We start from the raw sequence: 144,179 nt of genomic DNA, 5'->3' as shown, positions 1-144,179 counted from the left end.
GCTCAGGGCCTGGAGCCTGCTTCGGATTCTGTGTCTCCCCCTCTCTCTGCCCCTCTGCTGCTTGCACTCTGTCTCTTGCATTGTCTCAAAAACAAACGTTAAAAAAAAAAAAAAGAAAAGAAAAAGAAAATGCAATCAGGAGTTCAAAAAGATATATGTACCTCTATGTTTACTGTAGCATTATTTACAACAGCAAAGATACGAAAGCAACCAAAGCGTTTATAAAAGATGTGCTATGCACATAGATGCACACATATATATGCATACATATACATACATGTACACACATATACACATAATGAAATATTATTTGGCCATAAAAAAGAATGAAATCTTGCCATTCGGAACAACATGGATGGACCCACAGATTATAATGCTAAGTGAGATAAGTCAGATAGAGAAAGATGAATACCATCTGATTTCACTCATATGTGGAATTTTTTTTAAATTTCTGTGCCCAATGTGGGGCTTGAACTCACAACCCTGAGATTGAGAGTGGCACACTCCACCAACGGAGCCAGCCAGGCACCTCTCACTCATATATAGAGTTTAAGGAACAAAGCAAAGGAAAAAAGAGACAGAAATCCAAACTCAGATTTAGTGGCTGCCAGAGGGAGGTGGTGGGGGGTATGGGTGAAATAGATAAAGAGTTCACTTACCCTCATAAGAAAACCAAACAAACAAAAAGAATGAAAACTGAGAAAAATTAAAATGTTTATTCATTCATTTAAAACCAATAATAAATAATCCCATTCCATATTAATAAACAAGTCATTTTTATGAAATGTTATGAACAACAATATCCCCCCCCCCCAAAAAAAAACCATTGAGAGGAGTGGCACTGAGGTTTTTACATTTTTGCTAATCTCTTCAACGTCTGGCTTTACCAGCCTGACAGCAGGCTTCTCCCGTCTGCCTTTATACCAACAGTACAGATGTCCACACAATGAAAATAGGCAAAAAACTTTTTAGTGTTATTATTTTTTAGTGTTTATTCATTTTATTTTGAGAGAGAGACAGCGAGCGAGCGGGGGAAGGGCAGAGAGAGAGAGAGAGAGAGAGAGAGAGAGAGAGAGAGAATCTCAAGCAGGCTCCACACTGTCAGCGCAGGCCCCGACGCAGGGCTTGATGCCACGAACTATGAGACCATGACCTGAGCTGAAATCAAGAGTCCAACGCTCAACTGACTGAGCCACCTAGAGTGTCCCACTTTTCAGTATTATTATGCAAACTGTTTGGCCCTGACAGCTCCCTGACTCAGAGGGACTCAGACACTGCAGGAGTCCATGGGCTATGCCCTGAGGACCAGCTGGTCCGTTTGAATCAGAGCAATTCTGTTGCCTTTTGCCAGTAATTCCTGTGGAGGAGCTCATGTGACCCAGCTCCGGCCAATGAGATGGGCATTAGCTGGGGGCCCCTAGAAAAGATTTTAGTCCCAACAAAAAGAAGAAGCCAAGGGAGGAAAAAAAAAAAAAAAGCACCTTTGCCCCCACGCTTTGCTGTGTGACGATACCATATTGGTTGTGGTGGCAGCCATCTTGTGACCGTGAGGTCAGACATCAGTAAGATGACGAGGAAGAGGAAGTAGAGGACAGGAAGAGCCCGTCTCCTGGAAGACATCTCTGAATTGTGTCAAACAGGAGGCGCAAGATTTTTGTTTTGTGAGGTATTTAAATATTGTTGCCTAAACCATACCTAGTGACCTTTGTATACAAATGCATCCTACATATCACATTACCAAAATGTCAGGAACTGGCTGTAAATTTTGGAAGGTACAATGTTAGAAATTTAGTTTATGGGGGCATCTGGGTGGCTCAGTCACTCAGTCGGTTAAGCATCCGACTTCAGCTCAGGTCACGATCTTACAGTTCGTGGATTCAAGTCCCGCCAAAAAAACAAAAGAATTAGTTATAAAAAAACAAATTTAGTTTATGACTTTTACTAAATTAAACAAGTTACTGCTTGAGAAAACGTTTTGTCAAATGCAAATCTAGAAACATATGTGCCAATTGTTCATTTACATAGTCCAGGAATATTTATCGAGGGGGCACCTGGGTGGCTCAGTCGGTGAAGCGTCCGACTTTGGCTCAGGTCATGATCTTGTGGTTTGTGAGTTCGAGCCCCACGTCGGGCTCTGTGCTGACAGCTCGGAGCCTGGAGCCTGGAACCTGCTTCGGATTCTGTGTCTCCTTCTCTCTCTGCCCCTCCCCCACTTGTGCTCTGTCTCTATCAAAAACAAATAAATGTAAAGAAAAAAAATTTAAAAAGAAATATTTACTGAGCCCTGAATGAGTTAGGACTCCATCTGGCTGTGCGGGAAAGAAAACCCAAAGTAACAACAGACACATAGACAGAATGCCAGTGTGGTGGTTCCACGGTAATTAGGAACTGAGGCTCATTCTATCTAGCTGTTCTGCTCTTCTCAATCTGTGGTTCCTACTGTGGTCCAACACGGAAGCATGAGCTCCAGATAATCTTGGCAATATCTACCTAAAAGCAAAGAGTCAGAGGAGAGACCACATATCTTCCCTGAGGCCATTACTGGGAAGTGGCTTGTGACACTTTCAGTTACTTCCCATTGGCCAGAGCCTCGTATGAGACCATGCCTAGCTGCAAGGCAGGCTGGGAAATGTGGTCTTTGTTCTTCACAGCGGCGTGTCTTGCCATCAGTCAAGATTTTTTTTTTTTTTTTTAAACAGAGAGAGAGCTCAGGAGTGGGGGCGGGGGGCAGGAAGGGTAGAGGGAGAGAGAGAGAATGAGAGAGAATTCAAGCAGGCCCACACTTCCCACAGAGCCTGATGCCGGGCTCGATCCCATGACCCTGGGATCATGACCTGATCTAAAATCAGCCACCGGAGCCACCCAGGCACACCAGTTTTTAAAAAAAATTTTTTTTGAACATTTTTATGTATTTTTGATAGAGAGCACGAGCTGACGAGGGCAGAGAGACAGGGAGACACAGAATCCGAAGCAGGCTCTGGGCTCTGAGCTGTCAGCACAGAGCCCGACGCGGGGCTCGAACTCACAAACCGCGAGATCATGACCTGAGCTGAAGTCGGACGCTTCACTGAGCCACCCAGGCGCCCCTAGGCTCACCAGCTTTTACGTATATACATTTTTAACCTATAAACTTGTTGTAGTGTTCACTTACTACCTTTGTAATTTAAAGAAAAAGCCTTTATAAAACCACTTGGACTAATCCAAACCTGAGCGATCATGTACAAGGCAGTAAGGAAGTGAAGTACGAAGGGGCAGTTCAGAAAAACAACTCCTTCCAGAGAGGCTGACCCGGGGCCAAAAGTAAGTGGTTTGACAGATTTGGAGGCCGCCTGACCCAGTGATGGCGCATTTGAACATCATCCGATTTATGGCCACGGCTTTAGCACACTGCATCCAGCCCCCAGTCATCACATGTCATGCTTGCTTTGGAGGAGGCCGTCACCCCCCTAGTGGTTCTATTTGTCAGCAGAAACTGACATGTTTGGATAACATACTAGCCCTCACCATGTCGTCCAGCGCTCCCGGGCTCTCTGCCCAGTCCCTCCCCCATGTCGAACGCGAAGAAGCTCGGTAATTACCTGTCTCAGAGTCTGATTGTCCCTCCAGCAGGTGAGCCCCTTGAGGGCAGGAGTGGCATTTTGCTGGGCCCACAAGGGGGGCCGTCATGCGATCTGTCAAAAGAATGACTTGAACCTTTGCTTGTACGGAAAGTGACCACTCACTCTCGTCGATTCTGCTCGTTAAGGAAGGCACCGATTTTCAAGCCTCAAGGTAATAAATAACGAACATACAAACCAGCAGAATACGAGAGGCAACGTTCCACGGTGAACCTACAATGTGTCCCTCCAAACCCCAGCTGAAGCCTCAATGTATTATTTAATAGTTTTTGCAGAAAAACCAAGCTCTGGCTATAATCGTTTGCACTTTCCCTCCCTCCGTCCCTCCTTATCTAGCGAATATATACGGGCCCGCTCCTGTATCCAATCAATATGGTATGAGGAGGAATAAGAAAACCAGGATCCTTACTCTTGGGAGGCTGGATGAAACACGGTAACTGCCTCGGTGGATGGGTGCCGAGGAGGATGGGGTGGGCAGTGAGGGCTTCCTGGAAGAAGTGACTTTTTTGTTTTTTGGATGAAAATATTCCGTACGCCAAAGTCTGGGAGTATTATGGAAGACAACATTGGAAAGACGTCCGATGATGATGATTCCAACCAATGATGGCCAAGGTTGGGTTTAGAAGCCAAGTGGAACAGGTAAAAGGAAGCACAAGGGCGTGCCTGGACGTAATTAGAAGAAGGAACAGTCTAGACTTGTACCAGATGCCGTACAACTTGACCTTCATTAGCATCGGGATAACAGGCCAAGCCAACTTACAGATTGATGCAGAGGACAAATGAGCACTGAGAGATATTCTTACAGATGAGCTACGGGTCCTACATCAACGCCCCTAAGACTTCAGAAAGTTGTGCAGGGCGCGAGATACCTCGGTGGTGGGGCAGGGTCCCCCATACTGAGGACATCTGTCATGCCTGGCTCCGCCCACTAAGTGAAGGACACTTCCTATTTCGTGTGAAAGCCACAAGCACCTTGCAAATCTTTAAGACGCCCCTGCTTCCTGCCTAAAGTCCAGGGATTAGCTTAAATGTGGCTTTGTGACCAGGGTCACCAAGGGAGGGGTAAAGAGAGGACGGGCTTACGAGGAGGGGAACGGCTGCCAAGGGGTATAGGGTCTGTAAGCAGGCGTTGTGTTCTGAGTGGGAGACCTCGAGGGCCTCTCACAGCGCGGGTCCCATGGGACAGGCTCTGCCCGTAACACACATGCCAGCCCCACCCTCCCTGGGACGCTGGGGGTCTGCACAGGGAGGGCCTGAAGGCGTCAGCCCATGCAGGGGAAGGGCGCATGGGGTCCAGAAGTCAGTACAACGAGAGGGGAGGCGCCCTTTTTTTTTTTTTTTCCATTTTTTAATGTTTTTTTTTTTGAGACAGAGATGGACAGAGCATGAGCAGGGGAGGGGCAGAGAGAGAGGGAGACCCAGAATCCAAAGCAGGCTCTAGGCTCTGAGATGTCAGCACAGAGTCCGATGCGGGGCTCGAACTCACAGACTGTGAGATCATGACCTGAGCTGAAGTCGGTTGCTCAACTGACTGAGCCACCCAGGCGCCCCAAGGCGCCCTTCTTAAAAGGGCCTCCATTTCCTTGGGTGGGTCTCTCAATCTTGGCATTTCTGATGCTTGGGGCCGGATCATTGGGGGGGGGGGGGGGTAGGGTGGGAGGGTGGGGGCGGGGGCATCCTGCGCACCGTAGGATGTTGAGCAGAATCCCTGACCTCTACCCACTAGATGCCAGAACACTGTCCAAGCGTGACCATCAAAAATGTGTCCAGATATTGCCGAATGTCCCCCGGGGAGCAAAATTGCTCCTGGGTGGGGACCAGTGTCTTAGAGCAAATAGCTGTGGGCTGGAGGGCGAGTGCCGGCAGAGTGAGCTTATTATGGGCAGCCGAGCCCCACAGTGAAGGCCATTCTGCCGTGGTCCTTCAGTCGGCAGATGTCCGCTCAGGACCCGGGCCACTCCGATCCGCCTTGCACGGATCTGCAGGATTAAAAGGCTGCTGGGGTGGCTGGTGAGGGGCTGGCTGGGGCGACAGGAAACGGGTCTGGAGAGGCCAGCTGGGCCCAGCTCACCGGACTTTATTCAAGGGGAGGGGCTTAGGGTTTCATTCTGTGTTTTTTCTGATGAGCATCCTTAGAGGTCTATGGGGAGCGGAACAGCACGTTCTGCGTTTGGTGGAGGGCACAGTGTGGGGATCAGGAGCAGAAGCAGGGGCCACGAGGGGCTAGTGATGGGCGGCAGGGAGGGGACTGTGACCTGGGTATGGGCTCAGCCATGGTGGCAGCCACGGGGTGAGGTGGACGCTTCAAGTCCAGGATGACGGCCACATCGGGATGTGGGTCGTTGGCGGAGAGCAAGGCTGGGACCCTGGCGGGCGGGGGGGGGGGGGGGGGCGGGAAGGGGGAGGGGGAGGGAGGGGGGGCGGGAAGGGGGAGGGGGAGGGAGGGGGGCGGGAAGGGAAGAACCACTGCCAGCAGCTTGGTTCTTGGAATTGCCAGGATTGCAGATGCCCCTCCAGGAGGTCGGGAGCCCTGAGGGGAACAGGCAGGGCTGGGTGGGGGAGGCAGCCGGAAACCAACAATCAGCACCATTTTCGGTCATTTAGTCCTTTATATGTTGTTTGCTCTCAGCCAGAACCTTAATCTCTCTGAGCCTCAGCTTCCTCATCCCTGAAATGGAAATCAGAACGTCTATTTCACAGGGATGCTGTAAACCGTTAGGATCTTTTCAGCTGCACCGAACCACAGCCTAAATGCTCAGGGCATTCAATGATCTCATATAGCAAGATGCCTTGGAGGTAGGCGGCCCCAGGTGGGTTTGGTGGCCCAGTAAAGCCACCAGGGTTCAGGTGTCTCCATCCTCTCTCTCTCTCTCTCTCTCTTGTCCTTGCACTGGCTTCATCTTCAGACTTCGCCACATCGTTACAAGGGGCTGCCACAGCCCTCATATCCCCACTCCATCCCATACAAAGATAGGACCAAAGGGAGTGGACGGAGAGGCTCTCTTCCAGTATTGAATCTCCCTGGCCACAGAGATTGGATTAAAGGTGGGCTCAGGACCCGCAACAGGCCAATCGGAAAAAAACACAATGCAGTTTTTGTTCAGAACCTCTGACGCAACCTTTAGAGAAGATACACCCTCTTGGTGTTGATCGGAAGCTGGGAGGACAGAAGCCTGGTGCTCCTGAGGATCCTGCACAAAGAGGCCGCCTGAGAGAAAAGCAGGGCCCGTGGGATGGTATCTGAGCACCTGGATGCAGCCATGCCTGAAGCCAGGGCAGATATGGAGATATCAGTTGCCTTTTCAATGAAGTAATCTGACTCATTTCCTGTTTTGGTTAAGTGTATGTGAGCTGGGTTTCCATCACAGCTTAAGAAGTTTGGACTGATGTAGCTTGCAATGAGAGTGTTTCCTCCAATTCCATGGCCCCCGGAGATAAATACATCTATGACTGTCTGAGTGAACTCAGGCTGCTACGACAAAACTATGATAGATAGTCTGGGTGGCCTATAAAACAAACATTTATTTCTCATAGGCCTAGAGGCTGGATGTCCAAGATCCAGGTGCCAGCACATCTGGTGAGGCCTGCTCCCCAGTTTGCAGACAGCGGACTATCCTTCTCTCTATTCTCACATGCTCTCTCTGGAGTACAGTGAGAGGAAGCAAGCTCCCTCCTGTCTCTTCTTCTAATCCCATCACAAGGCCTGGCTCTGGGGACCTAATCACCTCCCCCAAACCCTTATCTCCTAATGCCATCACCCTGGGGCGGGGGGAGTAGGATTTCAACATATAAATTTTGGGGAGACACAGACATTCGGTATGCACATACTAACAGCGACTCATCTTAGGAAATCCCAAGCCTTTTATAAAAATTAATTGAAAATCAGGGCACCTGCCTGGGTGGCTCAGTTGGTTGAGCGTCCAACTTCGGCTCAGGTCGTGATGTCAGGGCTCGTGAGTTTGAGCCCCGCATCAAAGCTCGCAGCTGTCAGTGCAGAGCCCCCTTCGGATCTTCTGTCCCCCCTTCCCTCTGCCCCTTCCCCGCTTGCGTGCTCTTTCTCAAAAATAAATAAATCTTAAAAAAAAATTAATTTAAGATAATTAAAAAAAATTTCTAGGGCGGCTTTGGAGTCTGATGTGCAGTGCCGAAGAGTTTTGAGAATTCAGGTGGTTGCTACGTTTTGCTTTTGTATTTACAAACGGTCACTGCAGCATTACTGTCATAGAAAAGAGTAGAACCACGGAAATGGCGATAAGCAGGTTACTGGTTAAAAACATTAAGTACAAGTATATATTGAAATACTATACACCAATTTTTAAAAACGTGGTAGGTAACTTTCTCCGTGTGGATGATGTGGCTCAATCTCTAAGAAACGCGTGCAAGTGGAAAAAAGTAAATACAGATCAGCCTAATAGGCTTCCTCTGCAGCGACAAATAAAAGACAGTATAAAACAATTTGTTTGTAAATGTGTAAAAACCTCCAGAGAGGCTCCTGGGTGGCTCAGTGGGTTAAGCATCCGACTCTTGATCTCGGCTCAGGTCATGATCTCACGGTTCGTGGGTTCAAGCCCTGTATCGGATTCTGTGCTGACGGCGTTGAAGCCTGCTTGGGATTCTGTCTCCCTCTCTTCTCTGCCTCTCCCCCGCTTGCGCGCTCTCTCTCTCTCTCTCAATAAATAAAAATAAACTTAAAAAAAAAAAAACAAACCTCCAGAAAGATATACAAGAAGCCAACAACAGTGGCTGCCTCTCGGATGGGGAAATGGTGGCCGGGCAAGAAAAGCAAATGTTTTCACGGCACATCCCTTTGTACCTTTTGAATATCGAATCATGTGACTGAATGACCTCTTATTAAACAAGTCACACACATAAACGGCCAGAAATGACAAGCAAACACCCCAAACACCAAAATAACACAGTATCTTCAAAAGTATTCTGACCCAACAAAATGAAGAAAGATTGGCTAAGAATTTGGCTCAGACTTTACTCCCCTTCTTACCAGAATCACTTATGGGCTATTACGTCTTCTACAGATATCGTATTGGCCCTGATGTTCAGGGATCAATTCCTTTAAAAAAAAAATTTTTTTTTTTTAATGTTTATCTATTTTTGAGAGAGACAGAGCATGAGCAGGGGAGGGGCAGAGAGAGAGGGAGACACAGAATCCGAAGCAGGCTCCAGGCTCTGAGCTACTAGCACAGGGCCCGACGTGGGGGTCAAACCCACGAACCGTGAGATCATGACCTGAGCCCAAGTCAGACACTTAACCAACTGAGCCACCCAGGTGCCCCGAGGGATTAATTCTGAGCTCTGAGTTCTCCTTATAATAACCACATTCACTAGATGGGCACATCCCAGTGTCTCCGTGGCATTCCCTGTGTGTGTTGATACTCATCATGATTTGTTTGGATTCTTTGTACCTTTCAATTTTTAAACATTTTTGTGCGGCCCATGTATTTGACAGTTAGGGGTGGGAAAAATTAATCACACTTAACATTAATGTGATGGCAACTAGATCCTCGTAAGAAAACGCACAAAAGTCTTTAAAAAAAAAAAAAAGTCTTCCTGCTGGTTGTGGAGAACGTAAGGCGTCTCTGTTCCCTCTTAGAAATATGAAGCTCCCAACAAGTAGATTAAAAATGTTACCCTCCATTGAATCCTGCAACATTGAAAGTGTAGGATCCATTTCCACGGAGGAGCTGTCATATTTCCGGAGGGGACAATGACCATGAATGCCTCTTGCATCTGGACGCTCCATTAAGCCCTGTTAGGAAGAATACTTTCAAGCTCCAAGAGACAATTGAGATCTTCCTGGCAATGGCATTCTTGAAGGGACGAACGAGTAGGATTCTGGTTACACGGGAGCAGAAAGCCATGCTTTCTGGGGCTCGGTATAAACACAATTCGGAAGTAAAGTTGGGGGGTCATAAAGACTGGGGATTAATTACTTTAGCTGGGCATTTGTAACAGGTCAGTGGTTGCGTTTTAATTTCTTGGAGCGAAGGCCCAACCAACCAAGAAGGCGATGGTTTAGGAGGGTCCCCTTGAGAGAAGGGAAGGTCTTCATGACTTTCTCCAGGGTTGAGGACTCACAAACAACAACAGTATTTCTTTTCTTTTTTAAAAATGTTTCTTTATTTTTAAGAGAGAGAGAGAAAGAGAGAGAGACAGAGCGTGAGCAGGAAAGGAGTAGAGAGGGAGGAAGACACAGAATCCGAAGCAGGCTCCAGGCTCCGAGCTGTCAACACAGAGCCCGATGCGGGGCTCGAACCCACGGACCGCGAGATCATGACCTGAGCCGAAGTCTGAAGTTCAACCGACTGAGCCACGCAGGCACGCCACAACAACAGTATTTCTTATAAAAAGGGCAGAACCTCAGAACTAAGCTCTCCGTGAATCCCTAAGCGCCTCATCGCACGTTGCCTTACCCGGTGCGTTGTTACTACAGGAAGGGCAAACGACTCCCCCAACGTTGGGAAGAAAACTGGAAAGCAGCCACCAAATCTTCAGGGGTGTTTTTGTCCCACGGGGGGACATCTGGCACTGTCTGGAGACATTTTGGGTTGTCACGACTGGGGACGCTACTGGTATCGAAGGGGTCAGGAACGTTGCTAGATATCCTTCAATGCACAGAACAACCCCTACGGCAACGAATCATCCAGCTCAAACCTCCAGTACTGCTGAGGCTGAGACACCTTGGTCCAGGCCTGAGTGAAGGGCTGGAGGGGTTCTTCTCTCCCAATCCAACAGGACATAAAGCCAGAGCAATGATTCCTTTTTAGGATGGTACCTAACCCGTGACCCATCATTTCGCTTGGGGAACAATTCAGTAACCTTGCCAGCAACCACAAAAGCAGTGACTGTCACCGGGGGAGCAAGGACTGTATCGCTCGTCCCCCCAGTAAACAACCTAAGAGGAAATAATGTAAGAAATAACTTAAGAGGTGTGGAAAATAAGAATAAGACATTCAGTTCTCTCCTGTGGTCGAGAGAGTGTAGGGAAAATCAACACGCGTTGAAAGAGGAAATTTGGCTGCGTGGGTATCTAATTGGGGAACATTCTTTAAAAGATGGACTTTGCACAGACCCTTCTTGAAATTAAAGGCAGAATGTAGTTTGTTGGGGCGCCTGGGTGGCTCAGTCGGTTGAGCGGCCGACTTCGGCTCAGGTCACGATCTCACAGTCCGTGAGTTCGAGCCCCGCGTCGGGCTCTGTGCTGACAGCTCGGAGCCTGGAGCCTGTTTCGGATTCTGTGTCTCCCTCTCTCTGACCCTCCCCCGTTCATGCTCTGTCTCTCTCTGTCTCAAAAATAAATAAACGTTAAAAAAAAATTAAAAAAAAAAATAAAGGCAGAATGTAGTTTGTATACACAGAGGGGTTGCAGCTTTCATTAGGTTCTTGGTGGGATCTCTAACCCCCAAAAGATTAAGAACCACGATTGCAAAGGGCTCCGACTACCACTTGTGGCTTCCCCCGCCACGCTCCCCCTGTTTTTGAATATAAATCATACTTGCATATGGTGAAAATAAGCTTAAACGGTATGAAAGAGTAGCCACCGCTAAGGCTAGGATGAAGAGATCCTTCATTCGTCTTGAGCACAAAATTTAAAGGGGGGGCCCAAACCTCAGTAATCGAGATAAATAACCACTTGAATGCCTTAAAAATAATGCAGATGAAATTAATGGAAATGAAAAAAATGGGACAAAAATCCATTATGAACAAAATGTGAAAATGTTAAATAAAAACAGGGTCAGTCTAACTGATTTTTCCTTTTGCCTCGAGCTCCACCATGGATTCAGAAAGGCACTGTGACCGATCATGGCTGTTGTAAGTTTCTCGTTTCTTCCATAGACGCTCTATCCAAACGCAAGAAGATGTGTATGGATCTACCACTTACACACATATTTTGTTAGGCGATATATACTATTCTATACCTTGCTTTCTTCACTTATTACATCTTTGAGATTGTTCCATATCAGAATGGAACAAAATAAATCATGTATTTATGTTATATATATATTTCATATATTGTAATTAGGCAAGAAAATTCATTTATTGTCTTCTCTTAAAACTGTTTTTAATTTTTAAAGATTTTATTTTTTAAAATGTTTATTTATTTTTGAGAGAGAGAGAGACAGAGTGTGAGCAGGGCTGGGGCAGAGAGAGAAGGAGACACAGAATCCGAAGCAGGCTCCAGACTCCGAGCTGTCAGCACAGAGCCCGATGCGGGGCTGGAACCCACAGACTGTGAGATCATGACCTGAGCTGAAGTCAGACACTTAACTGACTAAGCCACCCAGGTGCCCCTTTAAAGATTTTATTTTTAAGTAATCTCTATCCCCAACGTGGGGCTTGAACTCACAACCTCGGGATCAAGAGTCACACACTCTATCAACTGAGCCAGTCAGGTGGCCCTATTGTCTTGTCTTTTAAAGTACTGATCTAACCAATTGCTTTATATAATTATTCCTTTTTCAAAATATGTATGTATTTTAAAGTAAACTTTATGCCCAATGTGGGGCTCAAACCCACCACCCTGGGATCAAGAGTCACCCGCTCCACCGACTGAGCCAGCCAGGTGCCCCTGCTTTATATAATTAAACTTCCTTCAGCAAAGCACGACCTTCTCCTTTAAAATCCATTTCTCTAATGCAGGATGCTACATTTGTTTGCAAAGTCACATCACACACACACACACACACACACACACACACACACACACACACAATCTCGAGAACTATACTTAATTAGTTTTCTATTTTTAAAAAGAGCATGCCTCTATTCCTCCCTTACTGGGGTTGGTCAAGGCCCTAGAAGTGGCGAGATTGACTTGGCGAGACTCCCAGGTAAACGGAGTGTCCTGAAGGGCACGCTGGCCTCCTCAAGTTACTGGTCACTGCTAATTAGTTTAGAGAGTATAAACCCTTCATATTCTCAAATTCCGTTTTCAAAGAAACAGGAGGCTTAAGTCGCCACAGATGTGAGTGATGTCACCAGGAGGGACCTCGTGAGCTGTAGCTGAAAAGCATCTGAAGCTGGCAAGCAATGTGAACCGACGCTGTGGACCTCTGCTAATATAATTTAGCCAACTCAGGAGCCATCAGCATGTCCCTTCAGGAGCTCAGTGACCTCTAACAAATTCCTAAGAATACACGCTTGTTGTTTCAGTTCGTGATTAAGAAAAAAGAAAGTAAATAATAAAGTAGGAAGTCTGTCTTTTGTTGGATATTGCCCAGCCTATCGTTACAGGGTATCTTCCTTATGCCAATAAGGGCATCAATTTAGCCAAACTTACTTTATGTAAGTCCCTTTATTTCTTTTTTTCTTTTTTTAAATTTTTTAAAATGTTTATTTTTGAGAGAGACAGAAACAGAGTGTGAGCGGGGGAGGAGGCAGAGAGCGAGGGAGACACAGAATCTGAAACAGGCTCCAGGCTCTGAGCTGTCAGCACAGAGCCCATGCGGGGTTCCAACCCACGACCCGCGAGATCATGACCTGAGCCAAAGTTGGATGCTTCACCAACTGAGCCACCCGGGGTGCCTCTGATTACACATTTACTGCACACAATAATTCAACAAATTTATGGAGGGCTCCTGCCTAGCATTGCTTCCAGGACTGGTGACACAGGACAAAGAAGACAAGATAAACAAAAAAATTTGAGTGTTACAGAATCTGTTCTACAGGGAGGGGAGGCTATGGGCCCACCCACTCTAGGGATAACAGATTTCGCCAACTTTTTTCCCACGATGCACAGGCTAACATATAATATTTTACAACAGTGGGGATTTCTTGTGTGCATATGCACGCATTTCTACAGATGCACAGATATTCTCAATAATATCTGCGAGGGGAGTAAGAATCTCTCAGGTGATTTAGAAAATACTTCTTTTAACAAATATTTCTGTTTACCTTTAACCTACACACAGAATTGTCTTTAAAATTACTCAGACTTTGAACCATATTCTGTATGTAGGAGAATGTTCTGCCTTTGATCGTGGGTCCACTGTTGTCCCATTTATGCAAATAAAAAAGACAGCAGTGACAGTAATCATAGAAACAAAACTGTTCCATTACTTAGGCTGGCTGGGGCACCCACGCAGCAGCCGTGGAGGGTTGGGTGGTCCACCCCTCAGTGGAGAAGAGGGAGGGGGGCTCAGAGCAAGTGCTTAGCTGCTCTCACTACAGAGCTGCTTGGCTCCCCAGCACAGCATTTCGACTCTAATACCATTTAAGCAAAGAAAAGCACCCACAAAAGCTGTAAATCAACACGTAGAAAACTAGGTGTCACTTGTCAGCTGCTGTATTTATTTGACGGGATAAGTACCACTAGAGAGAAATGTCAAGGTCAGGATTTCTAAGTCTCCAGCCCTGCGTTGTCACCAGAGGTGAGTTGGGTCCCTGTTTTGCGCCACAAAATGAAATTAACATTCAAAATGTGAACTCGCGAAGGGGTTGTATCTTACCGGAATTAAGCCAGAGAGTGTATGTTAAAAAAAAAAAAAAAGTGTGTAAATTTCATTTACTCATCTATTTCAAAGATTTTATTTTTAAGTAATCTCTATACCCAGTGTGGGGCTCGAACCCACAACCCCAAGACTGGCAGTTGCAGGCTCCACTGACTGGGCCAGCCGGGCAGTCCTGTACATTTTAAAATAGAAAATTATCTTATTATCTTACTGGTGTTTATATTCTATTATCTCACTATTTTTAAAAGATCATTTCATTTTGGGGCACATGGGTGGCTCCGTTGGTTAAGCGTCCAACTTCGGCTCAGGTCACGATCTCACGGCTCGTGAGTTCGAGCCCTGCGCTGGGCTCTGTGCTGACAGCTCAGAGCCTGGAGCCTGTTTCAGATTCTGTGTCTCCCTTGCTCTCTGCCCCTCCCCAGCTCGCTGACTCCCTCTCTCAAAAATAAACACTAAAAAAATTAAAAAAAAAAAAGATCGTTTCATTTTTTTTTAAGTGAAATTCACGTGACATAAAATTAGCCATTCTGAAGCGAACCATTAAGAGATTTTTAGTGCATTTCATGATGCCGTGCAACCACCAAAATATATTAACTTTTTGAGCACATATACCGCACATGACAGCTTTGGACACAAGAGGCTTCGCTACTATATCCTTTAGTAATTTAGTGCCCCTCAAGGACACTAGGTTCCTGCAAGAATCTCCCAGCGCTTAGGACTCTAGCTCACACAGGGATGCCTGCTACTTCTCAAACTTCTCATTGAATTTCAAAGCCTTACAACTGCACCCAACAAGTTGCTCTGGGTATTTGTGGCGTGTTCCTGTTTTACAAAGCAAGTGGATGTCTGGGTCTCTGATTGGCTACAAAGCCAAAAATAATTCAGGTTAACAAGAGGAAATTTAAATTATAACCACCCTCGGCTTTAAAGACACTCAAATACTTAATATTTGTACACAAGATGAAAATAACCCCCCTCCCACAGTGTGTCAGGCTGCTTGCTTTAGGGCAGACTCAATGTTTACGGTTGGAAACTTCTAAAAATAAAAAGCTCAACAACATTGACGACTTTAAAATGAACTGAAATACGGAAGCCAGCTCAAAGCTTTTTCCCTTTCTGATAACTGGAGCTATCGTTTCTTTTTAAATGGAAACAAGTTCTTCTGAGTATTAGAAAAAAAAATTAAACTAGATTATTTGCAGCATTGGGCTGGATTCCTTTTAGAGATGATGAATGTTTCCACGCGGACCAGTCCTGTTTTAATTCCAGAATTTAATTTTGATTCTATAAAATGAGTTTTATAGATTCACACATAAAGGGAGACCCCGGGTCTTTCTCTGAAGCCACAAACTCTGCGTTTCTGCTGGGTCCTTAGGACTCGCTCTGGGTCAGGCAGTTTGTTTGTGGCCACACCAACGGCAGCATCCAGTTCAAAGGAGGGGGAAACAATCTTAACAATGCAAGAATTTCCAAAAGTCCAAACATCCCTGGCCACGGGGCTCCCACAAATGGAAATGGTGTCAGATCTGCATCATAATTGATCCTCCAGATTTCCATCCGCAAAAGAAGGATGTGGTCGATAAGAACAAACAACACCAGGGGCAACAGAGACGCCTTTTTTGCAGACTTGCCCCTGCCTCTGCCCACAAGGGTTTAGCAACTGACATCAATTTCGGCGTAATCACTCAAGATACCATCACGTTGAGGTTTACGAAATGTTACCAAGAGCAGTGGACAAGCACATCTGTGCGCTTCTTGCCTCTCGGAGATGTGAGCTGCTGATAAATATCCACGGTCGCGTTTTCTCCATAATTTTTTGGCTTTTTTCAAAAGCGTAATACCATGCGAGCAGTCGAAGCTTTTCGCCCCTGCCTTCCACAAACACCGGGGGAGGGGGGTGGGAAGGGAGAACAAGAGAGTGAAAAATGAAAGGGAAGAAAGGAAAAAAAAATGATACAGATAAAAGAAATTAAGGGAGCCATAAAGTCTGTGCTTTATTTTAACTGGGTTGTTGGGTCCTGCTGTGCTGCCTATAATCCAGCTAGAAGAGGGGCCCCTGCTGGGTGGCTAATTAAAACAATTATAAATACAAAGAAGGTATCAATGGCATTCCAAGACTCACACAAAGAGATAAAGCATTGAAGATTTAAACTGTCAGTGGCCAGTCTCTCTTTAGGGGGTTCTGAAGAAGCGTCTGTGTCCCCACTTCTCTCTGTACTGACTTATGTTTGGTTACCTGGGACAGTTCCTTCTGGTAGGTTTACAGACATCAAAATATTATCAATGATGGAAATAGGGGAAATAAATACATGTAAATAAATAAATGTATAGGCTGGAAAAGACTTAAGATATCCTGCATCTGAATTTGAAAATAAAATCCTATGGTGGGGAAAAGGGCCCCTCGGCCCTCCTTTTGGAATCAGTATTTTCAAAAACAGAACAGAAAAGCTGCTAAGACCTTTTTGTCCCAATTCACAGCGATAAAATGAGAGTTGATGTAAAATATGATTAGCGTTCTAAAAGAACTGCGGGCAATTTGAGGATTCTTAAACATCCTAGCGAGTGTGCTAGAATGTTTCTTTTTTTTTTAATTAAAAAATTTCTTTAAATGTTTATTTTTGAGAGAGAGAGAGAGAGAGAGAGAGACAGAGACAGAGCACGAGTGGGGGAGGGGCAGAGAGGCAGACAAAGAATCTGAAGGAGGCTCCGGGCTCTGAGCTGTCAGCACACAGCCCAGAGCGGGCCCCGAACCCACGAACCGTGAGATCATGACCTGAGCTGAAAGTGGACGCTTAACCGACTGAGCCAGTCAGGCGCCCCTGAAGAATTCTGTTTGTTTGTTTGCTTATTTATTTATTTACAGGACATGGGTGGGGAGGGGCAGTGAGAGAGAGCAGAATGGATTGCGAACGAACATCTCCAGGTGAGGCTCTGGGGAAGAATGGTCCTTTTGCTCTCAGGAGGGGGATGTGACCAGTGGCGAGTGTGGCCCCTGGCTACGGGAGCAGGAGCCCCAAGCTTACCCTTAAAAGGAGCAATTCCTGTTTTCACCTGGAAAGAAAGAAAGTGGTGTCACAGGAAAAAGCCGAGCTGGAGTAAGGCAGTTAGGGGTGGAGAAGGCTGATAAGAGCTCAGTGGGGGTCAGAGCCCCAGGGGCTCCTTCCTTCTCCTTCGCTTTCCTCCTGCTCGCTCAGCAACCTGTGCCCTCTCCCTCCTCTCCTCCACCCTCCTCTCCCCTTCTTCCTGTATTTCGCTTCCCTTTGCAAGGGGATTGAGTCTTTCTTCTTTGGGAACACCAATGGTTTCCCACTCTTTGCCTTGTGTGTTCTTTCCTCCATCCAGTCTTTGGAAGCTAGGTCTCCTTCTCAGTCATCAATAAATATTATCAGTAATCAATAAAAAAGTCTGAGAAGACCGAAGGGACACATTGGCCCCAAACCTCTGCAACAAGGATGGTGATTAGTAAAAACAAAGAATTTGACCAGAATGACTTTTTTTTGGGGGGGGGGGGGTGGATAAAAATGTTGCCTCCTAAAGCATCTTTGCTGATTATTTTTTTTTAAATGTTCATTTATTTATTTTGAGAGAGAGACAGCACAAGTGGGGGAAGGACATAGAGACAGGGAGAGGGTGAATCTCAAGCAGGCTCTGCACCACCAGCACAGAGCGGGATATGGGGATCGAACTCACAAAACCTGGGCTGAGATCAAGAGTTGGACGCTTAACCGACACAGCTACCCAGGGGCCCCTGTTGCTTTGTGTTTAAATGATTATGTAACCAGAGTATTAATACACAGCCCAGAAACTTCTCTAGTTATGAAGGTTCAGTTCAGACCTTTTCACGATTTCAACGAACTCCAAGCAGAAGCAAAACTATGGTAACTCTACCCGATGCCAACAGAGGGCGATAGACACAGGCTGTGTCTCTGGAGTCCCGTAAAAAATTTTTAGGCTAAGGCAAGACCCAAACTCAAATGCACTCAAGGGTTAGAGACAAACAATTCAGCAGATTTCAGCCAAGGCCCGCAAAGTCATAAATCAACCTAAACAAATTTTAAACAAATCATCAAATCCTCCTATGTTGACAAGTATATTCACAGTGACAAAGGCGAAGTGTGTGTAAAGCTCCTGAAAGTCAGAAAACTATCAAAGATGGAAGAATCTCCTTATTATTGCACATCTGGTGTTCTGTGGTTGGTCCTCTGGTATTATTTGAATGAGTAACAAAGATAACTCGTAATGATTTATCCTATATTATTACATTATCTGATAATTATTATATATCCCATTTCTTTTTGCAAATGCTTGCATTTCAATAAAATTATGAAATACACAGTTATGGCCAAGAGTTTTTTGTTTGTTTTTGCTTTATGTAATCTCTCCACCCAGCGTGGGGCTCACATTCACAGCCCTAAGATCAAGAGTCACATGCTCCACCAACTGAGCCAACCAGGAGCCCCTACAGTCAAGATTTTACGTAATTTATATTCTATTGACCAGAGGTTGACAAAATATGTTTGTAAAGAGCCAGAGAGTGTTTTAGGCTTTGCAGTCTATATAAGGTCTCTCTCATATGTTTTTTGTTTTACAAATCTTTAAAGATTTTTAAAAATGTTTTTTTATTTATTTATTGAGAGAGAGAGAGAGAGAGAGAGAGAGAGAGAGAGAATGTGAGTGGGGGAGGGGCAGAGAGAAAGGGAGAGAGAGAGAATCCCAAGCAGGCTGTGAGCTGTCAGTGCAGAGCCTGATGTGGGGCTTGATCTCACAAACTGTGAGATCATGACCTGAGCCAAAATCAAGGATTGGATGGACGCTTAACTGACTGAGCCACCCAGGTGCCCCTGTTTTACAAATTTTTAAAAATACAGGGGCACCTGGGTGACTCCGTCAGTCAAGCATCCGACTTCGGCTCAGGTTATGATCTCGCGGTTTGTGAGTTCAAGCTTTGCCATCGGGCTCTGTGCTGACAGCTCAGAGCCTGGAGCCTGCTTTGGATTCTGCGTCTCCCTCTGTCTCTGCCCTTCCCTCACTTGTGCTCTGTCTCTCTCAAAAATAAATGTTAAAAAAAAAAAAACTTAAAAAAATACAAAACCATTCTTAGCCATTATGGACTAAATATAGCTAAACAGAGCCTTTAGGCTTTTAGAAATAAAATCCTGTTACTTGTTGACTCCTGCTATCGACAATAATCATCTAAAAGATGAAAAAAATTATCAAATACAACTATATTTAAAGAAGAAAAAATTGAGCATATGTTCTTCAAAACATTAAATGTTAAATACTTCATAAATATTTAAAAATATTTTTCTCCTAAAATATTCAAAATTATTTAAGATGGAAAGGTAAATACGAATGATAACTGGCATCTGCTTCATGTCAAAATTATTTAAACAAAACTAAAATGTATATGTATATATAAACTTTAGCTAAATTCCCCCAAATATATTATAAAAATAAAACTACTTTTTTTTTAAGTTTATTTACTTGAGAGAGAGAGAGAAAGCGTGAGCAGGGGAGGGGCAGAGAGAGAGAACCCCACGCAGGCTCTACACCGTCAGTGCAGAGCCTGATGTGGGGCTTGAACTCACGAACCATGAGATCATGACCCGAGCTGAAATCAAGAGTCTGACCCTTAACAGGCTGAGCCACCCGGGCGCCCCAACAATAAAACTTTCAGGGCCAGCATTCGGTGTTCATCTAGATGTCAATGTCAAGAATCTAAGCATGTTCATCAAGCCCAATATATAAGCAAATTTAAGAGTAAAATGAATTACTTAACGTTACTGAACGTTCCTCAGCTGCCACGTGGAACTGGCACCAGTCCCGTGCTCTGGGGAAGCACGTCACCATGAACTTGGACGACGAGAGGGAAGGGAGTGCTCTGGTGCTGCTGGGTACATGCCTGCACATGTATGTACCTGACGGGTTTATGCGACAGTGGGAGCTTCCAGTTAGTTCCATCCCTTTGCTCTTCCCTCAGCGCTTCTGCTGCTCGAATGCTCCCGGCACCACGGGGCAGGGTCTGTCTTATGTCAGGCAGCGGATTCAGAAGCAAGTGCCTTGTGTTTTGCAGACATGGGACCAGAGATGGGAAGTGCCTCCCTGAGATCTGAACAGCATCAGCCATGACCGTGGATGTGTGGTGCCCCGGACAGCACGGTGTCACTGGGTGTGTGTGTGTGTGTGTGTGTGTGTGTGTGTGTGTGTGCAGGGGGGGGGGGGACAGATTTGCCATGGTGTTTAGTAACTATTTCATGTATTTTACAGTCAGAGCCACAGCAGTGAGGGATCCAGAGCCTCTCTCGCTCAAGTCTAACGGGAGGCTGAAGGCTGGATTCAACAAACAAACAACTCAAGTGGGAGGACACAGGCTGCTGATATTTGGTGGCGGAATCCAAGAGACAGCAGGAAGTGGGCTGTGGTCATCTGGGAAGTCCGAGCCCCCGCTGGAAAGAACCGCCAAGATTCTGCCCTCACCAGGTACTGATCTGTAGGAAAGCAGACCTGAGGTTGCTGGACTGTCCCATTTCTCAGGGTGCCAAATTTGGGGTTAATGTGGAAGAATTGATATTGTTAAATAATCCAAATTAAAAAACTAAAAAACGGGGTGTCTGGGTGGCTCAGTCGGTAAAACGCCCAACTCTTGATTTTGGCTCAGGTCATGATCTCATGGTTTGTGGGTTCCAGCCCCACACTGGGCTTTGCACTGAGAGCACAGAGCCTGCTTGGGATTCTCTCCCCCCCCCCCCCCCCCCCCCGCCGTTCCCTCCCCTACTGCGCTTTCCCTCTCTCTCTCTCCAAATAAAAACCAAAGAACTAAAAAGCCTGTTTCTGGGGAGATTGCATCTTTAAGCTAGATTTGTTCCCAAGGTCACCGTGATCAGCCTTCTGGTCCACTGCACTCTGCTATGGTTTGTGCTGGTTTTCAAAGCATTTATGATCATTAATTCCTCATTTTGGATGAGTATTAAAGCAGTGATAGAGTCAAGAGAGTGGAGGAAGAGGTCCAGGATGAGGTTAGGAAAGAAGTGAAGGTTACACTTACACCAAGGGGGACATAGGGTCACGTGTATTCTGTCACTTAGACTCGGCCGTACAGGGACGCAGCACTATTCTGCTTCTGAGTACAGAAGCCTCCCACACTGAAAGAGTTCGTCTGTTTTTGGCCCTGCCACGAAGTTCAGAGAACTTTTTAAAGAGCACGTCGTTGTACTTTCAACTTATTTTCGGTAGTAGCAGAGTGGGGACAAATGTGAGCCTGGAGAGCGGAAGAATGAGGTCAGAGATCTGAGAAGAGTGTTTCCAGGAGGCGTGAACATTCAGGACACAGGGTTACCTCCTGCGGTTCTGGAAGGGCCAACAGAAGACATCCGACATGGGAGATGGGCCGGGAGAGGTAGCAAATCATGTTCCAGGCATTTGAGAGCACAAGTGAGACACTGGCCACTGAGATTAAGGGGTCAGACTGTCCCAAGTTCAAAACCTGCTTTTAGTCCTTACAAGCTGGAAAAGCTGCTTTTCCCTCCGAGCTTCTGTTTTCATTGTTCGTAAGAGATGGACCATGACGACCTACCCCAGAGGGCTGCTCTGGGCCATCGATGAGTGAATCAAAGTCAAGGTCTAACGCGCATTCCTCGACAGGTACTCCATATATGCTGACTCAAGCGATGAGAATGTGGAAGTCAGCTACAAAAAGGTGGATGCTTGAAAGGGGCGGGGGCATAGGTATTTAGGAGAGTGGCGGGAGGAAGTGGAGCCCACGGAGGGGTCAGGGAAGGAACAGTCGGTAGAAAGGCCCAAACCCCTGGGAGAGGGGAGATGTTTCAAGTGCAGATTCCCAAAGAGATGCCTCGGTAGTTCTGCGCTGGGACCCGGGGCTCTATGGGGATCCCAGCTGCAGACAGACAGGCAACGAGCCATATCTGGAAAGACGCCGTGTGAAGACCGAGCACGCAGCCAGGGAGAGGAGCAGAGTGGTCACCATCGTTTCAAGGCAATTAGTCAGGGCATACGTGGGTCGCACCCTCCACCACCCACGTAGTGAACAAAGCAGTCTCCAAGGCAAACGGGTTCAATGGCGAGTCAAGGAAGGGACCGTGGCTGGTGGTGTTTATTTCTCCTGCATATGTATAGTGGCCAAGGAGACTTGAACATCTGTGGCCCTGGGTTGTCATGGGTGAGTTAAATTGGTTGATTTGCATGCATTAAGCCAGCCTTGCATTCTTGGAATGATCCAGCACGGTCATAATGGATAGTGGGAAAGAGACGCATGGATCAGACCTCAGTCTCAGGTCCCAGGCTTCCTTGCCTCTCTCCAGACTTCAGGCACACGTGACCTTCTAGCCAAACCCCCCAACAGCTCCCTGACACTTGGAAGTAAATACCACGGATTCTGTCACTTAGTGACCTTCAACCTGTTTTTCTCTTACACCACCTAAAGTAACTTTTAAGAAGTACATACTCTGGTAAATGTCGTAAAGTTGATACCTAAAATGTTTTCATAGATTTAAATAGCTTAAAAGGATTCCGGGACTTTGGGGCGCCTGGGTGGCGCAGTCGGTTAAGCGTCTGACTTCGGCCAGGTCACGATCTCGCGGTCCGTGAGTTCGAGCCCCGTGTCGGGCTCTGGGCTGATGGCTCGGAGCCTGGAGCCTGTTTCCGATTCTGTGTCTCCCTCTCTCTCTGCCCCTCCCCCGTTCATGCTCTGTCTCTGTCTGTCCCAAAAAATAAACAAATGTTGAAAAAAAAAATTTAAAAAGGATTCTGGGGCACAGTAATTATTACATCGTGTATTTAAATATAAAGTAGCCTGAATACCACGTAACCTGGTCCATCCATTTAAATAACATACGCATGAGCTGTTGCGATTTGACATCATTACCGAAGGAGTTTTTCTCCTAAAACTTGTATTTTAATTCCACCTCCCTACAGGCTTTTATAGTCATGTAGTAATTATTCTTTGGCTGAGAAGTCTTGTATTGATCACCCTGTCAAGCTTCTTAGCAAGAAAATTTACATGGAAATTTTAAAACCCTTTTTAACTTCCTTTGATCAGATCCGAGTTCCGAGTACAAGGGTTATTTTAATGTAATTGATGAAATGATTATTTTTATGTAATTGATGAAAACAAGGTGACAGCATTACAAAATCAGAACGACAGAAGGTTGCTGATTGTTGAAGCTGGGTCCTGGGTACAGAGAGGGGCATTATGATCCTCACTCCTCTGTATATATTTGAAATTTTTCATGAGAAAATGTTAAAAACACGTGGGAGAAGTACGCCATACATTCTTAAATTTTACCGGCAATGACATTTTAACAAGATGGATATAACTTGACTGGTCTCTTTGGTGCCAGTCAAATAACAACTGCTATTACCAGGTTCTTGTGTATCTTTCCAGTGATAGTGCATGGACACATGAATAAATACTCGTATATACTCTTTTGATAGGTAAATGGTAGCACAGTGTAGGCAATTCTGCATCCTTTTGGCTTACGTACCTTCCCATGTGACCATGCCATATCATCACATACCGTATACAGACACACACGTACATACTTGGTGTATATATACATATATATACATACACAAAAAATGTGTATATGTATTTGTAATGTTTACATATATTTTATTATCATTAACAATTAACATTGTTTTATTATATATATTTTATAATGTTTATTCATTTTTTGAGAGAGAGAGCACAAGTGGGGGGGGGGGGACAGAGAGAGAGGGAGACACAGACTCAGAAGCAGGCTCTAGGCTCTGAGCCGATACAGAGCCCAACATGGGGCTCGAACCCATGGACCGCGAGATCATGACCTGAGATGAAGTCCGACACTTAACCAACTGAGCCCCCCAAGGCACCCCTGCTATATATTTTTAAATGTCTTCAGAGACTTCCACGGCAAGGATGAACCCTAAGTTATTGAGCCAGACTCCCTACGTGAGGGCATTTAACTGGTTTCCAATTGTTGGCCTTTCACAATCAGTGCTGTGATGAACGACCTCCATAAACTATGGTTCATGTCTTAGTTTACATTAGAAAAAGGAACACAAGTCTTTAAGACCTGTTTTCATAGAAAAAGACCTTCGATAGCCTGCAAAGTACCTTTCATAGACTTAAAAATGGATCAAGAACGATTCTCTTGGCTTTCCGGCCAGATCGTTGGCCCCTTCCTGCTTTTCTCATTCGAGTGAGCTGACCTCACTGACCTAATACAAATCTCTCTTCTCATTACTTACTCGCCAATTATATAAGTACAGCCAATTGTTCCTTGTTCTGAAATGACAGAGAATGGGAGGACAGCGTTTAACGAGAATACATGATGTGCGGGTACCATGCCAGGAAACATGTTACATAAGATACATCATGGAGCCCTGACAACAACCCCATGGTGTGGACACTATTTAGAAATAAGAAAACTGTGGGGCGCCTGGGTGGCTCAGTGGGTTGAGCGTCTGACCTCGGCTCAGGTCACGATCTCTCTGGCGGTGAGTTCGAGCCTCACGTCGGGCTCTGTGCTGACGGCTCAGAGCCTGGAGTCTGCTTCTGATTCTGTGTCTCCCTCTCTCTCTCTGCCCCTCCCCCGCCCCTCAACTGCTCCCACTCTGGCTCTGTCTCAAAAATAAACATTAAAAGAAAATTACAAAAAAAAAGAAAACTAAGGGGCGCCTGGGTGGCTCAGTCAGTTAAGCATCCGATGCTTGATTTCAGCTCAGGTCATGATCTCATGGTTGGTGGGACTGGGCCCCACGTTGGGCTCTCTGCTGACAGTGTGGAGCCTCCTTGGGATTCTCATTCTCTCCCTCTCTCTCTCTCTCTCTCTCTCTCTCTCCCTCCCTGTCCCTCCCACACTGTCATGAGCTCTCTCTCAAAATAATTAAAAAAAAAAAAAAAGAAACAAAAAACTAATGCTCTGAGAGGTTAAGTCACTTGCCCAAGGTCACACAGCTGGTAAGTGGGGGGTGTGTGTGGGAAGAGATTTGTCCCAGGTCTGTCTGATTTTGGGAATTCTTCTACTGTGTCTGGAGTCCTACAGTATATACCCATGCCATCCGGGCCAACACTCTTGCACACTTTTTTCAAGTGTAGCTGGCAAACAATATTATCAGTGATCCCACGTTTATACCCACCATGAAGTGACCCCCACGATAAATCCAGCTGCCATGTGTTGCCACACAAAGTTATTACAATATTGTTCACTATATTCCCCAGGCCGTACATTGTATCCCTGTGTCTTAAGACCTGAAGATTACATGGGTTAATTGTCTTACACTCTTAAAACTACCTTTAGATTTATGGGAACTTGTAACGATAGTACAGAGAGTCGTGCGTATGGCTCACCTCGCTTCTGCTAATGAACAAACCCCAAGCTTAACATTGCTACGCTATTTTTTAATTGTTTAAAATGTTTTATTTATTTTTGAGACACAGAGAGACAGAGCATGCGCAGGGGAGGGGCAGAGAGAGAGAGGGCAACACAGAATCGGAAGCGGGCTCCAGGCTCCGAGCTGTCAACACAGAGCCCGACGCGGGGCTCGAACTCGTCAACTGCGAGATCATGACCTGAGCCGAAGTCGGACGCTTAACCGACTGAGCCACCCAGGCGCCCCAACTTTGCTACACTATTAACTAAACTAGACATTTCCTTTGTATTTCACTAGTGTTCCCCCTAATATGCCCTTTTCTGTTGGGATCTAGGATACCACGTTGCCTGTAGGATTTTCTATTATTTTTACTTCTTTCCTGTATGTCTCCACTCCCCCACTACTCCATGAGAACAGAAATATTACTTAACATTTAAGTCCATCGCAGGACCCTAGGGACAGGGCTGGACTCACAACATGGAGTCAATCACGAAGTGACATGATTTATCGGGTCTGGACTGATTTATTAAGGTTCTGGCTGTAGAGGAAAACAGAAGATTCCAGGGCTCCGGAATATCAGGTGTGCTAATGAACGTCCCGTAAAGCCGGGGGAGCACATCAGCACTTTGTCACCTTGTCTGCCAGGCGCTGGCGGAAGTGGGAGATTTGTTCATAACACCCGGTCATTTCCTCCCTTCCCTTCCCGGCCCCCCAGCCCTTTCGGCAAGAGCCCTGCAGACGCTGTGGCCAAGTCACTTAGTGACATCTTAAGGTGAGGCAAAGAACTGACAGGGTGTGCTGGTCCTAAACGCAGACGGGACCCTCCAAGTCCAGAGACCCCCTCCTTGGATGGCTTGCCACGTGGCAATATGGGGCAGGGTCTAGACGTTACATGGATATTAGAAGATACTTAATAAACAAAAACGTCTGCGATGCAATCTCACCTGAGCCCCACGATTATCTAGTACTTTCTATCCATCTAAGGTTTTCTAAACGTGTGGGGTTCATTCATTTATTCATTCAACAATTGTCTACTGAATGCCCACTGTGTTCCAGGTACCATTTTAGGGGTTAGGTATAAGCAAGAAATGATAGTCCTAACCCCTTCCCTAAAAGCGCTTATATGGATGTAGGAAGCAGGTCAGTCATTGGTCAACAGTAAAGAGGCAAGTGAAATATTAGCCAATTGTGGTAAGTGCTAAATGCATTTAGTAGGTATTTGAGCACCTCCGTGTGATAGGTACTGTTCTAAATCTTGCAGATACGACAAGGAACCAAACAGCCCTTTAGCTTTGAAAAGGCAGATCCTAATAAAAGGGAAGGGATTTAAAATTAAGGGGTCAGGGAAGGCCTCTCCAAGAGAGTACCCTTTCATCTGGGATCTGATAGAAAGAGCTAGGCTTGGGCGAGGGGAAGGAAGAGCACTCCAAGCAAATGGGGCAGCATGTACAAAGGTCCTGAGGTAGAAAAGAGGCTGGCAGACTTGAAGAACAGAAAGGAACATAGTGGAGTGTGCAATGATCAAGGGGAGGAGAAGGCAGCCATGGTGTGAGTGAAGTTTAGCTCGCAGGCAATGGGAAGCCACTGGGCTAAATTGTCTGTTGCCCTTTGGACATTTCCCAGAGTCCTCTTCCCCGTGGGTTCCAGGTTCGAGACTGCCAGTGGGAGGCACTTGTAAGCAAGCCGGCCCACAGAGGAAGAGGTTAGCTGGGGGCAGGCGCAGGCATGGGCTTGAGGCAAGGGTGGGGTGGAGAGGTTGAGGCAGCTTCCGGGAGAACTTCATATTAACTGTGGTGCTACCTACAGAGGGCTAAGAGTTCATAGTGCCTTCGGGCAAGGTTTTGAAATTACACCTGCTAAAGCAGGCCAAATCCAGATAATCGCACATTTTGTCAAGTTTTTCTGGAACACAGCCACGCTTTTAGTTGTACAGTGTTTATGCCTGCTTTGGGGCTACGACAGCAGGATTGAACGGTCTGCAAAATTGAAAATCTTTACTTTTTGGTCCTTTACGAAAAAAGCGTGTCAACCTCGCACCAAGATGTGGCAGGCCGGTGTTGTTGGTGGCTGGTCTTGAGGAAGGCTGGCCACGCTCGAATGCGCAGTGTTCTGTTATCTCAACCCAACCTTGACACCCATCAAAGGTTTTATGCAAAGGAATGATACGGTCCAAATAGTGTTCCAAGATTATTCCTGTTACCAACTGGAAGGTGAGCGGGAGGAAGGCAAGACCGGAAAGAGGGGACCCGGAGAGGCGCAGGATATAGTCTGGAGATACCCAGCAGCAAGAGCCACGCTTCGTGCCCAGACTGATTTCAAATACTATTCAAATAAAAGAAACCCGGGCTCCTTTCAGAAACGGCCAATTCCAGGGCTGGGGCAGGAAATGTGCCAGACGAGCCTGACACATCTTTTGGTGTCAGGAAGCAAGGAAGTGCTTAAAAAACGATGAGGGCAGGGGCGCCTGGGTGGCTCAGTCGGTTGAGCAGCTGACTCTGGACTTCGGCTCAGGTCATGATCTCACGGTTTGTGAGTTCGAACCCCGCGCTGGGCTCTGTGCCGACAGCGTGGAACCTGCTTTGGGATTCTCCGTCTCCCTCGCTCTCTGCCCCTCCCCCACTCGCTCGCTATCACTCTCTCAAAATAAATAAATTAAAAAAAAAATGATGAGGGTGTGACGAAAAGACGCGGGAGCCAACACGAAGATGATCTCAATGGCCAAACATAAACCACTTTGAGCTAACCAAATAAGTAATGAAAATAATAAATGGTTCAAGTCAATACTTGAATAAATAAAGGCGGGGGGGGGGGGGGAAGGGAAAGGGCACTGCTTCCTTACAGAAATTCCAGTAAATAAATGAGAAAGCAATGCCAGAGTTTGAAAAACCATCATTTGGCAAACACCACGGGAGTAATTGTTGCAGCCACAGAGCACTGATGGGCGTTAAAGTGTGGGGCAGGGGGCAGAAAATGTAGAGAAACAGGACATTTGCATGGCATCAAAGAATCTCCCCATAAGGTATGTATTTAAGATTTTTGAAAAATGTGTTTTTTTGAGAGAGAGAGAGCACGTGCATGTAGGTGCATGAGTGCAAGTTGGGCAGGGGGAGAGAGGGGCGGGGACAGAGGATCCCACGCAGGCTCTATGGGGACAGCAGTGAGCCCCATGTGCGGCTCAAAACGCATGGGTCGCGACATCGCGACCTGAGCCAAAACCGGAAGCTTAACCCACTGGGCCACCCAGGTGCTCCCCGCCCTCCCCCCCCCCCCCCCCCCCAAGGTACAAAGGGGAAAAGGAAACTTCAAAGTGGAGGAAGCCTATGGACACCGCCTTGAGGCCACAATACAGCAAGCTCGTCGATAATGGGGACTGGACCCTCGTATCTCATATTTTAGCCCTTGTCAACACGTGGTTATCACCAACTGGGAAACGTCTGCCGGTCTCAACGTTTGGAAATGGGCTCCCCCGTCCATTTTCCTGCGTCAGGCTCGGTCCAGCCTCCCGCATACCATACTGGCCAGGTGTCTGTTCCTGTCCACAGCCTTTGCCACATTTTCCCCTATTGGGTTGTCTTTTTCTTACCGAAAGAGTTCTTTGTGGATTCTGGATTTGTCATTTGTCTAATACGGGAGGCAAATATTTCACCCAGCATCCTGCTGGTCTTTAACTTCGCTGTGCGCCTTTTTAAAATCGGTATTTCAGGGGGCGCCTGGGTGGCTCAGTCGGTTAAGCGTCCGACTTCAGCCAGGTCACGATCTCGCGGTCCGTGAGTTCGAGCCCCGCGTCGGGCTCCGAGCTGATGGCTCAGAGCCTGGAGCCTGCTTCAGATTCTGTGTCTCCCTCTCTCTCTGCCCCTCCCCCGTTCATGCTCTGTCTCTGTCTCAAAAAAAATAAATAAAAAGGTTAAAAAAAAATTAAAAAAAAAATCGGTATTTCAGATCTGGAGCTATCCAAAATCTTTCTTTGATGGCTTTTGTCTTTTGAACATAAATATATTCTTCCGTACATTCTTCCACAACCAGCAATTTTTTTGGCTTTGCTATTTAATCAGTGGGGATCTAGTTTTGTAAATGCAGAATCTAACTTTACTTCCCTCCCCGCCCCAGTAATTTTCCCAACCACATTTATTGAATTGTCCCTCATCTTTTTTTTTTAATTATATGTAAAATTTAAATCTTCTACAAATTACTTTTTTTTTGGGGGGGGGGAGCAAGTGTGTGCGAGTAGGGGAGAGGGGCAGAGGGAGAAAGAATTTTTTTTTTTTAATTTTTTTTAACCTTTATTTATTTTTGATAGAGAGAGAGAGAGAGAGAGAGAGAGACAGAGCATGAACGGGGGAGGGGCAGAGAGAGAGGGAGACACAGAATCCGAAGCAGGCTCCAGGCTCCGAGCCATCAGCCCAGAGCCCGACGCGGGGCTCAAACTCACGGACCGCGAGATCGTGACCTGAGCTGAAGTCGGACGCTTAACCGACTGAGCCACCCAGGCGCCCCAAGAGAAAGAGAGAATCTTAAGCAGGCTCTGAGCTCAGCGTGGATCCCAAGAGCCTGGGATCATGACCTGAGCTGAAATCAAGAGTCAGGTGCTCAACTGAGCCACCCAGGCGCCCCTATATATCACTTCTTATAATGATAAAATACAATTACTTAAAAGGAAAGGAATAAAATCATATATTGAGATCTCTCTCTCCTATCTCTGTCATGCGCAATGCCAGGCACATAGTAGGTGTTCACTGAGTATTGCTGAACTGAGGGCATCAACTTTTGTGTTCTCCTTAACAGTGTTATAAGTGATGCAATCTTTGTGTTAACTATGGCACCCTTATGGGGGTGAGATCATACTCTTGAAGGTTTTGTTCTGTATTTTTTTTTGAGGGTTTTGTTCTCTTAGCGCTAGCTTTTCAGGGAGCTTATACAGGATCCCATTCTATGGATACAAAACCAGTCATGGCGGCTGCCAGGAGTCTCTATTTTAAAAATGACATCAACAGGGGCGTCTGAGTGGCTCAGTCGGTTAAGCATCCGACTTCCGCTAAGTTCATGATCTCACAGTTCGTGATCTCATTACTTACTTGCCAATTATATAAGTACAGCCAATTGTTCCTTGTTCTGAAATGACAGAGAATGGGAAGACAGCGTTTAATGAGAATTCATGATGTGCAGGTACCATGCCAGGAAACATGTTACATAAGATACATCATGGAGCCCTCACAACAACCCCACGGTGTGGACACTATTTAGAAATAAGAAAACTGTGGGGCGCCTGGGTGGCTCAGTGGGTTGAGCGTCTGACCTCGGCTCAGGTCATGATCTCGCTTGCGGTCTGTGAGTTCGAGCCCCACGTCGGGCTCTGTGCTGACAGCTCAGAGCCTGGAGCCTGCTTCGGATTCCGTGTCTCCTTCTCTCTCTGCCCCCTCCCCAATCGTACTGTCTCTGTCTGTCTCTCGCTCTCTCAAAAATAAATTTAAAAAAATTCAAAATAAAAATATCAACAAACCATATATCATCTTTATGCTGTCTTACATTCTTTTTCATTGATGGATTATCCCTGTCACACATTTTTCAGTTATTCTTTTTTTTCCCCAGCTATTCTCAAACTAAGCTACTGTGCAAGTCTTGAGTCTTATCCTAAATGATCAAACGCAGTTACAGAAATGACAGCATGAGTAGCCCCTGATACTAGATAAGTATTTCTTTTTTTTTTTTTTAAATATGTCAACTTTGAGCGCTCACTGGGAGCAGAGTCTCCCCCGCTCCCCCCACCGAGGTTTCCATCCATTTTCTGACATAAGGAGCTTAATTAGCTGCTGCACACTTCCGATTTTTAGGCTGCCCTCAGAGTTACTGAAATCCGGCAAAGCTGTACATTTGTTTTATCGCGGCCCCCACCCCCATACCCTTTCCTCGACCCGTGCTTTGTTCAGCTATCAAGATTACATTTAAATACAGGAGTAGAAACAGTCTTCGAGGCTATTAGCCATGAAAGATAATCAATGGAAAACGGGTCCGTGGCGGACAATTTTCAAGCCAAGTCATTACCAAAAAACTGTGCCGGCAACTTTGCTCATCATCAACGTCACTGTCCGATTAGAAGTTACGGTCCTACAACTGATACACAAGCAGTATTTAATATCGATTAAGGAAATCGACATGCAGGGGATAAATTCCCAATGTGGGGGCAAAAAGTCCCTATTCTTAATAATTTCCCTTTGTGCTAGTTACTGCAATCATCATGTGCTAAATGAAGGGGTGAAATTGCAAATGATTTTATGTCTATACAGTGTTTTTTTTTTGTTTTTAAGACTTTTAAGGTAATTGTCACACTCAGCGTGGGGCTTGAACTCATGACCCTGAGATCAAGGGTTGCATGCTCTACTGACTGAGCCAGCCAGGGGCCTCTATACAGTGCTTATTGTGCCCTTGGATTAAGGGATTGGTAAATTTTCTATTTGTGTGTTGGTACTGTCAGGATACTCATCATTTTTCCCATTTATTTACTGTACTATATGTCACTTAAACTATGTAAAAACATGACCATGTATGGAGTTTTAAAAATCTGCTAACGCCATTAAAAGTTACTAATGCCATAAGGGTAGCTGGCTTAACTAAATTAGTATGGTGCTTAGCAAAATAACACCTAATTTTGGAGCAGGGGAAAGTACACTTGGCCTCTCAGTACCGTCGAGTGTAAGACTGGACCAATCTTTGCGGAAAGCAATTTGGCAACATCTGGCCAGAGTCTTAAAATGCTAATAACCTTTGACACGGTAATTCGACTTCTGGGAATCTATCTGAAGAAAATAATCCTATCTTGAAACGAGCTTCATGCATTAAGATGATAAATACGGCATTATTTTTGATCATAAAAAAATGAGAAGAAACCCGAATGTTCACTGAGGGAACGACGGAAAGTAACGTCTAAGTAGTACACACGAGACCATGGGGGAATGTCTCGCTACATTTTCAAGAAGGGAAGATAAAAATGTCAAATTGTGCACGCGGTAACGCATTAGGCAATGATGTAAACACACACCAAGCGGACCAAGCTCTACGAAAATAGAGCAACTGTTGCCTGTGAATTGAGGCCGAGATTAGAGGTAATTTTACTTTTGTTGTTTTGTATTTTCCAAATTTCCTACAAGCATGGATCTAACTTGTATAATAAAAATGATCGTAGTGCAGTTTAAAAATTAACATCAACATTTTATTCTGGTGTGAAATATTTCTCCTGAAATATCAGTAATACATCGTGTCGTCTCCTAGTACAATATTACCTCTTCTTAAAAGATGTGGTAAAATTCTTGAGAAATACCGTATCAGAGGGAAGCACAAGAGCGGGAGGTGAATCATCGACAGAATCGGTGTTGGGTGCCTGGGCGGCTCAGTCAGTTGAGTGTCTGACTATATACAGATTTTGGCTCAGGTCATGATCTCACATTTTCCTAAATTCGAGCCCTGTGTTGGGCTCTTTGCTGCCAGTGCAGATCCTGTTTGAGATCCTCCCTCTCTCTCTCTCTGCCCCTACCCTGCTTGTCTGCACACTCTCTCAAAATAAATAAACTTAAAAAAATCAGTGAAAAGATCCACTGTATGACTGAAAATCTTTTTTTTTTTTTTTTTTTTCCAGACGGAAACAGGGCCAGCTGCTGAAATGACTACTGTGCTAATGGAGTAAATTCCTATTTTATCCTGAAATTAGCATCTCAGAAAGTAACAAAGAAAGGTGATCAATTCTTCCAGGCTCACATTTGGAAAGAGGAGACTCTGTGCAATTCGCAAACTGCGTCATAAAGAACTTTTTCAGTTTGTTGTCCGAGGTTTCTCCAGACGCTGGCAGAAAGCGAAGCTAAAAATGTCCAAAGGTGGATGGCGAGGGGTGGGGAGACAGGTGCAGGGAGGGAGCAAAGCAAAATACGAGAAGGAAGACGTTCATAGGGCTTTTAAATTCTAAAGCATTTTACATGTTTAAATTAACGTATCGTATGTATTCAGAATGTGGACATCAAAGGGAATAAATGAGAATGGGGGGATAAACTTAAAAGCTCTTTTCATTATTTATGTAGGACTTGCTTGCTGTAAAGAGCCTAACAGAAGGCTAGTAAAGTCATAAAAGCTCCCCTCTGCTCACACCTGCTTCACTTACCAGAGACAGCCACCACTAAGGTTATTTTGTATCCTTCGAGATGAGAGCCACACACATAACCTCTTTTGTGAACACCAGTGGGGATGGGTGTTCTGTAACTTACTTTTTGCTCACCTTCAACCATTATCCACATCAACCACACCTTTGAAAGAGGAAAAAAAAGGCCACTAAGGTTTCTGCGGTCATCCACTTATGGAAATTTTGGCTGTATCCCGCTAAGTGGTCCCACGGACAACGCTGCCCTGAACATCCTGACACGTAATCACTTGCATACTCCATTAAACTCATTCCATGGGGGAAATCCCTACAGGGAGAATCGTTGGGTCAAGGAGAGTCGCATTTTATATTTTGGTAAATACAGCTGAATTCCTCTTCCAGGGAGTCTCCCCCTCACGGAGCACAAGAATCTCTTGCCCCCATCTTTGGCTGAGGAACTGAATTTTCTTCATAATAAAACAGATGGTTTCTGTTCCTTTTTTTTGTCCATGTCGTTGCAAGACACAGGCATTTTGTACTTGACCAAAGACGAAAAAAGGCAAAATGTGTGGTCTGTTCCAATTCAAGTATGAGCACTGGAGATTTCTATTAACAAAATAAATCCAATGCAAACAGTATAGAATTAATTCCAAAGTCACACGTAACTGATTTGATCAAGGAAACTCTTGCACGTCCTGGTAGGCATGGGTAAGCAGAACGGTCTGCAGTTATTAACTACTCATTTACAAACATAAATTATAATTAGGTAGCTTTTTACCTGGGGCTTATTATATACCAGGCACTAGTCCAGCTCTATTACATACGTTAATTTATTTAACCTTTGTGACAATTCTGTGAGGAGACACTACGATTATCTTCATTTCATGAAGAAATAAGGCACAGAGGTCTCAAGTGATAGGACCAAGGTCATGAAGCTGATTAAACGACAGCCAGAGTTCAAACCAGGCATCCTGACTGTAGCCTTTGGGTTCGTAACCACCACGCTGTATCTGAAGTTCACGTTCAAGACCTAAGGATGCGCGGCGCCTGGGGGGCTCAGCCGGCTGAGTGTCCCACTTCGGCTCAAGTCATGATCTCATGGTTCGCGGGTTCGAGCCCCGCGTCGGGCTCTGTGGTGACAGCTCAGAGCCTGGACCCTGCTTTGGATTCTGTGTCTCCTCTCTCTGCCCCTCCCCCACGTGGACTCTGTTTCTTTCAAAAATGAATGTAAAACAAAACAAAAGCAAAAACAGAGTTCCTAAAAAAATATCGGTAGTTCTCGAGGACAGAACACTGTCGATACCAGAAAGTGGCTCATCTTTCCAAACGCCTCATCCATGCTCCCTACCAAGGGCCACTCGACATCAGGCGGGTTTCACATCCTCCCAGACACCAGAGGCAAAGTTTCAAGATTCCTGATCATAGCGTGTCACGTCGGTGCTTTCCGTACTTCGCATGCAAATCTGGAAGGTACCATACACGCACAGAATTTAGTACCGACGTGAGCACCCTGCTGTCTATACGCCCAGTGGAGGGTATGACGTGTCCACAACGACAACAGCCACGATCCCTGCAAGCAGAATTTGACGAGAGCGACATCTGCTTTGGGAAGGAAAAGGGAAGACAGAGTCCTTCTTGTCAGGCAGAATTAGGAGGTAGCGTTTGAAACAGGCTTCTCGGGATGGAAAGAGTTCCGATAGAGAATATAAAAGCCCTGCCAAGTGCTTCTGGTACATTCTTCTGACGTTCTGTTTTCATTCATCGGCTAAGCACACAAGAGAACCTAAAATCCACTGGACCCATGACCACTGGGGACATGGCAGAAAGACCTGGAACAGCTCAGGGGTTAATACGGGGGAAGAAGCTCAGTATTGGGGTGTCTGGGTACGAATGGTGACTCCATCACTCATGACATACCCTAGGCGTTCTCGGCCAGTTCCAAAGCCTCAGCTGATTCATATGTTAAATGAGGATAAAAAGGCTCCCTACCCCCCACTCCCCCCTTACAGTTCTTGTGATGGTCACATGACTTAAGTGGGGAGGGGGTGGTGGTGGTGGTGGTGGTAAAGCACTTGGGAAAACACCTGACACACAGCAATCACAAAACCAAGGCAAACTGGGGTGTGCCTTTTGGCTTGGTCAGTAGAGCAGGAGACTCTTGATCTCAGGGTTGTGAGTTCAAGCCCCACACTGGCTTCCCCCACAAGGGGGGGGGGAAATAAATGAACCGAAACCAACCAAACCAAAGGCAAGCTGTTGCCAGCACACTGCACATCAAGTGTTGCGGGTTAGGGCAGGGTGGGCACATCTCCTGTGGAAGGACCACGGTTCTGGATATTTTAGGCTTTGCAGGACACAGGGTCTCTGCCTCTCCTCCGCTAGCGCGGGACAAAGGCAGCCACAGACAAAGGGAGTGAAGGGGTGTGGCTGTGTTCTGGTGCAGTGTTATTTATGCACATTTGAATTTCATGTACGTTTTTTAAAGAATTCTTCAGAGAGAGAACGTGAGTGGGGAGGGCAGAGAGAAGGAGGCTCCCACACAGGTGCTACATTGCCGGCACAGTGTCCGATGTGGGGCTCGAACTCACAAACTACAAGATCGTGACCTAAGCTGAAACCAAGACTCAAGATGCTTAGCCAACTGAGTCACCCAGGAGCCTGAATTTCATGTAGTTGCCATAGGTCATAAAGTGTTTCTTTCTTTCAACCATTTAAAAATATGAAAACCGTTCTTAGCTCAAGGGTTGTACAAAAATGGGGGGGGTCATCATTGGGGGAAAGAAGGTGAACCGTACAAGAGCTTGCCCTGTATTACTTCTCACGATCGCATGTGAATCTCGAATGATCTCGCCCACCTGCACACTGAGATGCCAATAACACTATTTGCGAAAACAGGCGGCTGGCCAGATGTAGCCCATGGATTGTAGAATGCTGATCCCTAGATTAGTCAACTGGTTCCTATTCTTCTCTAATAGGATGAGGCGCCCACATCCTTGGCTGTTGACCTCTGCAGTCCTCCCAGAGCACAGGACACGTATTTCCTCACCCCTCATGTTGGGCTTGCACGAGCAGAGACTTTCACCAGTGTTGTGAGTTCTGCTTTGCCTCGTGTGCTCCTGGGATCGGCCATGAGAAGATCGTGACGGTCACTGACCCCAGGAGAAGATGGAGGTTCACGGAATAGACCGGAACCCAACCCCAAACCTGGAGTCCAGCTCATTTAACATACAACTGAGCTGCCGAGTCCACAAGTGAGAAAAGTAAATGTCTGCCAAAAGCCCCCATGTTTTGGTGGGCGGGTGGTTTGTTACGCAACACTGTCTCCAAAATAGCTGACTGCTACACCATCTAGGGTATTGCTTTCCAGTTTGAGTGGCCCCGGTCAGGATGTAGGTTTACATTCCCTCCACTGTAGTCTCTCTTTTTCCAGATAAAGCACTGCCGAATTCTAGTTTAGTCTGACTACACAAACGTGGGCTTATTTTAATGGTCGACCATGCCCACCAGATACAAAAAATGCAAGAAAGGTCAGGGGAGGTGTCCCATCATCCTACGCCTCTTCAAGAACAATTTTTGAAATCCGAATCCTCAAGAGCTGGTCTTCAGGCCATGTGTCTTTATTGGAACGGCCGCTGGTCATGCACCAGGTCACACGTGTCTCTGAGGGGACTGCAGGGGCTACGCAGTTAGTGTCGTAGCGCACGTCCGTCATGGATGAGGCCCCTGGGCAGATAAAGGAAGCAGAAAAGGAAGAGGGGATGGAGAGAGGTCATTCGCAAGGTGGGAGGCAAGAATCACCCCCACTCAGCACGTGAGGCTAGACGGAGGACCTCCGCGCCCTGCCAAGGCACTTCCTGTGCAGACAACGGGCGGAATCACAAGACGTCCGGAGACCACTCCCTGCTGGTGACTGATGACCGTTCTCTCGGAAGTCCGTTGGAGCCCCTGAAAAGAGTGGGGCCAGCATCACCCGTGTTGCAAAGTTGCCGTGCAGAGCAGAGGTGGTGGAGAGCAGCATGTGCCTGAAGTGCTCACGACTGTAAACCTTGGGCAGCGAACCCAACACCAAACCAGCTACGATGACAAATTTGAAATCAAAACTTGTGTGAAAACAAAGATCTTAGCTGCCTCTTGAAAGGGACAAAGAGGGACCAAGATGGGAGGGAGACTGCTCACAGCACATCCTGATACTGGGTTTTTTCTTCTTTTTTTTTGGAGTTTATTCACTTATTTTGAGAGAGCGTGAGAATACGAGTGGGGGAGGGACAGAGAGGGAAGGAGAGAATCCCAAGCAGGCTCCGCACGGGCAATGCAGAGCCCAATGTGGGGCTTGAACCCACAGAACCGGGAGATCATGACCTGAGCTGAAATCAAGAGTCAGACGCCCAACTGAGCCACCCAGGTGCCCTGATACTGTTCTCTAAACTATGTGTATGTATTACACTTTTAAAATATAAACAATAGTCATAAATGACTTTGATGATGATGTGTTGAGCTAATCAAGTGAACATTTGACAAACTCACTTCCTATCATTTAGACGTTTGAGAAACACGAACGATTATAGGGACCACTACGTGGCACAGGCTTTTATATTTGAACTGTTAATATAAAAGAAATATTTGGGAACAGTACACATCAAAAGAATATTCAAATGTTCTGATCACGTCAAGAATAATCTAAGAAAGGAGAGCGGTTTAAACAATATATTTTCATGGGGCGCCTGGATGGCTCAGTAGGTTAAGCGTCTGACTTCGGCTCAGGTCGTGATCTCACAGTTTGTGAGTTCGAGCCCTGAGTGAGGCTCTGTGCTGACAGCTTGGAGCCTGAGCTTCGGTTTCTGCGTCTCCTTCTCTCTCTGCCCCTCCCCTGCTCACGCTCTTTCAAAAATAAACATGGAAAATTTTTTTCCATGTTTATTTATTTTTGAGAGAGAGAGAGAGAGAGAGAGAGAGAGAGACAGAGAATGGACGGGGGAGGTCAGAGAGAGAGGGAGACACAGAATCCGAAGCAGGATCCAGGCTCTGAGCTGTCAGCACAGAGCCCGATGCGGGGCTCAAACTCACAGACCATGAGATCACGACCTGAGCCGAAGTCGGACGCTCAACCGACTGAGCCACCCAGGCACCCCTAAACAAACATTTAAAAAAATTAAAAAAATAAGTTCATAAGCTGTTCTGACCGGCAGGGGTTAGAAACTACAGCTTAGGGGCCAAAGCCAGCCAACTACCTGTTATTAAAATAAACAAACTTCCTATGAGAATTATAGGTCGAAAGAACCAGAGATCCTGCGTAAACTTTGCCCAGGCTTTTCCATGGTAAGCCATCAACTGTTTTTGTATAATCCACAAACGAAGAGGGGTTCTTAGAGTTTTAATTGCCTAAACAAAAAATCAAAGTATTTTGTGATGTGAGAAATTACATGAAACTCCTTTCACTGCCCCTGAAGATTAGCTGGAACACAGCTATACATTCCCTTACGTACAGTACAGTCTACGGCTGCCTCTATGCTACAAGGTCAGAGTTCAGTTGTTGCAACAGAGACTGAAGGGCCTACAGAGCCGAAGATATTTACTACCCGCTTTACAAAAAAGTGTGCTGACCCCTGGGCTAGAGACCAGGCTAGGGCCAGGGAAGAAAGGAGTATCTGGAATAAAGATTTTTCTTTCAAAGGGGAAACCTTTCCAAAGGACATTTGCACCTTGGATTCCCTCAGATACGGAGAGCGGAAAGGTCTTCTGGTAACCGGGGATGTACGAACCACCCGGGAGGCAGATGGACCTACTTTTTCTCAAAATCCAGAGAGGTGTTTTTTTTTTTTTTATTTTATTTTTATTTTTATTTTTGGGACAGAGAGAGACAGAGCATGAACGGGGGAGGAGCAGAGAGAGAGGGAGACACAGAATCGGAAACAGGCTCCAGGCTCCGAGCCATCAGCCCAGAGCCCGACGCGGGGCTTGAACCCACGGACCGCGAGATCGTGAGATCGTGACCTGGCTGAAGTCGGACGCTTAACCGACTGTGCCACCCAGGCGCCCCTTTAAAGAACTATACGCAGGGAATCAATTTCTCTCCCTCCTGAAGGGATCACTTATCAAAACTCAAAGAAATGGAGGTAGGTTGTTTCACAGCCATAAGTAACCACCAATACACCTGAAACCCCATTCCCCTCCCAGGATGCTTAAAACAAGTGCTCGGGACACCAGGCTGAATACTAGAATTAACCGTTCCGTATTCACAGGTTACCCTCCCAGCCTTGGGCAAAAAGCCTACCTTTGGTATTAGGCTGAAGCCAGTCTTTTGCAGCCTTCCAAGAAACAGATGATAAAACGTGAGTGCGAGCAGTGTCTTGAGAACGTCAGAACGGTCGGACGAATGTACAAGGTATTTTCTACGGGCCAAAGTCCCTTAGACTGACATGTGAGCACTGAGTCACCTTAAAGAACAGCCTATCAGAAAAAGACGGTACAAGGAGCCCATTTGGTGAAGCCTCCTAACGCAAGGTGTTTTGAGCAGGGGTACGGGGCGGCGGGGGGGGGGGGGGGGGACCAGTTTTCAAATGCTGGTGCTACCAGGTCAAGTTATGACAGACGTGCAAGTTCACCATGGACACCAGATCCCAGAAATTGCATCAGCACTAGTGGCCTTCATATAGGCTCAAGGGACCACGGATGGAATCCAGGAGGTCCGGGATTCGGACAGGAAAGAGGAGCTTCCTGCACTAGGCTCCAACCGAGCCCGTCAATTCTGGATATAAAGTCAAAGGAAATCAGGCATTTTAACATCACGGCTCTAGTGATCTTGAAACACCATCACTACTGCAAAGGGAGAGCACTTACCAAATCTGCTGCTAGAGCTTATTTAATGCAGTAATCGAAGCCTACATCATTCAAAAGGGGCGCCTGGGTGGCTCCGTCGGTTAAGCGTCCGACTTCAGCCCAGGTCATGATCCCACGGTTCACGAGTTCGAGCCCTGCATCGGCCACTGTGCTCACAGCTCAGAGCCTGGAGCCTGCTTTGGATTCTGGGTCTCCCTCCCCCCTCCCCCCTCTCCCCTCCCACTCCAGCTCTCTCTCAAAAATAAACATTAAAAAAAAAAATTTAAGAATTTCAACACGGCAAGAACAGTCGAGCGTTGGCCCCTCTGTGAAAGCATACGTGGCAGGTCCTCGAATTGGAGGAGCTGTCCCACTGCACCTTAGAATCACCTGCAGAACTCCCAGAGATACCAATCCCCCTGCCCCAAGATAGATTCCGAAAACCTAAAGGCTTCCCAGGTGACTGTAGCCACGGTGGAGACCCACTGGACTAGGGTGACAGAAAACCTTGGATGAAGGCCAATAAACCCTGATAAGATGGAAGTGTTTGTGTGGAGAACACGGAGGGTTCAGGATCCAGACCAGGGGTTTCTTAGAAAAGTCACCTGCAACTTCTAGGAGGCCTCGTGACTGCATTACTAGTCAGAGAACACTCATGATCTGGGGTCTCTTTCCAGGTTTTAACTTGGCACAGGCTCTTCCAGAGCCACACCTCCCGGCACCCTTCACTACCGTGTGACCAGCTATGTAACTGGAGGAGGCGAGCAGAAGTTTACCTATAACTTCTCGGTAGTGTTAAGGGGAAGGGGGATGGGCCTTTTCCACCTGGTGGGAGCTTAAGGGCCGCCATCTTGGACTACATGTTGAAGATCCAGCCTGGGTGAGAAGACAGAAGCCACGATCCCCGATGTCAGAAGCTACAGTGCTAGTTCTTGGTCATTCCCCAATCTGCCTCCCCCCTCAACAAGAAAAGGACAAACAGGTAAGCCAACCTCGGTTTTGTTCAGAGCCGGCTGATTTTTATCATTACGCCAAATGCCTGAAGCGGCACATGCAGAGGAGCAAACTGAGAATCTGAGTCTCTGGCTGGAGGTCAGCCACATGGTACCGCCAGAGGCTGGCCTTCCTCGCATCCTTCCTCCTCAACCCCATTCGCTTACATCAAAAGGTTTCCTGGGGATGGTGGTCATCACCCCGGCTCAGGTCAACTTATTCGCTTAACAAGATTTTTCTCCGAGACCCAGCCTCGCACTCTTGTTAAAAACTTGGATTCTGGAGCTACCCTGCCAGCGGCTGAAACCCAAGTCTGTTCCAGGAAGTTCCTTCACCTTTGTGTTTCGGTTTTTGCATTTGGACAAGAGGCAGGAACCAGGGTGAGGTGGGTGAGACGGTCCCCTCAGGTGCCAATGCAAAGTGGTACCAACCATCTCACTGATCAAGGTCAGTATTTTAATGCAATTTTAAAGATAGGATCCACGTCTGCTCCCGATGGCTTGCCCTAAGTCCCAGGCCAACTTCTAATGCCACTTCACAAAAACAAAGTGGCTGACCTCAGCACCGTAGCTCGCCGATCAAAATATTTGTCGGTTATGTAGCTTTTGGGGCTCTGGGCAAGTGCCTCCCACTCCCTGACTCCAGTCCCAGCTCTGGATGGCACTGGGAGAGATCAGTGAATGCAGGTAAAGTTTTAGCACAAGGTCTGGCCACGGCAAGAGGACTGGAGGTCCATCCTTTTAAGAAAGGAGCTAAATGCAGGGACAAAAAAATCCGTGGTCTATAGGGTTTAGAAGGCAGCAAGAAACCATAAGCAGACAAGAACATGAGGTCATCATCTTGATTTCTGGACTCCTCCCTGGAGATTTTATAGCCCATCTGAAGAAGAATCAGGAGGATCCGGTGTTCCCCAGTGCCTACCACCTTGAACTCATCTGTTGAGTGATGAGCCCCTTCCTCGAAGGGACCCCAGGACATTTAGCCACCTCAGTAGCTCTTCCCCATGTTTTCAACCCATAATCACTTACCCCGTTGCTTGCACTCAGTAGTCCAGCCCAGGGGTCAGCAAACTCTGGCCCTCCAAATCATGGCCCTTTTTGTAAATAAAGTTTTATCGGCACATGGCCACGCCCATTTGCTCACCTATTGCCTCTGGCTCCTGCAGTGACAATGGCAGAGTGGAGTTGTTGTGCTACAACAGCATAAGGGAACACAGTGCGATAGTTTCATCAGAGACAAAGGCCGGCAGAGCCCCAAATATTTACTATCTGGCACTTGACTGAGAAAGCTCACCAACTCCTAGTCCAGGTGAAGTCAAACTGCCAACACGCTCAATTTCCCCCTTCAGACCAACAGGGACTTTGCAAACCGAGGCACAGAAACTTGGCTTTACTGGTCTGCACCGTCACGGCGGTTTCCCGTAGTTTTGGCATTGACTGTCCACTCGAAGTCTCATCCTGGAAGGGATAGCCAGTTTACTCTCCCACCTCCTGAATTATCTTATCAAGTTTCTTTTTTAAAGTTTTATTTAAGTAATCTCTACACCCCCCATGGGGCTCAAACCCCCGACCCTTGAGACTAAGAGTCACATGCTCTTCCAACTGGGCCAGCCAGGCGCCCCTACGTTATGAAGTTTTATTGGAACACAGACAAGTTCATTCTTTTTCTTAGAGTCTATGGCTGCTTTTGTGCTAAAACCAGAGTTTCGTCACAAGGGAGACCGGATGGCCCCATGATGCCTCCAATATTTACCGTCTGGTCCGGAAGTCTTTGCTGACCTCTGCCCTATAGGGAATCCAAATTGCTGGATGATACCCAGGGTGGATCTTGGACCTCTGAAAGTCCATACAAAATGGGGGAAAAATAGGCCTTCTCAAAAAGGCTGTTCCTGTTTATCTGAAGAGCTGTGATACCAAAAGTTCGAGGAACGTTTATGATTTCGATCTATGGGTTCCCACTTGAAAGGTCAACAGCCCCCTGCTACTAGAACAGAAACACAGATAAGACTCGTGACAAACAGCAGAAATGTGACAACAGCATCAGTACAATGCACTGGCATTCGCTAACCAAACACTCCCTTGAACAGTGGAAAACCACAGACGCAAAGCAAGGATTAATTCTATCACGCGTTTCCATCATTTTCATCTTTTCTTCTGGCAACAAAGAGGTCCGACAGGGTCTTATCATTCACCCGATGCCACACCTCAATCAGATATGTTCAAACAACAGAACGCATAACAAAGTAAGCTACATACCTCTTGCTATTTCAGAAGTAAACCATTTATTCCCCTGTAAACAATCTATAAAAATTCTCACGTCCTTGTTTCCTAGTTTACCAAAAACAATGGATCGACTTAATTGGTTTTAAAAGCACAGACGTCTAACTTGATGAGGGCACAAAGACCGGATGTGAGGAAAGGTGTCAAAGGACAAAACAGCTTTGGATCAATTACATATCCACTGGCCTTTCCAGAGCCCTCCGAAGTTTCGGCCAAGCAAAATGTCCATCTACAAGAGGGTGGGGTTTCCACTTGTTGGCGCAGCAAATACCAAGTGCTTACTGGGAGGAGACTCTAAGCTCCAGCCATCACGTGTCCCAGAACCAAGCTGGGGCCCCACTGGGCCCCTAGTCTTTTCTTCACGAAGCACGGAAGCGGAGTTTCGCAATGTGTATGGCAGGCGCAGGGAGTGCTAGCTTGACCTTTGGTGCCACCTACAGATCCAACTGCGTTTCACTTCCCTGAAGCAGAGACCTGGAGAAAGCCCGTGTGCATTCAGAATGCGTTACCCAACGGGCTGGGGCCGGGGCACCCCATGCCATAACCACTCTACTGCAAGGGTGTAAAGACAAAAATGGACCGTCCCTCTTACGTCATCCCACAGAGGAGTCTGCCTGTTTATTAGAAGACAACGCTAAAAGGGACCACACGAGCGCATAAGGCGAACACTCGTCACCGCCATCCAGGTTAAGAAACAGAACTTTTCCAGCCGCCCCAGGCCCCCCCACATACCCCGCTGTCCTCTTAACCCTCTTAACCTTCCCCACTGTTTGCATCAGTTTGGTTTTCCATGTCGTCTAAGTAGTTTAATAATCCCATCAGAGATGGATTCGTTTTAGGATCAGAAACCATCACGAAACCATCCCTACTGGATAGAGCCGTGCGTGATGGACCCCCCCACCTCCACCTCGGGACGCCTGGGTCCGCTTGCTTAGACGACGCTCGGAGGTTAGACGGCAACGTGGAGGGCAGTCTCCACACGGGGGCTTTGGCGTTGCTTCTCATGCCAGCGACTGCGGCCACTGCCTCGAGGGCCTGGAAAGTTGGGGCAGCTGTCCCCGGAGCTGGCAGCTCAAGTCTGGCTTGACGGCCTCAACTCGGAGGGCATTTGCCTGGAATCCAGACAGCTGACCACCCTCTTTGGCTGAACTAGAGGCACTGGCTGGGCTCCAGGGGCGTCTCAAGCTGCCCCGTGGAGACCAGGGGGCCGAGCTGCCCCGAGGCACTGCTTTCGGGCGGGAAGGTGACCAAGTCCGAGTTCTTGTTCTCACTCTGGTCGTTGTGCTGCTTCTTGTGGCATCTCAGAGAGTCATCCCTGACGAAGGAGGCGCCGCAGGTCTCACAGCGGAAGGCCCTCTGGGTCACTATCTTGGCCACGTGCTGGGAGCTGCTCCCTCGGGGCCCCTCCTTGCCCTGCGGGGCCCGGTTCTCCGTTTTGGTCTCGTCCCTGTGCACCTTGTCAATGTGCTTGGCCAGGCTGCTGGGCCGCTTCGTGTCAAAGCTGCAGAAGTCACACTTGAACGGGCGGTCTTTGCAATGCACCCTGCTGTGCACGCGCAGGGCGGCCGCGCTGGAGCACGAGTAGCTGCACTCGGGACACTTCTCGGGGTGGTCGGCCTGGTGCAGCCGGCTGTGCTCCAGGAGATCGGCCCGGTCCCGGCCCTGGAAGGAGCAGTGCAGGCACTTGAACGTGTGCTTGATGCGGATGTGCGACTTGAGGTTGGCTTTCATGGTGCAGCGGACGTCACAGAACTCACACTTGAAAGGCTTCTCCCCCGAGTGCACGATCATGTGCCTTTTCAAGTCCGAGCTGATTTTGAACTTGGCGCTACAGAGCCAGCACTGGAAGGGGGTGTCCCCTAACAACGGAAGGTGTGTTTCCATTAGAGCGGGCAGGCGAAAGAGCTCCCCCCAAACATACGTCAGAATACCTGTAGCCGCAGAGACAGTTGGGTCTTTGAACTCAACCTACCAGCGACTCCCTAACAGCACCACTTACCACGTCCGTGACCTTCTCTTTTCCTCACGACAATCTTAGGAGTAGGTACCATAACCCCCATTTCATAGATGGGGTAACGGAGGCTTAGGGAGGTCAAACAGCAGGGATTTAAACTCAGGCACCATGATATCCAAGTTCATGCTCTTCATGAGGTCACTTTACTTTCGAATCTGACTCTCACGCCTCAAAGTTGGACGTGGAAGGGGTACAATTTAGGTTACAGTTGTTCCAAATCCAACTAGGACCTAATCGCTTACTCTAGCGTTTGAGCTGTATTATATCAATCGATAGGAAACTTTAGTAATATAAGCCAAAGTTTACCATTAGATTGAATTTTACTTATAAAATTAATGAGGGAATATGTTGCCCAGCAACAAGTACTGAAAATCCATAGCCTCCTTCTGTATTCTGGAGGCACTGCTAAGGGTTTTTAGTGCTTTGGGAGGTTCCTACTTTAATCATCATCAGCTGAACCTAAGCAAAGATGAGGATCTCACTTATCCTACACACCCATCCTTCCCCCTACCCTCCATTATTGGGTAGGTGTTTTACTCTACTGGTGTTACCTCCTACATTGGGTAATAACTTCCCGACTTCTAGTCTGTCAGCTTGAGAGGTTTCTTGAGGATTCCTTCCTCTTCACCACACTATGTCTTCCTACTCGTCAGGATAGCTTTATTTTCACATTTAAGTTCCAGAACATTTGCATTCTGACCAGTGAATTCCCAGGCTTTAACTAGCTGTTTTCGGTGTTAGAATCAAATCACAATTTATGACTGGGTATAGGTCATATTCACCAGAGGCAAATACTGGACCAGAATTCCGTCCATCTCCTTAGAGGGTTACTGTCACACCTGGGCCATGGGATAGTATCAAGGTCAAACTGATTCGCTTTTCTTTCATGCTTACTTTGGTTCACAGTTTAGCTTAATTCTTGACTGGACTATGCACTGAGGAAAAAAAGAATCTTGCCATAATCTCAGAGTCATCCAGTCTTTTAATTATGTAACAGTTTACGGGAAATTTCTTGTGGGTTAACTTCTGATTTATTGAATTTTCTCTTAAACCTTCTACAGAGGAATTATCTGGAGATTTCTTTACCACAAACTCTGTTAGCTATATTCAAATATACATCAAATATCTCATGCCAAATTAGGTCTTCTTCCCTGGAGAACAGCCTATCTTCCAGTAACTTCCACGAGCAGACTGGCTGGAAGTCTGGACTTCTTGCAGATTGTGCCTACTTTCTACTTGCGTACTTCGGGAAGTTTAGCTGGGTATAGAATTCTTCCTTCAAAATCCTTTCCCAGCTTTGAGGACACTATTCCACTATCCCCTTAGAAGCCAACACCACTGAGAAGTTTTCCTAGGTTTGACGCTCCCCATCCACCCCCTCTGTGCTTGGAATCTTGTGAACCCTGTCCGTTCTCACAGCTGTCTAGAATTGGGAAATTCTTTCTCATTTGATTTTCTCACTTCTGTTTTCTTTGTTTCCTAGGCCTAGTTACTGACACCGAACTTCCAACTTCTTATTCTCAGTTATACAAATCAGATTTTTTTCATCTAATCTCTGGGAAATTTCTTTACCTTTGTAGACAGCAGCTCTCGTTTTAATTCATACTTTGTTCTCACTGCCTTCTCATAGAACTCGTCTTGGATGCAACATTTCTGCTAGTGGGAAGATACCAATTAGGATGGAAACGATTACCCAAGTACTTGGTTCAACTCCAGGATTGGTTCGCTTTGGTGCATTTTAGATCGCTCGTTTCCTGCCGTGACTCATAATCCACAATTGACATTTAGATTTGGGAAGAGTAGACTGATTTAGGATTAGACATAGGTGTCATGGGTTTTATCTGCCACTGGGCAGTTGGGGCCATATTGCCAAATCGGCTTTAGCTTCTCCTCTGAGCTATGTGGCCTTGGCAGGTCTACATGCCAGTTTCAAGTTCAGAGCTCTCAGGGCAGTAAGACATTGGCTGGAAGGATGGGCTCCCAACTCTATGTCTGCCTCCCATTTGTCTGCTGGAATTTTATTTACTGATTAACTTAGTTTCAGATGTCAGCATTTTCAGCCTGCTCACCATCTTCTATGAATTCACTGAAAAGTCTAATTTTCTCAGCCTCTTGAGCTTCCCAACCCCCATTTTTCCTGAGCCACCATGAGCTGGCTGGTTCTATTGTTATTCAAAAGGGGTCTCACCAGGGGAAGAGCAAGCTCGTGGCAAAGTCTGATTTCCAGAAACTAGAAACTTGGGATTTGCAGTTCCCGTCAACTAATTTTGTCACATTTCTGAATTAAGGCATGGAATCGGTTCCTGTACAATGACGGAAATGCCTACTTTATACATCGGACTCTGGAGACACAGCCTTTGCTTAACTGCTGTCTTGGGTATTCCTCCCCAGCTGTGGTCTATGAGGTTAGAGAACCCAGCTGTCCGACTTCCATGTGTTACTGGAAGTTGTCTTCTTGGTGAAAAACCACCGAAAATTCCAATTCTTTTGCTTGGACCATCAAATCACCTCAGATGCTTGTGTTTTGAGGAGATGAAGGTTAAGAGGCTAGGTAACAAGTAAGGCACAGGTTTCCAAGGCCAGGGACCTACCTGTGTGGGAACGCAGGTGCACGGTGAGCTGGCTGGAGTTGCGGCTGGCGTAGGGGCAGAGCTGGCATTTGTACGGCCGCTCGTCCGAGTGTATCCGCAGGTGCTTCTTGAGGCTGCTGCTGTCCACGGCGGCGTAGTCGCACAGGTGACACTTGTGGGGCTTCACGCTGGTGTGGCAACGCATGTGCATGGTCAGGTTGTCCTTCCGGCTGAAGCACTTGTCACAGAACTCACACTTGTGTGGTTTGTCTCCTTCAAACACATAAGGAAGATTCAAGGGGTTAAGGGTTTCTCTATGAAGAGGGTGGCAAAGAGATCTGACCAAGATGGGAGCCGGGGCATAGGGGTCTGCCTCTTTCTTCGGTCCAAATGCCCAGATAGGAAGATACCATAGTTCAGCGCCCTGGGACACGAGAAGGTGGGCTCTTCGTTGATGGCTCACAAATTTTAAGGAATCCGAAGAAACAGATGAGCTAAAATCAGACTGAAGGAGAACATCATAGGGCAAACCCGGTTTGGGAGAAAGCGAGGGATTATTAGAAGTATTCAAGTTCAGGTGTAGGGATCTTAGAACAGCTTTCTGGCTCAGCAGCTGACGAACCACACAGAATGATCGGGATGACTCCCTCCCTTACTTCTACCAAACCACAGCAGCAACGGTGTCTACCCCCAGGCTATTAGAAAGTGAGGGTGCTGACAACCACAGCAACAGTGCAAAGGCCTCAAGGAGCCAGAGAGATTCTGGAGAACAGGACCCTATTGCCAGAACATTTCCTCTGAGGAGTGCTCCAGCCCTCCCCTACAACCACTCCAGACTGATCATATGCAGGTTTAAAAAAAAAAAAAAAAAAAAAATCTACCCAACAAACAAATGCTTGGGGGGGAAAGCCAGAACCACAAAAGGCATGTCCACGAACCTGAGGTTCTAAAAGCAAACCATTTTCATTTTCGTGACACTTCCTATTCTCCCAGGACTCTCAAGACTCCAAGTTGTCTAGCAGAAAGGTGGTCTCAAGAGGACTTAGATGATGGAGCCAAAGAATCTCCCAGAAGGCTGCCCAAAAGGACAACGGGGAAAGTACAAGACATGAAAGCCAGTTCTAGACGGTCTAGGACAGAACAGAAAAAACAGTTACTTCTCTACACGAAAGACAGCCACGGGTCTTCAGATGGCTTATGTGGAGGCATGAGGAGGAGATCTTCCAGCTATTAGAAAGAAATGCTCAGATCAGCTTATCATTCCTCCAACAACCCTGGATGGCAGCAAGAGGAGAGCAGTGTCTGCAAAAGTTCTACAGAAATTATTTAAATGGAGTCCTATGCTTGAACTAGCATGGAGTGGGAAGGGAAAATAAAGCCAGTTGATGACTCAGGGCATCACGCTTGAACTGGGTACATCAGGAAACAAAAGGGAAGATGTGGGGTATAATGAAATGCAAACTATTGCTTCCAAACCACAAGAGCACCATAAAAGAGAGGCAAAAGAACACAAGTGAAAATCCAACTACGTATAAGTAAAGATAAATGGATTAAGTTTCCCTGCTAAAAGTTTTAAGGCGTTTAAGGGGTCAGTTTAATGCTCTTAAGGTAAATAAAAATGACAAGTAGAAACCTATTGTAGGAAACACATATTCTAGGACAGAAAAACATTGTAGGAAATGTGCTAGAAGAGTATCCACTGTTAGGCAAAACAGAAATCATGGCGAAAGCCACGGAGAAATTCATACTGAAAAGATAAAACCAAGTGGATGGGACTCAAACTTCTGAAATGAATATGGTTTCACAAACGGCTTTCCAAAAGTCAGAGCATACGTTTTTTACTTTAAAGTTTATTTGGGAGGCAGTTTGAGGGGGGGAAGGGCAGAGAGAGAGAGAGAGGGCAAGAGAGAATCCCAAGCAGGCTCCGAACTGCCAGCACAGAGCCCAATGCGGGGCCCAAACCCACGCCACCGTGAGATCATGACCTGAGCCAAAATCAAGAGCCAGACGCTCAGCTGGGTTGCCCAGGGGCCCCAAGAGCATATTTTAAACCTCTTTTTGTTCAAGAATCAAAATCAGATGACAAGCTCCCTAGAGATGAACAGGGAGAGCTCCATGGATCAAAACCTAGAGCCTATCCCTGTTTTCAGAGGAATGTTTATAGACTTGAGTTCATGGTTAACAAAAGGCTAAAGGTGAACCGTAGGCAATTTAATAAACTAGAAGAAATTAGGATACGCAGCAGCTAACCCGTATACACGTATAACGGTTAAGAAGGGAGATCTGCTCAAGGAGAAGATATTAATACCATAGGGTCTTCAATCTCCACATCGCCTTTTTGGCCAATTAGTTCTTTCCTGCAGGCTCTCCTGCGCACTGTGGGATGTTCAGCAGCATCCCTGACCACCTCCCACTAGATGCCAGGAGCACCTCCACTCCCAGTGTTAAGAGTCAAAAAGGTCTTCTGATTATTGACCAGTGTCCCCAGGGTGGGGGTGGGAAACAAGACTACCTACCCGATTGACAGCAATTCCACCAGACTCTGGGAAAGAGGAAGGGGGCAGGACGTCGAGCCCATCGTGACTTACGTAGAACTTTACCCCAATCAAATTAAGATTTAATAACAAGGATAATGGTCAAATTACAACGTCTGAACCAGGAGAAAACAGATCAACGACCACTAAAATCGCTAGGTCAGAGATGTACCCCGAAGTGAACGATTCGCTGCTCCAGTATTCACCATGCGCCCCCGCCCAGGAGAATCTTGCCTCCCTGGCCCCGTGACTGACCATAGGCTTAGGTATGGGTCTTGTGCCGCCCAAAGAAATAGAATTCAAGCTGAGGCGTTGCTGTCAGGCAAATCCTTTTTTCCAGTTTTATGTAATCTCTACACCCAATGAGAGGCTTGAACTCACGGCCCCGAGATCGAGAGTCACCAGCTCTTCGGAGCCAGCCAGGCACCCCCAGGCAAAGGCTTTTTAACAGCCAGGGTGTGGTTGGTCACACGTTTCTCTTGCCCGGGATGACCAGTAACATTCCAGATCAGGGGTTCTTAATTCAGGGCTTGCGGGCAAGGTTTAGGGGGCCCAAGACCTTATACGGGAAGCAATTTTTATTTCTACTACCTCTAACTGGAAGTTAGCATTCCTACCCACTGTGCAGTCAACACGCTATACTAATAATATAGTCATACTAATAATTGACCTGAGACCCCGGTCAATAGACAGGAACCACGTTCATACCTGCGGGTCTCTTGAAGCCTCATTTACGCTCGTCACTACTTCCCAATTAAGACAGGATCTAGTAGCTGACCCGACATTAAACAGGGTTTCTTCTGGGTTCCTGCACATACTAATGCGGGGGTGAGGAAGGCTGCATCACTAGGCGGTTTTGTCCGGCTTGGAGATATAACGAACAGGACCTTAAGGCATCCAACGTGATGACTTAATACAAGAATACATCGAGAAAGGATCACCACTAGAAGTTTAGTTAGCACCTCCTTGACCTCAGAGAATTATTCTTTTTTTGTGGTGAGAACACTTAAGATCTACGCTCAGCAACTTTCAAGAACGTAACGTTAACTGAACAGTCCCCACACCGTACGTCAGATCCCCAGGACGCGTACGTCTCGGAACTGGAGGTTTGCACCCTTTGACCACCATCTCCTAGTTCTTGCACCGAACTTAAAGAGTAAAAACGTAGTTTGCATCACGTCTGGGTTAGCCCCAAGATTTGGCCTTTTTAACAAGATCCCAGGTGATGCTTTCACTTCTGGTCTTTAGTGTGGAATAGAAAGGGTTAGTCTAGTAGAAGACCACACTGGGCACCCAGGTAGCTCAGTTGGTTAAGCTTCCGACTTAGGCTCAGGTCATGATCTCACAGTTCGAGGCCTGCATCGGGCTCTCTGCTGACAGCTCAGAGCCTGGAGCCTGCTTCGGATTCTGTGTCTCCCCCTGAACACGGACCAGTTGTACTAAAATATAGCTTAACGTCATTTTATCGCACTGAAAAACATTCTGGCGAGGGTCCACGGCAGGAAAGAAAAAAAAAAAAAAAAAGGTCAAGACCGCCTTTATCTGGCAGGTTCCGGACAGAGGCTGCTGCTTCGGCCGGGTCCTGGACAGAAGACGACAAGGTGAGAAGCAATGATGGACTCTGGGGGCCACCGGAAGGGGCCGAGCAGTCTTAGTTGCCACTGAGAGGACATTGTCCACATCGCCTAATTGACACTCCCCCCTCCATCTGCTGCAAGTCCTAAGCAGAGAGCATTGCTGGCATGTTCTATCAAGGCTCCCAGGAAAAGTGTGCACACGTTCAGTTAACGGTCTGCTAGCAGAGGGAAAAGAGAAAAACGCCTCCACTCCTTTCACGACTGATTGACCTGCTGCCACCACCAAGTGAGGAAGTAAAACCTCAGAATAGAAACCTTAAGCCCAACTCCTGTTACGACGTGCTGCAGGACAGGGCCATCTTCACTTCGGTTAAATATTTTCACCCAGGAGAGGGTCGTGTGCGTGACTTAGCTGGCCAAGCGTCCGATTCTGGACTCTGGATTTCGGCCACAATCTCGCAGTTCGAGGGTCTGAGCCCCACGTCGGGCTCTGTGCTGACAGCACGGAGCCCGCTTGGGATTTTCTCTCCCCCCTCCTCCCCTTGCACGCTCTAATAAAACATTAAACACTTTTTCATCCAGGATAAACTGGCATTTGGGCTATATAGACAAAACAGGACTTCTTTTTATTTTTGAGAGAGAGGGAGGACGGATGAGTGGGGAGGGGCAGAGGATCCAAAGCAGGCTCTTTGCGGACAGTGAAGAGCCCGGTGTGGGGCTCAAACCCATGAACTTCGAGATCATGACCCCAGCCAAAGTCCTAATCTCAACTGACTGAGCCACCCCGGAGCCTCGAGAAGACTTAGCTCTAGGATAAAGGTAATAAGATCCAGGATCAAGGTCTGGTTTTCCAAAAAGTCTCCACTGTGATCACAGCCAGCTTGCTAATTGACTCTTCCCAAATAGAAGTCCGCAGCAAGCCCACATTCCGGGTACACAGGCCCCCCGTTCTGAGCCACTCCTGTGCCTGCGGCACCCCCACCCCCCTGCCTTTGCCTCTCCAACTCCACCCTCTACGGTTCTCAAAGTGCAGTCCGTGGGTGCCCGGGGGTCCCGGAGTCTCTTCTGGTAAAGCCTGTAGTAGTATGGAAATACCTTTGACTAAGGGGGGACCTTTGTTTTCATTGTTGACCTTTACACCTGCCACAGGAGTCGCTGAGCAGAACTGCAGGCGCCCGAGTACCGATCATCAGCTCTGCCAGCAGTACGGATGCCCTTCACCCCATGCCGTCCCAGGGAGCACAGAGCTCCTTTCACTTAGGAGTAGCTTTTCCCAGCAGCAAATTGCTCTGATTAAGCCACTCCCCCTGAAGCTTTTTTTGTTTTTTTTAAACACCTTGTAGCGAAATACGAAGTATGCAGAAGGCACTCCGCCGTGAACCCGAGTACCCCGGATGTCTGGAGAACAAGCACCGTCACGTGGCTGGGATGCAAGCTAGGTGTCCACACCACTTGGACTTCAAAGAGCAGACCAACTACGGGTTTTTTTTTCCTGCCCCAGGTCTGGCATCTGGCAAATCTTCAGAAGGAACTAAGTGAACCTGTCATTGCAAGGAAAATTACCAACAGGGCGAGGGTAACATCCCAGCTCTGAGCGCAAAGTTGAGACGTCAGAATGGAGTCCCTCCCCTGAGGGCACAGCTTCCTGGTTCTTAGACTTTTTTTTTCCAAGGAGGCCGAGAATATGAAGGGATTTTTTTCCCTACAGCATTATGAAATGGGTCAATATTTGGAAGAATCACGTGAGTGGGTCAACCGGTATTTTCAAGAGACTGATGCAGGACATCTAACAATTCAAGCAGGGGTTAAGAGCCAAAGTAATTACAACAATGGATTTTAGTTTAACGGTGTGAAAAGGTTGTGGATATGGCTACAGATTCTACATAGCAACTAATCCTTAAGAAACCACCCTTTGCCGGGTTGGGTAGAATAAAGAACGTTGTCTGAAATGGCGATCAATATTCCCATCTCAACCACATGGGAGAGGCCAGATTTTCTTCCGACACCTCAACACACACGGTGATGGACTGCCTACAGGTGTAAGAATCCAGCTGACTTCAACAAGGAGATTTGCAAAGGTACAGATAATGCCCCTGGTCACATTTTTGGGGGAGTTAGTTTTTATTCAAGTTTTGAGAGACATTCTTAAGATTTTAGGTAATCCTTCCACCCAATGCGGGGCTTGAACTTACAGCCCCAAGATCAAGAGTGGCATGCCCTGAGTCAGGCACCCCGGCTGTTACTTTTAAGCAGATATTTTAAGGTTTTCTTTTTTTTAAAGTTTATCTCCAAGAGTGTGTGCATGCACGTGCATGAGCAGGGGAGGGGCAGAGAGAGGGAGAGAATCCGAAGCAGGCTCCGCACCATTGGCACAGAGCTTGACGTGGGGGCTCAGATCCACGAACTAGGAGATCATGACCTGAGCCAAAGAGTTGGAGGCTTATCTGACTGAGCCTGCCAGGTGCCTGTGGTTTTAATTTCTAATGCAGTAACTGTAGATAAAACACAAACTTGGGGTGGAGGGGGGGGAAAGTCTTCGATTTTTAGATGTAAAAGCAGCTCTAAACAGTGCTTTGAGAACCACTGTTCTATCCATTTGGCAAAGGTCCAGCTGAAGCCTTAAATGATCACCTGCACACGTCACCGCCCCTGCCTCTCAGATCTGTCGGGGATGCCATCTGGCCCATGTATCAGTTCTGGGTTTTTTGTAAACAACCTTTTATAAGCTGGCCAAAGATTTTGTCAGCCTCCATTTCCACAGCTAAAGGTAGCCACGTGATGAAGTTTTGGCCCATCAGACATGAACCCAGGTAACATGTAGCTTCCAGGATGTACCTCGAAGGGGCAGGAAGCCTCCTCAGCCCATGCCTAGGTGAGCTACATCCTCGGGGTGTCAAAGGGACAACAGAAGAGCCCGACTCCCCAGAACCATGGGGGGTTGTCCACCATACCTAATTTGGATGGTCACAGGATAGAAATACCTTGGTTTTAAAGCCACCATTAGCTGGCTCTCACTATTCCGTGAATCATGAGGGATACTACCTTCGGGGTCCTGCCCTGAGGGAGAGATGCTGTGAACACCCAGACCCCTCTCCTATTTTGCCACTGGTGAAGAGATTCAGACAACCTGAACATCTGCATTGGACACAAATAGCCTAATCATCCAATAGGGAAGCCATCTGTCCACCCCCACTTCTGGATAGATCACAGACTCTGACCCCCAAGGACAGGGCCTTGCCTACTTCCTGTATCCCCAACACGCTCTGTATTTTTCCAATAGATTATTAGTCTAGTCTCCGACAGCTTTCTCGGTCCACCCTGGCACTGTTCCATGTTCTTGTTGCCCTCATGCTTGCAGCACACCCCTTTCCCCCTTTCATGACCTACCCTTCCCTGGTGAGAAGGACCCTCATTCTCTTGTTTGCACGGCAAGATGCCCACTTCTGGCAGAGATGACTCATCGCCCAGAAAGCAGCCTGCCTATTGGAGCTCCCAAGTTCAGCTGGGCAGGAGGCTGTCCTTCTGGAAAGGACTTCCCAGCCCTCCTTGATGCAGGATGTGGCCATGACCAAGTTCTGCTTCCATCCCAGGAGTCATCAGGGATTCTGCTTGGGGGTGGGGCAGGACATGGCCTGAGGGAGGGATGCTTTAAGCCCCTCCCCTACTTCTGCTTCCCAGTGGTTGACCGAGTCGGGAGTGGGAGAGCAGTTGCCTTGGAGATGGAGCTCTATATTAAGGATGACAGGGCTATTCTACCAGCTGGGGAGTATTCCCTTCTTAAGTCGTACTCGAGAGAAAGTGGATCATGTTTAAGCCACTTCAGTTTCTGTAAGAGCCAAAAGACCAGTAATTTTTTTTAATTCATTTTTATTCTTAGTCCTTTCTACACCTAATTTGGGGTTGAACTCACAACCCCAAGATCAAGAGTCACATGCTCTTCCAACTGAGCCGGCCAGGCACCCCACAGACCAACATCTTAACTCCTGTGGACTAGGACCCAAGACGAACGGTGGGCAAAGTTTTTGTAAAGAGCCGGATAGTAAATATCTTAGACATCTGTGCACCACAGTCTTTCTAGGGACTACTCAATGCCACCGTGGGGCCAAAGCAGCCACAGACGACAAATGAGCTGCACAGGTTAGATCTGGCCCACAGTGTACAGACCCCAATTGTAGATCACGGAAACTCCTCTGCTCCAGCCCATTTTCTGTGTATTCTCAGCAGCTGGCTGCTCTCAAGAAGGAACCTGTAAGAAGCAACCTCATTATGCTCATCTGACATTTACTAGGGCCACAGGGCCTCTGCGGAGCCTTCCCTCCACTCATTTTGTGCCTTCTAAGCCCCCGCCCCTGCTGCTCCCTCTGCTGGAATGTTCCTGGTCTTGTCTGGTTACGGAGCCATCTTTCATACTTTAAGAATCTTCAGAAAAGCCCTTCGTGAACAGCCTTGATCCAATCTCCTGGAACAGGTTTGCTGGCACTTTTCCCCTACCTTCTGACCTTTGAGGTCACAGCCCACCCCACCAGACCACTTCACGAGGCATCGACTCTTCCTGGCCCGCTTACCACATTCTACACCAACACTTAAGTTCATATCCTTTTTTTTTTTTTAAACATTCAAGCTTTGAACAAACAAACGGATACCTGTGTGGATTCTCAGGTGGCGGTCCAGATCTTTCATGCCATGAACAGTTTTGAAGTGGCAACCTAGGAGGGGGAAAAAAAAACAAAAACCAGCTTTTCTTAAAAAAGAAGCTGGGCAGGTCTGGGTGGCTCAGTCAGTTGAGCATCGGACTTTGGCTCAGGTCATGATCCCGGTCTGTAGGTTCGAGCCTAGAGCCTGTTTCAGGTTCTCTACACCTCCCCTGCTCACGCTCGGTCTCTCAGAAATAAACATTAAAAAGTTTTTGACAAAAAAAAGTTCACTAAAAAATAAATAAATAAATAAAGCTCCAAAAGGAAGCTACCAGAAATCTGAAGTTCTGGGAAGTCACACTGAGCTCAGATGCCATACAGGATACTTAGAACACACAGAACGCTCCTGTGTGCCAGGACCATGTGGGAACACAGCACAGGGGCTCAGTGGGTAAAGTGAGGCAGAGCTCATCCGCCAGCACCTGGTACAGAGAAGGGGCTCCACGTGGCACGTTTGGGATTCACCTGGATAGCAACAGTTGAAGGTCCTTTCTCCAAGCATCACGGTTTGGTCCTTCGACTCTGGGGCAAGGGCCATGGCAGGGATTTTCTGAGCATCACCGCCATCCACGGCGGGACAAGTTGGTTTGGGATCATTATCTAATTCTGAAGCTGAAATGGAGACAAAAAAAGAAAAAAAAGCGTTACTTTCTCAAATGGAACCACCATGGTGCGTCTTAGGCTAGAACAGCCTTGGGGGGAAAAAAAAGGACGACACATTAAAAACAAAGCCAAGTACGCTCTGGTTTACAGAAGTCCTTTCTTGAACTACCAACTTCCAGGAAACACAGGGGACAAGGGAAATGGTAACATGACAGGCAACTGGCAAGATCCAGGAGGCAAAACTTGCAACAGTGCTTCTCAAAGGACCTAGGGAAAACTTAGTTTGCAGACGTTTTCTGATCCATCACACGTGGACTTTTTTTTTTTTTATAAGCTGTAACACAAATTACAAGTGAAATAGGACCAAAAAGGCCAAATGTTATTTGAGAGGAAAGTTGGGTGCCTTGAAAACATCAAGCTATTTTTAAAAGCTTTCTCAATTTCTGAATTTGCTTGGTCTCCATTCAGTAGGTCACAGACCACACTTCCAGCACCACGGAACTCCTACACAAAGACCATGGTTTCAACACCTCGCTTAAAGATGGGGGGCAGAGAGGAACCAGAGTCAAAGGCTTGAGATGATTTCTGCGATCAGGAGTTTCTCTGAATCCTGATTTGTACACACTTGAACAGCCAGTCAAGACCACGAGAAACATCAACACTCAAAGCTCGATAAGAAAAAAAAAAAAATCCCTTCAGATTGCAAAGATGAAATCAGTTTTGAGAGCATTCTCGTCACTTAGGGACAGATACTTACAAGGCCTAGGTATCAGATTCATTTTCAAAGTAATCCAGGGCAGGGGAATAGTGGGACAGAGGAAACCAGACTGGCCACGCTGTCGGCTTTGAAGCCCAGCACCAGGTACGTCGAAGTTCATGGTATCCTTTTGCCAGGATGGTAGAATCATGCAAAACGGACATTTTTGTGGGCCAAAATGGTCACACAGTTTCATGTGGTTTGAGCTAATGGGGAGGTTTAAGAATTTGTCACAAGGACCAAGTATTCCTAAAAGGTAAAGGGATTTCTCTCCAAATAGATTTAAACCCAAGGGAAAACAAAAGCTGTCAAGGTCTGCGGTCTTAAAATATATATGCCTTGACTCCTGTAGGAATTAGAGGCCAAGAACTGGGACTCTTTTTGCTCCTGGTATACAAGGAGGATTCCATTCCCCGGGAGAGATTTGTCAAGGCGAACCTCTTACCAGGAGAGGCCGTTGAGCACACTGGGAAGGACATCAACTCCAGTACAGGGCTTGCTCAGCAACTTGCTAACTGAAACTTAACCTTTCTGAGCCTCAGTTTACCCTTGAAGAAGGGATCATTGACCTGTCGGAGTTGTAGGGTTAAGAAATGCACAATGTAAGTTCTCAGTACAGGACCCAGCTGGTGCCATGTAAACCCTATTCAGGAATAAAGGCCTGCAGAGGTCACATCTGAATAGTGTGGTGCTCAGAGCCCCTTAACAGGATGTGAACGAGTGACCTAATCCTGTGGCTCTCAACGGAGGGTCATTTTGCCCCCAGCGGACATCTGGCAATGCCTGGGGCCATTTGACTGTCAGATGTGCACACACATAGGGGATAGTGGCATCTAGGGAGTACAGGCCAGGGATGTTGAAACCATCCTACGATGTACAGGAGAGCCCCCATACCTGTATCAGGATCACCTGCATTGTGGGTTTTATTTATTTTTAAAACATTTTGAAAGAGAGCATGAGCCAGGGTTGGGGCAGAGAGATGGGGTGGGGGGGGGATCCCAAGCAGGCTCCGTGCTGTCAGCACAGACCCTGATGCAGGGGTCAATTCCACAAACTAGGAGATCATAACCTGAGCCTACATCAAGGATTGGTTGCTTAATGGACCGAGTCACTCAGTCGCCCCAGGAGTTGAAGGTTCTAATGTTTTTATTTATTTTTGAAGCAGAGAAAGAGAGCATGAGCAGGGGAGGAGTAGAGAGGGAGCCACAGAATTCAAAGCAGGCTCCAGGCTCTAAGCTGTCAGCACAGTGGCCGATGTGGGGCTCGGACTCATGAACCAGGGGATCATGACCTGAGCCAAAGCTGGACGCTTAACCGACTCAGCCACCCAGGCACCCCAAGGAGTTGTAGGTTTTAAATGTACCTTCCCAGTGCTCATCACAGATAACTAGGGGTTGGGGTTAAGGGCAGATCCCAGGAACCAAAAAAAAAAAAAAATTAAGTTTGAGAGAGGAGGAGAGAAAGATCAAGTGAGGGCGGCAGAGGGGCAGGGAGCGAGAACCCCAAGTAGGCTCCACGCTATCAGCACAGAGCCTGACACCAGGCACGGTCTCCCAAGACAAAGCGTGAGATCAGGACTTGAGCCGAAATCAAGAGCTGGATAATCCACCAACCGCCACCCTGGCATCCCGGAACCCATACTTTTCAAACAGGCCCCAGTGATTACGAGCGTAACTTGGAAGCTTGTTAGAGAAGCAGAACCTCAGGTCCCAGACCAACAGAATCAATCTGCCCCTTAACAAGATCCCCAGGTGATTCCTGTGCACATTAAAATAGGGGCCCAATGCCAAGGCAACGCTTAAGTGCTCCAGGATTACCTGGAGGGCTTATTAAGGCACAGGCGGCTTGGGCTTCATCTTTAGAGTTCCTGATTCAGTGGATCTGGAGCTGGTGATTTTTCGTTATCTAACAAGTTCCCAGCTGATGCTGATCTGCCAATCACACTTTAAATGTTTATTTTTTTAAATGTTTATTTTTGAGACAGAGAGAGACAGAGCATGAACGGGGGAGGGGCAGAGAGAGAGGGAGACACAGAATCGGAAACAGGCTCCAGGCTCTGAGCCATCAGCCCAGAGCCCGACGCGGGGCTCGAACTCACGGACCGCGAGATCGTGACCTGGCCGAAGTCGGCCGCTTAACTGACTGTGCCACCCAGGCGCCCCCTTCCTTCTCTTTTAAACATCCAGGAAGCCAGTGAAAGCTTGAAGCCCACATTCTCCTGAGCACCGTGCAGCTGGGACAGAGTCCCTTCTCATCTCAAAGTGGGGGTGGGCCACGTTTGACAGGACCCTGTTTAGCACAGTGGGCCCTTTAGCCCTAGGAAAAACGTTCCTTTTAGAAGGTTACTCTCGGGCTTTTTTCTGTTTTTTTTTGTTTTTTTGTTTTTTTTAAACTGGTCACCACTGAAGTCTACCAGGTGACCTGCTGTATTTTAGTTCTTCCAAAGCCTATCTGAGTTGCAAACCCATTTGCCAGTTAACCTTAAAGCCAAGTAAGACCTCCACAAACCTCAAAAAGGAGGTGGGCCTTTTGTTCAGCTCGACAGACCTAAGATGCAGGGGAAAAACCGCATCAGTCGGAAGATTTTTTGTCTCTGCAGCGGTAGCTAGTGTTTAGTTCTGATGATGCCCTGCTCCCACAGGGGCACCCCAAGTACTGCACAGTACAGACCACCACAAGCCTTCTAAACAGAGGGGGTCCCTAGGAGGCGTCTTCACTACACTATACTCGAGAAAAGAGGCCCATGGCCAACAGCCAGGGGTCCTTCGGGTTATGCTCTTTTATAATGGCTTCCCCCACAAGATTCAACACCCCCCAGTTCTTTAGAAGATCAGCAGGGGGCCTGCTCCCCCCCCCCCCCCCCCACCAGTGGCAACCTGGGTCCATCACGGTCCTTGGGCACAAAGGTAGTTAGGGAGTTTTGGTTAACGGGAATACCATCCAGCCAAACTTCAGTTTTAGATACTATCATTTGAGGAGTGGTTTCCTTAAATTTCTCCCCTCCTCCACCTCCTTGGATACGTGGTTCTCAAAGCCCACACCAGAACGATCTGCACTGCTGGACGTCTGACCCGAGGTCCCTTGCTCCCTTCCTGGGCCGAGAAGATGGAGAGAGAGGGAGAGAAGAAAGTTCATTTGGGACTAAGGAGAGATTCTCAACGAACTGCGGGAGGAGGACAGGGAGAGGCGATCGAGTGAGAAGTTACATTACCTTAATCCGAGTCCGAGATTATCAGAACGGAAGCGCCTTAGAAATGCAGAGTCCCCAGCCCCGCCTCACCCCAGAGATTCCAATGGGGGCGGTGCCCAAGGGTGGACGCAGGAATTTAGCGAGTTAGCGAAACTCTCCACAAGCCAAGGCTCCACGGACCATAACGCCCTGAGGGTTTAGGGTAGTCGGGGGGGCCTCGTAGCTTCGCTCCGAGCCCCTCCAGCCACTCTGCAGCTGGCTCGGCCCGCTAAATCCTACCCTGGCGCTGCTCTGCTCAACACACCCCTCCCTCCAGAGCCTCGCTTAGAGGAAAAGGTGAAGTCCTTACTGGACCCGCCCCCCTGCCCCACCCCAGGCTGCAACCTCGAGGACTCCCCCCGCGGCCCCCGCTGGCCGTTCCTCTTCCCTCAGCCACCTCCAAGCCTCTCCCCCACCCCCTTTGACGATGCCCACCTCGGGGAGGCCCTCCCCGGACCATGTGAAATACCTCCTCCCCTGCTTCAGGTTTGCAGCCGGCGCTCACCCCTAACGCACCTTACGCCTCACCGCTCTATCTCGAGTCCCATCTTTCTCGACCCCACTCGGCCCTAAACTCGAGCAAGAGCGGGATTTTTGCTCGTTCGTTGCTGTGTCCCGTCCCCCCACCCCGGCCCCTAGCTCCGGGGTGCTGCGGAAACTCAGACGTCTTTCGGAAATCCCCCTGGGCTCGGGACGCCGCACTCAGAAGGCTCACTTTCCAGGCGCCCCGCTCCGGACCAGCGCCAAGGAAGCAGGTCCAGGACCCGGGCGCCGGCGCACCCCGAAGACGGCCTCGGACAGGGTCTTGGGGCGCCCGCCCAGCGCCTTGGAGAGAAGATTCGCGATTCGCTAGCGCTCGCGGGGCGCGGCGTAGTTCGCCCCGGGAGAGAGAATTCCCAAGGAGGTGTAATTTACAAAGGCGCGCGGCGGGGGCGCCGGGGGCTGAGCCGCCGCGCTCGACTCGGGGGCCTCAGCCGCCCTGCCCCGCCCGAGGCCTCGCACCCACGCGGGTCCCGGGACCGTCCGAACAACCGCCCGCAACCCCCGGGCGGGGCGCCCGCAGCGCTACTCACCCGACAGCCCCACCCCCTCGGGGGCAGCGTCGGCGACCCCCGGGCGCGCGGGCTGCGGCTCCTCCGAGTTCAGGTGCCGGGGCTTGGCCTGTTTGCGCCGCGACATGGCGAGCGGATCGCGGCCCCCGGCGCCGCGCACGCCAGTGGCCCGCCTCTCCCACGACCGCTTCCCGGAGTTCGGAAATTTCCCCCAAACCCCGCGACCCGAGCGCGCATGTCCCGGCAATTTTGCGCCTCGGCCGAGCAGGGCGATTTATCAAGAACCCTGACGGCTGATTGGCCCGGCGCCAAGGCCTCGGGGGGGGGGGGGGGGGTCCCGGGAAAGAACGGACCGCGCTGCTGCAGCCCACACCACCCGAGAGCTCGTTAGAAATGCAGACTCTCGGGCTCCACCCCAGACCCGCCGAATCAGAATCTGCATTTTAACAAGCTCCCCAGGTGATTCGCACGCACATTAAAGTTGCAGAGACCGTGTCTGCATTTTAACGAGATCCCCAGGTGATTCGCTTGCCCATTAAAATTTCAGAAGCACAGCTCGCCTCCAACTTTCCTGCGCGCACGAATCACTGGGGATCTCGTTAAAATGCAGATTCTGACTCAGTGGGTCTGGGGTGGGGCCTGAGCTTCGGTATTTCTAACGAGCTCCCAGGTGGTACCGCTGCCGCTGCGGCTGCGGCTGCACAGGCCGTGCTCTTAGATTCTGACTTAATTGGTCTGGGCTGAAGCCTAGGCATTAGTGTACATATATATATATTTTTTCTTAAGCTCCCCAGGTTATTCTGACGTGCAGCCAAGGCTGAGAAGCTCGACCTCCAGCATATTCGCATTTGAAATTTAAATGAGGCCAGAGAGTCTCCAACGGCAGATGAACCACTTTATGGAGGAGCTCATTAAAAATGCAGATTTCGGAAAGTTTTGGCTTCAGGCGGCGGAGCCCGGTAATCTGTATTTCTATACGGCGCCCTCAAACCCCGACCCTCGTCCGGTGACTCTGGCGCCCCAGGTCTAGGACCACACGCGAGAAGCCTGGGGCCAGCAGGGGAGTGGGCCTGCCTAGCAGGTGACCGAGGCGTGGTCTGGGGAGGGGAGGTGTTGAGCTAATTGGCGTTCAAGCTCAGACTGGCTGGGACTTTGATGAGACCCGAGGGGGACCCGTCCTTGCATCAGGTTAACACGGGGAGCAAGAGAGCCACCTACACCGCTCAGGTGTTTACTTTCTACAAACTGGGGAGTTGCTCAAGGCGGGGCTGTACCCTAAGCTTGCCCAAACCTGCGAATCACGAGAGGGCCTTCGTTAAAAAAGACCCGGGCTCGCTCTGAATCCGTGGGGACGGGGGCCTAAGAAACTGCGTTTCTAACAGCGAGGATGGTGAAAGTTTACTTTGTGGCTAGGGCGGGCCCCGTGGGGCTCGGCAGCCGCCTGTAACGCGTCTCCTTGGGGTTACCGTTGGCAAATCGTGGGGTAGGGCCTGCGGGATGAGCATTTTTACTTTTCTCAAAAACTGAGCTGTTCTCCAACTTCCCGCTGATTTTCAAGTTCTGAATTGACTTTAGGGATGGTTGTGTAATGCCAGCTGAGGTCACTCAAGGTTAAATTACTTATTTATGACTTAAAAAAAAAAAAGCAATCCCTACCCCCAACGTGGGGCTTGAACTCACCCCCCAGAGATCAACACTCTCGTGCTCTACGGACTGAGCCAGCCAGGTGCCCCGGGATTAAGTTATAGAGCCAATTTTTTTTAACCTTTAAACTTTTCTTTCTTTCTTTAATGTTTACATTTATTTTTGAGACAGAGAGAGACAGCATGAGCAGGGGAGGGGCAGAGAGAGAGAGAGAGAGACACAGTATCCGAAGCAGGCTCCAGCCTCCGAGCTGCCAGCACAGAGCCTGAGGCAGGGGCTTGAACCCACACACTGCGTGATCATGACCTGAGTCCCTGTTGGATGCCCAACCGACTGAGCCACCCTGGTGCCCCGACCTTTAAACTTTCCTTTGGGATGTGGGTGTAGTTACACATACACATAAAGCCATTTGAAAACCTATCATGTGCTTGCTTTTATTGTGTCTGGTGGAATGTCTCAAGAGGATACTGGATAAACTGGGGACAGTGGTGTTGCCTCTGGAGAAGTGCCCCCAGCCAGAAGGATGGGAGATCGCCGGTACCCCGTTTATACTGCCTGCAGTGTGTATGTGTTTGTATTTGATATTTATATGGCATTTCATCAGCTCAGGTGCCCAGGATTGGATTAATCCTTGGTACGTGACACCTGGTCATTACTGCTCATTGCTGGCTTGAATGGTGGCTTGTTTGGTCCCTGGCTTATTAGGGTATAAGAGATACTAGGGAGCCCAAAGCTGGGAGCATCAGTGTTAGGTAGAGTCTCTCCTATGGCCCCCTCCTCCAATTTCACGGCTGTCAACCTAAACCCCATACACTTCATTCCTTTGCTTTCTTTTCAGTAAGTTTTTTTGCACGTGCATGTAATCCTAAAAGACACAATTTTAATTAAAAAAATTTTCTTTAACGTTTATTTATTATTGAGAGACAGACACAGAGTGTAGGCAGGGGAGGGGTAGAGAGAGGGGGAGTCACAGAATCTGAAGCAGGCTCCAGGCTCGGAGCTGTCAGCACAGAGCCCGACACGGGGCTCGAACCCACAAACTGCGAGATCGTGACCTGAGCCGAAGTCGGTTGCTCAACCGACTGAGCCACCCAGGCGCCCCACAATTTTAGTTTTTTTCAAGAACTAAAAAAGCATATGTAATTTTCTAGGAATCCCCCATATTATATTGCTAAAAGCATCCACATTGCTGTGAAAAGAGCACAGTTTACTCATCTGCCCTCCTGGTGGTGGGCACTTGGGTTGTTTCCCAGTCTTTCTGAAGCGTGTGGGTATCATCTGTGACCCTTCTAAAAAAGTGTCAGAGTTTGGGGCACCTGGGTGGCTCAGTCGGTTAAGCGTCCAACTTCGGCTCAGGTCATGATCTCACAGTTTGTGAGTTCGAGCCCCGCGTCGGGCTCTGTGCTGACAGCTCAGAGCCTGGAGCCTGTTTCAGATTCTGTGTCTCCCTCTCTCTCTGCCCCTTCCCTGCTCATGCTCTGTCTCAAAAATAAATAAACATTAAAAAAAAGTGTCAGAGTTTAAGTGAATGTACACATTTTCGGATTGCAGGTGACCCTTTAAGAGATTATGCTAAAGTCCTGGCACCAGATTACATTTTTGCCAGCAAAGGGAGAGAGAGATACTGTGGAGCCACATCCTTTCCTATACTCGGTATTATCAGACATGTGAATATACAATGATATTTCACTGTGGTCTTGATTTGCATTTTCCCTGCATGCATTGTTTCCAACACAAAAAAAACAAAGGCAAAATTATTGTTTTTCACAAAAGTAATGACAGCAGCTGATAAAATTTGTTTCATTTTTTTGAAGGCACCGTTTTATGATTTTTTAAACACATCTATTCAAAGTTACTGTGTAAATTAAGTTTATTACCATGTATGGTTTTAATGGCTTGACTTGAAGGGTCTAAATGAAAAATTGAAGGAAAAATGTAGGCACGCCTGGCTGGCTTAGTTCGTAGACCACTCAAATGTTGATCTCCGGGGGGTGTGTTCAAGCCCCACGCTGGGTATAGAGCCTACTAAAAAAAAAAAAAAAAAACCAAAACAAAAAAAACACACAAAAAACCCCCCAAAACTGAGGTGCCTGGGTGGCTCAGTCAGTTAAGCGTCTTGGCTCAGGTCATGATCTCACGGTTTGTGGGTTCGAGCCTGGTGTTGGGCTTTGTGCTGACCGCTCAGAGCCTGGAGCCTGCTTCAGATTCTGTGTCTCTCTCCCTCTCTGCCCCTCCCTGGCTAGCGCTCTGTCTCTGTCTCTCCGACTCTATCAAAAATAAATAAACATTAAAAAAAAAAATTGAGGGGTTCCTGGGTGGCTCAGTTGGTTAAGCGTGTTCACTCAGGTCATGAGACTTTGGCTCAGGTTATGATGACACGGTTTCTGGGTTCGAGCTCCGCATCAGACTCTTTGCTGACAGTTCAGAGCCTGGAGCCTGCTTGGGATTCTATGTCTCCTTCTCTCTCTGCCCTTCCTCTACTCACACTGTCCTCTACTCTCTCTCTCAAAAATAAATAAATGTAAAAAAAAAAAACAAAACAACAAAAAATATAACTCCTAGATTAGAGATCTACGTAAAAGCAGGGTATCACTCAATGGCTATGATAAATCACACTTCTCCAATTCCATTCACCAGTCATACAAATTGACTATTGTCTTGACATCCAGCTCATAAATTTTCATCTTCCCTGATAATCAAACCCGAGGCTTTTGCAAATTAAACTAAAGAGGGCACATCACTACGTCTTTAACAGATGGATTTCAAACCACTGTGCTTGGACAATGTTTAAACAGATTAGAAAATTCTATCGCTAAGTTTAAACACGCAGAATGAGGTGTTTTTCCGGGCGACACCTTTTCATTGTCCTTCGGCAACAAAGTCACAGAACAAAGAAACTAGGGTCGAAGATGCATTTCAAAATACTTCCTCCACAGGGTGTTTCCCTTCCAGAGAAAGTCAAATTTTCAACCCTTGCCACTTTTTAAAGGGAAAATGGAACATATCTGTAATTTTGATCACTTAAGTCTTTTGCCAAGAGCTAAGCGGTGCCCTCTGAGTTCTACAAAAGATTCTCCTTATCCCTCTACATCTCTTTACAGAGCATCATAAAGATTGAGAGGCAGTAAAATGTAATAACACCTGGACTAGAGCCAGCCTGAGTTGAAGTCCTGGCTCTGTTACCGTGTGACCTTGGGAAAGCTGTTCTGTGCTCCCGTTTTCTCATCAGTAAAATGGCAATGCTCATATGACTAGGGCAGTCATGAGGACGAATGGGTTTCCGTATGCAAAGTACAGAGAACAACGTCTGGTGCCGAGGGGATAAGAATTAACAATCACTATAACAGAGTACGAGTATTAGTTTACCAGTACTAGTTAACATGTATAATAAGAGCTCACACTCACCCAGTGTTGGTGGTTCCAATTAACGAGGCGCAGACGCTGTTTTTCATGGAAATAAATGGGAAGCAAACGAGACTGTGTTGACTTTACGGAACCCTCAGGAGCTGCAGATTTTCCCTGCTTTCATCACACCTTCAGTATAGGTATATTAAACGAGGAATTCAATGCTACTCATTGAATCTGCCGCAAGTAATTGCTTTCTTTTTTAAGAGAAAAAGTCATTGCTCACCTCAGTGCTGTCCTGTCCCTTACCTTTTCTCCACTATGGATACAGGAATGAAAGAACGGGTAAATGTTTTCCAGGTACAAATGGTTCCCAAACAGGAAGTAAAGGCGGACAGGAGCAAGTCTGACTTCTTCATCTGCCAAGAATTTATTTGTTCAACTGATCATTTTTTGACTTCTCGCTGTTGCGTGGCTCCGTTCCAGGTGTTGGGTACAGAGCCACACGCAAGACAAACAAGATCCCGCGGGGCAGCTAGAGGACGAATGAATGAATGAGGGCAAAAGGTCACATCGGATAACAATGGGGACCACAATCAAGATGACATGGGGTGGTGTGACCCAGAGTGGGTGATGCAGGGGAGGGTAGCTGAGTCTGGCTAGAAGAGACCTACGAGCTAACACCTGATCTAATAGGCAGCCATGGGAAGAAGCAGAGAGAGAGCATTTCTGGGAGAAGAATCCATAGCAAAGGGAAGAAAATCAGCTTTGGGATGTTTGAAGCAAAGTAAGAAGCATCCGTGGCTAGCTGGTCGCCAGAAAGAAAAATATATGGCTTGTAAGAAGTAGGGAAAACAAAGTCCCAGCTCACTTATGAGCAAAGAAATGCAAGTTAAAAAAAAATGGAAATACTGTTTTATACCCTCTCTTAACAGAAAAGATTAAACCCACACACGTTATTAGCAAAGGTGAGCATGTGCTTTTTTCCCCCACGCTGCACTTCTCAGACTTACTGTTCAGGAGAATCACCTGGGGACCTTGTTAAATGCAGATTCTGACTCCAGCGTGTCTCAAAATGTAACATGAACACAGATCACCTGGGGACCTTGTTAAGGAGCGGATTGTGATTTCTCAGACCTTAATGTGCGGAAGAGTGACCTGGTGATCTTGTTAAAAGCAGATTCTGGGCAACAAACCTCTAAGAGTTATACAGCCTCACTGCCTCGCTAATTATAAGGGAATGAATATTAAATAACCATCAATTCCACACACAGCCCCCCCGCCCCCCTCCGCATCAGATCAGTGAAAATTAAGAATGCTGGTAACATCTACCCTTAGCAAGAGTGCGGGGAATTTGGTCTTCTAACGCGTTGGTGGTGGGAGCGTGAATGTTCATAGGTGCTGCAGAGGGCAATTTAGCAGTACTTTAAAAAAAATTTTTTTTTTTAAACGTTTATTTATTTTTGAGACAGAGAGAGACAGAGCATGAACGGGGGAGGGGCAGAGAGAGAGGGAGACACAGAATCCGAAGCAGGCTCCGAGCCATCAGCCCAGAGCCCGACGCGGGGCCCGAACTCACGGACCGCGAGATCATGACCTGAGCCGAAGTCGGGCGCTTAACCGACTGAGCCACCCAGGCGCCCCTAGCGGTACTTTGTTAAACGTGCCCTGCCAGTGATCTATCAATTCTGCTTCCATCTGTTCTCCAGAGAAACGTCTGCACATGTGCGCAAGGGAGCGTGTCCAAGGATGTTTGTGGCAACACTAATATCGTAGCACAAGAAAACAAAACAACCCCCCCAAAACCAAAAACCCCCAAACCATTGAGAAACAACCTAATAATGCCCAGCAACAGGGGACTGGTTAGGTTAAACTAAGGTTTAACCATACTACGGAATACCAGGCAACAAATGGAAGTAATCATCTCCCCCCTCTCTGCCCCTCCCCTGCTCTCTCTCTTTAAAAAAAAAAAAAAAAAAATTAATGTTTATTTATTTTTGAGAGAGAGAGAGAGACAGAACATGAGCGGGGGAGGGGCAGGGAGAGAAGGAGACACAGGATCCGAAGCAGGCTCCGAGCTGTCAGCATAGAGTCCAACGTGGGGCTTGAACTCACAGACCACGAGATCATGAATTGAGCTGAAGTTGGATGCCCAACCGACTGAGCCACCCAGGCGTCCCTCTCTCTCTCTTAAAATAAATAAATAAACTTAAAAAAATAGGGACTGTATTCCCATCCTGCTTGATAGTTAAAAAGTAATAATTAAAATACTTAACTAACTGATGGTTCTTTTTTTAAAAAATGTTTATTTATTTTGAGAGAGAGAGAGAGTGAGAGCACGAATTAGTGAGGGGCAGAGAGAGAGGGACAGTGAGGATCCCAAGCAGGCTCTGTGCTGTCAGCACAGAGACTGATACAGGACTTGATCTTGTGAGATCATGACCTGAGCTGAAATCAAGAGCTTAACCAGCCGCTTAACCAACTGAGCCACCCAGGCGCCCCAAGTGATGGTTGTCATACAATGTGATACATTTTATATGACCATAATAGACAATAATGTATTTCTCTGTGTGCCGATACAGAATATTCTCAAGATATGTTAAGTGAAATATTCAAAGGACAGAAAAGTAGATAAGTTATGCTATTGTGTGTATGTATGTATATATGTAAAAACATACATATATAACAGCATCTCTCTATTAAATTTCTCACACACACACACACACACACACACACACACACACACACGAATGCAGAGACCAGGGAACTGGGAACATGCATCATCCATGGGGACAGGACATCAGTTGTCTGAATGACATCTTGATATATACTTTTTGGCAATCTTGTAAGTTAAAACATTTTAAATCATAAAATTTGGCACACCTACAAGAGTGCATAAGATGCAAACGTGCAGCTTATGGAATGAAACAAACATCCTTGTAACCACTGACAACTTAAGGTCTTAGTACCAAAGATAGTGCTTTTAAAAAATTTTTTTTAATGTTTACTTATTTATTTTTGAGACAGAGAGAGAGAGAGAGCAAGCAGGGGAAGGACAGAGAGAGAGGGAGACAGAATCCCAAGCAGGCGCTGTACCGTCAGCACAGAGCCTGATGCGGGGCTTGAACCCACGAACCTGAGATCATGACCTGAGCTGAAACCAGGAGTCGGAGCTTAACTGACTGAGCCGCCCGGGCGCCCCTCAAAGAAATGCTTCACATGCTCCTGTCCGTTAGTGTCTCCTGCCTTCTGCCACCTTCTTTCACTAGTTCTAATTTTGGGTAATTATGATTTAAAAATAGTTTTGTCACTGTACATCAACCATACTTCGATGAAAAACAACAACAGTTTTGTCACCTAAATAATGATGCTTAGTTTTGCCGCCTTTTGAGCTGCATGAGTAATATTCCTTCAAGTGCTTCTTGACGTGTGTGAGATGCGCCGTGGTGAGGCAGGCAGCTGGAGTCCACACTTGAATATACCACATTTTACACCTTCGCCGCCAATGGGCGGTTTCCAATTTGGTAATTATGAGTAATGTAGCTATCGACACTCTTGCACAGATCTCCTGATTCTTGGGTGTAAATTGCTCTACGCCCAGAATCTGCATTTAACAAGATCCCCAGGCGATTCTTCTGTACCTTATGGTTTGAGGAGCATTGAGGTCAGAATCTGCTTCTTAACAAGGTCTCCCAGTGATCTGTATCCGTGTTAAAGTTAGGGACGCACTGGAATCAGAATCTGCATTTTATTTTTATTTATTAAAAAAAAATTTAACGTTTATTTATTATTGAGAGACAGAGAGACACAGAGTGTGAGCAGGGGAGGGGCAGAGAGAGAGGGAGACACAGAATCCGAAGCAGGCTCTGGGCTCTGAGCCGTCAGCACAGAGCCTGACACGGGGCTCGAACTCACGAACTGTGAAATCATGACCTGAACCGAAGTTGGTCGCCTAACCGACTGAGCCACCCAGGGGCCCCTCAGAATCCGCATTTTAACAACGTCCCCGGTACGGCTGAGACGTGCAGCGGTGGGGGGGGGGGGGGGGGGGCTGGATCACAGCATATGCTCACCTGCAACTTTCCTAGGAAGTACCGAACTGTTTTCCAGTGTGACTGTGTCAATTTACATTCCCGGCAGCATATGTAACTTTTAAGATGAAAATGATTGGGGGGAAAAAAGGGAACTAGTTAAAAAAGTCACCAGGGCACAGTCTTATTTATTCGAAAATGTTCATAACGGGGCGCCCGGGGGGTTCCGTCGGTGAAGCGTCTGACTCTTGATATCGGCTCAGGTCATGATCTCGTGGTTCGTGAGATTGACCCCATGTTGGACTCTGCACTGACAACGTGAAGCCTGCTTGGGATCCTCTCTGCCCCTCCCACGCTTGGTCTCTCTGTCTCTCAAAATAACCATTTAAAAAAAATGTTCAGAACCAGTACTCGCATCCTCACATCTCTCCTTTCTGCTCCCACACCCCAGCCCCTCCCCTTCATGGATTAGAATCTGTAATGAAATGACGTACTGGAGGAGGAGGCCGTGTAGGTGCCACAGTGTATCAGGGCCTTTATTTATAGAGAACACGGCCTCCAGGTCACCTGCTGATTCCTACAGGTTTGGTGGTTCCTGAACTATAAAGGAATGTTGTCTAAGAGTAAGACTTCTAAGCTTCTAGGGGCGCCTGGGCGGCTCCGTCGGTTGAGCGTCCGACTTTGGCTCGGGTCATGATCTCGCGGTCCAGGAGTTCGAGTCCCGCGTCAGGCTCTGTGCTGACAGCTCGGAGCCTGGAGCCTGCTTCGGATTCTGTGTCTTCCTCTCTCTGCCCCTTCCCCGTTCATGCTCTGTCTCTCTCTGTCTCTCAAAAATGAATGAACATTTAAAAAAAATTAAAAAGAAAAGACTTCTAAGCTTCTAGATCTCGGGCAGGGTGTGGCAACATGGGTTGTCCGTTGTCTTAGCCAGTCCTGAGAAAAGTGAGTTTCCGATCCCTTTCTAGCAACATCGAAATCACCCAGACCGATTGTCACCTGCAGATTCTTTTTGTGTTTCCATGTCTTAGGCCACAGTCTCCCTGACTCTGACGTTGTCCATTAGGGCTTGCCCCAGAGCCATTCACTTGTTGGCCAAACATTTATGGGGTTCTCTCCGGTTTTGAGGCACTGTGCTAACCTCTAGGAATGCACCAGCAGGCCTTTGAGAAAGTCACAGATTAACGACGATGGAAAATAAGGAAACAGGCGGTTACAAGACAGTGTGATAAAGGTTCACACAGTGGTCAGGGAACGCTTCCTGCCACAGGCCGATTCGTAACAGGGTGAGTCGGTCTTGGGCAGGTACAGAAGTGAGGTGAAGAGGGTCACAGGCACAGGGACAGCCTGTGCAAAGACCAGGAGGTAAGAGATAGCCGTTTTGAGAAGCCTCAGTCTGGCCGGAGGTGGGCGGGACGCTGGCGATAAGGCAAAGGAGGCCGGTGGGAGGTCGACTCCATGGCCTTGTATGGCAGACAGGATACATTCAACCGTTTCCTGCTCCCTCTTTCCCTTCTCTTCCTGTTCAGCTTCGTACACATCCAGAGGCCAATTCCAGGCTTGGTTTGCCAAGGTGAAGTTACTTCACCTCTCCTCGCCCGAGAAGCAGCCATGCCGACAATGGTAATGACTCTGACCACGAAGACCGTGAACGCTCACTGATGCTAAGGCCTAGTCTCACCAGCGCTTCGCAGATGTGTGCTTTGTACAAGCCTCTTAACCTCTCGAGCCTCAGTCTCATCTGTAAAATGGGGATAATAATTCAACCTACCTCAAAGGGGTTTCCTGAGTATTCAAAGGGAATGTATGGAAAGGGATCGACAAGCAGTACATCATGAAGAATGTTACTTGTCATTGTTATCGGCAGTCACCCGCCTACTCCCCTTACACGATACTAACTTTGAAAACTATTGCACAAGATAACCTCACACCTGTCAGAACGGCTAACGGTAACAACACAGGAAACACCAGATGTTGGCGAGGGTGCGGAGAAAGGGGAACCCTCTTGTACCGCTGGTGGGAATGCAAACTGGTGTGGCCGCTCTGGAAAACGGTATGGAGCTTCCTCAGAAAGTTACAAATAGATCTGCCCTATGACCCAGCAATTGCACTGCTAGGTAGCAATTTAGCCAAAAGATACAAAAATACAGATCCGAAGGGCAACGTGCACTCCGATGTTTACAGCAGCATTACCAACGTAGCCAAACTATGGAGAGAGCCCAAAAATCCATCCACTGACAAATGGATAAAGAAGATGTGGTATATATACATATACAGTGGAATATTACTCAGCCATCGAAAAGGATGGAATCTTGCTGTTTGCAACGATGTGGATGGAGCTAGTGGGTATTATGATAAGTGAAACAAGTCAGCCTGAGAAAGACAAAAACAATGTGATCTTGCTCAAATGTGAAACTGAAGAAACAAAACAGATGAACACATGGGAAGGGAAGACAAAGAAGGGGGAAGCAAACCATAAGAGACTCTTAACTATAGAAGACAACCTGAGGGTTGATACAGGGAAGGGGGGTGAGGATAGGCTAGACGGGTGATGGGTACTAAGGAGGGCACTTGCTGGGCTGAGAACTGGGTGTTATATGTACATGATTCTACTTCTACTAAATTCTACTCCTAAAACCAATATTATACTATATATTAACTAGCTAGAATTTAAAAATTTGAAAAAGAAAAAAAAACTATTATAAAATATAATAACAATTATTATAAATGCTGATTTTACTTAATACCTACATTGTGCTGGGAGTGCTGGGGATACATTGGTGAAAAAGACAGAAGGGGCTGTGTCTGGAACACTTAGTGTTCAGCTGTACTATAATGCAGGCCGTGATGTGATCCTGTGTTTAGTTACACTAGTGCTTTGAGTTTTTTTTTTTTAACAGAGACCAAATAAAAGTGACGAATGAAATAGAAGGTTTATTTCTGGCGGATGATGCTGCGGGAGATCAGCCGGGGACCCGTGTCCTAGTGTGTTGCTGTACGAGCCCCTGGAGTGTTTCTCTCAAGGTGAAGATCCACACCTGTGATCCAGTCCACGGGAAGGAGCAAAAAGGGAGAGGAAGGCAAGCAGCTGTCTTTTACAGAGTAACCCAGAGAGTGTGTCACTTCCTGGTTGTCTCCCATTGGCCAGCATTTAGTCACATGGTCACAGGTAGCTGCAAGGGAGTCTGGGAATGCGGATTCTTTTTTTTTTTTAATTTTTAAATGTTTATTTATTTATTTATTTTTAAATTTTTCAAATATTTTATTTTATTTTTGAGACACAGAGAGGCAGAGCATGGATGGGGGAAGGTCAGAGAGAGAGGGAGACACAGAATCTGAAGCCAGCTCCAGGCTCCAAGCTGTCAGCACAGAGCCCGACGCGGGGCTCGAACCCATGAACCATGAGATCATGACCTGAGCCGAAGTCGGACGCTTAACCGACTGAACCCCCCAGGTGTCCCTGCACCTGCATTTCTTTTTCTGGGGTTTTCTCTGCGAGCATTCACTTTGCCCCCCAGTGCAGCAGCCTGAAAGGCTTGGGCTGTCAATCTCTTCCTACTACCTCAGGAGCAGCTCTCAATCAGCAAATGCGGGGAGTTGGTGGATGAATACCTCAGCAACCTTGCCCCACAAACGGATAACTCTGGATGCATCGGTTCCTTCCTGCCTCCCAGGGGTTCCAGCAGGAGTAAGTGCCAGATGCCCACAGCAGCAGCTCTGCCGATCACACACTCTGTATCAGCTCTTTCCCTCCTCTGTCTCACTCCTGCACCCACCTGACTCTGGGTGTTTCCTGGGATCACCTCCCAAATAAGCTCCTTGCTCTCTAATCCTTGTCTCAGGGTCTGCTACTGGGGAAACTGCAAAAAGGCAAAGAAAAGAAGAAGGAAAAGGAGGAGAAGGAGGAGGAGGAAGAAGAGGAAGGGAAGAAAAAGAAGAAAGAGAAAAGGAAAGAAAGAGAGAGAAAGGAAGAGAGAGAAAGAAAGAGAAAAGAAAGAAAGAAAAAGGAAGGGAAAAAGAAAGAGAGAGAGAGAAAAGAAAGAAAGAAAAAGGAAGGAAGAAAGAAAGAAAGAGAGGGAGAGAAAAGAAAGAAAAAGGAAGGGAAGAAAGAAAGAGAGAGAGAGAGAAAAGAAAGAAAGAAAAAGGGAAGAAAGAGAGAGAAAAGAAAGAAAGAAAAAGGAAGAAAGAAAGAAAGAGAAAGAAAAAAGAAAGAAAGAAAAAGGAAGGAAGGAAGGAAGAGAGAGAAAGAAAGAAAAGAAAGAAAGAAAGAAAAAGGAAGGGAAGAAAGAAAGAAAGAGAGAGAGAGAGAAAGAAAGAAAAGCAGTTACCCATAAGGAGCAGGAAGGGAACACAGGATGAGAAAGAGACATCTCAACGTATTACCATCTTATGTTGTTTTGTTTTGCTATTAGGACACTGTGAATGTATGAATTATTCATGACAGACCTCACAAAAACATTAGTGACTCTAGTCTTACAAAGAACACATTGAGGCACCTGGGTGGCTCAGTCGGTTGAGCGTCCGACTTTGGCTCAGGTCATGATCTCGCGGTTTGTGAGTTTAAGCCTCGCGTTGGGTTCTGTGCTGACAGTTCGGAGCCTGGAGCCTGCTGCGGATCCTGTGTCTCCCTCTCTCTCTGCCCCCTGCTCTCTCTCTCTCTCAAATATAAATAAACATAAAAAAAAAAAAAAAAAGAACGCATCGGCTGATGGGGGAAAATGAACAGTTTTTGCCGGAGTACTATTCATGCTATGCTCATTTCTGTTCGATGCCAAACCACTTGCCATCTTGCAAAGGTGTAAGTCCCCCCAACTCCTCTCCCTCTTGTGTTAGGGGCATGAGTCCTAGGTTACATATGGAAGGGGGAAGTTGAACGAGGGGAAGGCATGGCGAATCGTGCCATCGCCTGTCCGGCAGTGTGCAGCGTGGAATGGCGGTGAACCCATGAGTTTTGGGTCTCCGTTCCATCACCTAAGAAGTGGGCACAATAAATACCCACACTATTTCCCTCTCAACGTTGTAAGGGAAATGCTGGATCTAAAAAAGTTCACCCTCAAGAGGTCTGCGTGCCTGACACGCTTATGGACTGTTAAATCAATCCATCGACCGATCACTCAATACGGCAAATGTATTTAACTTGAGGTGCTGGGCTTACAAAGAGTCTAAGAACAACTTTTCACCAGAGACACTCACTGAGGAACAATGTAGCATTGAGTATTGAGGAACAATACTCAAAAGATATAAACTTTCGTATCAGAGATGGCCACGTCATAGCTCTATGGCTTGGAACAAATGGCTTAATATTTCCGGGCCTTGGTTTTCTCATTTGTAAAAAGAGCATTATTGCATTGTCTCCTGTTTAGGGCTGCCATAAGGGTTGATGAAATACTAGTTGTAACACGCTTAGGGCATTACGTAGCACAGAGGGAGCAGTCGATGAACAATGCCTGAGACACCCAAGGCTTCCATCGACTCAGTTTCTGTAATGGAGGGTCTATTAGTCAGGATTGTATGCTTGCAAGTAACCAAACACCCTTTCCTTTTTTCTTCCCCCTTAAGAAAGAAAAGAATTTGTGCCAAAGAACTGAAGGCTGAGAGTACCTTTGTATTCCAGCTCTGGCGTGACCCAGGGGCTCAAACATCACGCCATCTTGGTTTCTCTGCTCCTCTCAGCAAAGCTTTGCTGTGTGTTGGGTTTAGTCCCAGGTGGTTCTCTCATGGGGTAGGCAGCTTCTGATGTGGCCCCTAAAGAGCCTGGCTTCCAGAAATGCTTGCTCTTGGCTAATCCCCTCCCCGTGGCCGGACCTAGAGACGCACTTCTAATAAGCTGAATTGGCAAAAGTGATGAAATGTCACTTACAGAGACTGTCTTCCTTCTCGCTCACCCGGTCTTGTTCTCTCTTGCTGGCTTGCTCTGATGGAAGCCAGCTGCTATGTTTTGAGCTGCCTTATAGAGAGGTTCATGAGGCAAGATGTTGATGATAGCGTCGGGCCAACAGCCAGTGAGGCAACAAGGTCTTCAACCCAATGGACCATGAATCACTGAATCCTGTCAACAACCATGTGAATGAGCTTGGAAACAGATCTGTCCCCCTCATCTGAGCCTTTGGAGGAGACCCCAGCCCCGGCCAACAACTTGATTACAGCTTTGTGAGGAACCTTGAGACAGAAGTCCCAGTTAAGCTATGCTTGGACTCCTGACCCACAGAAACCCTGAGGTAGTAAATATTCTTTGTGTTAAGCCACTAAGTTTTGGGGTAATTTGTTATATAGCAATAGATTAATAATATATCTCTACTGGAAGATTTGGGGCAGGGCCAGCCTTATATCCTCAGAGCTCCAAGGAAAAGAAAGGTAGAGAAAGTGCCCTTTTCCTGATCATTCAAACAGAAGTCCCAGGATTTAGCCCCGGTTAGGCTTCAATGGCTTGCCTTGGGTCATCTGCCCATTCTTTAGACCAGGAAATGGCAACCTATGGTCTGTGGGCCAAATCTGGCCACTGCCTGTTTCTGTAAATAGGTTTTTTGGGAACACTGCCTCATTCATAGATGTTTATTGTCTATGGCTGCTTTTGTGCTGAAACCGCAGAGTTGAGTAGCTGCGACAGGGATTAGATGACCCCCTACATCTAAAGTATTTACTTTTGGGGCATCTGGGTGGCTCAGTCGACGGGTTAAGCGTCCGAATCTTGATTTTGGTTCACATCATGATCTCACGGTTCGTGAGTTCAAGCCCCACATTGGGCTCGGCGCTGACAGTGTGGAGCCTACCTGGGATTCTCTGTCTCTCTCCCTCTCTCTCTCTGCCTTCCCCCTCCCACTCTGTCTCTCAAAATAAATAAATAAACTTAAAAAAAACTAAAAAAAGAATTTACTATCAATTATTTCTGTTGAAATCAGCAACCATTTCTGTTGCTTTAGCAAGAATTTGCTGGTGCGCCTGGGTGGCTCAGTCAGTTGAGCATTCGACTTCGGCTCAGGTCATGACCTCACGGTCGGTGAGTTCAAGCCCCACGTGGGGCTCTGTGCTGACAGCTCAGAGCCTGGAGCCTGCTTCGGATCCTGGGTCTCCCTCTCTCTCTGCTCCTTCCCCACTCATGCTCTGTCTCTCTGCCTCAAAAAAAAAAAAAAAAAAAAAAAAAAAAAAAGAAAAAGAAATAAGTTGCCGACCCTTCCTTTAGACCAGTAACTTTGACCAAGATCACGGGGTACTCTGATTGGCCAAGCATGTGACACACCCCTTCCCCTCATGCAGGGCGAGTGTCAGCCCCACTTGGAGCATATGGACTGAAGGTGGGGGCGGGGCAGATCCCTAAGGAACATCTAGGAAATGCTAAGGGGAAGAGGTAGTTAGCAGAGGGAGCAGAGGCTTAAGGCCTCTGCAGTGAACGTTTATGGTTTTGTATAACCATGCTACCCTATTTCCTCCGGGGAGATGGTTCTTGTCGGACTGGCAGAGTTAGGGGAGGTCACGGAGAGGATGTGACCACCGGTTGACCCATGAGCTGGACCCCAGCCATCGGAGGCTTCTTCCTCCCTCCTCTCTACTTGAAATAGGGGTTCTGTTTGCCTTCCCCACTCCCACAAGCCGCCCCAAGGACGCAGCCTTGAGATAGTGATGTGGTGCTTAGACCGTCTGGATGGGATGGTACACGACTGAACCCAGTGAAGGCTTCCATATAAACTTTTGAGATTTGGCAGGAGGGTGTAGAGATCTCTTTGTCTTGCAGCCGCCCAAGACAAGTGTCGTGTGTACGTTTCCTTGCATATTAAAGCTACCACCCTCTAGTATGGAGTGGCTTGACTCTTCAGTCTCTCCTTACCCTCCGGTACAGAGCTGGTTTCAGATTATACCCAGGAAGCTCCCAAGAAGGTTTTGCACAGACAGCTAGTTATGGAAAAGCCACAGATGGCCAGTGGGCAGGATGGGCTCGTCCTAGCTCACTGTATCGTCCAGACCACAGAGCGGCTCTAGGATTGGGCGTGTGCCTCAGCGGAGGGCCATTCCTGGGCTATTTATACACCAAAGCAGAGAGAGAGAAGGACTGCCCTCTGGGTTTGCTGAATTGGGATGATGTTAAAGCTGGAGCTGCTGTGACCGTATCCTTCTGCCAAGTACCAAACAAAACAAAACAAAACAAAACAAAAAACCCATCTGCCGGAGGAAAGCATAAAGCCAAGCCAAGGTCAGCTGTATGGGCGTGATCATGAAAAAAGATGCCCACAAAACCACCTCCCTGGTGTAGGTCCTAAGTTCCCTGGGGCTTAGCCCTGTGTTTCTTTCTTAGATTCTGGAAACTACCCACTGTCTGTCCAAAGTGTTCTTACTTCTGCTAGTTTTAGTATGTTTCCTGTTACGTGTAACCAAAAGAATGTTGAAAATATCTGATCAAACTGGAGACAAAGACCGGACAGGGGCTTCTGAAGTCCGGAGAAAGCAAAAACCCAAGGTGGAAGCCACGGGGTATGTGAAAGAGACAGAATAGAGGTGAGGTGCAGCACTGAAAAAAGAAATCCAAACAAACAGATCAATGGGGAATATCTGAGTCTCATCTATGGCAGAGAAAATACCCAAGAATTCCCAGAGCTAATAAGCTGTACCTACAGCCTCTGATCTCCTGAAGTCCAGCGGCCAAGCTTTCACTGTTTTGTATCACACAGACCTTCTCACATTTTTGTTACCACCTGGGTCTTACCAGCTTGTAAACGCTGGATTAAAAGCCCCTTTGGGGCTCCTGGGTGGTTCAGTCAGTTAAGTGTCTGACTTGGGCTCAGGTCATGATCTCGTGGTTTGTGGGCTTGAGCCCTGCATCAGGCTTCATGTTGGTTGTGCAGAGTCTGCTTGGGATTCTCTCTCTCTCTCTCTCTCTCTCTCTCTCTCTCTCTGCCCTTTCCCCACTTGTGCTCTCTCTCTCTCTCTCTCTCAAAATAGATAAATAAACTTAAAGGAAAAAGGAGGGCCTTTAAGAATGAACCAGTTTACAGGTGCCTGGCTGGCTCGATTGGGACTCTTGATCTCAGGGTTGTGGGTTCTAGCCCCACGTTGGGGTTAGAGATTACTTAAAAAAATAAAATCTGAAAACAGAATGAACTAGTTTCACATGAGCTGATACGGAATGATTTCTGAATCTTCAGGCCCAGATGGTGGTGTGAAATGATTCCACCCTGTCAGGGTGCCTGCTGGCTAGAAAAAGTGCCTGGCACCTAGTAGGTGCTGAATAAACTTTACAGAATAAATCCTGAAAGATATATTGTTAAATGGAAGAAAAAGAACAAAAAGAGAAGACCCCCCTACAGGACAGTATGTCGAGTAAGGGCCCACTGAAAAGAAGCAAGAAGAAAAAGAAACAAAAACTACACATACAAGCATGTGTTAGCGCATGGTTGCTTTGGGGGAAGGGAGGCGAGAATCCGGTGCGGTAAGGAGAATAATTTTTCATGAGATACCACATTGAAATGTTTGAATTTTTCCAGTCTGTGCATGTATTACCTTTTCAATGAATAATGTACTGTAATGGAAAGATACTCCATAGAGCAAATACAGGGGCGCCTGGGTGGCTCAGTCGGTTGAGCGTCCAACTGGCTGAGGTCACGATCTTGTTATTTGTGGGTTCGAGCCCCATGTCTGGCTCCGCGCTGACAGCTCAGAGCCTGGAGCCTGCTTCAGATTCTGCGTCTCCCTCTCTCCCTGCTCCTTCCCCACTCGCGCTCTGTCTCTGTCTCTCTGTCTCAAAAATAAATAAACGTTAAAAAGCAAATATAGTAACATGGTGATAGAATCTTCATGCAAAGCCTATGGGTATTCACCAGAAAATTCTTTCAGTTTGCTGTACGTTCGAAACTTTTTACAAAAAAAAATTGGGGGACGGAATTACTTTAAGAAGTTCCCCTTCTGTGATGAAATCAAAGGCCGGCCGTGAAGCTGGTACCATCCAGCTCTCGGAAGGGAGGCGAGATCCCACGACAGTGGTGGGGGGCAGCCTTCTGCCTCAAGGTGCCAAGGTTTATGCCTGAGCTGGCTCAGTGCCGGCAACAGAAACCGTTGGCCAGTTGAACCAGAACAGGAACTTACGGGCAGCTAAGGGCCTCGATGGGCGTGGAGAGCCTGGCCGGGGTGATGAGCAGAGGGGGAGGCGGGCCAGACAGGTGCCACCATGACATGTCCAGTGGGGACCATCTGCCTTGGGTAACGCAGAGAAACTTCTCTGCTACTGACGCCGAAACCCCGAAGCTGGACCCCACGCGGCCCCCATCCCGCCATCGCACCCAGTTTACACGTCCGCTGAAACGCTGCCACTGTGAGTGAATTCCGATCCCTCCCGTCTGGGGCAGGAGCATCCGGCGGGCCAAGCCCAGGTCATGTGCTCGTCCTCCAGCTCCAAGGAAGGGGTGGGAGTGGCCGATGTGCACCGGCTGGTGCCGTGGCAGGTAGGGCACTGCCCTCCACCTAGGTGAGCGCGGGGACCGCACAGGGCGGAGGTGGCTTGCGAGCAGCCCTGACAATGACGGGTGCGAGGTCTGGGTGGGACGCATGTGCGCTGAGCGAGCGGCTCATTAGCGCTGCTCTTGTATTCGGCTACATCAATTGACTGCCTACTGTGTGCCAGCTTCTCCACATGCATTAGTTTATTTAACCCTACCTTACGAGGCTCTAAGGTAGGTGCTGTTATTATTCCCGCCATACAGGAAAAGACACTGAGGTTCGGAGAGGTTAGGTAGCTTGCTGGGTCAAATATTTGGGAAGATGCCGAACCGCGATTTGAGCCCAATTCTTTCGGACTCCGGGGCCCCTGTTCTTTTATTTTTTTAGTTTCTAATTTTTAAGTTCTCATTGAGCCTTCGACATACCCATCTTTTATTTTTTTGATGTTTATCATTTATTTTTGAGAGAGAGACAGAGTGCGAGTGGGGGGCAGAAAGAGAGGGAAGACACAGAATCGGAAGCAGGCTCCAAGCCCTGAGCTGTCAGCACAGAGCCCGACGCGGGGCTCGAACTCACGGACCGAGAGGTCGTGACCTGAGCCGAAGTCAGATGCTTAACTGACTGAGCCACCCAGGAGCCCCAACATACCCATCTTTTAAACTGTTTGTCTTTCTGAAGACCCTGGTAAGTAAGAGGTAGCTCGAAACGAACAGAATCCTCTGTGGGAAGGTGTGAAGTCTCATAAAAGTGGAGGCATCTCCAGCACTACGTTCCTTCTGTGCGTCTGCTCCTGGGGGGTGCTGGGTCTCAGAGCCAACCGGCAAAATGCTGCCTTGAACAAAAGATGCCCTATGGAGGCCAACAGGTCCTACGTAGATTGGGTGGGGAGTCCTATGGGTAGGTGTCCTTGCCCATGAAAGGAAAATGAAATTAAAATTAAAAAAAAGAAAAAAAAGGAAAGAAAAGGAGGCAAAACAAGATGGGAGGAGAGACCTGATATATTTATATCCAAATGGTACTTTTTCATCACCCTTGTGTTGAAAGTGATTTTATTTTATTTTTTAAAAAACATCCTTGAGAGAGAGAGAGAGAGCGAGAGAGAGAGAGCAAGTGTGAGCACGGAGGGGAAGACAGAGGGAGACAGAGGATCCCAAGCAGGCTCCATGCTGACAGCACAGAGCCTGATGTGGGGCTCGAACTCATGAACCACGAGATCATGACTTCAGCTGAAGTCTGACGCTTAACCTACTGAGCCACCCAGGTGCCCCAAAAGTTCTTTTAGTCAAAGGCGAAAGATTTATTTGATCTGAAGAGAAACCAGAGTATGAAAGCTATTTTAAAATAGGTTTGTAGGGAAAACATGATTTCACTCATTCAAATAAATACTGAATACTGGATATGGTAATTCTGTATTCGATCATACATTGACGTTTTCACTCATCGTCTCCTGTATTAGTCAGTCTGTGCTGGTGTAACAAACGAAAATCTCAGTGGCTTTCCACAACAAATATTTATGTTCTTTTTTCTAGGTGAGTTCATTGTGGCTCTGCTGGCTTTGGCTCTAGGCTGAGGGTTGGGTTGAGGTCAGTTCCATTTGTCTGCCCGTTTCTGCTTGGGCCATCAGCCATACAGGGCACGTTCTTCTCAGGACAGGTCACTTGAGAATAAGAGGATAAGCCGAATCGTACAGGCACATTAATGAATGAGAGATTTTTCCCATCAGGTCCACTAGTACTCCATTAGCCACAGGAAATCACATGGCTTTGCCCCAGATCAGTGGGGGTGGGGAAGCACATTTCACCCACCATGATGCCGATGGGCGAGGGTGGATGTATAGAATTCGGTCCCAGGGAGGGAGTGTCGAGTTGGAACAATAACCTGATCTACCGCAGCTGTTAACATTGAAGACTGGAATACAATCACACAGTGAAGCATAAACAGATTGGTAAAGGCTGACAGAGACATTTATACTCCTAATCAATTCATGTCTAAAGCATCAGGTCAAAGACCCAAGCTTTGATCAGCTTTGGGGCATGGGACTTGTTCTTTTCTTCGGAAAACTGACCCGTGGGAGGCGACACTCTAATATCTGCCTCGTGTTGCATTGCTGCATCGTACTGCTAGGGCTAAGCTCTAGTCATTAGCTGACAGCTTCTGGCCGTGGCCTTCCGTCAGTCACAACGGCACATTGGGAGCTGATTCACATCTGCTCTCCCAACATCATTCTCAACGGTGCCCCTTCACTCCCACAGGTGTCTCAGTTTGGACGGTGAACTGTACGATCGTCTTTTATTTATGGTATACGTGTGGCATTGTTTTCTCCTGCGATAAACAACCTCCCCAGGCGCCAAATGCACCACGAAGAGCACCAATCTGTGTTCTTCCTTTTTCCCCTTTTCCCTTCTGGAAAAATGCTCCAGTCGCAAAGGACCCCTCTCCCTCCAGACCTTCGTATGTTCCCGCCCCCCCCCCCCCCCCCCCCCTTAGAATGCTCACTGCCCATTTCCTAGTTCCTGCTTTTCATCTGTGGCTATTACTGCGCATTTTGACCTTCCGTAGGCAGCCTCCCCTGGGCGGTCCAAACCTGGGTCACCTGGCTTCCTGGTCATGCTTTCGTGTCCCCCGCGAGAGCACTTATGTGCTGTCTGCCTTATGAGACCGTGAGCTCCCAGAGGGCAAGGGTCCTGCCTGCCCCGCAGCACCAACAGCATATTTGCAGAGTGAATACAATTGCTATTCTTGCTTTAATTTTTAGCATGATATATGTCAGGCACGCACAAGGCATAGAGAAAAATTCTCGCATCATCCTCGTTGTCTACTGCTGTTGTTCGCTTTCTCCCGTTGCCAGCCACATTTACACCAAAAAGCACTCTCGTGTTTCGCTTAGGGTTTTTCCACTGGCTTTTCCCTCTGGAATTCTCCTCCCCTTGGTAACCGCATGGCTTCCTCCCCCATTCCAGTCTTTGTTCTGATCTTAACTTCTCAGGGAGGACGTCCCTGACCACCCTATTTAAAACATCAACCCCTCTCCCCCTACCGAACTCCCCTCCCCCCCCAGCACTCATCACCTCCTGACACTGTTATAACACACTTACGTATTCTGTTTGCTGTGTATTGTCTGCTTCCCCACCCTGGAAGGTGGACTCCATGAAGGCAAAGATCACTCTCTGCTCATTGATAACCCTCAAGTTTCCAGAACTGCATCTGGCGCACGGTAGGTGGCCAAAAAACACTTATTGTATGAATGAATGAATGAATGAGTTCTATGAACATTTACTGAGCGCTTTTTCCGGGGGTGCAGAGTGGTCAGGATCAGTCTCAGCCCTCCAGACCCACAGTTTTGGTAGAGGAAACGATGGTGCCCTGGACAATAAACAGCTTCAAGGCAGGGGCTCAATCATTCGACCCGGTGTCTTCGTCCCCCTGACCTGTCCCTCGTTCTGTACACGCAGCCGGAACGATTCTACCAACGAACTGCCAGTATCATAAGAGTGGATGGGATCCAGAACATTCGCTCTATAGTCTCCCTTGTTCTAAGAACTAAATAACATCTAGTTCCACCTTCAGAATCCCGTGCAGTAACTCTCAGGGCAAGGATAATACTGGAAAAATGCAGTCCAAGGCAAATGACCATCACCATTGCTCAAAACCACACCAGCATTAAAAAAGGAACTTCCTAATTCTTCTCAAATGTCATAGTTAATTTTCGAAAAAAAAAAAAAAAAAAAAGAGATTGAAGTCAGGAAGAATAGTCAAAAGTACCACTGGACTTGTAATTTTTCCGTCCAAAAAAAATCTTGACTGTCCTAAGAAACCGTGTTTTAAAAATACGAATAAATGTATCTATGTTAAAAAATAAATAAATAAATATGATATGAGTATGGAGGGATGTATTTCCTGGGGGCTCAGGGATGCCAATGTTGTTGCCGGAAGAAACCTCAGAGCTTTCTTCTGGTCCATTCTTGATTTCGGGGGAGTTGCTGGTAGGAGGCGGCAGTTAAATGCTTAGTAAGTACCTGGCTTGCAGTAAGTGCTCAATGGACGTTAGCTTAGTAGGAGAACGGAGCACCTCCTTGGCCCGCCACCTCCACCTGTCCTACTCACCTGAGCGAGAAATGTCCCATCCCCCTGCCATGCCCTCCCATTTTCATGTTGGCCCCTGGGCTCGTACCTACTGCTCTTTGTGTTCAAGCGAAGGTGGACGGATGTGCCCTGCTGTTTACTGGATTTCCGACACGGGATTCTGGCTCCAGAAGAAGATCTGAATCACTGTGTGATTCAAATCAAATCACATCAACTAGCCGTGGGACCCGGGGTCAGCTGATTACCCTTTCTATCGCTCAATCTCATCAGCTCTAAGATGGGGAGGGTAATAACAGCTCCTTAAGGGGCTGCTGGGGACGTTCACTGAATTACTGTGACTGACTCAGAGTAGTTGCTCAATACGCAGCGGGTATCATGATCAAAGTTCACAAATAATTCTAAAAATCTGAATATATGAATATCTTACAAACAAGGGCTAATAGGAAAGCAACCTAAATTTCACCAAATGGTGAACAGATAAACAAAACGTGGCCTGTCTAGACAGTGGAATACTATTCAGCACTGATACATCCTACAACACAAACGTTGACAATGTTACGCTGAATAAGAGCCATCAGTCGCAAAAGATCCCATATGGTATGATTCCAGGGATGTGAAATGCTCAGCAAAGGCAAAAACGTAGAGCCAGAAAGCAGATTTGTGGTTGCCAGAGGCTGGGAAGAGGGAGGAACGGAGAGTGATTCCTAAGGAGCCGGGGTTTCTTCCTGGGGTATCGAAAATGTTCCACAATTACATACTGGTAATGGTTGCACAATGTTAGTGAATATACTAAAAATTGTTAAATTATACAGTTTCAAGGGTGGGGGCACCTGGGTGGCTCGGTCGATTAAGCATCTGACTTCAGCTCAGGTCATGATCTCACAAACCGTGAGATCTGACTTCAGCTCAGGTCATGATCTCACGGTTTGTGAGTTCAAGCGTGTCGGGCTCTGCTTCGGATTCTGTGTCTCCCTCTCTCTCTGCTCCTCCCTGGCTCACGCTCTTCCTCCCTCTCAAAAATAAATGAACGTTAAACAAAATTTAAAATTATACAGTTTCAAGGGTGAACTGTCTGGTATATGAATATTGTCTTAATAACGCTTTTGTAAAAAAAATAAAATAAACTAGGGCAAAACAGATACAAGTGAGTATCTTTCTGCCCAACCCATGTCTTCTCCCTGTAGAACGAACCTTCTCTTGCATTTCTCATGTTGGTAATAAGCTCCCAGCCCCGGGGCTGACTTTTCCATTAAGCTCAGTGGGCATGATGCTCAGAGTCCGTGAAAGTGCTTTAGAAATCAAAAGAAAATATATTTAATATGATCCAGCCTGGCTCATCCATCGTTATACCCACACAGTTGTAAAATATAATTTTAAATGTGTGTGTGTGTATGTGTGTGTGTGTGTGTGTGTGTGTGTGTGTGGGAAGGGGGCTTATGTAGGGGAAAAGGACCCACAACCCAGGACAGTAGCAATGTGACCTTGCTGGTTCTTAATAAATCAATATTAGACTGTTACCTTTCTGGGAGCCTGTGTTCTCTGTTTTGGGGACTTTTGGGGGGCCCTGATTTGCTCTCATAACAGGATGACGTCAGAGGCACCAAGCGAAATTAGAAAGCTAAACCAAACAGAGTGAGAAAGGTAATCTTGGCTCTGAGCGTTAGCCACTAGCCGGGTACTCAGGGCTGGGGAAGGAAGTGATGATGTATGAAGCGGACCGGGCTCAGGGGCCATCAGGCCAGTCACCAGCAGAGGGACCTTGGGCGAGTCACGTGACCTCTGTCTCACTCTGTTTTCCCATCTTACTGGAAGCACAGAAATGAGTAGTGAGAGACCATTTCAAAGAGTGAAGGGTCGGGGCGCCCGGGTGGCTCAGTCGGTTAAACGTCTGACTTCAGCCAGGTCATGATCTCACGGTTCGTGAGTTCGAGCCCTGCGTCGGGCTCCGTGCTGAAGGCTCAGAGCCTGGAGCTTCCTTCCGATGCTGGGTCTCCCTCTCTCTCTGCCCCTCCCCCACTCTCTCTCTCTCTCTCTCTCAAAAAATGAATAAACATTAAAAAAGATTAGAAAAAAAAAGTGAAGGGTTGGTTTAAACGAGAGTTCACCCTTTGCAGCCTGTGTTGTTGAACCTGTCGTTCGTGGGCTAAAAGCGGGGAGTCCCGTGGTGGGAAAGCCCTACAGGGTTGAATCTGGTTCCTCAGACCACCTCGGATAATTTCTTTTCTTTTTTTAATGTGTTCTTTATTTACTTTGAGAGAGAGACTTAGAGTATAAGCAGGGGAGGGGCAGAGAGAAAGGGAGAGACAGAGAGAGAGAGAGAATCCCAAACAGGCTCCATGCTCAGTGCAGAGCCTGATGTGGGGCTCGAACTCACGAACTGTGACATCGTGACCTGAGCCGAGACCAAGAGTCTGACGCTTAGCCAGCTGAGCCACCCAGGCGCCCCGACCTCAGATAATTTCTGACCTCCAGAAAGGACAGCAGCACAGCACTGAAGGAACCAGGAGGGGTGGAGGAGAAAACCACTGGCGTTTTTAGTCTCTACTGAAATCGTTCCCAAAGATCCAAATCTGGCTAATGGATTGAAGAGAAATTTCAGTTGCAGGCATTTCGTTTTTACTTCTCCAAGGAGAAGTCTTCCAAAGCCCAAACCGGAAAGGATGAGTTACTGAAAAGAAAAAGCGTTCAGGAGCTAGGATGCACGCAGTCACTGTGTCCCAGGACACAGCCCTTGGGTTGTCTCGAGAGAACGCGTGTCACAGTACAGGTGTGCATTCACCAGCTCTGCTCGGCCGGGAGGAATAAGTGCAAATACGACACGGAGGCATTTGGTTGTGCCCAGGTTCACCGCAAAGAGACGAACTCTGAGTTCCCCGAATCATACTGTAAACTAAGGCGCAACAAAATTAGATCCGTCATTCACATCTGGGGGTGGGCTCGGCGGGCACGCCAGGAAAGCCTGCCCAGTCTCACTTAGTATCCCACGAAGGTCCCTCTGCCCATGGATTCCTGCAAACAAGCCCTGATTTAGCAAGCGGGCTGAAGGTCCTGACCAGCAAAAACACACTGATTAGAACGAGGGCAGGTCACTTGAGTGTTGGCTCTAGGTTGAAACTTCTTAGGGCTAACGGCTGTGTGACCTGGGGAAGGTCTCTTACCTTCTCTGAATCTCTGGTTCTATACCTTGATGTTTCACAACTGCCTAGATCAGACATATCCCCAGAGGGGCTAGATTTTCTTTTTCTTTTTCTTTTTCTTTTTTTAAATTTTTTTTATTAAAAAAAAATTTTTTTTTTCAACGTTTATTTATTTTTGGGACAGAGAGAGACAGAGCATGAACGGGGGAGGGGCAGAGAGAGAGGGAGACACAGAATCGGAAACAGGCTCCAGGCTCTGAGCCATCAGCCCAGAGCCCGACGCGGGGCTCGAACTCCCGGACCGCGAGATTGTGACCTGGCTGAAGTCGGACGCTTAACCGACTGCGCCACCCAGGCGCCCCTAGATTTTCTTTTTTTAATGTTTATCTACTCATTTTAAGAGAGAGAGAGAAAGAGTGCAAGCACAAGCAGGGGAGGGGGAGAGAGAGAAGAAAAGAGAGAATCCCCAGGAGGCTCCGCACTGTCAGCGCAGAGCCTGATGTGGGGCTCGAACCCACAAACCACGAGCTAGATCATGACCTGAGCCGAAATCAAGAGCCAGACACTTAACCGACTGAGCCACCCAGGTGCCTCCCAGAGGTGCTAGATTTAAAATACAGATTATTAGGACCTTTCCAGAGGCACAGTATTGGAGTTTCTGGAGCTGGGCTGTGTCCGTGGGCACTTAAAGCACATTTTTCAGCTGATTCTTACGCCAGGCCAGTTGAGAAACATATCCTTCTCAGCACAATGTGAGGGATAACACTACTGCCCTCATGGGTGGAGGGAGGGGAGCATTAAATGAGATTATTGCGTACAGCATTCAGCCTGGTGGTGGCATATCGTGGGTCAAGAAATCTCAGCTTTTACCACTGAAAATCATGACTGCCATTTATTTAATAAATATTTATTATGCACCTACTATGCGCAGGGTCCAGATCAAGGGTTGGCAACCTATGGCCCAGCACTTGTTTTTTGCAGGACCTATAAGCTAAGCATGGTTTTCACAGTTTTTTTGAATGGCTGAAAAAAAAATACAAAAGGAAAAGAGTATTTCCTGACATGTGAAAATTTTATGAGATTCAGATTTCGATGCCCATAAGTAAAGTTTTACTGGAACACAGCCACACCTACTCCTTTACGTACTGTCTATGGCTCCCAGGATATATGGCGGAGTTGAATAGTCGTAACAAAGACCATGTGGTCCACAGAGCTGAAAATATTTGCTATCTAGCTCCTTACATGGAAAGTTAGAGTTGAACCACAGCTCTAGGGACAGAGACTTCAGGTAAGGTTCTTGTGTTTCAGGAGTAAACAAAGGTCTTTCAAGAGGTTTATGGGATTGATGAAGGAAATCAATTCTCAGATCCTTGATTTCTGTGTGTACTTTTTCCTAACCTTGATCATTTGAGAACTCATCATGAATAATCTGTACTGAATCAACACACAGGGCTGTAAAATCTCTGGGATGCCAGAAAAAAAAAAAAAGGACAAAATGTGGGCACTTACGGTGTCAGTGTTGAGAAGGTAAGTGCTCCATGCCTGGGAGAGAAATCCCAGGTGGTTTTCACCTCTTTGCTTTTACCCAAATGGACCCAATTAGTTAGGATCAATCATTATGTGATTTTCTAGCATGTAATTCAGAAAGCATTAAAATAATTGAGAAGCATCACTATAACAATACAATTTCTGTTTCCATATCCTTATGTGAAAGAGACTTCTCAGGGTTTACACCCATTAAAAAGAGAATAACTGAAAATTACATGTATCTTATTCCAGCAGTTGGTAAAAAAATTTTTTTTTTTTTTGAGAAAGGTAACATTCATCAAGGATATATAAGCTGATTTAAAAAGTAGGCCTATCTGGGGAGTCTGGGTGGCTCAGTCGGTTAAGTGTCCGACCTTGGCTCAGGTCATGATCTCACAGTTTGTGAGTTCAAGTGTGTCGGGCTCTGTGCTGACAGCTCGGAGCCTGGAGCCTGCTTCGGATTCTGGGTCTCCCTCTCTCTCTGCCCCTCCCCCACTCATGCTCTGTCTCTCTCAAAAATAAATAAAACATTAAAAAAAAAATTAAAAAAAAAAGTAGGCCTATCTAGCTCATCAAGATATATATTACCAGTAAGATTTTGCTTATCTTTAATAATTACTTATCAAAATGTATAATATATTTATGTAGTTTACCACATCCCAATAGAAAATTTTTTTTTTAATTTTTTTTTTAATGTTTATTTATTTCTGAGACAGGGACAGAGCATGAGTGGGGGAGGGGTAGAGAGAGAGGAAGACACAGAATCCGAAGCAGGCTCCAGGCTCTGAGCTATCAGCACAGACCCCGATGCGGGGCTCGAACTCACGAACCGCGAGATCATGACCTGAGCCGAAGTCGGACACTCAACCGACTGAGCCATCCAGGCGCCCCGAAAATTTTTTTTTTAAGGTTTATTTATTTAAGTAATCTCCACACCCAATGTGGGACTTGAACTCATGACCCCGAGATCAAGAGTCACATGCTCCTCCGACTGAGCCGGCCAGGTGCCCCCTGCCCCTCCCCAAATTATTTCTAGTGATGATCTGATGTAGAAAAAAAATGTTTAAAGCTTGGAGCTCTAGCCAAATGGGTGCGGCCACCATGGCAAACACTGTGGAGTTTCCTTAAGAAAACTGAAAGTTTAGCTACCATGTGGGTATTTGTCCGAAGAAAATGAAAAAAACACTAGCTTGAAAAGATATCTGCATCCCCACGTTTATCGCAGTGTTACTTACAGCAGCCAAGTCATGGAAGCAGCCTAAGTGTCCATCAATAGATGAATGGATAAATTCATATGTGAATATTACTCAGCCATAAAAAAACGAATGCTTGCCGTTTGCGGCAACATGGATGGGTCTAGAGGGTCGTCTGCTAAGAGAGATGAGGTCAGAGAGAGGAAGACAAATACCATATGATCTCACTTACATATGGAATCTGAAAAACAAAGCAAATGAACAAACAAAATAGACTCATGAATACAGAGAAGAAACTGATGGTTGCTGGATGGCAGGTGGGTGGGGAGATGGGCAAATTAGGTGAAATGGATTAAGAGGCACATCCTTCCGGTTAGAAAATAAATAAGACAGGGGGATGTAACATATAGCATAGGCAATACAGTCAGTAATACTGTAAAAACTTTGTACAGTGGGGGCGCCTGGGCTCAGTCGGTTGAGTGTCCGACTTCGGCTCAGGTCATGATCTCGCGGTTTGTGAGTTCAAGCCCTGCGCCGGGCTCTGTGCTGACAGCTCAGAGCCTGGAGCCTGCTTCGGATTCTGTGTCTCGCTCTCTCTCTGCCCCTCCCCTGCTCACGCTTTGTCTCTCCCTGTCTCAAAAATAAATAAAACATTAAAAAAAAAACAAAAAAAAAACCCTTTGTATAGTGATGGATGGTAACTTACGTTGGGGTTCATTTTGTAATATGTATGTATATTACATATGTAACGATATATGTATGTATGTGTAACATATATATAACAAATCATACTTGAAACTACTGTAATATTCTGTGTCAATTATACTTCAGTTAGAAAAAAAAAAAGCTAGGAGCTGCATGGTCATAGGGAATAAAAAAATGCAAATTTCAAATGAGATAACCCTACTTTTGTTGCTGAGAAGTAGGAGGGCACGTGCAACAAAAAACTTTTCTAGATCGTAACATTTGCCACGTCCAAGCCCTTCGGGTCCTCCTATTCTGGAAGCTTCAGAGACTGGTTCTGTCACTCTGATTGGGCGAGGGGAGTGAGGTGAGTTTCCACGTTTTCCCCTAGCGACACTGACATTTTGTCTCAGCGTGGCTGGTCCCTGGATCTAGGGCATCTGCGAATTGGATGAGATCAGTATCAAACCTTTCATCTCCACTAGAACAGACTTTAAAGATCACTGGAGAGAAAAGAATCCTATGTCCAAAGCTATCTTTCATCTGCCAGGACCAGGGGAATGCCCACTGAGGTGCCCGTTCGGAAAAACATACTCAAGAAAGCACTCTTAATGGAATAAGGATCAGAGTAAAGATGTGAAAGAGGAGAAGAGGAAGACTAATACAGGAAATGATGGCAAACAATGACCATTGTCATCTTTGGCCAAATGTAAGTGGGTGATAATAATGCGGGAATTGAGACAAACCACAGGACAAATCTTAACAAAAGCTTGGAAATAAACTCATGAACTGTCTCAGCAAAACTCAGGATTTGGGGAGGGGGTTTTTGGAAGACATGAGGTCCAAGGGTCCCCTGTCATGGGGGAGGAGGTTTTTTGGGGGAGGTTGGGGCATGGTTAATATTTATATTTGAGACAGCAATAGAGAAATGTAAATTTATGTATTTTTTAAGTTAAATATTTATTTATTTAATGGGGGGGGGGGCAGAGAGAGAGAGAGGCAGAGAGAGGGAGGGAGAGAATCCCAAGCAGGCTCCATGCTGTCAGCACAGAGCCATTCATGGGGCTCAATCCCATGAACCACGAGATCATGACCTGAGCTGAAATTAAGAGTCAGACACTTAACCGACTGAGCCCCCCAGGCGCCCGGAGAAATGTAAGTTTAAAAATGATCCATAAAGCTTGGAAAGTAACTGTTAGCAGAACAGAGACATTTGCAAGAACTTTCAAGAGAAAAGAGAAAAGCTAAAAAGGAAAAGGGAGAAAAATCACAAAGTTTAATAAACAAAACATTCGATAAGACAGTAGTGAATGTACGAATGATAATTCTCCTACCAAAGAAAAAAGGAAGCTGATAAAAGATATTAAATAACAGAGAAGGCAAAAGTAAGCCAGGCACGTGTAAATAAAATAAAATAGGACTTAGAATATTATTATATTATAATATATAATATTATAATTTAAGGTCAAAAGCTACTGAATGGAAAGAACTGGTATAGAAAAGGAAAAAAGGTAAAATTGACAAAGAACATATAACAACCATAAACTTGTACTGTGCAAACGACATAGGGCAATGGGGCACCTGGGAACTCAGTCGGTTGAACGACTGACTTCGGCTCAGGTCATGATCTCACGGCTCTTGGGTTCGAGCCCTGCGTCGGGCTCTGTGCTGACAGCTCGGAGCCTGGAGCCTGCTTCGGATTCTGGGTCTCCTTCTCTCTCTGCCCCTCCCCCACTCATGCTCTGTCTCTTTCTGTCTCAGAAATAAATAAACATTAAAAAAAAAAAGTGACACAGGGCAAAGTACAATAAAGCAAAACACCCTAGTAGTTACAAGAAAGGCTTGGTTAAGGGGCGCCTGGATGGCTCTGTCAGTTAAGCCTCCAACTTCAGCTCAGGTCGTGATCTCGCGGTTTGTGAGTTCGAGCCCCAAGTCAGGCTCTGTGCTGACAGCTCAGAGCCTGGAGCTTGCTTTGGATGTTGTATCTCCCTCTGTCTCTCCCCTTCCCCTGCTCACACACACTCTCTCTCTCAAAAATAAAGATTTAAAAAAATAAATAAAAATACTTCTTTCAAAATTTATCAAATAGACAAAAACTGAGAGAGGATTAGAGGAACTGAATAGCTCAGTCACCATGCTTACTTCATCGATAACCCGCCAGTCCAAGCAAAACCTGGGCCCGTGCGTGGCCTTAAAGAAAACTAATAAATTACAAAAAGCATGTATTTCACAGATCACACGCTCATTCTGAACATCAGAAGCTATAATCCAAAACACAGTTTCACAAATTGAAAATACTCGAAAAATAAGAAACGAATCTCTGTATAAACCCTTGGATTCTGTTCCGACAACCCACCAAACTAAGCAACACACCCTAAAATTGAAATGACAAAGCATCTAGAAATTTAGGAAAGAAGGATACTTCATATAAGAATCTATAGGGGGACGCCCGGGTGGCTCAGTCGGTTGAAGTGTCCGACTCTTGGTTTTGGCTCTGGTCACGATTGCATGGTTTGTGAGTCTGAGCCCCGCATCAGGCTCTGCGCTGACAGCTTGGAGCCTGCTTGGGATTCTCCCACCTTCTCTGCCCCTCCCCCACTCATACTCTGTCTCTCTCAAAAATAAGTAAATAAACTTAAAAAAAATATCTACAGGGATATGGACATCACGGACATTTCTGGAAGACCCCGAAATAGGCAAAAATGATTGCTGGGTATCCTGTCTGTTCCCAGCTCTGGGTTATCGAATTCTCGACAGGTTAGTGCCTTTTGTTGGTTTTGAGATATTTGGCAACTTTGTGAGTCACAGGAACGTATAATAACGCAAATACCTCATCCACAGGAATGCAAAGGCACTTTGTCAGGTGGAATGCAGTGGCTTTTGCCCACGAGACACTGAGCAGTGGTGCCCGTGTCTGTGAATTCACTGTAGCATTTCTGATCGGGTATGTGAGTGTATGTGCACCGAATTCTCCTTCGCACCTGCTGTAACCTGTGGCAACCAATGCCCTTGTTAATATTTTCGTTACGTTTCACTCATGAATATTTTATGTTTGTGTCACGTCACGTGTGACTGTCACTTGTGACAGTCCTCATGTAAACCCTTTAAAAGATTATCTTTTTAACAGAGGCGAAGTCACTGTGGAAAATACATGGCTTTCGATGCTTTCCTTATGAAAGGCTGAGAAGAAGTGAACGCGCAGGAAATTAGAGGAACAAACTAAACGGAAAGAAAAGTAGGAAAACGAATGAATAAAGAGAAAAGAGAAAATAATAGAATGGAGGAGGGTAAGGCAAGTAAATAAAAGCAAAAGCTTTTACTGTAACATTTTAACTTTTACTTTAATACAAGTGGACAACAGACAATCCCTTTGGCAAACTGAGGAGCAGACTGAAAATACAACAAAACAAAACCAAAACAAAACAGAAACACCCCCTAGAAACCAGTAGCAATAAGAAAGCTGGTGGGGTGCCTGGGAGGCTCAGTTGGTTAAGCATCCAGCTTTGGCTCAGGTCATGATCTCGCGGGTCCTGGGTTCAAACCCCGCATTGGGCTCTGTGCTGATAGCTCAGAGCCTGGAGCCTGCTTCGGATTCTGTGTCTCCCTCTCTCTCTGCCCCTACCCCACTTGCTCTCTCTCTCCCTCTCTCTCTCAAAAATAAATAAACATTAAAAAAATTAAAAAAAAAAAAAAAGAAAGCTGATAGATCTCCCCCAAATGCCGAAGATTTAAAAATAATTTTAAGAGGATGTTGAACAGAATTATAGAGCGGGCGACTTGGAAGCTAGAGCAAAGTGAATGATTTTTCTTTTGCAAAATATAAATGACCAAAATCGAGCCACAAGGGCTATAAAACCCGCACAGACTGATAACTGTAGAAAAAGTTGGGAAGTTTTGTTAAGGATGAGCAACGAAAAAGGGCTTGCAGCCCACACAGTAAACAGATCATTCCCGAGATGGCAAAATTATTGCTAAGTCCCTGAAAAAGAAGAGTGCCAATTTATCTTCAGAGTAGCATCACCCACCAGGAACAAGCAAATATGAGCACAAAAAAGAAACCCAGAGATCAATGGTGCTTATGGTTAGAGTTCTAGAACTTCCAAGTGAAACAGAGTAAATGCAACCGAGCAGTGTGTTACAAGACTCAGCCAATGTGACCGAGATGGCTCATTCCGGGAACGCAAGGTGATTCAGGACCAGGCTATACGAATTCACTGCATCCGCGTACTTACGTGCAAACCCCAAAAAGCTATGTCAAGATACTCCAAAGATATTTGACAAAATTCAGCAAACTACCCTGATAAAAACTCTAAGTGAAAAGTGCAGAACAAAGTGACCAAAGTGCTAGAAAAACTACCGCTCAAAAGAACAGCGTATATTATATTAAACGGGGAAATTCTGAAGCCATTCACATTCCAATTGGAGACACAAAAAGATGCCAGCTGTATCACCTTTTCTTGGAGGCTCAGGCTAATTGCAACCGGACAAGAAAACAAAGTAGCAGAAATATTACAAGATGAAAGAACCTAGAAATGAGATGACTGTATTATGACCATCATAAATTATATATGTGGGAGACCAAGAGTTTCTAATACTGATTGTCAATTAATACGATTTTTTAAAAGATTTTATTGTTACTTATTATTATTTTTTAATGTTTACTTTTGAGAGAGAGAGCATGAGCGGGAAAGGGGCAGAGAAAGAGAGAGAGAGAGAGAGAGAGAGGGACAGAGGATCCGAAGCGGGGGCCCTGTGCTGACAGCAGAGAGCCTGATGTGGGGCTCGAATTCACAAATCGTGAGATCATGACCTGAGTCTAAGTCGACGCTTAACTGGCTGAGCCACCATATGATTTTATTGAATAACGGTTACCACAGGATTTGAATAAAGGTTTTTGGGTGTAAGAGTTAACATGTTTTAAAAAGTCATTCTGTTTATAGGTGCAATATCACATTGACACATTTCTTTTTTTTTTTTTTTAAATTTTATTAACGTTTATTTTTGAGAAGAGAGAGAGCATGAGCGGGGGAGGAGAGAGAAAGAGGGAGACACAGAATCCGAAACAGGCTCCAGGCTCTGAGCTGTCAGCACAGAGCCCGACACGGGGCTCGAACTCACAGACCGTGAGATCATGACCTGAGCTGAAGTCAGACGCTTAACCGACTGAGCCACCCGGGCGCCCCAACACATTTCTAATAAAAATTCTCAAAAGGTTTCTTTCCTGGGGAGGGGAGCTGAGAAGTACTGTATAGTACAAACAAACAACAGCTCATTTGGAAGAAAGAATATCTAAGAATCGCTAAGAAAATCTTGGAACAGAATAGCTGAGGGAGGCTTTGTGATTCTAAAAGACAGTAAGGCTTATCTTAGAGCTAATATAATAAAGTCTGTGCTGCCGGCAAACCAGAAAAGACATTAAAGATCAGTGAGACAAATCAGAGTTTCCAGAAGCAGACCCAAGTGTATTCGAGAACTTGGTCTACAGGTGAAATTAGGATTTCCATTCCGAGGAAAAGAATATTTTATTTAACAAATGGTCCTGCACGTGTGAGCCACCAAATTCCCATGTCCTATGGGCATAGCTAGGAATTTTTGCTGCAGTAACTTGCTAACTAAAAACACACCACAAAAATATTAAAGGAAAAAAACCCTTTTTTCATCTCAGGGGAAGAGAGGACTTGTCCTAGATAAAACAGGAGCCACAAGTGAAGCAACAGAAGATTCCGACTATAGAAAAAGATAGTTTTTTTTTTTTTTTTTTGTATGGTGATGGCATTGCAAGAACAGTCCCCAGACAGAGGACAGGAGGGAAGAAAACTCAGCAATATGTGACAGACATGGGGTTCGTGTCTCCAGTGCCCAACAATCCAAGGAGGAAAGTGAGGGAGGATGCGTTTAAGGTTCACAGACAAGAGAAATGCAAATCACCAACAAGTCTATATAGAGACGCCACAGAAAGGCAGATGAAAACACCAGCTGGCGAAATGCACACAGACCAGATGGCTCATTTCCCTCGCCAGCTTGACAAAACTTGGAAAGATTGCTAACACCCAGGATTGGTGATGGTGGGGATGCACACCACGCGTGAGACTACCGTGTCGAAAAAGTAATCTCAAACTATGCCAGTACCAGCCACAGCCACTCGCTGAAACTCCGAAAGCACAACTGAACGTGAGCGATCAGGTAGGACGTTTACCGCTGCCGTTTGTAACGGCAAACGAAAACGGAGCAACCTGCACGTCCACGAGTAGGGAGATGGTCGAATAACGTGTGGTATGTTCATCCTACTACCTTTTGCTTAAGCAGAAAGTTAGAGATAGCTGTATTCACCTGCAGTACTGTTAATACACAGCATCGTAAGAGCAACTTACAGAGAAATATACATAGTGTGATATAATTATGAGAAAAATAGGAAAAAAATACTTTTCTGTTATTTTTTGAGCCTATGTATGTTAGTATGAACGCAGAGAAAACTTAACATTACTAACCTTGGGTAGGATGAGAATAGGAAGGGGGCTGGAGATGATTGGCTTGGTTTTTGTACCATCCTATAGATAGTTTGTTGCAAGGAACACATTTTGCTGTTGTGGTTTGTTACAAAAAAATGCAAATATGCACGTGTGTGTGTGTGTGTGTGTGTGTGTGTGTGTGTGTACATAGGCATGTATATGTGTATATAGAGGGCAGCAGCCAGGCAAGGTGCAAAGATTTAAAAAGAAATAGAACATATAAACAGAAAACAGCATGTTCAATTCAAACCCAACTCTATAACTGGGGTGGAAGGCATACCATACATAAACATAGAAACAAAGGAAGTCCATCAAAAAAGAAAATCCATCAAAATGGTCACAATTTTTATGTCTGGGTGGTAAGAATACTAGTAACTTTAATTTTTAAAAAAAAATGTTTATTTATTTTGAGAGAGAGGGAGAGAGAGAGCACACAAGTGAATGAGCAGGGGAGGGGCAGAGAGGGCGAGAGAGAGAATCCCAGGCATGCGGGGCTTGATCCCATGAACTGGGAGACCATGACCTAAGTCCAAATCAAGAGTCGGACATTTAACCGACTGAGCCACCCAGATGCCCCTAGCAACTTTAATTTTTAAAAATAATATGTGTTTCACATCTTTTCTACCTTGAATGTACACTGCATTTCTAATCAGGGGGAAAAAAAAACTCTTTAAAAGTTGAAAAAGAAAAGGGGGCATTCTGGGAAAAAAAAGAAAGAGATAGAAAACAAGTTCGTGGTACTAGAAGTTTCCCGGATAAAACTGAATAGCTACATAGTTATTTATTTAAGTTTACTTATTTTGAGAGAGAGAGAGAAAAAGGCTGAGTGGGGGAGGGGCAGAAAGAGAGGCTCCCAAGCAGGCTCCCTACTGTCAGTGCAGAGCCCGATGTGGGGCTCGATCCCATGAACCGTGAGATCATGACCTGAGCTGAAGTTAGATGCTCAACCAACTGAGCCACCCAGGTGCCCCTAGCTAAATAGTACGCTAAAGAGCTGTAAGCAAGAATTCTAAAGCAGTGAAATTATTAAAATATTAACATAGTATGCTGGAAACTTTTTCAATTTCTTACCAAATCATGGTTAGTGGCTCACTATATCCATTGCTAATAGGAAAATAAATTGTGGCAACCCCACCATCCCAGAACCTTCAGAATTATGTTCAAATATTAAGGATCAAAGAAAGCTCAAACTCTATAGCTATTTCCTAAGGGAAGCTGACTTTCCTATTTCCAACAGGCAAACCCTGAAGGTTTCTGCATCACCATTGTGTGTATTTCCTAAGTTTGTTATTGGCAGAGAAAAAGGCGGGGAGGGTAATATCTTTATGCAAAAGTGAGCTGATCCGCATGAGAACTTTGTGCTCCAGGAAAGTCAAAGTGGTGACGACTCTGGAAAAAATGTGTTTTGGGGGCACCTGGGTGGCTCAGTCGGTTGAGCATCCGACTCTTGATTTTGGCTCAGGCCATGGTTTCATGGTTCATGGGTCTGAGCCCCACACAGGACTCCACACTGGGAGTGCAGAGCCTGCTGGGGATTCTCTGTCTCCCTCTCTCTCTGCCCCTCCCCTGCTCTCTCTCTCTCTCTCTCTCTTTCTCTCTCTCAAAATAAATAAATAAACATTACCAAAAAAAAAAAAAAAAAAAAAAGTTAGGGCACCTGGGCAGCTCAGTTGGTTAAGCATCCAATTTGGGCTTGGGTCATCATCTCAGTTCGTGAGTTCGAGCCCCATGTGGAGCTAGTTGCTGTAGTCACAGCCTGCTTCGGATCTTCTGTCCCCCTCTCTCTGCCCCTTCCCTGCTTGTGCTCTCTTTCTCAAAAACAAATAAGTCTTCAAATAAATAAATACATCTTAAAGTTAAAAAATGTGTTTTTTCTAACATTGTAAATGTGTTTCTCTCACAAGAGAACCCTCCTCTCCTCCCCAATCCTTGCTGACACTCTGTGAGAGCATGTTTCATTCGTTCGGTATATACTAAGAGCCCAACATGAGTTGAAGATCATGCTAGAGGCTGGAAATTAGAGGTAACCACCCTGAAGTTCATGTCTTTGGGTGGAAGCCTGAGTGATTCTAGCTTGCTCTCTGGTGCCACCTACTGATCAAACAGCATTTCAACCCAAAACAATAACCTTTAAATATCCCTTTCCATCGTAGAGCCTGCGCTTTCGAAAACCCTAAGTACTTTCCCAGTCCCACTCATCTGGTCCCTGGGACTGCCCGTATGTTGATATTTAAAACAATCGCATCCGGGGCGCCTAGGTGGCGCAGTCGGTTAAGCGTCCGACTTCAGCCAGGTCACGATCTCGCGGTCCGTGAGTTCGAGCCCCGTGTCAGGCTCTGGGCTGATGGCTCGGAGCCTGGAGCCTGTTTCCGATTCTGTGTCTCCCTCTCTCTCTGCCCCTCCCCCGTTCATGCTCTGTCTCTCTCTGTCCCCCCCAAAAAATAAATAAACGTTGAAAAAAAAATGTATTAAAAAATAAAACAATCGCATCCAAGAAAACTATCCCAAACGTAAGTAGGAACTCACATCACATTTGCATCTAAACAGAAACGTCAGGCTCATCAATCTCAGGTTTCGACATGCTATACAGTTGGGTCACTTTGGACACCATGCATACTTAAGTTGACTGGTATGTTTGTATAATATTTATCAGGGGTCTAAAAACCTTTGCTTCTTCAAATTCTCTTTAGCCATAGGACAATTCACACCCATCATGCCCCAGTCATACTGTGGCTCTAAAGAATCATTAACATTCAGTCTATTTTACTCACATATCAATTTATTAGGAAACCATTCCTTTTTTTTCTGATTAGCACTAAACATTTTTTTTTTTTGGTGGAGGGCGGGGGGGGGGTCCAGTATCCGTGTAACATTATGTAGAAAATGGTCCTCACGCCAATAGATTGGTATCCATGTACTAAAACACTAATAGCCCAAACTCGAAGGAGAATTTCAGAACCGTAACTTAAGAGAGGTCGGGAAGTCCCATCTCGTACACAAATTTAATGAGATTGGAAAAAACCCTTCTCAGAACTGGGAAATCAAGCTGGACAAAACAAATGTACTCACGACTCACTGCATTTAATTCCAACCCCTAACTGGAATCATCTTGGGAACATTTAAGAATCCTACAACAGCTAAATAACACGGCGATTCAGAGGTGACCTCAAAGTTATTATTACAGCATTAAAAAAATTATAGTTAAGCAGTATAAAATTACAATTTATTACGAGGGGAGGGGTTTCACAACAATCCTTAAAAACATTAAGAGCAAACCTCTCACAGAATTCTATTTACGACTTCCTGTTTTGTCAGTCCTCTTTTCCCCTTTCTTTTGGTTTTTAAGTTCTAATCTGGTATGGAATCCGCCGGACAGAGCAAGGCTGGGTGGGCTCCCCCCTGAATGATGGAGTAAGTCTGCTTGGGTAATTCTTGCTGGGAAGAGGAGGAGAATATAGGCGGGGCCGTGGTGGCCACGGCGATGTTCTGACCTCCGTCGCTTACCACGGTCACTTCGGTTGTCCCCTCCTGAATCAAAGCGTTAAGGCCTTCAAAGTCAGTGCATGTAATCCCCGAACTGGTGATGAAAGTCTGGTTGCCGGAGCCTTCCTGGGGGCTGCCTGGGGTCGCGGGGATGAGAGTCTGGTGCAGAGTGGCTCCGTCGGCCTGGTCGTGAGCGGTCAGCAGCACAGCCGGCTGGGTCATGGCGCCCGCCTCGCTCGGACACCCCGAGGGCTGGGGGGGGGCGATCAGATTGACCTGGCGCAAAATCTGCAGCCGGCTGTTCCCCGGGAGCTCCTCCGGGTTCTGCGCCACCAAGGCGGGGGGCACGATGTTCACCGCGGCGGCCGCGGCCTGGATGATGGTGTTGGCCTGCGGCACTTGATGACCAACGATGATTTTGACTCGCCCCTCGCTGAACGGGGGCACTTGGCTGGGCTGCAGGGGCACCTGCAGGTGGCCCACGGTGAGGGGCGCGGCCGGCTGCTTGCTGGGGTCTATCTGGAACTGCAGGACGGTCACATCCGAGTTCTTGTTCTCGTGGTACTCACTGTGCTGCCTCTTGTGGCTGCGGAGCGAGTCCTCGCGCATGAACGAGGCTTCGCACATATCGCAGTGGAAAGTCTTCTTGGCGTCCAGCTTGGCCACCTGCCGGCTGCTCTGCCGGCCCGAGTCCTTCCTCTCCAAGGCCTCGGTCTTGACCACGTCCGCGTGGAATTTCTTCACGTGCTTGCTCAGGTTGCTGGGCTGCTTGCTGTCGAAGCTGCAGTATTGACACTTGAAGGGCCGGTCGGTGCAGTGGATGCGCTCGTGGACGCGCAGCGCCGCCTTGCTGGGGCACGAGTAGCTGCACTCCGAGCACTTCTCGGGATGCTCCGACTGGTGCACCCGGCTGTGCTTGCGGAGGGTGGCCTTGCTGTCACCCAGGAAGTCGCAATGCGGACACTTGAAGTTATTCCCGCTGTGCTTGATGCGGATGTGCGACTTGAGGTTGCCCTTCATGGTGCAGCGGACATTGCAGAACTCGCACTTGAAAGGCTTCTCCCCCGAGTGCACGCGCATGTGCCTTTTCAAGTCCGAGCTGATTTTGAACTTGGCGCTACAGAGCCAGCACTGGAAGGGGGCGTCCCCTGTCAACACAAGGTGAGTTTCGATAAGAACAGGCAGGCAACAACCACAGCGGATCCCCCCGAAGCACACACCAGAAAATCGCTTATACCAAGGCGGGCGGGTGGAGACCTTCTAACCGCAGCTGCTAGTTTCTGACCCTGGGAGAAAAAAAAAAGTGGGGGGGTTGGGGGGAACGGGGGCTTCTTTTCTTTCCCCAAACCTGAACCACCAGGACCGTGACAAACCCCTCGGGAAAAACGGGAGATTGAAAAGAGCTATTCAACTGTCCCGAATAAGAGAGTATTTGTGAATATAACTTCTGTTCTTTAAAGCAATCAAGCTAGCGTTCATTTTGCTCAGGTGCCCACTCTGCTAGTTAATGGTTCTCAGTTGCGGAAACTTTGCACAATCCGTGGATTTCGATTGAGTTACGTGGCGTAACGGGTTCGAGGCCACATTTTGGAATCAGCTCCACACTCACTCATTAGAATAGTCTTTTACAAAGTGATCGAAACGCCCAGCTTACACTTCATGCAGAGTTTTATTAACAAAGACGTGTTTATCGCGCAAAATTTATTTATCCCACATTGCCAGCTGCGTTCTTTGCTTGTGAAGTTACGGAATCCAGCTGCTCGATTTTTGTTTTGTTTTGTTTTGAATTCATGTTCGCGGAAAGATGAGCAGGGGAAAGTGAAATTGCAAACATCTGAGTGCACGTGATATTCCAAATGTAAATCCTCAATGAATGGCACGTCCAAATCATCTAAGGCACTGATAACTCACGCGAATGGGTGACCCCTGCCCATTTTACGGGTTAAGCAAGCAAAGTAGCAGCTGACATTCTTCCGTTGCTTCCAGGATGGCAGCCCCTCTGCTGAGCACTCCACAAGAATGGTCTCGTTTGATGCTCCCAACATTCCCGTGAGGTGGGGACTATCACCACTATCATTCCTAACACTACCGTACGGATGAGGCCTAGGCAGACTACGTAACTCGTTCGTAGCAGGGCCCAGTAGTACGTAGCAGGGCCTGGATTCGAACCCAGGCTGCCTCCAAGGCTGGTATTCTTAGATGCCGGGCAATGATCTGTGCATAGGACTGATGTGCGCTTTCTCAGGCCATAAACTCAGAGAAGGAATCGTGTTCCGGCTTTTTGGTATAAGGCCTGAAACGTCACCACAAGCAGCTTATTCATACATACAAATGAATGAAGATGGCCGGGGGCAAATTTAAGAAGCTTCTATAAAACCGAGAGGCTCGAGCCTCAACGATGCTTTGTAGGACAACACGCCCCCAAGATCGTGCACGCTAAGCTCTAGAACCAGGAGTGGTAAGCTACAGCCTGTGGGCCAAAGCCAGCCCACGACCTGTTTTTATAAATAAAGTTTTATTGGAATCTAGCCACGCACAGTTGTGCGTCTGGCTGCTTTATGCTCCAAAGGCAGAGCTGAGCGATTGCGACAGCAATTGTGCTGATACAGTTTCAGCAACTGCATGGCCTGAAAAACACGTACTGTTTGGCCTTTTACGGAAAGCTTGCTGACTCCTGCCTCGGCATTTTATGCTGAACCTCTCTGATGCTATCAACTCTTCCCTGGCAGGTGAGTGAAACCCCTGGACCCTTTCTTAGGACACTGCTTAAATACACAAAGTAAACTAAAATAAAAATCAACAGCAATCCAAAAGAAACCAAGTATTTTGAAATAGTTACTTAAGAAATGAAGAGGAAAAATTCACGCTATGGCAATGTCGTGTGCTTTATTAAAATCTTTTTTTTAAAGTGATCTCTACACCCAACATGGGGCTCGAACTCATGACCCCAAGGTCGAGGGTCGCACGCTCCACCGACGGAGTCAGCCGGGTGCCCCTGTGCCTGTGCTTTATTAATGCATTAAGTAAGATGTAGCAGCGGGTCTAGAACTATAATAATTTCTAAACAGAGAAGAGCGGAAGTGACATTTCGATCTATCTACAACAAGCGTGCTGAAAAGCTCTGTGATCTCTCCTGGCGACAAGTCACAGGCTCTATTCTCACACCAGTTGCCTTTTTCGTAATTGAAGAACACGGCAAATTTCAGTACAGTTAGTGACAGGGAAGGTGGGCTTTTCTCCCCCATCCAAGTCCACGGACCACCGAAATTCTACTCATGCATCACCGAGTGGAGGCATCTGTGGACCCAGAGTAAGACTCTCTACTTCAGAAAAGTCTCCTAGGTTTTCCAGTCGTATCCCTGCCCTGATGACTGACAGTCTTTCTGCCTTTTTTTTTTTTTTTTTTAAAGCCATCAGCTCGGGGTGAAATCCAGAAACTCCGGATAACCAAATCTCACAGCTGAGTCGAAGAGTTTAACAGCACTTGTTGATATGAAGGCAAAGGTCCTAAATCCCTTTGTCATCTTTCTTCCTTCTTTTTTTTCTTAACCACAGATTTCTTAACTGAGGCATCCTGGTTAGTAATGGATGCACGGGGCCATACGCTCTCCAAAGCTAATGACTACATTTATTTCTGCCCACTCTGGGACCCTCGCGGTGTCTAGGACCTAGCAGGGACTTCATGAATGTTGCTGAATGAATGAGCAACTGATCGTAGCCGACAGATCTTTTCTCAAGTTTACGTTGCTGCTCCATCCACTGATGATGGAGCCAATCTAAGTGATGACAGGGTAAAAACCAAATCCTATTAATCTTACACTCTGTAAAATCTCGTAAGTGCCACAGATTTATAAAAGGGAAATGAACCTCCTAGGGAGACCTTGCATACATGGCACACGTTTAAATTCTTGGAGACTTCACCTTTTCTACACCAATCTGAAGATGCTACTATCAACGGTAAGTTTATCTTTCTAAGTGAAAATGATTCTGAACCCTTTCACATATGAATCCTTCGGCTCTTGTCACTTAGGCTGGGGGGAATTCTGAAGAAACCCACTGACCACCAGTTATGCTTATGTCTTAAGCTGCTGTAACAGGTTACAAAAACGGTCCCAAATCTTGCCACCTCTCCCCCCTCCCTGTAGCTGCGACCTTTGCCACGTGAGGAATCACGCATGGTCTCTCGACAGGGGCAGGACGACCTGCCGTGACCCTCGACACCACGTCATTAGATTTTGGCTGAGGGTAGGTTAACTGGGCTTGATACGCATAATGGCTCGAAATGCGCTTGTGCGTTGGGATTTGCTCGCTCGTACCTCCGTCAGCCGTCGCCGTGGGAAGATCAAGGCTGGCTCAGCCCTGGTCCCAGGAGGAGGATGACAGAAATGTGGAGCAGTGCTGGATTCCGGCAACCAAGACCAGTGGACGGACAGCCCGCAGCGAGCAGATTCTCAGACACGTTAAGTGAATCCAGCCAAGATCAGGGTTGCTGAGGTGACACCCAGCTGATCCCCAGCACGTGAACAGAAATGGCGTGTTGTCACATCTGCTGAGGTTTTGTTAATGCCGCATTACTGTGACGACAGATAGCTGAGACGGATATTGGTATCTAGAAGCAAAATGCTGCCCTAACAGATAACTAAAATCTGTAGCATTGGCCTTGGGACTGGGTAGCAAGCAGAGACTGGAGACATGGCAGTTGGACACTGTTTAACGGCAAACATTTGGTAAAACTGTCACCTGTAGCCACTCAGAAGACAGAGAATGCACCTACTGAACTGTGGACTCGAGCAAAGAGATCAATTCTGGGCAGAACCGTGAAAGCGTCTTACAAGCTGCATAGCATAAGGTCCGATAAGGAAGAGACAAACTCAAAAAAGAACTGGCCATTTCCTAAATGGAACTCAGAGAGAATACAGAAAACCAAAGATGGGCTGGGTTAGAGACGATTTCTCATCTCCAGTCAGTAAAAGGTTTTCAGAGTAAGACAGAAACTCGGGGATTGAAGATCAGATCCAGGAAAGTGATCTCAGGGGGAAGACCGGATGACAAACGAGGGGTGTCGATGTAAAGTAAGGCTCTTCGTTAAGACCTCTGAAAGAACGAAGTTGGCATAAGTACGTTCTCCCGCTGGCCGCGATTCCTGGGAATCTCCAGGGATTCAACAGCAGAAGGTTTTAAGCCAAAAGTGCCTAGAATTGGGTTCGGAGAAAGGAGAGCCTCCGAGAGAATTGTGGGTGTGGCTTTTGGCACAAAGATACACAGGAAACTCACAAAGTCTTGCTGATGGCTCTACTAGGAAACTTGTCACCACCCTAGAGTCAAAGAGCCGTACCTTTGGGTGGGCAGGAAGCAGGCTGAGAAAGTTCCTCAAGGAACATTTTCCACCGCTTTTCAGAAGTGGCTCAGGCAGGTGATAGGAAGGATGCTGTGGTGGGGAGGGCCGGGAACCAGGGAGCTGAGCCAAGGAAGGCCTAACCAGGAAACATTCCTTGGCCCCAGAGTGAGGGGACCCGGGGACATTTGCCCAGAGGGATCTTGGAAATCTGTGGAGCAGGGACCGCCAAGGGCTTCCCATTCTTCCCCTTTTGAACAGCAGGATTACTGGAATTATTCTGGCTCTGTGTCACCACTGCACATTGGGAACGTAGGAACACACGGCTTGTCTTTTCATTTCCAAGGTCTCTAGGTTAAGAGAAGCCATATCCAAACCTGGTGGAGATCACAGTATCCCGGCCTTTAATCTTGATCCTGTGACTGGCTGTGATTTATGTGGGTCTTGGGAAGGTATGACTCTATCTTCACGTCAGAGATGTGAGTGATGGCGAGCTGGACTACAGTTGTTTGCAAAAATGGCCCCGATTCTTTACCCTTCCTCCTATCTCTGGCCTCTGCCGTGTAACCTGGCGGTGACCTCCTACCGTGGGTGAGCCCAGTCCCATCTGTGATACCAGGCCCAACCATATAGCCTGCTTCAGCCAGTGGGATGAAAGCAGAGGCTTGACTGGGGCCTCCCCACTGGGGGGTGCCGGCTTGTACCCTGCCACGGCCATGAGAAGGACAAACCTGGGGTAGCCCACTGGCCCCAGAAAGAGGATGAGAGGCATGTGGAGCAGAGCCAGACTGCCGCAGCTAAGGTAAGTGTACAGCCAGCTAACCCACAGGCAGCAGATCCCCAGCCAAGGTCAGTGGACAGATACCCAGCCTTTCCCCACACATGCGACTGAGCCCTGCCAAGATCAACACAGTGTCCAGCCCACCGGCTAGACCTGAAGTGCGTAAGCAATGAATGCTTATTATAATACGCCACTGAGGTTTCGCAGCGGTTGTTACACAGCATCACTGTATCGATAGCTGACTGATACACTCGCCCAAAGGAAAACGCACACGCTTGGTTAAGTTACCTACTCTGCTGGGTTCTTCCAAGAACCCGTGCCCATGCTGAGCAAATCCGAGCATACTTCAAAAAGGATGGAAGTAATACGGAAGCGATGCAGAAATGGATGCAAAGTGCATTGTTTATATTTGTATCTCTATTTCATTTAGCTCACCTCCTCAACCAAATACCTTAGAAGTGAAGAAGGTAGAAAGCCACATAAAGATATACACAAGGTTATAAACTCCACGTTCTTCCCCGCTGGACCGAGCAGAGCTGTTTCTGGGTGGATGAAAAGCAAACCCACGCACGGTGCAATGACCACACGTCCCCGGGTCGCTTACTGCGTTTGTGACTCGAGGCTCTGGGGTGCTTCTGACTCAGGTAACAGGCAGTTACGAGTGCAGCGTGAGAGGCAGCGTGAGGGACCTACCTGTGTGGGAACGCAGGTGCACGGTGAGCTGGCTGGAGTTGCGGCTGGCATAGGGGCAGATCTGGCATTTGAAGGGCCGCTCGTCTGAGTGTATCCGCAGGTGCTTGTTGAGGCTGCTGCTGTCGGCTGCAGCGTAGTCGCACGTCTTACACTTGTAGGGCTTCACGCCCGTGTGGCAGCGCATGTGGGTCTTCAGCTTATCCTTCCGGCTAAAGCACTTGCCGCAGACTTCACACTTGTGGGGCTTGTCTCCTTCAGACACACACACACACACACACACACACACACACACACACAGATGGCATCAGAAAACGATACTGAAAAGGAAACAGGCTTATTTCCCACTGCCTTACGAGAAGAGGAATACGCAATCACCGAAGAACATTCAGGAAAGCCCCAGAGCTACGCGGAACACGTGCAAAAGAGCTGCCCAACACGTCAGGAGAGGGGGAGTTCCTTCGCGTTTGCCGACTGGCATTTTCTAATTTCTCCTACATCGAAAAGAGTTCCTTGTTAGTTAAGCACAGAAGGCGACTCAAGTTGTTAAAGGACAGCTCACTAACACAAGACGCTGTTCTCGCGGAGGTCTCGCTCCATTCCGTCCTGTTCCCTTTTCTTCACGGACACGCCCTAGCACGCGGAGGCTCACGTTTTGGGGGCGCTCCCGGCCAAGCAGCTCAAGGCTGCATTTCTCAGCCTCGCCCGCAGCGAGGCGTGATTCGGCAGCAGAGTCCCCCTCACTGATGTTGCAGAGGAGGTAAAGGCATCCCTTTTGTAAAAGGACACTGCTTGCCTTTTACTTTTTGCTTTCCACCCTTCCTGCCGGCCGTTTCCAAGACTGGGGGGGGGGGGGGTGAACCGGCAGGTGTGGGCAGCAAGTGTGTGGATGGTGTCATGGGACACAACGCACCATAACGGTGTAGAAGGAAGCGAGGTCCTCGGATGATCTCGTAGGACAGAGCCGCCTGCCTGCCCTAGACCACCTGCCTTACCTCCGGACAGTTATGTGAGAGACCCACAAACCCCCACCGCGTACGAGCCTCTGTTTGGGTTTCTTTGTGACAGCAGCTTAACCTGTCCTCACTAAGCACAGGCCAACTCACCACCCATGAACAGCTGCTAACTTTTCGATGGAGGTCTCTGCAACTATTTACGTGCGTCTGTGTGCGTTATCAGGCACAAAAAACTTCTTGGCTGACGTCAACTCGAATACTGTTTCCGAGGCACCGGGCCTCTCAGTGACTTTTCTCAATCCTGTCAGCAACCGGGATTAGAACCCACGACGGTCTTGCTTTCTGGGCCAAATGCAATAGTGCCTCCCCACTGACTACTTCCTGGCACTTGAAATAATTTCGAACGTCTCGTCACATCAGTAAATGGCCACAACACAATTTTGAAAGCTGGCGTAGTTCACTGTATGGATGGAGCGTAAATTATTGAACCAATTCCCTACCTGGCCACTGAAACCAGTGAGGTAGGTCTACGTGTATGGACAGATGACCACTATTGAATGGTGTTTTCCACTGCAGTTTGCAGTGATGGCTTGGATGATATCAACTTCATAAAGGATGGGAAAAGTAGATTTGGTGTCTTTTTAGTCCCAGTACAGGGATGCCAACATTTAAGAATAAGACACAGGAGACCATTAAGACTGGTGACTTTGGGTCTATATGAGGTAAGGAAGTGGGTGGTGAAGTCAGGATCTCCCCCTTTTACTTTATGTATTAAATATGACTTTTGGCCAAATTCTAAGTAGCCAACTGTTAAAATCAATCATCGGCCAAAGCCGATCACTCTTGTCTTACAGCACACATCTGGGGTTTAAGAATATATCTAAAAGGGTATGAAAGAGGGGTTCCTGGGTGGCTCAGTCGGGTAAGCCTCTGACTTCGGCTCAGGTCATGATCTCGCGGTTCGTGGGTTCGAGCCCCACGTTTGGCCTCTGTGCTAACAGCTCACAGCCGGGAGCCTGCTTTGGATGCTGGGTCTCCCTCTCTCTGTGCCCCTCCCCTACTCGCACCCTCTTTCTCTCTCTCTCTCTCTCTCTCTCTCTCTCAAAAATAAACATTAAAACACATTTTTTAAAAAGGATATGAAAGATTATAATTTTATGATTGCAAGTGCTAGCCATCAAATTTAAAAGTCCATGAACAGTAATTTCTCATGGTTGTCAGCTGCTGATTAGCCCCTGTGGTCGCCACCCTCCGTATGTGCCACACTGAGCAGGTGTCAGAAGCTGGGGAAGAAGGATGGTTTCCGGCCAGAGAACAGCCTGCTGTCGCTGCTCCTGGCCACGCCCTCCTCTCTGAAAGTACCTGAGGTGAGGACGCCTTCTCGTCAACTCTCCGACTTGAAGATGCGATTGGACATGTTGCAGTCACCTAGAAACTATCCTACAAACCTAGGCTTAGCTAACCGCGTGCCTCAGGTTTTCCCCACGGACCTGCAGAAGACTCAAGGTCATTGCTTCACTTAAGTATTTATAGTGCTTCCTCAATCATCATTAATGATGACAGCACTTGACTCTGGCGATGATGAATATGCTTGACTGATGACGTTCACATCAAACCCACACGGAGAGATCCACTGTTTGTTACCTCGAGAAGGCTTACCCATTCTTGAGACTTAATAGCTTAACATTCCACTAATTGGAATAAATCCAAATGAGGTTGGGGAGAATATCACGATGACCCCACTGCAACAAGGCAATCGTTGGCCGTGGCCAACAACTTTCAGAAATAATTGCTGGATATTTCATCTTCCAAAGGCTGAGGCTAAGTGGCAGACTTGGGGCAATTAGTGACGCCCCAGCTACATTTCAGCGTATCCCTGTCTTACACACATTGACGCTTTCTGTGTTCATACTGTATCATTTGAATTACGAGTATCTGATACTTTGTTAAAAATAGTCTAAATGCAGTTCCTTCTCCATCCAGAAAATCTGGGAGACATAAAGATGTGTATTAAAGAAAATTAAAATCACCAGAAATCATCACGTTTTTCTTTTTCCGTGCATCGCTCTTTTCCTCTCCTTTTGCTTTGTTTTTAAAGTAATCTCTACACCAATGTGGGGCTCGAACCCATGACCTCAAGATCAAGAGTCACAAGTCACATGCTCCACCGACTGAGCCAGCTAGGTGCCCCATCAATCTTTCTTTCCCTCTTTTTTTAAAAAAAGTATTTATGAATTAAATTTCACCTTCAAAATGGCAAAAATAGCACACGTACACCCCGTGTCCAGTGATATGACGTAAACATAAAAATATTTCCTACCCTTCCCTCTCTAGCAATCGTTATGCACACACACACGCACGCACGCACACACGTACGCACATTTATAGGATCATCTCAAAATGAGAAGAATATGTACATTTAAATTTTAATTAATTCTGGCTGATTCATCATCAAAAATGCAGTTCACATTTCCACTAGCTAAGCTTGCTCATATCTGTTCCAGCACTGGATTTTATTGCTTCAAACATTTTCTGCCAAAACCATGTGCGGAAATAGCATCTTATTTTTACTCAATTTGTATCTGTATTCCTGTGACGACCAGGGAGGTTCTGTGTCCTATCACATGTCTGACTCATCTGGATCCCCGGCTCCTGGCACACAATACATGTCCCGGGCGTACGAGCCGAAGAAATGTTACTTACCAGTGTGAATTTTTAAATGACGTTCCATGTCCTTCATGCCGTAGGCGGTCTTGAATTGGCAACCTGATAAAGGCAAGAAAAGATTAATTACAAAGAGGAACATAGTAACTTAAGGGTGGAGAAGGCTGGCAGAAACTTCCTTAAGCAGGTGATGAAAGTTAACCCCACAGTACACAGGACAAACAGGTATCACGTGCCTCCTGATACGACGCACCGAGGACACGTATCACTTCTGTGCTTCCTGTCCGAACTGCAGAGCTCCAATCTGATTGCGAAGAAATATCAGGCAAACCCACACTGAGGAGCATTTTACAAAATAACTGTACTTGGCAAAATATCAAGGCCATGGAAGACAAAACTTTAGGATTAAAGGAAACTAAAGACGGATGAAGACGCAAATCAATGGGGGATCATGAACTGGATTCTAAACCAGGGGAAAATGTTTTTCTTCTTCTAATTTCTCAAGTTACTGAGAAACTGGTAAGATCTTAATAAGGTCAGTAGTTTGATAATAGTGTGTATGAATGTTAATTTCCTGATTTTGATGATTGTACTGTGGTTATATAAAAGAATTTCCTTGGTTCTAGGAAACATAAATTGTGGTATTTAGGGGTAAAGGGACATCATGTCTGTAACTTAGTCTAAAATGGTTTTGGGGGAAAATATTTATATACAGAAAGAACGACAGAGCAAAGACAATATGTCAACATTTGGGAAATCCAGATGAAGGGCATACGTACATTTTCTTGTACTATTTGTGCAACTTTTCTGTAAGTCTGAAATTATTCCCAAATACAAAGTTTCGCTTTGTTTTATTTTTAAAGGAAACAACAATCTTTCTGGATGTCTTTGTAAGCTACAGCACAGGGAGAAAAATTCACAGTCCCCTGGATACTCACGAGTTTCATTTCAAAGCCCATGGCTGTAAAGGTTTAGAGTCCACATGCACAGTAACCAGGGACAGCGAGAGAGAGGTCATATGTGATGGTGTAAATACTATGGGGCTCTGATTTTTAAGCCAAGCGCTTTGGAGCACGTCTTTGGAGCTTATGTCCACTTGTCAGGGATTCACCACCGAGGGCCCTGGAATCGGTGAACGTCACATCCTTTACACAAGCTGGATAGCAACAGTTAAGCCTTTTCTGAGCAGGTGGGGCCGTGGGCTTTTTGGCACGTGACTTGGCAGGGAGAGAGATGACGGTGGCTGTCTGGTTTTCATTGCTTTCCGTGGGCAGATAAGTTTGATAGCCATGTTCAAACACAAATTCTGGAGCTGAAACTAAAAGATAGGACGGTTGTTAGCTCTCGTCATATGAATACCCGACAGCTCCTCCCTTTGCCTACCCTCCTCCACAGAGAATGAACAGGTTGAATTGCTTTCCCGGTTTCCTTTGCTGTTTAGGACTCATCCTGTGACCCTTGTCTAGCCAGTGAGACACTAGAGAAGATCTGTTGAGGGGCTTCTGGAAGAGATTTTCTTCCTGATTTAAAAATAAAAAAAGAGGCAGTCGAGGAAAGCTCATTCTTACTGGCCTGGTTGTCCCATTTTCTGTCTTGGGGTGTGCCGGAGTAAGGATGTGATGCCTGGATCTGTGGCAGCCATTCTATGACCATGAGGAAAGAGCAAGGAAATCTGATGTTGAGCCAGAACTCTGAGACTATCCAAATCTAGACTTATTAAATAAACAAGAAATGTGCCTATCATTTATACCAGGCAAGCTTTCTATTATCTCTGGCCAAATGCACTTGGTACCTTTATAAGTTCATCACAAAATCCTAACAAGCAACTGGAGAGGAACTGATCAAAGGAATTCTGGCCCAAACTACAAATACTCTCTAAAAACACAAGTATTCCAAAAACAAACAAACAGACAAAACCAAAAACAAAAACCAAAAAAAAAAAAAACCCCCCAAAAAACCCAAAAAACAAAACAAAAATCAAAAACTCCTTGTATTCTTACTGAAGTTTTCAGGGGAAAAAAAGAAACCAAACATCTTTATCATCTTGATCTTGGTTTTTATTATTATAAAGAATAAAACAGGCAGTCTCAAATTTCTTTTCCTGCTTATAAAAACTTTTGTGACTACTTCATTAACAACAGTTATGGTTTTGGGTTTGGAAATATTTTCTTCCTTTATGACACATAATTTGTTACATGGAGACTTGGTTTCACAGGAAGAGTCGATACGACCAGTGGCAGGTCTGTTCGTTGGGTGTATTTTTCAGGCTGAGAGGTCCTAACGATGGTGAAACTGTGAACTTGTCGAATGAATTAATTTCGATTTCTTTGGACATGTTGAGGAAACCCAGGCTTCTTATCTCCACCTCTTAAGGACCTTTGGCAATGACAGCATGAAGCCCAAGAACGCCTGGGTTCCAGCAGCACTTGCTATGCAAGTAAATGGTTTCACGGTTTCCACTGCAATATGAGGGGGGAGTTGAGTGGCTTTTTAAAAAAATTTTTACTATTTATTTTTGAGAGACAGAGAGAGACAGAGCATGAGCGGAAGAGGGGCAGAGAGAGAGAGAGAGACACACACACACACACACACACACACACAGAATCCCAAGCAGGCTCCAGGCTCCGAGTTGTCGGCACAGAGCCTGACGTGGGGCTCGAACCCACGGACTGTGAGATCGTGACCTGAGCCGAAGTCGGAGCCTACACCGACAGAGCCACCCAGGTGCCCTGGAAGTTGAGTGGCTTTTGTTTAAAGTTGACCAAAACATTCTGACAAACCGATATCCTGTCTGCACGCCGAGTCCCTTGGATGCAGGTACCAACCACACTTGCCTCTTGTTGCAACGTTTCATTTACACTGTGGGATTTTGCTTCCAGCGCTCTGCTCAGTTCTCAAAGCGTGGTCCTCGGCCAGCAGCCCTGGACCCACGGCGGAGCTTGCTACCAAGGCCGATCCTCGGGTCCCGCCCCAGCCCACGGACTCAGAAACCCAGCAGCCTGTGTTCTAACAAGCCCCCCAGGTCGTTCTGATACGTGGTCAAGTTTGAGAACGCTCTCCATGCACCTCAGTAACACTTAACGCAGCTTTGTCTAACTGAGGGAGTTCATCTCTCCTGGTTGTTGCTTTGCAAGAACGGCAAGCACCACGGCAAGCACCGCGTTGTTCCTCCAACAACCATCCGCGTCATTAGTATCAAATTGACCCCCTGCTACTCTTTGCGGGTATTTCCGCGTACACGGTTACTTTTCATCTTCAACCCGGTTCATCATGCAACATCTTGGAAGATGTTTAAACAATGAAGCTCGATATACGTAGTCCCCCAAAATGCACACCCTTCTGCTGAGTGATAACAAGGTGTTCAATAGTGCTCAAGTTTGTTTGCAGGCTCGCAAAGACATTTGGGGTTTAAAAAAAAGTTTTTTTTTAATATTTATCTTGAGAGAGACAGAGCGTGAGTGGGGGGAGGGGGAGAGAGAGAGAGAGGGAGACACAGAACCCGAAGCAGGCTCCAGGCTCCTAACTGTCAGCACAGAGCCCGACGCGGGGCTCGCGCTCACGAACCTTGAGATCACGACCTGAGCTGAAGTCAGACGCTTAACCAACTGAGCCACCCGGGAGCCTCTTGGTTGCCTTTTTAAAAAAACGTGTTTAGGGGCGCCTGGGTGGCTCAGTCGGTTAAGCGGCCAACTTCGGCTCAGGTCACCATCTCGCGGTCTGTGAGTTCGAGCCCCATGTCGGGCTCTGTGCTGACAGCTCAGAGTCTGAAGCCTGTTTTGGATTCCGTATCTCCCTCTCTCTGACCCTCCCCCATTCATGCTCTGTCTCTCTCTGTCTCAAAAATAAATAAACGTTAAAAAACAAAACAAAACATGTTTATTTATTTATTTTGAGGGGGGGCAGGGGGCAGCAAGAGAAGGAGAGAGAAAATCCCAAGCAGGCTCTGCGTGGTCGGCGCAGAGCCCGATGTGGGGCTCGATCTCATGAATCACGCATGAGATCGTGACCCGAGCCGAAATCGAGTCAGTTGCTTAATGGGCTGAGCCACCCAGGCACCTCAAGGTTGTCTTTTCAGCCTTGTTTCCTCGGATGCACAGAAGTTTGATGGATTTCCATGTGTCTATTTCCGCCTTTAGGCAAAATAGACAAGTTGCCGGTGCTTTTGGTGTCCTGGGGGAGGCAGCAGGAAACAAAGGGAGCCAGGCACCCAGCTGCAGGGGTCATTTTGGGGTGGGTCTAATGACACATAATGAGTGAGTCATCCCAAAGTAGCCGGGTCCAAGACCAGAAAGGGTTTGCTCAAGAGCTTGGGCTCTTAAGTCTTATCTCCTTGAGCCTCAGTTTCCTCACCTGGAGAATGGGTACAATTTCTATTCCTACCTCCTAGAGCTATTGTGAAGAGTAGAAATCAGAAATGGAAACTGCTACCCCTGTTGTCATTTTTCATGGACTTATTCAGCAAATATTAAAAAAAAATCTTTTTTAATGTTTATTAATTTTTGAGACACAGAGACAGCATGAGCGGGGGAGCAGCAGAGAGAGAGGGAGACCCAGAATCCGAAGCAGGCTCCAGGCTTTGAGCTGTGAGCCCAGAGCCCGACGCGGGGCTCGAACTCAACAGCTGCGAGATCGTGACCTGAGCTGAAGTCCGACGCTTAACCGACTGAGCCACCCAGGCGCCCCAGAGCAAATATTTTTTTAAATGTTTGTTTATTTTGAGAGAGAGTGAGAGTTGTTTAACTGACTGAGCCACCGAGGCGCCCCTCGTTTATTAAGCACCTACTGCAGGCCAGACACCGTTCTAGGCAGTAGAAACACATCAGTGAGCCAAAGGGACAAAAGTCCCTGCCTTCGTGCCTGGGTGGCTCAGTCGGCTGAGCGTCCGACTCTTGATTCTGGCCTAGGTCCTCACCTCCCAGTTCGTGAGATCAAGCCGCGTGTTGGGCTCTGCCGGATAGCATAGAGCCTGCTTGGGATTTTCTCTCTCCTTCTTTCTCTGCCCCTCCCCCCACTCAGAAAAAAATCCCTGCCTTCATGGAGCCCACACTCTAGTTGGTGCAGGCAGTAACTTACCCACACGCCATATAGCGAATACAGATATATAGCTAAATGCTATGGAGGAAAATACGCAGAGAAGGGGTCCAGGGAGTGCTGGGGGGCCATGCAGTTTCAAGTAGGGGGATCTGTGAGGGCTTCGGGGAGAAGGTGACATTTCAGAACACGGAAGCACGTAGCTGTTCACAGTGGCTGTTGCAGGTGCCTGGAATTCAACACGCGAGAAAGGAGCACTGGGGTCTCTGGTTACCAATCTTGCTGGAGCCTCGGGCTGGCTTTAGAAAGGGTCCCTCCCCCCGCCCTCCATCCCCGCCGCCCCCTCTGGCTTCTTTCTAGGAGGCCCTGGGAATAGCAGGGCCTACAGATACCCAGGGAAAGGCTTCAAGTGGCCTTGGTCACTGGGGGGGTGGCCTCAGGCCCCTTTAGGTGTCTGTGTGTGATGTGACCCAGGCGTTAAGGGGGTGTGAACGGTCCCACTGACCCGAGGCTTTCTCAAGCGGTTCAGGGCCTCGCTGCCTCCTCCTCTGGCTTGGCTATGAAAGTCAAGTCCCACGTTCAGTGAGATCCGCCCCCTGCCCCCACACCCTCCGGCAGCTCACAGCCTCACACACCTGCTTTGGGCTTTCGGTCTTGTTTCTTGTCCCTGGGGGAGTTCCCTGGCTTTCTGGGTGTCCAGGTGTGCACCCGAGAGCCTGTCTGTTGTAGTTAAGTCCCGGTTTGTGGCCAGAGCACCGTGGGTGTTGGGTTACTCGGTTATGAGGCTGCTTAAAATATAAGACTGTTAGATGAATGTTACAGAAGCCAAATCTCTCGGAGGTCACGCCCCTCAGTGTCTTAACCCGCTGGGCTCACGTGGACCAGTGGGAGCTCCTTTTCTGCAAAATGGCCCTTCGGATATCTGACGGCATTATTCACATCCTCCAGCCCTTTTGGCTTCTCCCGTCTCTCCTTCAATTTTTAAAGACTCCCCTTTTTATCTCTTTTATTTTTATTAAAAACATTTTTTTAATGCTTATTTATTTTTGAGAGACAGAGCGTAAGCAGGGGAGGGGCAGAGAGAGAGGAAGACCCAGAATCCGAAGCAGGCTCCAGGCTCCGAGCCATCAGCCCAGAGCCCGACGCGGGGCTCGAACTCACGGACCGCGAGATCATGACTTGAGCGGAAGTCAGACGCTTAGCCGACTGAGCCACCCAGGAGCCCCTGTATTTTTAAAAATTAATTAATTACTTTTGAGAGAGAGAGAGAGACAGAGAAAGAGAGAGAGACTGCAAGTGGGGAAGGGAAAGAGAGAGAGGGAGAGAGAAAATCTCAAGCAGGCTCTGCACTATCAGCACAGAGCCCGACGTGGGGCTCGAACTCACAAACTGTGAGATCAGGACCTGAGCCGAAGTCAGACGCTTAAGCCACTGAGCCACCCAGGCACCCCTGGTTTTTTCTTTTTTCTTTTTAAATAAAAGTAAACATTAACTGTAGAAAATCTAGGGAGTACAGAAAAAGCACAGAGAGGAAAATAAAAACTGCCCAAGGCCATCAACATGGCAATATACATATGTGCGTTATGTGCTCATTACACTCTCTATTTTTTTCTCTAAAGCACTAATCTCTACTGTGATCAAATAATTACTTGGGAAATTATCTAATCGTGGTCCTCCCCTCCCTCTGGTTGCATGAGACACCTGAGGTCACACCTGTCCTCTCCATCTCTGTCTCCCAGCAACTAACAGAACTTGGTAAAGGGCAGGGGCTCAAAAAATATTTGTGAATTAATGATCTACCTAATGGCTAACACATTCTTTGTATGTAGATTTCAAAAGTGTAAAACTGGGATCATGGCTTGAATCAGTTACAGTCCCCTTTTGTTAAAAAATGTCACCATTTGAGGGGCGCCTGGGTGGTGCAGTCGGTTAAGCGTCCGACTTCAGCCAGGTCACGATCTCGCGGTCCGTGAGTTCGAGCCCCGCGTCGGGCTCTGGGCTGATGGCTCGGAGCCTGGAGCCTGTTTCCGATTCTGTGTCTCCCTCTCTCTCTGCCCCTCCCCCGTTCATGCTCTGTCTCTCTCTGTCCCCCCCACCCCCCCCCCCCCCCAAAAAACAAAAAAAAGTTGAAAAAAAAATGTCACCATTTGAAGCTGTTGGCCAGGCTATCATTCACCTAAGTCACAATTTCAAATGGCTACATTCTATTCCTTCATTTTGGTTGAGCTATATCATCCATTCCCCTGTTTTTAACACTGAGTTGGCTTCTGGGTATTTATTTGTATAAATAACACCTACCCCAAATTAAAAAAAATTTTTTTTCATGTTTATTTACTTTTGAGAGAGAGAGAGAGAGCATGAGCAGGGAAGGGGCAGAGAGAGAGGGAGACACAGAATCCGAAGCAGGTTCCAGGCTCTGAGCTGTCAGCACAGAGCCCGACGCGGGGCTCGAACCCACGGACCGTGGTATCACCGCCTAAACCAAAGTCAGTCGCCCAACTGACTACGCCACCCAGGCACCCCCACCCCAGCTTTTTAACTGACCTCTGGATACTTTGGATACATTCCTCTAAGTTGCAGGATTGGTCACAATGGTATGGTCACCGTGTTCCTTGGTGATACATGATTATAAGATCCTTTCTGCAAATCTAAATCAATTTACATTCTCCCCTTCACTTTTGCTAGCACATCAGCTATTTGACAGAACAAAATGAGATCATTTTAGTTAACCCACATTTTTTTCAAACAACTGGTGAGGATGAATTCCTTTTCACATTTTTTTTTTATCCATCCCTGTACCTTCTGTAGTGAACTCCCTGTTCATGCTATTTTTTTCTTTTGTGTTTTTTTTCTATTGAATTTCACTTTTTTCTTATTGACTTGTACATGAGCTTTACAGATTAAGGATATTGTTACATTGTCATATATTCAAATCGATTGTACTTTTCTGTTTCTTCCAATGTTGTCCACGCGTACGATTGACATTTAGGGTTCTGGAACCAAATGCACCCTTAGAATTCATCTCCTAAGAAAAAAGGCCACTCATGCCCCTCCAAAGGGTTTTCACGCATGTCCGAAGTGAGGTCCCAGCCTGACACCGCCCCCTCTCCTCTGCCGCAGCTGATTGGTCCAGCAGCAGATACCTACAGGAGCTGAGCCAATCAGACCCGCTCGCCCGGAAGGTAGGAATTGGGACTAAGATCCCGCAGTTTGGTGTGAACTTTCCTTTTGTGGGGGAAAAAAAAGGCATAAAACCCGGGGGCAGTCATGCAGATAGCTTCTTGGGATCTTGGGATCTATCTGGGGATAGACAGATCTGGGGATCTCTGTAAAACGCAAGCCTTCATCGGCTGGTTCAAATTCCCAGGGCCCTTTCAGAGCCACGGAGATGTTACCGCCAGGGGAAGGGGATCTGGATATTTCCACGTTTCACCGAAGTTTCAGGGGCTTCTGAGGCACAGACACGTTGAGAAACACTGTCATGAGGGTGTTCTAAGGGGTGGTGCGTAAGTGGTCAAGTGCACAGATTCTCTAGCCAGGTGGCTTGGATTTGCTACTTTCTGGCTCAGTCAACTTGGACAGCTATTGAACCCCTTTGTGCCTTAGCTGGTTATTGGTAACATGGGGATTAATCATTCTTCGCATCTAATTTATGGCTCACATGCAGTGCTTAGAAAAGACATGGTGAATAAGCACTCATATAAGAATTGGCTCTATTATTGTCGGATTCTTCCAGCAAATCATTATATAGTTTATCTTACTAAATCGCTCACCTGCTCAACAACCTTCAATGGCTCCCCGGTTCCTTCGGAATAAAGGCCAGAGCTGAAGCATGGTTCCTAGCACATACACTCTTTGTCACTCCAGCCACTGTTACCAGATACTGCCTGGAGCTTCTCCACATCTAAAGCACCATTAGGAAATGCCCCCTTCCCACCATCTTCCTCCCAAAGGCCAGTGAGTCTTTCAAGGACTGTTATACATTTGATCTCATTTCCCCCCCTTGGCTTTCCCCACCGGGACCAATCTACTCCATTAACTCTTTGCACAAGGCCAGACTTGTCACCGACGGCTGGTTTTCTATGTCTTTGCAACTAAATTCTCCTCCCCCGTGGGCTTGGAATTCTCCAGGGACAGGCATCTCCATTATCTCGGCTCCCGCGTCTGTCAGTGACAACAGTCTCACGGGACTGCCCTCCCTGGACCCTCAGGATGGGGCAGACACCAAGTCACATGCTACACGCACATTAATCTAATCCTACAGCTGCCCTTTCCCGTGTCCCTTCCAGAACTGTTCTATTGAGGGTCTCCGGTGTGCCAGGTCTGGTGCTGAGGGGGCAGGAAAGCAAGACGATTAGGTCCCTGCGGGCAGGGAGGTCTACAATCCAGTAAACAAGAAATTAAACCACTGATTGGGGGCCCACAGGCCAAACTGAGCCTTCGGATTCTCTTTCAAGGCTTCCAAAACCAGCTAGGTGGGCTGGACCTTCCCTCTATCAATGTCCTCTGGCCAGAGACACTAGGGACATGCCTGTGGTTGAGTAAGTCTGTCACTCATTGCAGCAGGAAAGCGTCATTCCACGAGAGCCACGGGGCATCTCAGTAACCGGTGGCTACAAAGGACTTCTTACTGGTTTGGGGCTCACGTTAAGCGAGGTTTGGGGAGGCCTGAGGAAGCCGGCCTGCAAGCCGTCAGAAAGTGGGGAGAAGCCTAGGATTTGGTGTCTTAGTTAAGACTGAGGAGGAGAAAAGGCTCACCTGTAATAGGCAGAGAAGCAGCTGTCACCCCGATGCGTGGGGGAGGGGATGCCGGGTATCTGGCGTCTCAGGAGGAGGAAGCGGTCCAGTTGTGGTCCTGTCGCCCCAGGGTCCCAGAGCGGCCCAGCTCATGCTGGCCTTCTGGGAACTGTTTCCCAGGAGAACAGAGGACAGGGGACCAGCCCAGCCTGCCTGGTAGAGCCAGCCCACCTCCTAGTCATACCAAGACGAAGCTGGTGCCGGTTCCTGGCTTTCCTTTCCCAGCTGGCAAATCTGCTCCTGCATTCACCGTCCCTGCCTGCCCTCTGACAGCATCTGAATCCACTTCTCCAGCTAACTAAAGACTGCTTATCCCCAAATTGCTAGTGAATCACAAGCGAGATAAATAAGTGCCGGGTGGGGAAGCGGTAAAACATGTAACCTCGGGGGTGTGGGGAGTGAGAAATCACAGAGAGCTTCTAGGTGGAGGTGACCTTTAGCGTGGGACCCAAAGGGTAGGAATTAACTAGAAGGGGAGAGAAAGAAAGATCCTTCTGGGTCAAGAGATCGATTCAACTACTCTTGGCTGGGGGCTTGTCATGGGCCGGGCCCTGCAGCCGCATTTTCTGTGCTGTTTCATTGCGTTTTCACAGCCCTCGGATGTGGTTAAGTACGAGGGGCTAACACTGACAGCTCTAAGCGTCTTCCATGGGGGAGGCCTGGCTATAACCCTCTGAGGTGAGTACCGGCATGTTACATAGCTGGGGAAACAGACACTGAGATCCTGTTACCTGCCTAAGGTTACCTGACCGCAGGTGGGGGCGGCTGGGAATCGAACTCAAGGGAATCGGACCCAGACTCTTTAACTATCAAACCCCGTGGCCTTTCTATCTATTCTTATCCCCACTTCGAAAACAAGACACGAGGAGCTCCTATAATTTGCCATGGTCACCGCCAGGACTCCAACTCAGGGGCCTAACTCCTAAGCCCCGTGATTTTTAGAATCTTAGAAAATGTATGTGGGCTGCTCACTATTTTTTTCACCAGCGTCAATATCTACTGTTACTGCACCTGTAGAAAAGTTCTTTGGCCAAACGCCAGACAAAAGGCAGCTTTCAAAGCAGGCAGAGAATCAAGTTTACTTTACATCCACCTACTACTATGATTCTCTTTTAGATTCAACTATATTATTGGACAGAGAAGGGACAGAGATGAGTTGAGCGATCCGGAAAGGTTTGGCTTTAGTCAACGACTGGGAGGCACAAACAAGTTTGGACAGCGTCTGCGTGAGAATATCTGGAGAAATCTGCCTGTCGGGGGTCAGACCGTGGCCTCGAGCAGCGAGGGACTCTCCAACTTGGCTGAGACGTGGAATCCCTTAGGAGCTTGTTAAAAATACAGATGCCTGAGCCTCGGCCCCAGAGGCTCGGCTTCAGGAGGTGGGGGCCCGGGCATCGGTATCTTTAACAAGCTCCCCAGAGATTCTGGTCCACGGGCGGGTCTCGGAACTGCCACTAAATGGAACAGGGAAGCCCAAGCTTTCGGGGAGTCAGGCCCAGAAGACCAAATGAAACAGTGTGAAAGAAGGGGGGAGAAGGCGGGCTTCTGGTTGTTCTGCGACACAGAAGCAGAAATGATGAGTCAGGCAGAGACGGAACAGACTGCAGGTCTCACGTCCATTTGCCACCTGTTCATAAAGGCGGTGGTTTACCGAGCCCAATTACTCCGTCCCAGACCCTTTATGTGGATTATCAGAGTCCTCCAATAACACAATGATTACTAGGTATTAGGCACCTAATTCTATTACCTAACAGCATTAGGTGCCACCGTGACCTCTTTTTGCACACGAGGAATATTAAGCAGCGAGCAGAGAGCAGCTTGCCCGCGGTCTAGGGCTGGTGGGTGGCCGACAGGGGTGCAAGCCTGGCAGTCTGTCTCTGGAGCTCGGAGCTCCCTGCAGCACCGTGAGCTGGGCACACAGGGGTCTCCAGGCCCAGCCTGAACGCACGGGGCGGCCGGCACAACCCAGGCATGGCCAGCATGAGGGATGGCAGGGTTGTAGAAATGCCAAGGAAGGGTAAGCGTCCTTGAGCAAAGACACAGGACGCAAGACGGAGGTTTGTGGGCGCGGGATCAGCCTCACGACGGACGGGAGACTGGGGCAGCTGGTCATTCCCTGAGCAAAGGCTGGTGCTGGGGATCCGGTGGTGGTGGACGGGAAGGGCGCTGCCCTTGACCTCACGGTGCCCATGGCTCAGTGATGGGACAGACCTGAAGTTTGTTCCCCAGATATTCATTTAATTACAGGGACCTGGCCTGGCTCGGGGGAACAGCGTGTGTGTGTGATGTTCGAGACGGGATCTCCGAGGAGATGCCTTTAAGCTCTGCTCTGACGTCTGCGTAAGGAGTCCCCCGCAGAGGGAACAACACGGTACGAAGCCCCCAAGGCAAGGAAACGGGGTTCATTGGAAGACAGAGGACTTCGGCTGGGCTGCCACCAGAGTGAAGGGGGTGTCCTGAGATGAAACCAGATCCTCTGTGTGGACGGTCATGCCGGGTAAAGGCAGGAAAAGTATTTCAGGCCCAGGGAACAGCCCGAGGAAAGGCTCAGAACCCAGAAAGGGGCAATGGCCACAAGTAAAGCCTCCTGAACCCGAGGCATTGTTCTACAGGGTTCGTACCCACTGTGTGGGGTGATGGGAGTTTGACTGCGAGGACAGTGAACAGGGACAGGGCCGTGGGGGTAAAGGCCAAAATGTGTAAGTCCTGGGACTGTCCTGAACTTGTGGTGGCCGCTGGCCGTGTCTCCTCCCCACTTACAGCTTCCCTTGGACCAGCAGTAAAATCAGAAGGTTGTCCCCTTAAGGCCTGTGAGTGATCAGATCATTATATTTCAGTGTTTTAAAAACTCGGCAGAGGGGCACCTGGGTGGCTCAGTCGGTTAAGCGTTGGCCTTCGGCTCAGGTCATGGTCTCGCAGGTGACAAGTTCAAGCCCCGCATCCGGGTCTCTGCTGTCCGCGTAGAGCCCACTTCAGATCCTCTGTTGCCCTCTCTCTCTCCCCCTCCCCCACGCGTGCTCACTCTCTCTCACCCAAAAACAAATAAACTTTGGGGAAAAAAAACCTCAGCAGAAACATTCTTGTGGATGCGTCAAGAAGACAACCACAAAACTTTGCTTATTGCCAAAAAAATGGAAACGCCAACACAGGACAGAATCAGCAAGGTGCAGGTTGGTGGCCCGCCGGCCCCCTCCCCCCCCCCCCCAGACGTTCTCTCCACTCCTCAGCTTCAGGTTAACCACCTGCTGAACAGTGTCAGACAAAGGCTAGAAGAAGCCTGCAGACTCCGTCAAGCTTATAGATGTATTTTGTTTGGCCAATGAAGTTTGAAAATGTAGAACATTTTATATTTTTCAGCCTCTCTGAAAATCCCAAATATCTACGTGACCGGATCCAAAGGGCAGCTGTACCTTTGGATGAGTCGCGCACGCTTTTTCTCTATGCTTGTTCTCTACCACAGTCCCCCCCCCCCACCCCAGCAGTGCCCATCACCTGACGCACAGCTTCTATCATTAACATTACCTACCTCATTCCTCTTCTAGAAGCCTGCCTTGAATACTATGCATGTATGCATATGTATGTGTATTTTTTTTTTTTTACACTTACCCTGGGAATCTATGTCCGTACAAAGATCTAGCTCCCCTTTTCAAGGCTAAGTCATACTTCATTGTCCAGTTGTCCAAATCTCTGATGTCTACTTATCTCATCATCTCTTGATGTATACATGTATATATACAAAGGTTCCACTTTCTTTCTTTTAATGTTGATTTCTTTATTTAGAGAGACATGGGAAGGGCAGGGAGAGAGAGGATCCCAAGCAGGCTGCATGGTCGGTGTAGAGCCCGACTCGGGGCTTGAACTCACGAACCTCGAGATCGTGACCTGGGCCGAAATCCACAGTCGGACGTTCAACCGACTGTGCCACCCAGGCACCCCTAAAGGTTCCACTTTCTTGACCGTATATACCGTAAATGAATAAAATTTTACAGGATACGTAGGTTTATAAAATTTTACGGGATAAATACCGCAAAGTGCACTTACTAGGTAAATGTGTCAATGTACATTTTAAAATTTGAAAGATTTTAAATTTAAAAGATATCACAAAATTGCCCAGGTTATATGAATTTACATCCCCGGAAAACGAAAGCCGTTTCCTGTCCAAAGTCTTTTCACTTACATTTCTTTAATGACTAAGGTGACAGAGCATCCTTTCATATTTGGTGGCCCTTCGTATATCATCTGTTGCCCTTTGCTGACCTTTCCATTTGGTTCTTTTTCTCTACTTTTATCGATTTTAGGAGTTCTGTCTATGGCCATACCACCCTGAACGCGCCCGATCTCGTCTGATTTTAGGAGTTCTTTGTATATGAAGGACATTAGGCCTTGGCCATCGATGCTACAGTTTCCCCCCACCCCGCCCCCAGCTGTGGGTCTTTAATTTTATACATTGTTTTTACTTTGGAAAAATTGTAACTTTATTTGTAGCCACATACACATTCTTTTCCTTTTGCTAGAGGATTTAAGTGTATTTATTTTGAGAGAGAGAGGCAGAGAGAGAATCCCAAGCAGGCTACACACTATGAGCACAGAGCCCAAAACGGGGCTCGAACTCTTGGAGTCATGAGATCATGACCTGAGCCGAAACCAAGAATTGGACACTAAACCGAATAAGCCACTCAGGCACCCCTATGTATATATACGTGTATATATATATGGGTGTGTGTGTGTATATATATATACATATATATATGTATATGTTTTGTTTATATATATATAGTATTTTTCAAGTCTTTATTTTTAAGAATTTCTATACCCAACGTGGGGCTCAAATTCACAGCCCCGAGATCAGGAGTTGCATGTTACACCAACTGAGCCAGCCAGGTGCCTCACAGATTTGAATTTAAAAACCTGAATGCTTTTAAGTAAGGAATACATTCTTTATTTCCCCACAGGATTCAGCAGTGTTTGTACTATGTCCTCATAAATGGGTGACTTCATGTTTTTAAAGTTGTCTGTCTAGTCCCTTGAGACAGATTATAGAGGTATAAGTATAGGTATATGTTTGTGCACGAGTGTTTTTACGTGAGTGTGTATGTGTGTGTATATATTTACTCTAGAACTTTTATGGTTTCGTTGTGAAATGAAACCATTTCAATTTTGGACCCATCTGCAATTTTTTCTAAGTAGGCTTCAAGCCCAGCGTGGAGCCCAGTGCGGGGCTTGAACTCACGACCCCGAGATCAAGACCTGAGCTGCGACCAAGAGTCGGTTGCTTAACTGACTGAGCCCCCGGGGGGGCCCTGCAATTTATTTTTGGTGGAGTAAATGAACACAACCAAGAACTAGGACGAACTTTTCTATCTTTCTGGCAGGCAGCACAGGGGAGGGTGGACGTCAATGCCTGCTGGCAGATTCAAGACAAACCTATGTTGTTTGTCCCTTTATAAAAATGAAGCAAATTCTGGGATGATACACATAGTCCCACCACCCAAAACAACTGCCTTTTTCCCATGCAACGTATTTCCTGCAAGTATTTTTGTTTCCTTAGTATGTACAGGTTTTCGTTTCAGAAATCTGTTTTTTGCCTGTTTCAACATGTGACAGCATCTCTAACTGCTAACACTTGACGTTTTCACCCAGCAGTTCCCAAACCTGGCTGGGCAGCTGGCTTCCCATTGGAGCTTGTTTAAAAAGAGTGAATCCGTGGGGTGCCCGGGGGGCTCGGTCGGTTAAGCGTCCAACTGTGGCTCGGGTCATGAGTTCGAGCCCCGCGGCGGGTTCTGTGTCTCCCCGTCTCTCTGCTCCTCTCATGCTCTCCCTCTCTCAAAATTAAAAGTAAATAAACATTAAAAAAAAAGAAAAAGAAAAAGAAAAAGAATCCACAACCCCACGGGGTGGACCCCGGGAATCCACGTTTTCAGTGAGTTCCGCGGAGGTGCCGGGGACATAAGCAGGACGCCTCTCCCGTCCCCCCGGCCGTACCTGTGATCGTCTGGGTCTCGGAGGTGATGGTCCTGGTGGTGGCCTGAGTCTGGGCGGCAGGCACGGTTTCTTCAGACACAAACTGGACCGTGCTGGGGGCGGCGCCGGACGAGCCGGTCAGCGGGCAGCCGCTCTGCTTATGAGCCACAAAGGCATCCAGGTTGTTGAACTGCTGCCTGCAGATGCCGCAGATGTGGATGTCCGGAGTAAGCTCCACCAGCACCGTTGTGCCACCTGGAACTCCATGGGACAAAGGGAAAGTCACAGATTAATTAAGCGGTCAATTCCAAACAGCTTCAAATCGCAACACCGACCAGATCGCGGCAGCGACGGCCAGTTGTTGGCGCCATGTCCGTTCTGCTCCCTTCTTTTGTCCCAGCCAGCAGCAGCGTTCCCAGACCCAACTTCCGGCTCCTGGCACCTTTGCACCGTTGCCCGTGGGGACACCGGTGGCATTTTACGCAAGAAAGTTCTTGGCTGTGCAGGGCTGCTTGCACTCTGAAGGACCGGGAGCTAGTCCTATCCCCACCAAAGGTAGTTGTACTTCCCAGTCATTAGGAAAACCAACCCCTCCGCTTGGACAACCCTCCCGCCCCCATCCAGGAGAACTACCAGTCTAAATAATCTTGGTCCCTTACATACTTGGGAACTTCTGGGAAAATCTGGCTTTCGTGATAAAAAGGGGTTAGACATGGTTGGCACTGGTCCCCTGCTCTTCTGGCCTTGCATGCGGATGTGATGCCAGGAGCTTCTGCAGCCATGTTGTTACTATAAGGAAAATGCTAAAATCCCTACAGATGCTCATCCTTACTTCATTGATCCCCTGAATCAACCAATCCCAGACTTTTCATTAGGCTGGGATAGTTCAGTTTGTTACCTGTAGCCAAAATTCACTCCTAACTGATAGGGGTACTGTTTCTCAACAGTCCATAATGATACCAAAAGTTAACCATAATGATACCAAAAGTTAACAACGTGTTAACATTTGCAAAGCACTTCCCACAATATCTGGCACTGTATCAGAAAGTGCTATGTAAGTGTTTGCTAAATAAATACAATCAGGTACCTGGCTGGCTCAGACAGTTAAGCGTCAGACTTCGGCTTGGGTCATGATCTCAGAGGTTCGTGGGTTCAAGCCCTGTGTCTGACTCTGTGCTGATGGGGTGAAGCCTGCTTGGGATTCTCTCTCCACCCCTCCCCTGCTTGTGTGAGCACACACGCATGCACACACTCTCTCTCTCTCTCTCAGAATAAATAAAACTTAAAAACATATAAAAAAGATACACAATCAATGAATGAGTCTCTAATAGGACTACCTTTATTTTTATTTTTAAAATTTTCTTTGCCTCATCATAAGGAAACTCATGTTAATAACAGAAAATTGGGAAGAGAAGAAGCAGAAGGAAAATCACTCACAATCTTTCCACCTCTGGGTACCATGAACATTACAAAACATTTTCTTCCATTCGTTAACGCTTAAAAATTAAGATCATAATGTACTATAAAATTGGTCTTTTCCCCACATAATATCACATAAGCGTTATGGCTAGATCACTAAAGTTTTTATAAATCTTATTATTTAATAGCACACGATCATATGTTATCCATGCATCATAACCTCAGTACTTACAAGGTCTTTATATTATTTCTAATTTTCCTCAAGTCTAAATCCTATGAAAACTACCTTTGTGCATATGTGGTTGTATATATGCATCATAACTTTCTGAAAATTTATAAATATTTCCATTATGTTCCATTTTCCCCCAAGTTGAGCAAAGGCAAGTAACCTCTGTGTGGAAATACAATTTGGTTGACTTGTTAAAGACACAGCCTCCGGGCTGTGCTGTCACTTTTTTTATTTTATTTTACTTTTTTTTAGGTTTATTTATTTATTTTGAAAGAGAGAGAAAGAGAGCACATAAACGGCAGAGGGGAAGACAAAGTGGGAGAACAGAGAATCCCAAGCAGGCTCCACGCTGTCAGTGCAGAGCCCGATGTGGGGCTCGAACTCACAAATCGTGAGATCAAGACCTGAGCTGAAGTCAAGATCTGGACACCCAACCGACTGAGCCACCCAGGCACCCCTGTGTTGCCACGTTGTATAAGCCGTCTTGCAGAGTGCCGTGTGCACTTAAGTACATCAAAGTCGATGGATGGAAGAAACGAAGCCTTTTCTATTCGTCTGGAACACTGCCTCCCTGTCGCTGAGGTGCCCATGAGACTAACAGGGAAACAAGGAACCAGGAAATGAAGTGATTTGCATCGATGAGGATTCCTTAATGATCGAACAAGACTGATACCCAGTATGGAAGGGTCTTAATAACAATGGCTCCAGGATGTGGCCAAGTGTACAGGTCATGACCGAGACTTGCCTTAGAATCCAGACACTACGATTTACAGTGACTCGGGCTTCGTCTCTCTCGTCTGTAAAATGGGAAGTTTCTGTTGCAGAGGAAGGTGCCAAGGATTAACCGAGATCGTGCTTGTAAAAGGCCAGCACAGGGTCTCCATCCCCCGGCAGGAGTCTGGTGGTGCACTAAGTTACCCCATTTGAATGTGAGGGTATCCCCCTCTGAAAACTTGGGACTGATAAAATATACCTAACCTCCTGCATTTGTAGTGAGAATTAACAGACCAGATAAAAAACACTGGGCACGGGTACAAGCTTTTAACAGCAACGAGAAAGAACCCCTTTATCTTCACTCCGTACTCCAAATCTGTCTCGGTATCAGAAAAATCTGGGGGTGTGTGTGTGGGGGGGTGTTAAACATGGGACACATCTGAGCCCCACTTTGGAGATACTGAGTCATAATGGAGGTGGGCGCAGAAGGGGCTGGTGTTTAGAGAAATCTGGGCTTTTCACAAGTTATGCAAGGAATACCTAGCCAAGTTGGGGAGGCAATGTCTTCAAAGCGGCTAAGAGAAGCGCTTACTATGCGCCCGGTATCTGCAACCCCCTGTGCCAGAGGTGGGTTCTCTAGGCTGTGTGCGTCCGAAGCGTTCAGGGTAAGGCCAAGGATCCCCTCCCCCACGTCCCCCATCTCATGGGTGGGGCCCAGGGAGCTTTTTTTTCTTTTCTCTTTTTTTTTTTTTAAATAAGCGCTCGCGCTCCCAGGTGGCTGGTTTGCGCTCAGGCTCCGGACCCCACTTTGGGAAACAATGCAGCGGGAGAAATGAGGTACGTGAATCAGGCTGCTGTCCTCGTCAGGCAAATTCAAGTGAATCCCAAACTCAAAGAAAGCGACCACCGCCCCATTCCCCATTCAGATCTCCACCTTTCATGCGTAAAAGGCTTTGCAGTGCCGCGGCCAGCCCAGCCCGCCAGACCTCATGCAACCCTCGGATCCCCAGACTTCAATGATTTTTGAGCCGCCAAGGCAGAAGTTTTCCCATCAGCGTAATCGCAGTTACCCCCCAAACCCCCCAAACTCCGCCCGGAGGGGGGCGGGGAATACCCCGAGGGGGTGGCGATTGTCTGAACGGCGTGCCCTCCCCCACCGTTCCTTTGCAAGGGGTCTCGCCAGGCTGGAGAGCGCCCCCCGCCTTCCACTGGCTTGGGTGCCCCCATCCCAAGCCCACTCCGGCGCCCCCTGCCCGGCGCGCCCGCCGCGGTGCCCGAGACGCCGGCTCCGGGCCGTCACCCCGATTTCGGGGCCCCGGGCCTGCTCGCTGCGTCGCAGACGTGCTTGGGCCCGGGCCCCGGAGCGCGCACTGGGCCCCGGAGCGCGCACTGCGCCCGGAAAAGCACTTACTTTGCACCGAGCCCGGGAAGCTCTCGCCCTCGCTGGTCGCGTTCATGGCCGCAGACTGGGAGGTCCCCGGCCGGCCGGGGTGCCAGGGCGGGGGGCGCTGATCTACATGGTGCAAGCACTTTTCCTTTTATTTTTCCACACCCCCCCAGCCTTCCTTCTCCCAACTCCGCCAGGCGGGGAGGACGGATGTAAAGCAAGCTCCACTTCCGCTGCCTAGAGGGCGCTGGCCGGGCCCGGCCGCCCCAGCCTGGCTTTGCATCAGCGGCTCCCGGGGGAAGCTGCGGGCCAATCCCGATGCCCGGGCCGCGCGGCCTGGGAGCGCGGAATCCCCCGGGATCTGGACCGCGCACCAGCGTCCCGGCGGGTTGGGCGACCGCGGGCGGCGAGGGATGCGCCCCCACCCCCGGCCGCCGCCGCCCGGCCCGAACCCCTGCGGTCTCGGCCGAGGAAGTCTGGCCTCCCCGGCTCGGTCGCTTTTGCACCTGCCGCCCTGGGCGTCGCTCCCGGATCACGGGGGCGCTTTGCAGAGGGGACCGCGTCAAGCTGCGGTTGGGGGGTGGGTGCGCGGGGCGCGGCGGGCTGGGGAGAAACCCCAGCTGAGCGTCAGCGCCCGGCAAATCAGCGAAGCGCTGGGCGGGTCCCCTGCCCAGCTAGTGAAATACCGAGGACCGTGATCACGTGGATCATAAGAGTAACAACTGGGCTCGAACGCCCACCCCCGGGTTCTGCACACTTCATCGCGCCCTGTCACCTGGCGGGCCCCTCCTAGAACGCCGGCTGCGGGGTCCACCCCAGAGTTTCTGATGCAGTGAGGTCTGGTGGGAGGTGCGAGAACAAGCACTTCCAAGTTTCCAAGTGAAGTCCCAGTCGTTGGTGGACGCAGCCCTCCCTGATCGGTACCCGCTCGGTGGACCTCGTCTCCTACTTCCCTCGGGCTTCAGCGGCAAACCGCTCACCGGCCTCAAGTCTCCTGTGCTAGCCTTCTCTCCACTCCCTACTCTCTTCGGGTCTTGATTCAAATTCACGTTCTTGGGGAGGCCAGTCGTGGCTAACCCCTTCTACTTAAAAATTTTTTAATGTTTATTTACTTTCTGAAAGAGAGAGAGCGTGTGTAGATGGGGGAGGGGCAGAGGGAGAGGGAGACACAGAATCGGAAGCAGGCTCCAGGCTCTGAGCCGTCCGCCCAGAGCCCGATGCGGGGCTCGAGCCCACGAACTGTGAGATCATGACCTGAGCTGAAGTCGGACGCTCAAGCCACTGAGCCACCCAGGCACCCCATTGGCTAGCCCATTCTAACATCGAAGCTTCCTCTTCCCTCACCCGACTGCTCCCTGTGTCTCTCTGGCCTGCCTTTTCTTTCTTCCCAGAACTTATTACAGTTAGCGTTATGTATCTGTAGTGTATCTATCCATCCACGGATCCGTGGATCTAGGAGATAGATAATGTACTTGTGTATTACCTGTTCCCCCTTACACATTCAGAAGCTCCCAAGAAAGTGGGATTAAAAAAAATATCTCGTTGCTTCACTGATAGATTTATCCCCAGCGACTTGGCCTAGTGCCTGGCACATAGTAGCTTCTCAGTAAATATGACTGTGTAACTAATGGAACTTCCCCTGCTGCTTCCTTTAAGGATTTGTTCATTCCTCCAATTATTTCTGTGTAAGTGTTGCAATGTGCCAGGCACTGTGCTAACCCCTGGAGGTACGAGGGTGATCCAAATGATTTGGTACCTCTCTAATAGAACTTGGCGAGTGGCTAGTGATTTAGCCAACACTAAATACAGTCCTATCAGCAGTGTGATTTCTTAACAGCGATAAAGTCTCAGGAGACACAAAACAAGGCTGTGATAATGGCTGCAGGAATGGTCAAGGAAGGCCTCTCTGGGTAGCTAATAATCAAACTGAGAGCAGGGAAGTTCTGTAGATGGTAGGCGGTGGAGGGGAGCAAGAGCCCTGAGGCAGGAATGAGCTGGATGTGAATTGGCCAATCCCCGCCCCCTGCACGCCTTACCACTCTCCTCTTGCTTTGCTCAGGCCAGTGCCATCTGCCATCTTGCTGTTGCCCCAGGGCCTCTGCATCTGTCCCACCCTCTGTCTGGAATCTTTTCCCAGGACTGAATGCTTTCTGTCATCCAGGGCCAAAAGGAATGTCCCCTTCCTAGGGCGATTTTTCCTGTCTCCTATCTAAAGCATCTGCCCCTCTGGGCACTCTACCACGCCACCTTCACTATACCTATCCCCAGCTCACAGGATCTAGAAAGGCCCTCCCGCTTAGGGCAATGTGTATTTTCGAATGCTTGATTAATGTGCGCCCAGGTGCACACCTCAATCAGCCCCACCCGGATCCAGATGCAGACGATTTCCAGCCTCGCCACCCTTCCCGGTCAATGATGCCCCAGCTCCCCAAGCCCGGAGAGGTGAGCGCCCCTCTGCGTCTGTTGCCACAGATTCCTTTTGTTGGGACCAGAATTCTTCATATTTGCCTGCAGAGAAGAAACGCCTGGAGAGACCAAATTCTCCAGTCCCAGTCTGGACCTACTGCAGCTTTTCCTAGGGTAAGACCTGGTCATTTGCACGTATTTCACAAGCGCCGCAGGTAATTCTGATTGAGATAAAAGCCTGGGCTTTACCAACTGGTGGTGAAGTCTGTAGGATCTGGAGGCAGACCGCCTGTTCCACGGCCACGTAAATCCGGGAGCTGCTTCGCGGTGACTAGTTGGGTGACCTTGGGCAACTGCTCTGTGTCTCAATTTTCTGTAAGTGGAGATAATAGGAGTAGCTACTTCATTAAGTTGTTTTTCAGAGGAAGCCGGTCCATACGTGTAACGGGCTTACAACAGCGCATGGCTCGTATAACTGGGCAACACATCCCGGCTCTCATTACTTTTTTTTCTTTTTAATTTTGAAATGCTTATTTATTTTTTGAGAGAGAGAGCGTGCGCGGGGGGAGAGGCAGAGAAAGAGAGGGAGTCACAGAATCCGAAGCGGGCTCCAGGCTCCGGGCTGTCAGCACAGAGTCCGACGCGGGGCTCGAACTCACGGACCGTGAGATCATGACCTGAGCCGAAGTCGGTCGCTTAACCGAGCCACCCAGGTGCCCCTATCTATTTTTCATTTTTACTTGGTTATTATCTATCTCCCCACTGGCTATAAGGTCCAAGAGGGCATAGACCTGACTTATTTTATTAACCTTGTATTCTCAGAGCCTAGGGCAGGGCCTGGTTCACAGGTGGCCTCAATACATTTTTTTTGTTGTTGAATGAACTTGTGTATGTTTCCATCAGCTCGAATTTAACCATTTGCTACTATGCCCAGCCATACTTACTCTTGTACATGTAGATCACTGCAGTGGTGTTTTTTCTGGTCTTAAACTTCCTTCTTTCCTTGTTTTTTCTTTTTTTCTTTTTTCTTTCCATGCTTGTTTTTCTTATTGTAGGAGTATTACAGGGTCAGTGTTAGAAATTTGGGGGAAAAAAAAACAGAAAAACATAAGGAAGAAAATAAAACACATTTATAATATAGTACCCAGAAATAGCATTTCTTTATTTTTTTTAAATTTTTTTTCAACATTTATTTATTTTTGGGACAGAGAGAGAGACAGAGCATGAACGGGCGAGGGGCAGAGAGAGGGAGACACAGAATCGGAAACAGGCTCCAGGCTCTGAGCCATCAGCCCAGAGCCCGACGCGGGGCTCGAACTCACGGACCGCGAGATCGTGACCTGGCTGAAGTCGGACGCTTAACCGACTGCGCCACCCAGGCGCCCCTAGCATTTCTTTAAAAGTGAGCTCTACCTTCACTGTGGGGCTTGAACTCACAACCCTAAGATCAAGAATCACATGCTCTACTGACTGAGCCACACAGGCACCCCCAAGAAATAATATCTGATTGATAAATATACCTAAAGTCTTTTTTTCTTTGTGTCTATGTACATCTGTGTATATGTATATATGCATAAACACACACGTTGTATTCATATACTTTATAAAAATGTGATTTTAACTTACATGGCATTTTAAGCTCCCTTTTTGGGGTATGTATTATGATCATTATTTTTAAAAGTTATACAAATAATATATGGCTACCTGAGATCCCACCATTCAGAGATAACCAGTATTCACTTATGTACTCTATATCTTTTTAGATTTTTCCATAGAAATACAATAGAATGAATCAAATGAACTGCTGATGTTTGTCTAATTTTAACTTAAAAATGTTAATTTCATACGGTTCAAATCAATACGAGTCACCATATTAATATTAGACTTCTGGTAGGGAATGCTGTTTATGTACAATGGTTGTCTCAAATTCGTAGTTGCAGAATGTTTGATTTGCAGCTGAGTGCATGGCCTCCTGGAAAAAGACTTTTTCCAGCCTCCTTTGTTGCCAGACATGGATCCATGACTGCATTCTCACAATGTAAATGAATTGTTGTGATGGAACTTCCCAGAAATCTCCTAAACATAACAGTGGACATAGCCATTTGCCCCTTCTTCTTTTTCACTCCCTCCCGTCCTTGCTTGGAAAGAAGATGTGATGGCTGGAGCTTTAGCTGCCATTTTGGACTATGAGAAGGAAGTTATACTCTAGGTATGGCTGGTGAGGTCCCTAACTTCTTTGTGGAGCTGTCAGCTGGACTGCCGACTTCTGGGCTTCGTTTACAGGAGAAATGCACTTTTATTTTGTTTCAGCCACTGTTACTTGTGTGTGTGTGTGTTTGTGTGTGTGTGTGTTTCTTTCACATGCAGTGGAATCAAATCCTCATCAAACTCAATACTTTGCGGACTGTTTCATAACTGGCTTTGATGTAGAAGGGTTTTCCCAGTTTGGTTGGTGCATTAGAATCACCCGGGAAGTTGCGACATATGCAGATTCCCCCCACTCCATTTGTGGAGACCCTGGTACAGGCGGACTGGCAGGAAGCTTGGGCGTCTTTACGCTCGACGAGCCCCTTGGGTGATGGTGATGCTCTTGGTGTGTGCAAGCTTGTGCTTCTCACTGTTAGTTTTAATGGTTGCATGATATTTTATTATAGGATTGCATCATAATTTATTTGATGTGCTATTGGATGTTGTTAATTACTTTTTAAATGTCATAAGTCATACGCTCAGTGGCTTTTTTATTGGCCCAGGCGAACCCATTGCCTCTGTCTGCCAGCCGTCCTGAACAGAGCGGCTATGAGAACTTGTTTCAACACCATTTGGAAGGGTTTTTCCTCCCCTTTTCTTTTCAGATCATTTTCTCAATATGGTTTCCTTCCAGATGAATTTCTGGGTTAAGGATTACATTTCTTAGGGGCACCTGGGTGGCTCAGTCAGCTAAGCATCCGACTTTGGCTCAGGTCATGATCTGGCGGTCTGTGGGTTCGAGCCCCGCGTCGGGCTCTGTGCTGACAGCTCGGAGCCCGGAGCCTGCTTCGGATTCTGTGTCTCCCTCTCTCCCTGCCCTTTCCCCACTTGCACTCTGTCTCTCAAAAATAAATAAACTTAAAAAAAAAAAGAATTACATTTCTTAAAAAGGCTTGGCCTGACTAGAATGCTCACGGTCTCTTCTGTTCTTACGGTTTTGACTACTTCTCACTTAATAAAATACAACCAAACAATGGCAAACTCCCTGTAGGTTTTAGATTTAATCCTGCTACAGGTTGGAAATCTAGACTCTAGAATAAATTTAAATCTGTTGTCAATCCCGGGGCGCCTGGGTGGCGCTTCACTTACTCCGTTAAGTATCTGACTCTTGGTTTCAGCTCAGGTCATGATCTCACAGTTCATGGGATCGAGTCCCATGTCAGGCTCTTCACTGACAGTTTGGAGCCTGCTTGCGATTTTCTCTCTCCCTCTCTCTCTGCCCCTCCCCTGCTCACGCTCTGTCTCAAAACAAATAAATGAACTTTAAATCTATTGCCAATCCTTAAAAGATGACAAATTTCTCAGAAAAATAGGGATTTATAGCATTCTTTTTTTTTTTTTTTTTGAAAAAATGGAGAGATCTGGCAAATCTGGGCCTGGATTATCATATGTGTATAGCAGCACTTGCCTGGGTCTGAGAAGCCTCCCCTTCATATAAAGCCCGGCCTCTCCAATTTACCCCAGTCTCCACTCCTCCCTATTACTTCTTGATATCAAGATTGAGTTTTAGTCCCCTAGATCATTGCCCTTGTGCTGCATGTATTTGAATTTACCCAAACTTTCCAATATGTTTCTGAGAAAAAGGGATTTGTCCTTTCCTATGGTTTAAATATTTCTTTTGACTAAAAATCTCTGCCAAGGAATTACCTACATTACCTGTGTTTGTCATTTAACCCTTAGAACAACAGAGGTGTAGACACTATTGTCATGATTTTATTGATGTAGAAACGGAGTCTCATAAAGGGTAAATAGATTTCCTCCAGTCAGAAGGCCAATGAAGGATGATTTTAGGTTAGACTCTTTGAGGGCAGGTAACATAAACTGCAGAAGAACCGAGCTTTGCACAGTGTTTCAAAATCAATCTATGAGAACTATTTTCTTAATTTCTGGAAGGAGATTTTCAGATACTTTCTTAACTTATTAAGAGAATATACATTTTTAAATCCTGGTAATGTTAATCATAACCAGAATAACAAGGTCATAATCACTGGATTAATTGTCACAAGTTTTATGAGCAAAGATAACCTTCTCTTAGCAAGATAGTTCATTGTTTCAAGTAACCGATTTTTTTCTCCCATTGTAAACATTTTTCTTCTTCTTCTTTTTTTAATGTTTATTTATTTTTGAGAGAGAGAGAGAGAGAGACAGAGCATGAGCAAGGGAGGGAGGGCAGAGAGAGAGACACACACACACACAGAACCTGAAACAGGCTCCAGGGTCTGAGCTGTCAGCACGGAGCCCGACGTGGGGCTCGAACTCACAAACCGTGAGATTATGACCAAAGCCGAAGTTGGACGTTTACCTGACTGAGCCACCCAGGCGCCCCTCCTGTTGTAAACATTTTAACAAAAACAGTTTGCTATAGCGATCGTGCACAATCCACTAAAATGTAAGTTCTCAGGACAGCAACTTTTGTTGATTTTCTTCCTTACTTCATCATCTATAATAGGGCCTGGTACGTAAAAAGTGACGGACGGATAGATAGTATCCAAGTTCCTTTGGAAGATCCCTATTAGAGCAAACCTTTGGCCATCAGAAGAAAGCATTTTTCCCTTTTTAGTGAAACATACAGACAAAAGTGTGATACAATGACTGAGTCTAGAAGAATTTCCATTGAAAAATTTTCCAGTGAAAATTGAAACATTTCAATTTCCATTGAAACTGTATGGTAACTGGTATTCAAATATTTTTTAAACCTCCCTTATTTTTCCAGACAAAGGCTAACAAGAATGGCCAACCCAGGGCTTTGTACTTTCAAAAGCACTTGTATGAACCACGTCTCCGCCCAGAGTTTGTCACAATTGCACAGAAAATCATGGCGCAAGGCATCGGCTATATATTTAATCAAAGGAGGGGGGCCCCGCCCTGGGTCTGTTGTCCTCTGATCCATTGTCTGCTTCCCCTGCTCAGCTCTCCTGGTCAGGGCAGCTGACCCCCCTTTGTATTTTCCAGGCTTTTAGGACTTCTGGCTTCCCGCTGGGTTTGGTTAATGGACAGAAGGGAGAAGCCAGAGGATTCCTTCCCGAACCTCTCTACCTTGGGGGCTGTGGCTGCGTCCGCTCTGTGGCCCCAGATCCCAGACAGGCCACTGTGGTCTCATCTTCTGCCAGGTGACACTACTCCCTTGTCTCTGAAAACACCCCTTCTCCCTTTGTCCCCAGCCGCATCCCTGGGGAGGAGGGGTAGTGGCTTCCAGTCATTATTAATCTCTTGGTTGCCTAACTGCCCCCGTTTGGCTTTTCGGCTCCATTATCCTGAGTGTATCAAATTCCCTGCTTTACATTTACACCGAAATCCTCAGAGTTTGCTTCTCTGTTTCTGGTTGGGCCCTGACTGGAGTAGCTGTAATAAGGCTTGTAGGGCTTGCAACTTTGTTGCTTTTCTGGATCCTATGGCGGATTCCTAACTGGAGAGCGCCTCCCACTCTCCACGGGAGCTTGCTGGGAACTCACAGGTTCAGGCACCTCCCAAAGGCGCTGGAACGGAATCTCAGGGCGTACGGTCCAGGCACGCAATGTGGAGTCACAACTTGGGTGACTCTAACCAGCACCCCCTGACCGCATCACTGAAAGCCCATCTGAAATCTTTGAAGGGGCCCAGGGCAAAACGTATTCCAAAATTGATTCACTAGCGATATTCAGCCACAGCCCTTACAGAAACATAAAAGTCCACGAAGAAAAAGAGGACAGTTAAACGAAGCGCTAAAACCCTCTGTGATGGGGTCCGCTCAAGACTCAACCCGTTGTGCATTAAGTGGTGATTACACAACCAATTATTTTGAGGAGAGTTGGCTTTGAGTCTTGCCTGGCCCCTCACCAAGGGTGGCGCACCTGTGTTTTAATAGTTATATTGACTTAGATAATTTCAGAGGAGCAAGCAGACACAGGCCTTGCTTTTTCTTCCCCCCACTCTTTTATATAGTTAATGCATCAACATGAAAATACTCCAGCAGCATAAAAGAGTATACAGGGAAAAGTGGGTTGCCTTCAACCTCCCTCAGGCCCCCAAGTTTCCTTTCTTAGGAAGCAGCTGCTATGATCAGTTTCTTGGGCGTTCTTCAGAAGTTTCCTACGTATGTACAAAAAAGTTTATGTATACTCATCCATTTCTGTTTTCCAAATGACACCATAACGCAAACAACATTCTATATCCCCTTTTTCGCATGCCAATGTATCTTGGGAAACACTGGTTCGTAGGGCTCCAGATCTGCCTTATTGCTTTAGGAAGAGTTCGCTTGTCCATTGTACACGTACGTATGGTAAAGTGTATTCAAACCATTTCTGTTCATGGACATTTAGTTTGTTGTCAGTTTCTTTGTTACTGCAAACAAAGCTGCAACAAGTATCTGTGTCTGTTTTTATATCGGTACAGGAGAGAGTATATCTGTAGAATGCTTTCCTAGACTAGAACGGCTGGGTCCCATGCCATTTAAAATTTTGATGCGATTCCGATGGGGTTGTGCCACGCAGAGCTCCTACTAGTAACCTGTCAGAGCACCAGTTTCCCACCTGCTCACACGATAGTATCACATTTCTGATCTTTGTCAATCTGATGGGTAAAAAAAATGCTAAGTTGTAGATTTCATTTGCATGTCTTTAATTATGATACAGGCCTGAATTTAAGCAAAATGAAAACAATTTTTTTTTAATGTTTATTTATTTTTAAGAGAGAGAGACAGAGTGTGAGTGGGGAAGGAGCAGAGGGAGCGGAGACCCAGAATCCAAAGCAGGCTCCAGGCTCCGGGCTGTCAGCGCAGAGTCCGGCGCAGGGCTCGAACTCACAAACCAATGAGATCATGGCCTGAGCGGAAGTTGGACGCTTAACCCACTGAGCCACCCGGGTGCCCCGAAGGCAAGTTCTTAACGCTGATCTCCAACAAAACCAAACCCTGTCGTTACATTCTGTGTAATTATTGACTTATAAGAGGTTCAAATATAATGCATATATGACGGGAGAGACACTTTGTTCCAAAGTTTGAACTCCAAAGACGGAATCTGAAAGCGAACCTCCTGGGGGTCCTCAGTGTGTTAAAAGTTAGCATGTAACACATCTGGGTGTGCCGTTTTCAAATCAGGTATTTGCTGAGCTGTTGGAACACCCTTTGTGACACTAAGGTTTGAAAACTACTGATCTAGTTCTCATTTCGCAGGGAGGGAAACTGAGACCCTCCCATTCTTGTGGGAATCCAAAACTATTTGAAACAAAAATTTTTTTTTAAACCTTTTTGGGAGATGTTTTTATACCCTTTTGTCATGATGTAGTTTGAGCCCCCAAAAGTTGTGAAACTTTCATACCCTCGTACCCTTCACCCAGCTGCTGCCAAAGATCGTTTCATAGTCTTGATATCTCTGTCAGCACAGAGCCTGACATGGGGCTTGAACTCACGAATAGCCATGAGATCATGACCTGAGCCAAAGTCGGACGGTTGACCGACTGAGCCACCCGGGCGCCCCCATACGGTGATCCCGTTTATCTGGTGTTCTCTAAAAGACAGTGACAGTGACGGGAAGTACATCAGTGCTTACCAGGGCTTAACAGGAGGGGGAGGGTTTGACTACATGGAGGTAACATGAGCCAATATTGTGGGGTGCTGGAAACATTCTGTGTCCTGATTGGGGTGGTGGTCACCCAAATCTATACCTGTGTTGAAATTCACAGAACTATACACGGAAAGAAAAAAAAAATCTCATTGTATTATAATATAAAAAACCCATTCTATATTAAAATTCTAGTTGATTCTTATTATTTGCTGTAGTTGTGTTCTATAGTTATTGTAACCGTTGAATTGCAGAGCTCCTAGGCGAAAAACAAGGTTGTATCTCTTGAGCCTCTGCTTATGACATTTTCATCAATGCATAACCTTATGTGTGTTTCTGTTTAAAGACATTTTATTTAACATATATTGTCGATTCGTTAGCACTGAACTCTGCCAATAGCATTGTTACTTATGCCTGAACAAACCTTACCCAACACACCAACGTTCTCTGTAAGGATGTCACAGCCTTCCTGCCTGTAGAGCACTAGACGTCGCTTCGGCACTTTGCTTGGGGCCTTTTTATTATTGTTAATTTTATTAAGGAATGTCTGTGCCCAACGTGGGGCTCGAACCCATGACCCCAAGATCAAGTCACATACTCTACCGACTGAGCCTGCCGGTTGCCCCTGCTTGGGGGCTGTTTTAAACAGTTTGAGGGGTGCTTGGGTGGGTCAGTGGGTTAAGCGTCTGACTTTTGATTTTGGCTGAGGTCATGGTCTCATGGTTCATGGGATTGAGACCCTCATGGGACCCTGTGCTGGCAGCATGGAATCTGCTTGGGCTTCTCTCTCTCTCTCTCTCTCTCTCTCTGTTCCTCCCCTGCTCTCTCTCTCTCTCTCTCTCTCACACACACTCTCTCTTTCCCCTAAAATAAATAAACATTAAAAAAAATGAACAGTTTGAAATCACCAACAAAAGCCACACACAGTGTGTAAAACGTGGCACAAAACAGACCATTGAAGACCCTTGCTCAGAGAATGAGGGCAGAATTGAGGAGGCAGAACATCCTTGGTTTGCTTGACGTCAGCTGGGAAGGTGGTGTCCCATGACCCAAGTTTCTTGCCCCTCTGCGCATGTCCCTGAATGACCAGGAAAACATATCAAGTATTGATTTCAGTGTGAAATTTGAGCCAGCAGGTAAATTACAAATACTGAACTTGGGAATAATGAGATCTACTGTAATCACCTCCGTGTCGCTGTGTTTCCCACGTCCCCGAGGACCTAAGTGTGATGCCATTCTGGTCGTTGTGCTGTTAGATGAAAACTTCTGCGTGTTCTCAC

The 144,179-nt window shown here is 47.1% G+C and overlaps 1 protein-coding gene across 5 annotated transcripts; it reads right to left on the bottom strand.

Annotated features, from left to right (window-relative positions):
• Positions 1-42,580: 42,580 nt before the first annotated feature.
• ZFP64 (ZFP64 zinc finger protein) lies at positions 42,581-133,360 on the bottom strand. 5 transcript variants are annotated; one of them, XM_053199818.1, is made up of 9 exons: positions 132,734-133,360; positions 128,982-129,221; positions 114,325-114,489; positions 113,211-113,273; positions 109,555-109,806; positions 57,515-57,661; positions 56,999-57,061; positions 48,266-48,517; positions 42,581-45,519 (listed from the first exon to the last, which is right to left on the bottom strand). In XM_053199818.1, exons 1-9 carry the CDS (start codon positions 132,777-132,779, stop codon positions 44,810-44,812), a joined length of 1,938 nt encoding a protein of 645 aa, XP_053055793.1. In that variant the 5' UTR covers positions 132,780-133,360; the 3' UTR covers positions 42,581-44,809. The 5 variants fall into 5 exon arrangements, with proteins under 5 accessions (XP_053055793.1, XP_026902575.1, XP_053055792.1 ...); XM_053199817.1 differs by lacking the exons at positions 42,581-45,519; positions 48,266-48,517; positions 56,999-57,061; positions 57,515-57,661 and adding an exon at positions 102,464-103,893 and having other exon boundaries at positions 128,982-129,215; positions 132,734-133,357; XM_053199816.1 differs by lacking the exons at positions 42,581-45,519; positions 48,266-48,517; positions 56,999-57,061; positions 57,515-57,661 and adding an exon at positions 102,464-103,893 and having other exon boundaries at positions 132,734-133,355.
• Between the last annotated feature and the right edge of the window lie 10,819 nt (positions 133,361-144,179).

Source organism: Acinonyx jubatus, chromosome A3 (genome assembly GCF_027475565.1).
Source record: "Acinonyx jubatus isolate Ajub_Pintada_27869175 chromosome A3, VMU_Ajub_asm_v1.0, whole genome shotgun sequence".
Lineage (NCBI taxonomy): Eukaryota > Metazoa > Chordata > Mammalia > Carnivora > Felidae > Acinonyx > Acinonyx jubatus.
The sequence above is the reverse complement of the archived record's forward strand: the minus strand, read 5'-3'. Positions and strand labels throughout refer to the sequence as shown.

What these genes read in the sequence shown, in the direction of transcription:
- ZFP64 (XM_053199816.1), bottom strand. Translation starts at nt 132,779, where the DNA reads ATGAACGCGACCAGCGAGGGCGAGAGCTTCCCGGGCTCGGTGCAAA. An exon ending in CGAGACCCAGACGATCACAG is followed by an intron (nt 114,490 to 128,981) that starts GTACGGCCGGGG and finishes CCTATCTTTTAG; the next exon opens with TTTCAGCTCCAGAATTTGTG. An exon ending in TCATTTAAAAATTCACACTG is followed by an intron (nt 109,807 to 113,210) that starts GTAAGTAACATT and finishes GTGTGTCTGAAG; the next exon opens with GAGACAAGCCCCACAAGTGT.